Source organism: Trachurus japonicus, chromosome 2, assembly GCF_045865225.1.
Source record: "Trachurus japonicus isolate A0001 chromosome 2, Traja_1.0".
Taxonomy (NCBI): domain Eukaryota; kingdom Metazoa; phylum Chordata; class Actinopteri; order Carangiformes; family Carangidae; genus Trachurus; species Trachurus japonicus.
In genome coordinates, this window is record NC_140908.1 from 4,031,717 (window position 1) to 4,175,895 (window position 144,179).

The 144,179-nt window shown below is 42.9% G+C and overlaps 3 protein-coding genes and 1 long non-coding RNA gene across 10 annotated transcripts; 2 read left to right on the forward strand and 2 right to left on the reverse strand.

Moving 5' to 3' along the window:
- Positions 1-1,716: 1,716 nt before the first annotated feature.
- nbeal1 (neurobeachin-like 1) lies at positions 1,717-58,881 on the forward strand. Of its 5 annotated transcripts, XM_085796221.1 has the most exons (54): positions 1,925-2,108; positions 12,389-12,480; positions 13,892-14,053; positions 14,145-14,226; positions 14,389-14,516; positions 14,696-14,778; positions 15,866-15,951; positions 17,480-17,864; positions 18,639-18,745; positions 21,698-21,784; positions 24,958-25,041; positions 25,653-25,751; positions 25,892-26,463; positions 28,143-28,275; positions 28,368-28,487; positions 29,662-29,971; positions 30,628-30,713; positions 31,232-31,321; positions 31,908-32,088; positions 32,208-32,341; positions 34,259-34,418; positions 34,789-34,891; positions 34,989-35,148; positions 36,072-36,230; positions 37,071-37,230; positions 37,738-37,826; positions 39,448-40,080; positions 43,182-43,357; positions 44,204-44,492; positions 45,443-45,751; positions 45,842-45,991; positions 46,083-46,240; positions 46,373-46,497; positions 48,267-48,393; positions 48,491-48,639; positions 49,179-49,312; positions 49,475-49,576; positions 49,717-49,812; positions 49,966-50,090; positions 50,621-50,761; positions 50,872-51,002; positions 51,396-51,505; positions 51,648-51,765; positions 52,092-52,189; positions 52,287-52,403; positions 52,515-52,604; positions 52,701-52,810; positions 52,939-53,111; positions 53,283-53,377; positions 53,512-53,628; positions 53,940-54,101; positions 54,197-54,345; positions 55,133-55,268; positions 56,412-58,881. In XM_085796221.1, the coding sequence occupies exons 1-54, from the start codon at positions 2,058-2,060 to the stop codon at positions 56,514-56,516; spliced, it is 8,328 nt and encodes a 2,775-aa protein (XP_085652347.1). In that variant the 5' UTR covers positions 1,925-2,057; the 3' UTR covers positions 56,517-58,881. The 5 variants fall into 5 exon arrangements, with proteins under 5 accessions (XP_085652367.1, XP_085652356.1, XP_085652347.1 ...); XM_085796241.1 differs by lacking the exon at positions 21,698-21,784 and having other exon boundaries at positions 1,717-2,108; positions 56,412-58,877; XM_085796204.1 differs by lacking the exon at positions 56,412-58,881 and having other exon boundaries at positions 55,133-55,604.
- A 116-nt stretch (positions 58,882-58,997) lies between these two features.
- Positions 58,998-63,303, reverse strand: LOC146990629 (uncharacterized). Of its 3 annotated transcripts, none has more exons than XM_085796275.1 (8): positions 63,266-63,303; positions 62,266-62,451; positions 62,067-62,135; positions 61,807-61,971; positions 60,800-61,641; positions 60,519-60,656; positions 59,782-59,893; positions 58,998-59,156 (listed from the first exon to the last, which is right to left on the reverse strand). In XM_085796275.1, exons 1-8 carry the CDS (start codon positions 63,300-63,302, stop codon positions 59,083-59,085), a joined length of 1,623 nt encoding a protein of 540 aa, XP_085652401.1. In that variant the 5' UTR covers position 63,303; the 3' UTR covers positions 58,998-59,082. The 3 variants fall into 3 exon arrangements, with proteins under 3 accessions (XP_085652401.1, XP_085652392.1, XP_085652382.1); XM_085796266.1 differs by having other exon boundaries at positions 60,800-61,767; XM_085796256.1 differs by having other exon boundaries at positions 60,800-61,971.
- A 1,643-nt stretch (positions 63,304-64,946) lies between these two features.
- LOC146990630 (adrenodoxin-like) lies at positions 64,947-70,624 on the forward strand. Its single transcript, XM_085796289.1, has 4 exons — positions 64,947-65,427; positions 67,972-68,096; positions 68,178-68,307; positions 69,737-70,624. The coding sequence occupies exons 1-4, from the start codon at positions 65,294-65,296 to the stop codon at positions 69,843-69,845; spliced, it is 498 nt and encodes a 165-aa protein (XP_085652415.1). The 5' UTR covers positions 64,947-65,293; the 3' UTR covers positions 69,846-70,624.
- A 4,233-nt stretch (positions 70,625-74,857) lies between these two features.
- Positions 74,858-81,041, reverse strand: LOC146990631 (uncharacterized). The gene is made up of 3 exons (XR_015037903.1): positions 80,972-81,041; positions 80,282-80,345; positions 74,858-75,170 (listed from the first exon to the last, which is right to left on the reverse strand). It is a non-coding gene; the product is annotated as an uncharacterized LOC146990631 (long non-coding RNA).
- Between the last annotated feature and the right edge of the window lie 63,138 nt (positions 81,042-144,179).

Sequence of the window (144,179 nt, forward strand, 5' to 3'; positions counted from 1 at the left end):
AACAATACAATATATGTCTCAGTTTAAGAAAATGTTTAAAAAAGAAAAGATAAGTGTCTACAAAAAAGAAGAAGGAGAAAGAGAAAAAGAAGGGGGGGGGAGATAGATAGACGAGTGGTGTCCACTGCTATTTTGTTTGTTTTCTTGTTGCTACTATGTTTCATCATCTTTAATATTTTGAAATAGAGTATAATATTGGTGTTGAAGTAAGCCAATGTAACTATAACAACAGAGAGGGGCAGGTATTATAAGTTTTCTTCATCCTGCTCCTTTTCATTCATGGTGACAATGTGTACATTATGTGCAACCCTGTGAAGAATGTATACCATGAATGGAATAAATCAAAATTAAATTAAATTAAATTAAATTAAATTAAATTAAATATAAGTATTCTAACAATAATTATTATCTGTTCTCATATAAAATACATTCAGTATTTAATTTAATTTAATGTTATTAAAGCAGATATCAGTGGAATGTTTTTGTTAATATAAGTCCTAAATAGTCCTATTTTCCGTCAGCAATCACTTACATGAAGTATTTCAGCCTAAACACGAGTCTCTCCGTCACTCTGCTCTGCTGTAACCCGAGGAGAAAATTTTCCTTGTGGGATACAAGTGTTATCCAATGAGGGGAGAGAACGGCATGAAGGGCTGTGTGTGCAGCCAAGGGATGCGCGTGAATGTGGTGACGTAGCACGAGGACCAATTGATGCCTGACAAGGGCGGGGGCTGCTAACTCATGGTGCGTTCAAGGAAACTCGTACTTTGTGTTTTTCCTTCCTGTGAAGTCATACCAGTTCGATCTGGTACGAGTTCACGGGTCAGAAGTTACGAGTGGCCGTTATAGGGAACTTTCACAGACAACAGGACGGTAAAAACACGAGCTACGGGTTACCTGGAACGCTACCAAGTCGTAGTTGTGACTTGAAGCTGTAACTTACGGTTTCAAAAGCCTGCCTTGAACACAGCATTAGCCGAAACGGCCGTGCCACTGATATCTGCTTTAATTGAATTGCTCCCACTCACTTTCAGAGTGTGAGCTCTTATTTTGAAATAACTCCAAACGCACTTCAACAGGAAGTTGCCTTTGCCTGCAACTTAACGCATTTACTCACAACAACTGTGGAGACGGCGTCAGTGTGACAGTCGGTCATTTCGTTACACAGGTGAGAGCTTCGCAATTTCTCGACGGTTTCAACACAGTTTATCGGGCAACAGTAATAACACTTTTATTACCATGATACCAGGGAGGGGAAGGGGACCGCTGGAGGCGGGGGGGCTTTGAGGGACAAGGCGTTTGTGTCACATGAGGTGGTGGTTGGAGGAGGAGGCTAGAAAAAAGAAAAAAGAAAAAAAAAACAGAAATAGGTTTTTTGACAGCTAGCATTTAGCTAGCTTGGCCAGGTAAGGTCGGCTGGTACAGTAACAGTCTGTGTGCAGCTGTCATGGGACGAGCAGCGTATTTATGAAGCAGTCGACTCGACATCATTAATGCTGTGTGTTTCACCGAGTAGTTCAACCAGCTGGGCAGCTCAAAGTGCACAGGGAGGAACGTTTTCCCTGAAAAGGTGTTTTTTGTGTGTGTTGTTGTTGCTGTAGCTTCGCCATTTGTTCCACCGTGACCAAACATCCGCCTCCTCCTGCATGAAATCTAATGTGTAACTGTCTGTGTGTGTGTGTTGTGTTATCATTGATAGCGCAGAGCTGAGGCTGCCTGCCGGGAAAACCTCCAAGAAGAGTCCGAGGAGTGAGCGCACAGGCCCGGCTGCTGCTGCAAGTCCTCCCCGGGACTGGACAGCCTCTCCTCTGCCATGGAATAATAATTTTTTTTTCTTATTGGGAAAGTTTCTGCCACAACACGTCTACCATCGCCCTTTCATTTTATTTCATCTGGGATAAGGAGTGTCACAGTCATGATGATGATGATGATGATGATGATGCTGATGAGTGCTGAAGCCAAGAAGCAGAGGTTTAGCTCCTGACTGACTGAAGAAAAAAAAACCATGAAGCAGCCAGGGAAGTGACCTCGGTGGTGGACACAACTGGTCTGGCACCATGGCATCCAACGAGAGACTGTATGAAGTCTGGATGCTCTACTACACAAAGGTAAACCATGCACACACACACACACACACACACACACACACACACACTCAGTCACTGAAGGAGATGTCAGAGGGTGAAGTAATGGACAGTGTGATGGCATTTCCTCCTCGGGAAAGAGGTTATTCTCTCTTGGCATTTATGTTTTTGAATGTCTAGTGTTACTGTCTGCTTTAATAACAGACTGAGCCAGTGCTGAGTAAAATTTAAAGGGCATTTCAAATAAATCCTGCACTGACTGACTGGCAACTTAAAACCAGCATGACATTGTTTTGTATCAGTATAAAGCATAGGCTACTTTTTCTTTTTTTTCTTTTTTAAATTTCATGCCTTCATAATGTATTTTTAGCAGCTTACACCTTTATGCAGATCTTGAAGGATTTACTGTGGAGCTCATAAATGAATAATAAAGTCACAGAGGACACATTGTGAAGTAAATTAGTGAGGCTATGGTCAGGGAGTCAATACCATCCCTATTACATTAGCAACAGTAAGAGGTTCAACACACATAGGGATGCTGTGGGTGGGAGTGGGAATGGTGCAGCACGTTTGCAGATGAATGAGCGATACTCCAGCGCAGACGGACAAGCAGCCCTTGAGTCAGCTGTTGGCTAGATTTAATTCACTCAGCGATACGGCATGTGTGCGCATCCTGGCGTCCAATCAAAACGGCCCCCACTGCCTGAGCCGCTCCTCACGTGAGCCTGGCTGCAGTCACAGTAATCCCTCACAATAACAACACGCACACACACATAGATCACACAACAAGCTGTGCTTCTCTTAAGTTTTTACGATATGACATCAAATAATCCTCACAAGTAGAATATCTAATACCATTGGTGTGTGTGTGTGTGTTTGGGGGCTTCCTACTAGTATTAGAGGTATTCAAACCTGCTGCTGCCTGCCTGCACACACTTGTCACAGTCACTTGTGAAAATGCCAACATTTGCTGCAAGCATACACACTGCATTTGCTCTTCTAACCAGTAGTGTGTGTTTGCATTGAATGACCAAGCATCAAACTGCAATGGAGGATCATTTCATTTCATTCTGGCCCCAAGCCAAAGTGCACAGAGAGGATTTTTTTATTCTCTAGTCTGCACAAAGAGTCAAGAAGCATTTGAATATATATATATGTGTTGGCTGTCTGTCTGTCTCTCTCTCAGAGCAGCTGAAATGTCAGGCATGGCCGGCGGCAGCGTGTCTTTATGTGTTTGAATGAGAAGGGTTGCCTGGATGTTTAGGCTGTGAGGAGAGCCTGGCACAAATCAGAAGAGGAAATGCTTCTGTGTCCCACCGTAAAGGGTTAATTGTTCCACAAACAGTCTCAGTCTCATTGATTTCTTTCTTCAGTGTGCGTGTGAAAGGAAATAATTGTAGTTTGGAGTTGGAGTATTTTCTTTTATTTGCAGTCTATCAGCTGCTGGAGTTGTGAGCTCTGATTCACCATTTCAAATTCTTTAATGTGTTTAAAAATGATTTCCCGGGTTTCATATTTGCAATGTTAGTAGCTGTTAGTAGTCTCCAATCAAATTTGCAACTTTAAGTAGGTTTAAGACTAAAAACAGACCAATAGATATTTAAACTAGACCATATAATTCAGTTGGTCTGACCGGGGAAGCATTTACTTCCTTCTTCTGTTCATCCTGATACAGTATCTCCCTCCTGTCCTGCTGTTTAATGATTGACAACAATAGAGACATCGCCACCTTTCATGTGAGGAGTGTGACACTTGAACTCTTCCCTCAGGAGGAGTTGTTCAGATGACGACTGTTGACTGTGTCAGCGACAGCGTGTACATTACATTACAAGCAGGCGGCCGCTGGGAGAAAACCAGCTCCTCCTGTTTTGTCTTTGTATTAAAACAGACACATGATGCTTGTTAGGATTCATTGTTTCTGAAAACGTTTCAAGCCAGAAGTGGCAGCTGTTCACATATTGATGATGAGGTCAGAAATCGTTGTGCGAGCAGCTGTGGGATCTGAGTGAGTGTTGTAGGAGTCAGTGCATGAGAAGTAACTGCTTTAAAACTTTAATTTATCCCGGTTACTGTTTTGATTCATGCACAAATGTACGTTTTCTATTTGACGTTAAAGGGATAGTTCACCCAAAATTCAAATTTCACTCATTATCTACTCACCCTCATGTCGACTAAGGGCTGGGAGAAGTTTCAGAGTCCTCCATGCAGCAGTATTTGTCCATATAATGGTTGTGAATGGAGCTCACTTTTCTTTGTAACAAAAAGACACACCAAAAAACATCCAAATATCTCCATACTGCTCGTCTATAATGTCCCTCTTGTATTGAAGCCCCGACATGAGAAATTGTTCAGAAAATTAGAAATTAAATAAGTCTATATTTCACGCTTGTTTGTAGCGGAAGCTCTCAGTGTCTCAGTTCACTGCTCTTCCTAGTCTAATAAAACATAGACTTATTTAATTTTTTTCGGAACAATTTCTCATGTTGGGGCTTCAATACAAGAGGGACATTACAGACGAGCAGCATGGAGGTATTTGGATGTTTTTTGGTGTGTCTTTTTGGACGAAGAAAAGTGAGCACCGTTCACAATCATTATATGGACAAATACTGCTGTGTGGACCCCCCCGTAACTCCGAGAAGGCACAGAGGACTCTGAAACTTCTCCCAGCCCTTAGTCGACATGAGGGTGAGTAGATAATGAGTGAAATTTGGGTGAACTATCCCTTTAAGCAATAAGCCTGGTCATATTTTGTTATTTGTTATTGTCAACAAGTCCTGTGAACATGTCTCCTCCGTATTTCCTGACTTCCCCGATAATATAAACTTTGGTTTAGAGAATGCCTCACGTATTTATCAAGCAGCCGCGGTCACTGTCGTCTTTATCAAACATTGGAAACAGGAGGAGACAGTGTGTTCTTCTCCGGGACTATTTTCAGTCATGCATTAATACACATTCGGTGTGCTCGGATAAATGAGTATTAATGACACAGGACAGTGTGTGTGACATTAATTCACTTACTACAGTGCCTGTGCTTTCTATAATGGAAGAACACAGCAGACGGTGCAGCAGTGTAGCTCACTAATGTGTTTTTAATACTTTTTGTACAACAATGGGCTCAGTGTGGCACACAGGAATAATATATATCAGACTTTGCATGTATATACGCATGGCAGTGTTTGACAGTGGGATCTGTTCATTATGTCTGTGTGTGGACATTAAGAAAACAGCAGAATTATCCTTAAAGATGGGAGTAAAAACCAAGTGTCAAGTAAAACTGATAATTCCAGCAAGTAGTCACACCTTCTTATAGTTTGTATTACACTTTAAACAGCAGTGAACAACACTTCTAACAAATTAAAAACAAGTTAACTGTATTTATATGGGCAAGTCAACAGAGTCATGATCTGTATGTAAACAGAAGCGTAGCCTCTCTTCCAGCAGCAGCTACACTGCTCACATACTGCATATGGATGTGTTTATGTCAGTACCTTTTGTAACAGCATTAAAGTTGGTTTAAATATTGAGAAATGCACTAAATCCTGACTTTACATATGGAATAATATTTCAAAATCTTCTTTGTATTTGTGATAATTTACTAATTATATCATATACTGTAACAGTGAAAGGGTTTGGTGCTTGGTGCATTTTCATATTAATTTGGATTCTGTGTGTTCATGTATGAAGCACTCGGTGGGTTTATAATGTATAATTTGGACTATAATTATCAGAGTCAGTGGTTGCAGAGCTTGACTCCAGAGTCGTAGAGGGCTGAGAGGTCACAGACGACTAAGACCGTTACGTAACCAGCGATCCTCTTAGCTGCCTGTCATTGGTGTGTGTGTGTGTGTGCCAGAGGAGAGCGTTGTCCTCGAGCAGACGGAGCCGCTGGCCGCCGCTGGCATGCAGCAGCAGCAGCAGCAGCAGCAGCAGCAGCAGCAACACAATACCGCAGCTGCAGCGTCTCTCCTCTTCTCACCAGTACATTATCCAGAAGGGCTTGTCAGAGAAAGTGGAAAAGGGTTTAGCAGACTTGTGAATGATGCCAGTTCCTCTCTTCCAGCCTTTGTCCGCTGCAGCAGAAAAGCCCTTTTTAATTCCCCCAAACCACAGGGAACATGCCTCGACAGACAAGGGCATCATCATGTCAGACCTCAGCGGCTTCAAAGCCGGGGCCGGTATCTTTAATTCTAGAGGAGGAGCCCTCACTCCCTTTTTTAATTGTCAACAAACCGGGGCGTTCTGCAGAAACATCAGGCTGTCTGATGTCACTCCACCCCACCCTGCCTGCCCGATGAGTGGCTTTTTGACTGAATCGAGAGGAAACCAGGGTAATTTGCATAAACCCCCCGCACTTACGTACTGAAGTCATAGTTTAGTGAGAGGATTGGAGGAAGAGGGATGGAAAACGGAGAGAGAGAGAGGGGGATAAAACTGAACAGTCAAGCTGGAAGTGATGGAGGAGGAGAAAGTGCTGCAGTTTTCACATATTTGCCCAAGTAGATTACTCAGGTCTGTTTTCCGGCTTTGCTGCCTGTTTGCTTGTTACAGTCTAATCTCTGTTCACACACACACATATACACGTGTGTGTGTGTATGTGTGTGTACACCAGCCACACAGTGACATAAGCTCGCACACTCAGGCTTTTGTTGATGCGCTGGTATGCAAAGTTTGTTCCCTCGGGCTACAGCTTTCTCTCTCTCTGTGCTTCCCTCTTGCTTCTCGTTCTCCTCTGTGCTATGAATATCTCTGGAATAACACTGATGTCACCCACGCCGGCCGGGTATCAGACATGCTTCGTTTGGCTTTAACCCCTCCCACCGTCGTCTATAAATACACGCCCCGGCCGCTGACGTCATGCCCCGGCCCGGCGGCGTTGTCACCGACCGATTGGCGGTGACGTCGAGGGGCAGAGACCTCAGAGTGACCACAGTCGTCTTTTAAACTCTACAGGGAGTGGAGCTTTTTAAACATTGTGGTTTCAGTGACTCCACGCCACTTCCACCAGTCCAGGTCACCCACAGCCACCCAAACCAAACAGTCCGCCAACCAACCGGTCTGCTGACCACGCCTGTCTGGAGGGGAGGAGCTCTTTGCGTAGCTGCAGCTTCAGCAGCACTGCATTAGAGAATATAGCAGCTCATAATAGATAAATGATATCTAATTATTTTTCTTTTTAAAAGCATCAACGCTCCTTTGAATTTGTTGGAAGTACCACAAAGGTTTTGGTTTTTTACTCAATAACGACATAGTTAACCCCGTGGTTTTGAATGTTTTTGTCATTCTTGTTTTTATAAGAGTAATAATTCTTGTCTTTATTGTGTGTGTTGAAAACTTGGCGGCGGACTTTGGTATCATGTGGTTTTTGTTTAGCCTTGTGTTCAAGCTCTTGTGTTTTCTCTGACTTTATTCTGACGTAGTTCAATTTGCTGTCGATTATTCTCCCTCTACAGGCAGTTAATATAAGTTTTCATGAGTGGTTAAAGCACTCTCCGTTCCGTTATTATCTCATAGCGTGGTGAATGTGCAGCTCTACTTGTCCACCAGAGCGTTGTGGAGTTGTTGGATTGTGTATTTGATGAGTTTGATGAGGGAAACCAAGAAATCCCATGAGCCTCCGTAGCGTAGCTCTGAGCAGCTCACGGCTCTGCTCCGCCGTTCTAAAAACAGCTTGCACCGACAAATAAAGATAACAAACCTACTGCTATGACTATAGGGATTATGGCAATGGGCAAGTTTGCCAAAATGTTGAACTAACTATCCCTTTAAAGCACTCTTTAATCAGACAATGACCCTGACCAATAAGCACACATATTTTTAATCTTCCAGTACATATCTGGTCACATTGTTTAGTTCATCATCTCCCTATTAACTGTTATTTTTATCAGCTGCTATGATGCATGATGCAGCGTCAGCCTGGAGGATATGGTATCACCGAGCAGAGACGGAGACGGATGTGCTGCTTACACATATCTCAGTGTTTTCTCAGAGCCGGCGACTCCCATATCAGAATGAATGAGAGCTGCTCGTCCAGGCAGAGACATTGATTCTTGATCAGCACTTGGACTCGGGGAGGCCCGGCCAGCACACATTAGGAGGATGAAGTTTATCGATCTGTGTTGCTGCTTGCTGCTCGACCTTGTCAGCTTCACAGAGGTCGGCTTCAACAGATCTTTAGGGAAGCGATGAGATGTCGGAGCTTGGCGAACAGGGCCTCAAACAATCATAACGGACGTACACAGAAGGAGGCATGTGATCCCCTCGTGGGAATTGTTTTGATACACATCGTTCGTATCGGGACACAAGATGATTGTGTGAGAGCCGGGACAAGGTGACTGTTGTTGTTGTTGTGTGAGGAGGATTCCTCGAGTACTCCACCCCAGTACTTGAGTAAGAGTACAAATACTACTGGTCAAAATGTACTCCGTTACAAGTAAAAGTAGCTCAGTCGACATGTTACTCCAGTAAGAGTAAAAAAGTACTTGCTTCTAAAGGTACTTAAGTATCCAAAAGTACATGCGTTTAAATTTATTTAAAGTAAAAGTAAGAGTAAGAGTAAATTTCTTATTTTTCACATCAATGAATTACTATAATTTTTTCTAAATGAATTTAAGGAGCTTTTAACTCTTGTTTGTGAGAATGAACTCTTTGAAAGCAGCTGCACTGATGTCCTGCTTTTAGGGGTTAGGGTTTCCTTCTTTGACAAACACAGCTTGTGTCCAATAGGATTTTAGAAAAAGAAAAAAAAAAGAGCAGACCTGAAAGTAACCAGTACTTTTCAGCCTTCCTAGAAATTAACTCAAGTAAAAGTAAAAATATTTGTCTTGGAAATGTATTCAAGTAAGAGTAATAAGTACCAAATAAATCTAATACTCAAGTAAATGTACTCCATTACTATCCACCACTGCTACTCGTACATCCAGATCGTTACGTCGGGGCCGGCGATGGATGAAGGCCGAGGATAACCGGGCCGTGGCGAGCAGCAGGGTGTGTCTCTCTCTGTCTGCCACGGTCCAAACCCTCAATGGGCATCTGTGCTCCCAGGCTGCTGCCTAAAAGAGGACATTCTTTCAAACACACACACACACACACACACACACACACACACACACACACACACACACACACACGTAGTCATTTTGCCACTGCTGCCATTATACAGCGAGCCTCCTCATTTGAGCGTGAAGCTGCTGGCTTAAATCATTATCCAGTTTCCTGGCAGTAACATCCACATGTTTCGTATATTGACTGTAAATTGACTGAGTTAAAGAACAGCTGTCGCAGCGGTCACCATAAATATTGATTATTGTTCTTTTGTTCTCATTGATTCATCCTGCGAAGGTTAAGACAGGAGGAAAAGGAGCGCACCAAGGCGACGTGCCATGTTCTCCCAACAGGACATATTATTCACACGTGGCTGCTGCTTATTCCACTCAGATGTCTCTCTTTCTCTCTCTCTCTCACTCTTTTCTTCCTCCTCTGACACACACACACACACACACACACACACACACACACACACACAAAACAGCCCAGCGTCTCAAGATTGCTGCGATGACTTCACAAGGAACTGCAGACTGGAGCGCTGCTGGCTTCCTGCTTCGTTCTGGCTGATTCCCACTCTGACACGCAGACAGAAGCAGTCAGACTCTAAACTCCTCTCGCACTTCTTTAGCCAGATGGCACCGCTATCCTGAGAAAACCTCTTCTTTTTTTAATTTTTATATATACTCGTTGTGTTTTTCCTTCTGTTTCAAGCACTAATCTCCTTGACAGTGGGATCTGTTCATTGTTTAGGCAGGAAGCAGGAAAGTCTTTTGGGGTTTTTTTGGATCGTCTTTTGCCCTCAGATCACGTGTCAATCCTTGTTTGTCTGAATCGGGCATCATGGGATATTGTCTGTCAGGTGTAGTGAAGCCATAGCAACGGGGATGGAAAAAAAACGTTGTGTTAAAGCCCAGATAGGCCCTTTTAAAAACACACTGTGAAGACGAGCGCTATATTTAGGCTTTTATTGCATTTTGTTCGCATTCTCCGTGAGTTTTAATATTTCCATCCATCAGCTGCGGTGTCACAGCTGATGGATTGGTCTCAGTCAGTCTTAGGGCAGCCATATTGGATGGATTGCACGACATTTATTACAGGCATTCATTTTCCAAGGAGAGTAAATCCTAAGGGTTTTAACAGCAGCTCCACGAGAGAGGATGCCTCTAAATTATTATCTCAATTACTGCCCCTCCAAAACCCAAGCTGCTCACACACACACAATACATGTATGCTACTAAATGCACAACAATATAATGACTGGTGTTATGGTAATCTGCCCCGGTCACCTCTTCAGCCCTCCTTGACCCAGATTGCTCACTCGTCCCCTCCAGATGGCGTGAGGGGGGAGTGAATATGAATACTCCTCTATGATGATGAGTTAATGATTCTCAAAGCTGCATTAGGTTGGTGCTGTAAAGTCAAAACTATTAGTTGTTTAGCATCAGTTCATACACAGAAATGTAATTTTCAACTATTCCAATAAATCATTTATTGGTTTATGTTTTTTTTTAAAGAGGAACTATGTAAGTCTGGTCGCTGTTTCACTAACCCTCATCCTGGCCATGTGCATTTGTTTCCAACAAAGCTGGCGATAAATCAATCAATAGAACAGCGCATAACGTTATATATCATATATGATGTTGTTACTAGGGGTGTGCCAAAAAATCAATTCACATAAGAATCGCAATTCTCATTTAATACGATTCAGAATCGATATAAAATGTCCCAAAATCGATTTAAAAAAATAAAACAATGAAACAAATTCTAAGGAAAATCCATTTCCTTAGAATTTAAAAGGCAGCTGTTTAACTGCACTATTGTTTTTAAAATAAAGAGGCACTTTTAATGTTGTTACTATGTTAATATGTGATATTTGCTTTTATGCAATAGTTTCAACAATTCCATCTAAGCATGGACAAATGTTTAAAACTCAATAAATGTGAAAAAGACACTTTAGTCATTCTGTCTTGCAAAGCAGACTGGATTTGCACACCGATAGACTGAAGCAGAAATCATTAGGAATCAAATCCTTTTGAATCGAAAATCGATTTTGAATCGAATCGTAGCCACAAAACTTGTATTGTATCGTGAGATAGTAAAAGATTCCCATCCCTAGATGTTACGACGTGTATATTTGTGTAGTCTTATCTGTCATAAACAAGAAATTACAAGTTACGGGGCACGTTTGTGTCACGGTGCCACAGAGACCAGAGCTGGGACGGCGGGACGGCGGTGCTGATCTTGCAAAGTTGGTTTTCAGCCAAGAGAAGCTACATTGAAGGCAGAGAGCCTCCATTCTCCCTGTAACAAGTTACATGTCATTTATCAAACCATCACAAAGCTGTTTAATGAAGGTAAAGATGTAGCATAGTTCCTCTTTAAAGAAAAACAAACAATAAATGTGCATACATTTCCTTAGTCAAGTGTTAACAAGTGTGTTCATTGTCAGTTATATAAATAATGATGGTAATAAAAACTTCATCTACACCATTTGTGTTTTTAATGAGATGTTTAAGAGCTAAAGCCTCCCAGTGCCGTTAATGACAGTTAATTGTCTGTCCTGTCGAGGCAGTTAATGATTATTATTATTATAAGCTGCAGCTCTTTCTGGTTGAACGGTGTTATCATTTTGCAGTGTGTGTGTGTTTGTGTGTGAGTGTTTGTTCCTGTGGGCTTTAAAGGAGCTCCGCTGTGACCTATAACAGGCCGGTCGTCCTCTGTGGCGTTGTGTGAGGTTGCCGTCGTCCTGTTCGACTCTGGGCATTGTTCCAGGAATTTAGGAAATGTGGATCAGCCGGCCGCGAGAATGCAGCCAGGCCTGTTTTCCACCTCCAACAGGTGCATGCTTTAGCTCCCACTCCTTAAAAAGATAAGATACCCCTCCCCCCCTACACACACTATACACTGAAGACACCCCTGCTCTCATGTGACTTGGCAGCAGCTTCATGAACAACTATATCCCAGGTTTTTAATGGTATTTAAATCCCTCATGCAATGAAAATGTATAAATTATTTCACATTCATTCTCACTCTCTGTGTGAAAAGGTTGTGGTGTATTGTTTTCCGGGTGTGGAGCTCACAGAGGAACTCACTTCAACACATTCATACAATGAATTCAATTCAATTACAGACGTGGCCTGTCAGCGAGCAGCCATTTCTGTATTTTCACTGACAGCTTTTGTTACTGTAGCAAAGGCAGCTGAGCTAACCGTTTCTCTCCTGTGTCTGCTTCTCCTTCTTTCTCTCTTTTGATTTCCCAGAGGGATCCAGACTACTTGAAGCTATGGCTGGAGATTTTCATCAGCGCCTATGAGCGATGCCTGGATGTGGACTTTGAAAAGCCACCTTCAAGGTAACTTGTGGCAAAATGTGATTACTTGAAAGCAATTTTATGTACAGTAATTTAAAAGTTATTATAGTAACAGAATGAATATTGTATTTGTCGTTAGGTTAAAGGGATAGTTCACCCAAAATTCAAATTTCACTCATTATCTACTCACCCTCATGTGGACTAAGGGCTGGGAGAAGTTTCAGAGTCCTCCGTGGCTTCTCTGAGTTACAGGGGGTCTCGGCGTAGCAGTGCATGTCCATATAACGGTTGTGAAATTTGAATTTTGGGTGAACTATCCCTCTAATCTAAAACCTACTGAGAGAGTACAACACACATCTGATTTCCGATACCGTCACCTGTCAGATATATCAGCAAATCTTCCTACTCTAACTTTCCAAAAACATTTTAACAATGCTCTATTGTAGTTTTCTGCATTAGGTCATCGCTCCTTGGCTCAGGACCATCTTTTCATGTGTGCGTCAGCCGCAGCATGACCGCACACTATGCAACCTTCCACAACACAACACAACCCAAAATAGCCACAGCAGCCACAACAGATGCTTCAGTGTAGAGCAGTCACATTGTGTTGCAGGTGATGCTCTGAGATGTGCTGACATGTGTTTGAGTTTGAGTTTAGTTTTTTTGTCATACCTTGGCTACATTGCTGCTCTGAGTGCATCAGATGAAACCACCTGGAAGGCATGGCCATGAGAAAGGGGGAGGAGGACGGGAGGTTAAATCCCATTTGTCAAGCTTTTCATCTCTCTCCCTGTCTCTGTCATTTCCTTTTTCTCCTTCTCCTTTTGACTCATTTTCTCCCATCCCCTTCTTTCTTTCTTTCTTTCTTTCTTTCTTTCTTTCTTTCTTTCTTTCTTTCTTTCTTTCTTTCTTTCTTTCTTTCTTTCTTTCTTTCTTTCTTTCTTTCCGATTCCCTCTTTCATCTGCTGTCTTTATACATTTTATCCTCTAGTCTTGTCCTCTGTTAGTTTCCTCCTTTCCTCTGCAGCAGCCACATCTGTCCTGCTTTCCCACTGACATTCATTGAGTGGGTTTGGCTCTGCTCTCTCTGTTCTCTCTCTCTCTCTCTCTCTCTCTCTCCTTCTCTCTCTCCTTCTCGCTCTCTCTCTCTCTCGTATGAGCATTGCAGCACACATGCTGTTTTTCCGAGGAACAAATGCTTGAATGCACCAGGCATGTGCGCATGGCCGAGTGAGTGCTGCTGCTTCTTCAAGCCTCCACGATAGACTTTATTATAAAAGCCCATGTTTTAAAGTATTCATCAGCACTTCACCAGTTTCAACACGCACCTCCGATACACTAAGTCTGGTGCATCACATTACATAACTCCTACAGCTCCTCCGTCCTAATGGAGACTAGTCATATTCATCTTGCTTCACCGGTTGCGATGCTCCCGTCCCGTCTGTGTCTCCAGGCCAGAGGACGTTCCCCCGGTGTTGACCCTCCTCCCCGACAACATCCTGCAGGTTTTGCGCCACCAGCTGCTGCAGTGCGTCCAGAAAGCCTCCGACGGCCTGGAGCCCGAGCAGCAAAACCTAGCTCTGCTGCTCCTCAAGTTCCTGATCATCATCTGCAGGTCAGGACACAGTGAACACGTGCCACATATGTGAAAAAAGACTGTTGTTGATACTTGTGACTGACAAGCTAATGGCTGGTGTCTCTGAAAGGAACCTGTCCAACGTGGAGGAGATCGGCACCTGCTCTTACATCAATCACATCATCAACATGACAACACTCTATATTCAGCAGGTTGGACTTCTCCCCTTCTTTTAAAACTCCCACTTCGCTTGTCAAATTATATATATGTATGTATATAGATAAAGTGTGTCGTTGAGTATTATATGCAGTGTTAGTTTCAGTTAGATGTGTAAAACCAAGTGTGATGTGGGTCTGTGTCTGTGTTTGTTGCAGCTCAAGAGCAAGACCAAAGAGAAGGAGATGGCGGATCAGAGCCAAGCAGAGGAGTTTGTCCGCCACGCGCTGGCGTTCTGTGAAAGCCTCTATGACCCTTACCACAACTGGAGGCATCGAACCTGCGGGTAACAACAAACACACAGTAACCGGCTCACCTGAGTCACTGAGGCACTGGCAGCGCTGTGTTTTTATGATGAGAAAAGGGTTATTGGGCAAAATAGGAGAATATAAAGTGTTCTTCATTATTACTAGTTGTTTCTCATTATGCTTTTATCCTTTGCTTGTTTGTCGTTGCACCGACCAGGGAGCAGCTGGGAACAGTGGAGAGGAGCAGACAGAAGTACAAGGCAGCTCCGCTCACCGTTGAGTTTGTTCCCTTCTTTTACCGTAAGTCTCCTGCTTTCTGTTCCGCTTCTGTTCTTCTCTGTGCAGCACAGAGCCAGTTGTATTGTATATGCTGCCTCAGCTCAGAGCACTTTGTTATACAGTTACATATTTGCAGCATACACGTCTATCTATATGCGCAATGCACATCCATACAAACATAGTACTGTATGTGCAGTTAGGTCATAGAGAACATATAACAATAGTAAATGAAAGAACAGATGTAAATGTAAGATGCAAAATACAGATGAAGAAATATAAACTAAAATGAAAACAGAAGTAAATAACTATGTATGCCGTCACTCACTCGCTCCCGCTGCCTCCTCCTCCTCCTCCTTTTTCCCTCTCCGGGTGCAGTTGAATCCGCTCTTTGTGTCCCCTGTTCTGTTTGCCAGGCGTTGAGATGAGCCGATAGTGAATGGTGTCTGTCCGGCCACTTCAGCGACGCTGGTGGCCATTTTGAACAAATACTCCCCTTTCTGTCCTGCGTCCTGTGTGTGTCTCTGTGTGTGTGTGTGTGGTTGCTGTGGTTTGGCACCAGAGATAACACAACTCAAGGCCCGACCTGACAGACTGTGTGTGTGTTTTGTGCATAGAGGGAGTGCCGTCGAAGATTAAATACAGAGAAAAGAGTGAAGAAAGAGAAAAAACAGTGATGCGAGAATTAAAAATGAAGCCGTGCTACCATTGAAATGAAGAAACCACGACATCACGGAGCCAAGATGTCGTGTTTCTTCCCCCCAGTGGGACGTGTTGACAGATGAGTTAATGGATGACTGTGACCACGGCGACCCAGAGGTTACTGGCAGGACTAGCCACATGACTGCGTGTGTTTGTGCCCCACGTGCACGAACTATCTTATCTGGTTTCATTGAGCCTCTGTGTGTATGAAGGGTGTGTGTGTGTGTGTCTTTCTGCGCGTGTGAAATCATAAGAGACTGTTTATTAAATAATAAAACACCAGAGCTTCAACTGTTCAACAGGCGAGGTGTAGTTTCGGTTTGTGTTGTGTTTACATAGTTGACATCACGCCAACAGATCAAACTAATTGACTTGTGTGTGTGTGTGTGTGTGTGTGTGTGTGTCCTAGAGTGCTTCCAGGAAAGCGAGCATCTGAAGGAGAGTCTGAAATGCTGCCTGCTGCACCTGTTTGGAGCCATAGTAGCTGGTGATCAGGTGAGTTTCTGGATTTACCACATTCATTCATTCAGTCTCATTAAATCTTCTCACCGCTCTCAGGCCGTAAAACATGAGCATACACTTCTTATAATTATGACACGGAAATAAATGTTCCTTTTGTTTTGTGGTAGTATATTCTGCAGTAAATCTTCCACTGTTTTGTTTGGAAGAATGTCTTTCTTTAGCTTTACTTTGTTTGCACATCATTATTAGAGACTGACAACAATAGAGCATACTGTATATAGATACTGTATATGTGAATGCCTTGTTGTGCCAAACAGTGTCACGCAATCCCGTGCACAAAAATCAACTTGCAACTCTGCTGCTCTCTGACACCACCACTTAAATGCAGATGCATGTGTTTTTATTATAGTTAATCTGGTGATAATCAGTCAATGTACTGAAAACTGTAAAAAAAAACAAAAAACGTGTTGATACAGTATTTGATGAATGATCGCCTTTCGATTAATTATTTTACGACTGATCATTTGAGCTCTACTTATGTGTGTGTTACAGGAGGAGCTGTTTCTGTATTATTCTGCATGTACTGTAGCAGTGAAGTGTGTTTTATGACTGAAAGAAGAAACCATAGACTACCCACAGAGCAGCAATAAACCAGCTGTGCCTGTGCTTTCTTTCCAGTGAATAATTTAATAGCTAAAAGGCTCAATTAACCACAGACCCAGCTCACAAAAATCACAGCTTCAAGCACCGACTTGTTGTCATAAAACAGTCAGACCTCAGGTAGAACGAACTAAAGAACAACCGCTTTATAAGTTTCTTCTCCTGCAGTTGTTTGTATACAGTAAATATGAAGGTAGAGAAGTGCGTGTTGGTGTTTCTGTGAAATAGTTCCACCACATACATGCTGTACTTCCTGTGTTTTTGTATTAAAACAAATATCGGTACATTTAATTGACTGAAGTATAAATTCAGCGTTACACATTTCCCCAAATGCTGGACCATTCCCTGAAAACATTATCTTTTCTGGAGTCAGCAAAGTTATATTTTAAATATAGTGCATTAACATTTAAGAGCCACTTAAATATTTAGATGCCAGTCCACGTTATTAAAGGGATAGTTCACCCAAAATTAAATTTCACTCATTATCTACTCACCCTCATGTGGACTAAGGGCTGGGAGAAGTTTCAGAGTCCTCCGTGGCTTCTCTGAGTTACAGGGGGTCTCGGCGTAGCAGTGCATGTCCATATAACGGTTGCAAATGGATACCAACTGTCTTCGTAACAAAAAGACACACCAAAAAACATCTGAATACCTCCATGCTGCTCGTATGTAATGTTAAAAAATTAAATAAGTCTATATTTCAAGCTTGTTTGTAGCGGAAGCTCCTCTACCCGGTTCGTCAAATTTGGACGAACCGGGAAGAGGAGCTTCCGCTACAAACAAGCTTGAAATAGTGTCAGGTTTCTGTTTTCATGGGGCGGTGTGTCCTGTGGTGTGTGCATATCTTGAGAGGTTTGCTTTGATGAACCTTTGACTAACCCTCACACCTTTTCCCTGACAGAGGAATGCTCTGCTGGCCATCTCTCCCGCCACCATGGAGGTGTTGATGCGGGTGCTGGCCGACTGCTCTATGGGCAACTGCTCGTCGGACGAGGGCGAGGACTGGGACAGCGAGGTCCCCGACCGCAAAGCGCTGCTGACCCTGGGCTGCCTGCGTGAGGTGGTGCAGCGCCTCCTGGCCTCCAGCTCCGACCAGCGGCAGGTGGAAATCGCCTCGGTGCTGGAGAACTACTTTAAGCTGCTCAACTCGGACCCGGCCGCTGTGGTTGCTGCCCAACAGCAGCAGCAGCAGCAGCAGCAGCAGCAGCAGCAGGCAAAGGGCCGAGTGCTAACACTGGGCCGCCACTGGGAGAGCCGATTTGTGGCACTGCAAGTAAACATGCTAGGTAGGGTTGTTATAATACATCTATTTTGTTGTAGTGCAATAATTATTTGCAAAAATTGAAGCTATTATGGGTTAAGCCGGTGCATATTCTCATTTGCCCAGGTCATAGTATTTCAAAGGAGGTTAAATCGAAAGCAACTGGACTTAGTTATTTGTCTAGGAAGACGTTTCACCTCTCATCCAAGAGGCTTCATCAGTTCATGTACGCATCTGACCAGGCTGGGACTGGTCCCAGTCCCAGCCCCAGTCCCAGCCTGGTCAGATGCGTACATGAACTGATGAAGCCTCTTGGATGAGAGGTGAAACGTCTTCCTAGACAAATAACTAAGTCCAGTTGCTTTCGATTTAACCTCCTTTGAAATACTATTATGGGTTAAAGCAGAAGTAAGCTGAATGTTTGTGTTAATATAAGTCTTAAATAGTTATATCTTCCGACAGCAATCACTTATATAGAGTGTTTGGTCAGAAACACGGGTCTGTCAGTCACTCTGCTCTGCTGTAAGCCGAGGAGAAAACTTTCCTTGTATCCTACAACCTTTATCCAATGAGGAGAGAGAACGGCATAAAGGGGCGGTCCTCTCTGTGTGTGCAGCCAAGTTATGCGCGTGAATGTGGTGACGTAGGGACGAGGGCGGGGACTGCTAACTCCATCTGCTGACGAGAAGTTAGCCAAAACGACTGGATCGCTTACTTCTGCTTTAACTTGAACGACTCTACCTCTGCCTTTGTTTCTCTTTCTCTCAATTATCTCTCCGTCTTCCCTGCCGTCTCTCAGACACTATCAGGGACATGTTCCTGTGTTCAGACAGGCCGGTTCTACAAGCCATCTTCCTCAACAGTAACTGTTTTGAGCATCTGACGCGACTGCTGCAGAACAGCAAGGTAACAGCACAGGTCCTCTTATCTAAATGTGACTGGCTGGGGTTTGTGTTTGTGTTGATTCTTCTAAGCTAAGAAGAGCTCAGAGCTGCCTGAAATCAAATGCTCTTCCTGAAACTACCAGTAGGACTCAACCAAATCTTATATCTGATACTACAAGATCATGAAGCTGTTTGAAGTTGTGATCTTGTCTCATTATTTTTGAGACATTTAAAAACATTGTTTTTATATGGTTGTATAGTTTCTCAGAGTGAAGTAGTTATAGCAGAGCTTCAGGCTTGTTTTGAGTTGTTTTATTACTTATGTAAGACTCAGAAAAATAATAAAACCCTAAATTAAAACTAGAAAAAGCATTTCCAAGAATGGAAATGGTGTGACTGCTGATAGCAATTGAACGCTGTTGCAGAATTAGCAAATAGTGCAAGCTGTGATCACCATACAAATGTTTGACCAAGGTCAGAATCGAACCCACATCCTCATGGTCATTAGACTTCCACTCTGCCTCTAGGCCACAGTGCACACACAGTTGCAGAGACTGTTGTCTGTTAATGATCTGCACACTGTCAACATCAAGAAAGCTTGAGAGTCAAGCTTGAATGACTTAGAATGAAAATGTCTGTGCATTTCAGGCTGAGCACTAACCATATGGCCACAGAGAACCTGAGTTACAATGAGCTTTATACTATGAGGAATCAAAGACTGTCCAATGACAGCTGAATAATTGGAATCAAAAGTCAAGCAATGAAGTGAAAAGACTGAGGCAGGAATCGAACCCATGACCATATGATCACTAAACCTTTACTCTGCCACTCGGCTACAGAGAGCACACTGCTTTCAAGACTGTTGTCATTCATTGTAATGTGATGATGTGCTGCAAACTGGTATGAGTAATCAAGGAGATAACAAACACCTGTAACCAATTGAAGGCGGGGGAGGAGAGCAGAATTCAACATAACATAACAAGAGTTCTTCCCTTGGATTCGAACCTGTGACCTTAGGGTTGGCAAGCATCCACCCTAACCCCTACACTACAGTGGAGTTGTGAAGAAGAGAGGTTGAGACTTTGATGAATGTGAGATTTTTTGTGAAAAAGTTAAATATTTTAAAAAGTATAAATAGTTAAAAAGAGAAAAGTAATGCCGATAAAGTTCAAAAAAAGCTGCACGTTTTGATATATGAATTGTTGAAATAGCACAAAGTATGAAGGACTAGAAGAAGACCGTAAAAAGGCGGAAGAAAATGGCCAAACAGAAGAACAATAGTGTGACTGCTTCAGCAGTCACACTAACTAAAACTAAAAAGAGAAGAAGTATAAACATATGACTAGCTTGAGGGCAGATTACTGCTCAACACCCATCTAAATATTTACACATAGTTTTTGTTTTGTGTTTTAGCTGTAATGAGATAAATTAATGTTGATCCTCACAGTAATGAGAAGATATATATGTCATAATAAATTTAAAACTACCCCCTGACATGAAGGAAAAAACAATAACATTTATGTCTTTCTTCCAGAACAAGAATGTTTTTCATTATAGTCAGTAACTGAGCAAATATTTTTTGGGGTGCGCAGCAGCAGCAGCAACAGCAGCAGCAGCAACAGCAGTATAGTGCTGTACAGTGATTATCAGCAAAATGTGCTTAGAGAATAAAAAATAAAAGTACCGGTAGTCATCATGCAGAAAGTCCTGTTTCAGCAGGTTATGCTGTTATATAAAATATTTCATGATTAGTGATGCATGTAAGCAGCATTTTAAAGTCAAAGCTAGAAGCTAGTTTAATTATCTTTATGCAGTTTATAGTTTAAAGGGATAGTTCAACATTTTGGCAAATTGGCCCATTGCCATAATCCCTATAGTCATAGCAGTATGTAAGTTTGTTACCTTTAATTGTCGGTGCAAGCTATTTTTAGAACGGCGGAGCAGAGCGGCAAGCTGCTCAGAGCTACGCTATGGAGGCTAAAGGAATTTCTTGGTTTCCCTCATTAAACTCATCAAATACACAATCCAACAACTCCACAACGCTCTGGTGGACAAGTTGTGACCTGCACATTCACCACGCTATGAGATAATAACACAACGTTACCAGACAGAGTTGTTTTAGAGGGAAATTCAGAGACTTGATGAAAAACTGTCCCTGAAGGCAACGCGCATCAGCGGTTTTGCATGAATTTCCCTCTAAAACAACTCTGTCTGGTAACGTTGTGTTATTATCTCATAGCGTGGTGAATGTGCAGGTCACAACCAGAGCGTTGTGGAGTTGTTGGATTGTGTATTTGATGATTTTAATGAGGGAAACCAAGAAATCCCATGATCCTCTGTAGCGTAGCTCTGAGCAGCTCAAGGCTCTGCTCCGCCGTTCTAAAAATAGCTTGCACCGACAATTAAAGGTAACAAACCTACTGCTATGACTATAGCAATTACGGCAATGGGCCAATTTGCCAAAATGTTGAACTATCCCTTTAATGTATAAAAAGGCATTGTTTTCATTTGATTATATCCTATAATCAGCAAAATAGTAACTGCAGATGTCCGATAAATTAAAGATTAAAACATAATGAAGTGGTTAGTTTCCATAACTCTGGATAGTCAGTAGTAGTTCAGCTGTTTCACATGAAGGTGTGGTTCAGCCTGTGTGTCATGGTTAGATCTTACAGTTGCAGTGTGAACGAGAGCATTTTGCCCACCTTGCATGTTTCCTCCCCTAGAGCAAGGCTGGATCACCAACACGCCTCCTCCTCCTCCTCACAGCGAGCCCTGCTGAGGGTCCTGGCTTCTAACCTCTCGCCCTCTCTCCTCCACATACAATATTTGTTGCCCCCCCTCCTCCCTCCCTTCCTGCACCTTTCAGTCTCTTCCTTGTCTCCATTCTCTTTCTCTATCAACCCCCTCCCCCCTACACACACATACACATACACACACGCTGTGTTGACATGTTGCCTGTTGTGTGTGTCAGCTGGTTAATGCTAGGTGCACGGCGGCAGACAAGGACCAGAAAGATATAACCAACAACAGGTTACTGACAGGAGAGAGGGACACTCAGGTACCACCGAGAAAGCCCCACCCCCACCCCCACCTCACCTAAACCCACTCCCCCTCCCCCTCCTCCCTTACCTTACCATCCATCTACCCGCCCCCTCACCTTCACCTGCTGCTGCCCACCACCACTGAGACCCACCACCACCTCGACCTCACCAGAGCTACAGAGTCTCTACACAGCAAGACCCCAGATCAGTATGTAGACTGTAAGACAATGTAGGTTTAATGAAAAACCTGCTATAAATCTGTAAAAACATTCAAAACCAATTTTTTTTTAATGCTTTTACACAGAAAAACAATCAACACATCACATTATAATTAGTGAGTGTTAGGGGTTGTCATTTTTAAGGTATACAATACATGTCTATCTCAATAAATTGAATATCATGGAACAGTAATTCAATTAAAAAAGTGAAACTAATACATTATATAGATCCATTTCACACAGAATCTTTATTTATTTAATTTCTTTTAACTGTATTGATTATGGCTCACTTTTAATGAAGACCTAAAATTCAATATTTCAAAAACTGTGAATATGACAAAAGATGGATAATAATAATAAAAAAGATTTAATATGGAAATGTTGGTCTTCTGAAAAGTATGTCCATGACTTGAACTACTGGAAATGAACTTTTCCATGATATTCTAATTTATTGAGATGCACCTGTATTTTGTTTTGACAACCCAAAGTGACAGACGTTCTGACAGCTTGTTTCTAATAATATGTGCTCTTTAAACTACGCTATTAAGACGCTATGAACTCTCCATATTTGATCATACAAGCTAGTTACACCATGTGCAACTCATTATCAAGCAGCTGGAGAGATGAAATAAAAACAGGATGGTCTAAACCACGATTAAAACACTTCAGTTACTTCCCTTTTTTCTGTTGATTTGTCTAAACTGACTGTCTTTTGAACGATGCAGCGTCGACTAGTAAATCAGCTATCGTCCTGCTCTCTGTGCTTAGAGCCACCTGTGTGAGATATAATCCCTCCACTGATGTGAATACAGGTGGAAAAAAAAAACCCTGCACGACACAGACAGGTCTTTGTTACCAAAAAAAGGTGGAGCTTAATATCTGAAAACAGCTGTTCAGTTTTAAAGGGATAGTTCACCCAAAATTCAAATTTCACTCATTATCTACTCACCCTCATGTCGACTAAAGGCTGGGAGAAGTTTCAGAGTCCTCCGTGCCTTCTCTGAGTTACAGCGGGGCTCCGTGCAGCACTGCATGTCCATATGACGGTAGCGAACGGAGCTCACTTTTCTTTGTCCAAAAAGACACACCAAAAAACATCCAAATACCTCCATAGTGCTCGTCTGTAATGTCCCTCTTGTATTGAAGCCCCGGCATGAGAAATTGTTCCGAAAAAAAATTAAATAAGTCTATATTTTGAGCTTGTTTGTAACGGAAGCTCCCAGTGTCTCAGTTCACTGCTCTTCCTGTGTCAGTGCAAATCTAGCGTGATTTGCACTGATCTGCACTGATCTGCACTTATTTAATTTTTTTCTGAACAATTTCTCATGTTGGGGCTTCAATACAAGAGGGACATTACAGACGAGCACTTTGGATTTGGATGTTTTTTGGTGTGTCTTTTTGGACGAAGAAAAGTGAGCACCATTCACAACCGTCATATGGACATGCAGTGCTGCACGGAGCCCCGCTGTAACTCAGAGAAGCCACGGAGGACTCTGAAACTTCTCCCAGCCCTTAATCGACATGAGGGAGAGTAGATAATGAGTGAAATTTGAATTTTGGGTGAACTATCCCTTTAACAAAACCAGAAAAAGAAAAAAACGGCAGCGTTCCTAAAACTAAATCCGTCTTCTTGCTGTGGAGAGACTACTCTGCCTCTGTCGATGTCATCTCATTTATGTTATTGCCATTTTCAGTTTCCTCACTCCCTCTCCCTCCCTAACCCCCCCCCCCCCCACTCCCCTCCTCCCCCCTCACACACATCGTCCTGGTTTTCTGCGGTAAACTGTGGGTGACACTGGAATGCTCTCACCTTGGCCTGGTGTGTGATCTGGACTCCGTGGCGATGATTTGAGTGTTTTTGTTGATTTTTATTTTTTGCCACAGTCCCTCCCTGTCCAGCTGGTCCAAAGACTCTCTGTGTCGGATCAACCGGTCTACAGCTGCATGTTCATTAAATACATAAATACATAAATAAATAAATGAATGAAGGGCCAGAACATGTTGGTCACGAGCGGGACAGAGCTGGATGGAGATGTGTTTGTGTTTACCTTCTCATGGTTTGGCTTATGTTTTATGGGCTGCATGCTTTTTGTGAGGTACTTCTTTGTTGTTTTTGTGTGTGTCTGTGTGTGTGCAGGTGGAAGTTTTTTGACCAAGCCTTGAGCGCTTTCTGCTCCAGCCACATCTTCATGCTTTTAAAAGGATTGTTGTTGTTTTTTACCTGGAGCAGAAAGACAGCACTTATCTTCACTGTAACATCTGCAGTACAAGCTTTGATGCCAGCTCCTACTGCAGTGACACACAGGGTTCTTAACCATCATCAATGATTTGATTTTTACTCACGTTTTCACACTAATTGAATCAAACTCCAAGGCATTTTTTGCTCAAGTCTCTCTTTTATTCCTCCAAGTGATGCATGTTGTTTTCAGAGCCTTAATTAAGTTGATCATTATCATTTTAAAGGGATAGTTCAACATTTTGGCAAATTGGCCCATTGCCATAATCCCTATAGTCATAGCAGTAGGTTCGTTACCTTTAATTGTCGGTGCAAGCTATTTTTAGAACGGCGGAGCAGAGCCGTGAGCTGCTCAGAGCTACGCTACGGAGGCTCATGGGATTTCTTTGTTTCCCTCATCAAACTCATCAAATACACAATCCAACAACTCCACAACGCTCTGGTGGACAAGTTGTGACCTGTACATTCACCACGCTGTTCTAAAAACAGCTTGCACCGACAATTAAAGGTAACGAACCTACTGCTATGACTATAGGGATTATGGCAATGGGTCAATTAGCCAAAATGTTGAACTATCCCTTTAACATTATACACCTTTTGTATATGAACATGGCTTTAAATCGTATGCATGCTTGTTGCCCATTGAAATAACATCCATCTGGAATAAGAGGAGATTTGACTGCGGTCCTGTCAGTCTGTGACCAGTGACTCACTGACCTGTCTGATTGTCATTCAGGTGTTTCAAGGGCGACTCGACTCCCTCGCCGTAGCAACCATCAAAGCCCTGACAACAGTGATGCACAAATCACCAGCTGCAAAGGTAACAGGAACACAAACACATTACTTTACATGCACATCACATGCAGCCTTGGTACCTTGAATTCACTTTTGAGTGATTGCAGATCTACGACGGAGTATTAAGGCCACATTGAGAAACTTTTTTTTTTCACAGACTTTGAGAATGACAGTTTTATGAGAAAAAAGTCAGAATGTTAAGAGAAAAAAGTCACAATATTTTTGGTTAAAGTTGTTAAAATGAGGCCCCTGGAGCATTTCGTTGAGTTTTACTTAAGTATAGGTTTCACAAACAAGGAGATACTTACTGTAATCTTTTGGCACATCAGCACTACATTGTTGTCAGTATCAGGACTTTAAAAAGAATATGCAAGAAAATGCATCTATTCTGCAGAAAGAACCAGGCGGACTCAGAGGAAATCGCTGCTTTTTTCTCATAAAATTGCCACTTTTTTCTTGTAATATTAGGACTTTATTCTCGAAGTCTGTGAAAACAATTTTTTCTCAATGTGGCCCTAATACTCCATCGTACAGATCAGCTTTAGTGTGTTGTTTTTTAATGTAAAGACTCTGAGGTGCCGCAAATATGAATTTTCATTCTCATTCGTTTCCCCTCGCTTTCTGCCGCCGCTGCAGGAGGTGTTCAAGGAGAGAATTGGTTATAATCATCTATATGAAGTGCTCATCTCTCTGGGCCAGCCATCCAGACACCTCCTCAAAGAGCTGATGAACATGGTGAGAGAAAGATTTGGTGTTCTTGTATTCTTCTTTAATCCAGTGCATCTACATCTGGGCATCTAATATCTAATAAAGGTAATAAAATATGCATTCTGCCTTCTTTTCTAAATAAATAAAATTTAAAAAATGGAAACCAGGCGGTGGAGGGAGAGCACACCTCGGTCGGGCTCCTGGGCATCAGTAACGTGGAGCCGCTGCTGCTGCTGGTCCAGTGGCTCCCCGAGCTGGACTCATCGGAGCTGCAGCTCTTCACGGCCGACTGGCTCCGACGCCTCAGCTGCCTCAACCGCCAGACCCGCGCCACCTGCGTCAACGCCTCCATGGTGATGCGAGCGCTGGCCGCCCTGGATCGCAACCAGCGGTTACACCGAGCCTGCGCCGAGAGCCTCCTGGGCCTGGTGGGCTCGCTGGGGTCCCAGTCGTTGGGCGCCAGGGAGCTGCTGGGGCTGCTGCGGCTCCTCAGGCCGCCAGAGTCCAGCCAGGCGCATCCGTACGTGGGCGCGGCCTTGAGAGCGCTGCTCGCCATGGTGCGTAAGCAGGGCCTGGAGAGCGCCATGCAGTACTTTGACCTGTCGCCCAGCATGGCGGGCATCGTGGCTCCGACAGTGCAGCGCTGGCCCGGCTCCGCCTTCAGCTTCCTGGCCTGGTTCTCGCTGGACCAGGATCAGCTGGGCCCGCTCAGCAAAGACAAGAGGAAACAGCTCTACAGGTGAGAAGTGTTTCATATGTCAACCAAATATAAGAAACAAAAAACACCTCTTGGTATTCAATCAGTGTTGAAGGTGGATCTCAAATGTCCTCTTTTCTTTCTTTTTTTGATACTTTTTATTTAGTATTTCCAGTTTAAGAGAAAACAAGTTGATAACAAACAGTTAAGAAAATAAAACAAAAACACAGACGAAAACATGGGGGCTCCTCAGTTGAAAGACCTATATATATTGTCCAGTGTCTTTACTTGTTAGTGTGTAGCGTCCTCAGTTGTTTTGATAAAAGCAGTCCATTTCTCCCATTTCCTGGGAAAGGTCGCTCCTCTAGATTGAAGAGAGAAAGTCATCTTTTCCATTAAACACATTTCCTTCACTTTGTCCATCCATTGGTTAATGCTTGGAGACTCTGTTTTATACCAGCATTTTGTTATAACTTTTTTACAAGCCATCAACAGTATTTTACACAGATACCAGTCTTTTTTAATAACCACATTTTCGTTTAAGACACAGAAATAGAGGACCATCACATTGTTAGGAATTGTGTATCCCAAGATCTTTGCCACAGTAGTACATACATGACCCCAAAAGGTTTGAATTTTTGGGCATAGCCAAAATATATGGGAATGATCTGCGTTCATGTTTCCGCACTGCCTCCAGCACTGTTCTTGCGATCGAGAGAATTCGCTTTTTATAAGAGGTGTAATGAAAAAACGAATCAAGTTCTTCCAGCCAAATATTCTCCACTTCTTTGAACTTGTAGATGAATGCTGTGCACACCACATAGAACGCCACTCCTCCTCTGATATTTCTATGTTTAGTTCTTTCTCCCATTTTGCTTTAATGTATCCTGTGTTGATCCCATTCTGTTTCTGAACTTCAAATATTTCAAATGTCCTCTTTTCATATCAGGACATCATCACTGAAACAACATACAAATGTATTAGTCATAAATAGGGATGTCAGGATTACTTGTTTTCACAATTAATCGCGGTATTAAACGCCACAATTAATTGATCGTAAAGATTCCTAAATACAGTCACTTTCTGAAAAAGATACATATCGGCAGATGTGCACCAAAGTAAAGGAAAATGCACAGATACTGGTCCATTCATTTGAAGTAACACTGAATTGGTAGGAATTTATATGTTAGCATGTCATTTGTATTGTAAAAAAAATGATTAAAATAAACTTAAAGATTTGGTATAGATGGCAATAAATGACTTAAATATTTCAAACACTTCCCCCGGGGGATCAATAACTGGTCCTATATTAAGAGATTAGTAAAGTAATTATATTTTGAGTATATTTGAAAGTATACTGTTGTGAAATGTATTGAGGCATAATAATCGTGATACTTTTTCAACTTTTTAAAACATCTGTACTGGGTATCCACCTCAGATTTTTGTCCATTTGTGTGATATCCATCGCTAAAAGCTGGTGATAATAGATTCATGCGCTTACCGCGACTATGACAGCTACCGAAACCATGGAAACATAAACATACAATTCCACCGGAAGAGCAAAACCGGCTTTCGTTTGTGAAGTTTGGAAAAATGTGGATACATACAGTACAGTACATACATTTTTCTCATCTTGTCTCCTGCCTGTTTCGCAAAGAAAAGAACAGAGTTTAATAGAGTCATAAACACTTTCTTTCCTCTTTTTTTTCCATCTTGTGCAGTTTTTTTACGCCGGGTGGGACGGGATTTGAGGCGTTCATCAGCTCAGTGGGCGTGCTGGTGGTGGCTGTATGCACGAAAAAGGAGTATGTCACCGTCATGCTGCCTGACTACTGCTTCTGTGACTCTCTCTGGGTGAGTCATGTTCAACGACATCATTCACTGATGACAAATGTACCCAGGAATGAACGACAACTTCAACAGGACGACTGGTTTCTTTTCTACAGCACAGCATCAGCGTAGTGCACGTACCGGGAAAGAGGCCGTTCGGACAGAGCCTGGTCTACATTTATGTGGATGGACAGCAGAAACTGTCGGCCCCCCTCAAGTTTCCCACCATGACGGAGGTGAGACACACTGCAAGTCACAGAGGGAGGTGTACACTGTATTTTATGTGCAAAATCATCATCATCATCTCATCCTTTTAATGGTTTTTTTTTTTATTTTATTTTAATGGTTTTCAAAGCTCTCAATGGTCTCGGTCAGGCAGCGGCCTTTTAATTATTCCAAAAGTTGAGAACAAAACTATGGTGAGGCCTCATTTTATCATTACGGCCCACGCCTATGGAACCGACTGCCTGAAGACTTGAGGAGAGCAGAGAATATGGACATTTTTAAAAGCAAACTGAAGACCTACCTTTTTAGCCTTGATTTTAACTGATTCTTATTATTATTTTTATTGTCATAAAACATTAATTTAAAGCAGAAGTAAGCAGAATATTTGTGTTAATATAAGTCTTAAATAGTCTTCTGACAGCAATCACTTATATAGAGTGTTTGGTCTGAAACACGTCTGTCAGTCACTCTGCTCTGCTGTAAGCCGAGGAGAAAACTTTCCTTGTATCCTACAACCTTTATCCAATGAGGAGAGAGAACGGCATAAAGGGGCGGTCCTCTCTGTGTGTGCAGCCAAGGGATGCGCGTGAATGTGGTGACATAGGGACGAGGGCGGGGACTGCTAACTTCATCGGCTGACAGGAAGTTAGCCAAAACGACCGCATCGCTTACTTCTGCTTTAATTTAATTTATTTTATTTTATTTCTTATTTATTTATTTCTTATTATAATCTTTTTTATTCTATTTTAATTCATCCATTTTTATTCTATTTTATCCCACTACACCTGTCTATTTTTACTTCATTTTATATAGTGTCTTTCTCGTCTTCTCATTTTTATCTATTTTACTTCATTTTATCTAGTGTTTTTCTCATCTTCTCATTTTATCTAGTGTCTTTCTCATCTTCTCATTTTATCTATTTTACTTTATTTTATCTGGTGTTTTCCCCATTGCAAATTTTTGAGTGTAAGATAGCGTTTCCCCGATGTCTCTAAAATCCAATGTTCTAAAATTTTTGTATGAATGCGTATGTGTATGTGAATGTATGTGTGTCTCCCAATATGTGTTCCCTATAGTATGTTCCTTGTTTTTATCATGTGAAGCACTTTGAGCTGCCGTGGGCATGAAAAGTGCCGTACAAATCAAGCCTGATTGATTGATAATCTTCTCTTCTCCACTTCACAGCCGTTCACGTCTTGCTGCATCGGCTCAGCAGGCCACCGCACCACAACTCCGCCGCCCTCTCAGATCCCAGACCCTCCCTTCTCCTCTGCCACGACGCCCACCACCCGCTCCTCGCTCGGCGGCATCCTGTCGCCGCACACCTGGGGGGGGCTGCTCGGGGGGAAGCCCGAGTCCGTGACTAAGCTCATCTCCGCGGGGACGCAGGACAGCGAGTGGGGAAGCCCGACGTCGCTGCAGGGCCAGCTCGGAAGCGTCATGGTGTTTCACGAACCCCTGCAGCCCAATCACATAAAAGCCATCTGTAGCGCTGGTGAGTAGGAGGAAGAAGAGAATAGATTTAGAAATGAAAGATGTACATAGTGGGATGATGGAGGTGTTTAACAGAAGAGATAGAGAATAAAAACCAACTTAATGTGAGTCACACAGCAGTCTAGGTTCTTATTAATATGCATATAAGTAGCTTACTAGCTCCTTATTAGTAATTATTAAGCACGTATTAACACCTTATTCTACATAGCCTTATTCTACCTCTATTACACCATGAATTAAGATTTTTCCTGACATTAACTCCTAATTATCGCTTATTCATTGTAAATTAATGCATTGTTGTTTCTGAATAATGATGTGAATAACCAGTGGGTTATTGGGGCCTTGTTCAGGGGCAGTAGCACAAAAACAGTAATTCTTCCTTCATCACTCTGAATTAGTAGCATTAATGCATTAATTTACAATGAATAAGCGATAATTAGGAGTTAATATCAGGAAAAATCTTAATTCATGGTGTAATAGAGGTAGAATAAGGCTATGTAGAATAATGTGTTCATACGTGCCTAATAATTACTAATAAGGAGCTAGTAAGCTACTTATATGTATATTAATAAGCACCTAGTTAATGGTGAATATGTGTTCCCTAATCTAAAGTGTTACCCAACTTTCTTACCTTCTCCCTTTCCTTTCCTGTTGCAGGTCCAAACTGCATCTCTCCATTCAAAGCTCAGGAGTCAGAACTCGGGGACCTTTCAGCCAAACTGCTGCTGCACTACTCACCCAAGGTAACTGGACCACGCAGCTGCCTCTCCACTGGCTTCCAGTAAAACACAGAATTGACTTTAAAATACTTCTCATCATTTTTAAACATTTAATGGCCTAGCTCCCTCCCACATTACTGATTATACACCTGAGAGGTCCCTTCGATCGTCAAATAAAGGGCATCGTTGTCAGTGTTCGGTTCTTCTACCATGCTGCTTTATTATAATCCTATTCGTCTTTTTACGGTGTCAGTATGAAGTACTGTGTGTGTTTTATTGTGACCCTCATTTAAAGCACATTGAGTATGAAATGTACTATATAAATTACTTACTTCCTTACTCAGCCATCCCTCTTGCAGAGTGAGCAGTGGATGTGATTCTTGGGTTTGTATCAGTCATATAAATTTGTGTGGGTGGACAAATTAGTTTTGATTGGCTGTAATTGAAGCAGTTAGCAACACATTTTGTAAAGTGAATTAAAAATAATGACTGAATATATAACAAGATGAACTTGAATCTAAACATTGAGTTTCTGTTGACAGGCTTGTAGGAACCCCATCTGTCTGGATCTGTCTCCAAACATGCTGCACGGACGCCTGACAGGGAACAAAGTGGTCAACTGGGATATCAAGGTGGGAGGAGGAACATGCTGCCATGTAACGATCCTGAGCTCTTTGTATTGTACGGATGATTTATTAAAGGGATAGTTCAGCATTATGGCAAATTGGCCCATCACCATAATCCCTATAGTCTTAGCAGTAGGTTCGTTACCTTTAATTGTCGGTGCAAGCTATTTTTAGAACGGCGGAGCAGAGCCGCAAGTTGTGACCTGCACATTCACCACGCTATGAGATAATAACAGAACGTTACCAGACAGAGTTGTTTTAGAGGTAAATGCAGAGACTGCTTGCTGAAAAACTGCCCTCGACAGGAACGCGCATCAGCGGTTTTGCATGAATTTACCTCGAATTTACCTCTATTTGATGAGTTTGATGAGGGAAACCAAGAAATCCCATGAGCCTCCGTAGCGTAGCTCTGAGCAGCTCACGGCTCTGCTCCGCCATTCTAAAAATACTGTAGTTTGCACCAACAAATAAAGGTAACGAACCTACTGCTGTGACTATAGGGATTATAGCAATGGGCCAATTTGCCCAAATGTTGAACTATCCCTTTTAATGTCTTTTATTTCATGATGCATCGCTGTATTATCTGTTACAGGATATGATCAACTGTGTGGGCGGCCTGCCAGTGCTGTTCCCCGTACTGGAGCAGTTGTCCCTGGTGACCCCCGACCAGCAGCACGCCAGCGATCCCGCGGCGCCGTCAGAGTTCATCACCCCGGATGTGACCACGCCGGCTGACGGAGACTGGGTCATCCTCCCATCCAACAGAGCTTCAGGTCTGCGTTTCTCCTTTTTTCCCCCTCCCCTCCTGAACTGACTCATGTAATTGAGACACTGTGCTGGTACAATGAGCAGCCTGTGGGAACAAATGTTTTTTTTGTTTTTTTCCCCCCAGAGGCTCGCCTGGAGAAGAATTTGGTGGCCACCTTCCTGCTGGTGCTGAAACATTTCCTGCAGAGACACCAGATCAACCAGGAGAACCTGCTCCACTCGCACAGCATCGGTACACTGGGAGCGCTGCTGCAGAAGGTACGTTCACACCGAATTCTGCACATTATTATTAGTAAGTAAGTAAGTAAGTACTTTATTTATATAGCACCCTTCTCAGTACGGATACACAGAGTGCTTCACAGCGTACATAAAAACCATAATACAGTAAATAACAATACGCAATAAAATATAGAAAGTACTGTGCATGTTACACAAGAACAGCACAGATAAAAATGGCTCTATTATTATTATTAGGGAGCTGGGGTGGAATTGTGCACAGGAAGTAACTAAAATGTTTAATGTTTTTTTTTCTTTTAATTTACTTTTTATTCATTTTATTTTAGTAACATACACATATGTTCCAGCTGGGCACAAAACATATAACATAACATAACATAACATAACATAACATAACATAACATAACATAACATAACATAACATAACATAACATAACATAACATAATGAGGTGAGTAAAGCAGCAGAGTCAACATAAGCCCATCATACATAAAAACATAAAGATGCTGCTTGGAAATAGGGAAAAAGACATTTTCTATTAAAGGGTTTGACCTTATCTTTGCCACAGTTGACACATAGAGTAGCTGAGCCATTTTGACCAGTTTTCCTCAAAAATATCAGTTTGGTTTCTTAGTTTGAATGTACATCTCTATCTCTCCATATATACAGTATATGATACATTACATCAATCCACTCATTTATTGTTAGGTTGTCTTTCTGCGAGTACAGTTTTATTGTAAAATATTTGTCAGAAACTCATGTGAGGTTTTTCTTGGCAGTAGTTTGAATTGAATATCAAATATATTCAGTTACATGACTGAGATTGTTTTTGCCAGAAATACAGATCCCACACATCTCCCACACCACACAACAACTTGGCACCTTAAAACAATGCAAGTTGCAAGTTTTGGTGAAGGTTATTAGGGGGTTGACTGTTGGCTAATCCTGTTTTGAGTCTCACTAATTTATTTCAGTTCAACTTTCTTTTTCTTCTTCCTTAGACATGAGTGGTTTCAATTTTCCTGTAGCTATAACAAACAGAGTTATATTTTACAAGCATCTTCTGGCCATTTTTTTTACCAATGGAGTGCATTTCACGAATTACATTCAAGTCTCTGCATAATATGAGTCAGTGGAAATGGGGCTTAAGCCTCCTTTTTTTCACCCTATTCAACTTGCAGAATTAGTTTGGTTCTCTAGCAGGGAAATGAAGAATTTCTGACTTCAATTTGTTTTTGATAAAGGGGCCACTTATACCCTTAACTACATTACTCATACTGTATGAGACTCACATGCTGAGGGGATTATGAATGTTGCTCGACCCTTCCCCACAGACATTTATTTATTCACCTCAGGCAGCTTTTGTCCCTGTCTGTAGGTTTGTCTGTGTTTGCTCTGTGCGTCTGTGTTTGTCTTCTCCTTTGTGTCCGTCTCTTTCCATTTTTTTCTTTAATCCTGACCTCTTTCTCTGACCAGCTTTTCCTTTTTTTCTATCTTTTTGTTTGATCCATGTGTGGCTGTAATTGTTTGTTTATCGTGGGGTTGAAAAAATACCACTGATTCAGCATTTATTACACCATGGGAAAGTAAAAGTCTCCACAGAGACCCAGACACTTTGTTGTAGCTAAGTAACCACACCCTGTAAATGGTAAAAGTCCAAATAAACCTCTAATGTGTTTCCCCATTCCAACAGGCTCCTTATCTGTTTGTGGAGAGAGTTACGGGTGTCACATTACTTTATATTGAACAAGCCCCATCATGGTTTATGAGATTATACAAAATAAAAAGCTGTTGTCTGTCTGTGTTTGACCTCTGCTCTAATCTTTTCCCTCTTTGAATTTCCTTAATCTGCATGTGAGCCGGTAAATGTGCATATAATTGAGCTAATAGTCGTGAAATACAACCTTTTTGTTTTTCTCTGCTGTTTGTGTGTGTTTAGCTGCCAGCGGGTCACGTCGATGTCAGCGTGCTCGTTGCTATGCAACTGCTTATTGAGCAGGTGACATATGAGAAGAACCAGGCGCTGCTGCAGCAGCTTCACACACATCTGCTGTTCAACTTCAACATCTGGAACAAAGGAGACTTCCCACTACGCATCGGTGAGACTTGTGTTTATGCTTCGCTGCTGGAGAACACGTGTCACATGTCACAAGAAATCATACTTTCAGTCATTTGATAAAAGCAATTTGCGTCAAATATTAATTATGAATAAACAATGGAGAAATAAACAATACGAAACAATCCCGAGTAAAATAAAATCCATGCAAAGTGCATTTTAAGAGTAGTAGTTATATTAAGATTAATTTAATGTATTATATTAGATACTAGATTAATATTTGAGTTAGTGTTATTGATATACATTTTGTCTACATTGTTGTGTGACTTTCTGTGTGAAATATAGTGAGTGTGTGTCCCTGAGGCTGTGAACAGTTCTGAGTTGTGCCCTTTTGTGCTTTTTCTCATCTGAAGGTCATATCCAGTACATGTCGACCGTCATCAAAGACAACAGGAAACAGTTCAGGAAAAAATATGGAGTTCAGTTTCTGTTGGACACCGTGCGTCTTTATTACGGGTAGGACTCCATATCCTGATATGACATACAGTACATGTGGTTTGGTTTTTTTTGCTTTTTTTCATAAAACATCATCATCATCTGTTGTGCTCTGCAGGAAGAACAGCAATAAGGAGAGCGACCTGAGTGAGGATGACATTCGTACCATCCGAGCTTCTCTTTGTGGCCTCATCAAGTACTACATCAGCAAGGGCATGTCACAGGAGGAGATGCACAGCTTTCTGGGATACATCGCTGCCATCGGAGACGAGGAACAGGTGAGGGAGCCATTTTTAATTATTGTCTTGCACTAAATCATACAGAAACATAATAAGATTGGAAGCCAGTACAACCATAAAATCAGATCAAATGTGAAACAAAAGCTTCATTCATTTTCAGCCGCTTGAGAAATAGTAGCCGCAAAGTCTCAGAAATTAGGAGTAGGTCAGGTTGTTCTGAGAGTATGTTTTTCCAGACGACCCGCATATTGTGAAACTGGTTAATGCCACTACGTTTTGCCATTTGAGGATTTTCCGTCTCCCTGTGACACCTGCATAGGAAGCTGTACAGTTTTGTTTCCCGCCCGGCAGCTGTTCTGCCACCCTCTCTCCCCTTGGCTGCGTTATTTTTAAACATTTTCCCCCTCTGTAAGCAGCAACGTGCATCATCTTTTGACCGTTTTCCTGTACGACACTGAACAGTTTCGGCAGGATTTGGTGTCTGTGTGACCTATGTTGTAAAAATCCATTCCCCTTCTCTCTTCGACACCTCTCTTCCTGTTTTTAGCCCCGTCTCGTTTTTCATTTTGTCTGTCAGTTTGCATATCCTCTTACACAGCAGTTACTATATGTGGAAGCTTACATCACCCCCCTGTGAACATATGGTCGATATAATCGCTTCATCCTCCTCCACTGCCAGGCATCTGCCAGCTCCTGATACTGTATATCCATTCATCAAGCCAAACTGACTCCTCAAATGTCACACCTAGTAAATCTTGTTCAAACACATCTGAGAAATTCACTTGTCAAAACACAACCTTTTAGTTCTTTACACTTATGTTTTGTTTTGCATTTGGTTAGATATTGTATCCGACTGCTCATTAATCACTACTACACCATGCAAATGTAGATTTTTCTCTGTCAAAACGATCAACCTTGGGTGTGTAAAAGGAACTAATGTGAGTTGTGGCCTTGTGTTGCAGCTGTGTGGGCTGCTGGAGTTGTTACTCAGCCTTCTCCAGAGCAGCCCGGCCAGGGACCAACTCTTCCTGCTCCTCTTTGAACCCGGGGCGGCCGACTCCTGCTACGCTCTCCTGCTCAATAACAAACACTCAGACAGACTCAGAGAGCTCGTCTTCAAGGTGCGTTACAGCCAGATCCAACTGGATACACCGCTTTTATCACAGCGCTGAATTATCACCATATTGCTGAGAGAGATCCAAACAGTTACTTGTTAAAGGGATAGTTCACTCAAAATTGAAATTTCACTCATTATCTACTCACCCTCATGTTGACTAAGGGCTGGGAGAAGTTTCAGAGTCCTCCGTGCCTTCTCGGAGTTACAGTGGGGCTCGGCACAGCACTGCATGTCCATATGACGGTTGCGAACGGAGCTCACTTTTCTTTGTCCAAAAAGACACACCAAAAAACATCCAAATACCTCCATAGTGCTCGTCTGTAATGTCCCTCTTGTATTGAAGCCCCAACATGAGAAATTGTTCCGAAAAAAATTAAATAAGTCTATATTTTAAGCTAGTTTGTAGCGGAAGCTCCCAGTGTTGCTCTGCCGGAATCTTGCGTGATTTGCGGAGCCGTGAACTGGGTGTCAATGCAAATTGCGCGAGATTTGGACAGACTAGGAAGAGCAGTGCTGGGAGCTTCCGCTACAAACAAGCTTAAAACATAGACTTATTTATTTTTTTCCGGAACAATTTCTCATGTTGGGGCTTCAATACAAGAGGGACATTACAAACGAGCAGTATGGAGGTATTTGGTACTCAGAGAAGGCACGGAGGACTCTGAAACTTCTACCAGCCCTTAGTCGACATGAGGGTGAGTAGGTAACGAGAAATTTCAATTTTGAGTGAACTATCCCTTTAACCTGATTCATATTTGGGTCCGGGAATCCTCCTCAACAAGGGATACATGAGCACGATAAACATGATAATGAAACAAATGTTGTTCTCTTCACCTCTGTGCAGCTGTTTGAGCGCATGTTGCGTTGCGACCGCGTCTATGAGAAGAATAAGCAGCGTCTGCGGCTGCGAGAGGCGGGTTACGCCAGCCTGTCGCTGCTCTTCTCTGAGCTCCACATCACGCCAACCCTGATCCGCTGTCTCCTCAACCAAGTCCTCCACACAGGTCAGCTCACTTATTTCATTTTTTTTAATCACTGAAATGTGTTCTCTGCACTCCTCCGCAGAAACTGGTGTGATTTTATTCATTTATGTATTATTCATTCTTTTTTTTTTATCTCACACATTCATTCTCTGCTGGCTATTAGGCAGGATTTTATGTGATTGCTTCCTTGAGCCAGAATTGTTTTTCCACACAATAAAGTTTTATTAAAATTTTTGACACCATGAAATGAAATGAAAATGCCTTTTACATTCAACGTAATGTATAATACAGTATGTACTGTATAGGAGTTGCTGCATTGAAACAAAAGCAACAAAAAAGATAATAAGAACAACACCCCCCCTGCTGTTGTAACAAATGATAATCTTTTCAAAATGGGGTAGATAAAGTCCATTATGTGCACATTTTAACACGTTTTTCAAAGAAATGTAAAACTTTGCATATCAAAATGCCAATCAAGTGTGTGTGTGTGTTTGTGTGTGTGTGTGTGTGTGTGTGTGTGTGTCACAGATCACGTGGTGAACTACAAAGACCTGATGTCCCTGATGCAGCTCACTCACCGAGCCGGACCTGCTGTGCGTCTCATCGTCTGCAAGAGGGTGAGCCAGCACCTGCTCACTATATGTATTGTTTATTCTGAGAGAAACAGCAGAGGCAGGAAACGACTTTAAGGTTCACTGATCCATCTCTACCGTCAGTCGCTCTCGTATCGATTTCCTGTTTATCTGGTGAAACATGGTCACTGGTAGTAACGGTGGGAGAATAAAACAGCAGCACTGAGTAGCTACAGAGGGGTAAGTGAGTGGTGTCCATCTATTTATAGGCAAACAAATGCCTTTTCTCATCATGCCAGGGGGGCAACCTCTATCTGATCTCATGCTGCACACACAACAAGTAGTTTATCCAGTGTGTTATCTCTACATCTGTATGATTTTAATGTGAAGCAGCAGCATGTTGGGAATGTTTGCATTGGTTTGCATTAGCAGGAATAAAACAGAGCTTTGACGACGACATAGGCTGTTTGAATTCTGCACATGTCAGACTTTCCCACTAAGTAACACCAGTGTGTTGAGAGGTCATTACAGAAATGTAAATATGGTGAGTTTAGTACACTAAATACCCCTTGCAGAAAAAAATGCAGATTCTGATTCAGGTGCAACAATAAAATATAAGTTTCATGGGTTAAATATTTCACATATTATTAAAGCAGAAGTAAGTGTAATGTTTGTGTTAATATAAGTCTAGTTCTATCTTCCGACAGCAATCACTTCTATAGAGTGTTTGGTCTGAAACACGGGTCTGTCAGTCACTCTGCTCTGCTGTAAGCCGAGGAGAAAACTTTCCTTGTATCCTACAACCTTTATCCAATGAGGAGAGAGAACGGCATAAAGGGGCGGTCCTCTCTGTGTGTGCAGCCAAGGGATGCGCGTGAATGTGGTGACGTAGGGACGAGGGCGGGGACTGCTAACTCCATCTGCTGACAGGAAGTTAGCCAAAACGACCGGATCGCTTACTTCTGCTTTAATACATTTTTAAAGGGATAGTTCACTCAAAATTGAAATTTCACACACAACTAAGGGCTGGGAGAAGTTTCAGAGTCCTCCGTGCCTTCTCTGAGTTACAGCGGGGCTCCGTGCAGCACTGCATGTCCATATGACGGTTGCAAATGGATACCACTTTACTTCGTAACAAAAAGACACACCAAAAAACATCCAAATACCTCCATGCTGCTCGTATGTAATGTCCGTCTTGTATTGAAGCCCCGAAATGCAAAATTGTTCCGAAAAAAATTAAGTTAAGTCTATATTTCGGAACAATTTCTCATGTCGGGGCTTCAATACAAGACGGACATTACAGACGAGCAGCATGGAGGTATTTGGATGTTTTTTGGTGTGTCTTTTTGTTACGAAGAAAAGTGGTATCCATTTGCAACCATTATATGGACATGCAGTGCTACGCCGAGACCCCCTGTAACTCAGAGAAGCCACGGAGGACTCTGAAACTTCTCCCAGCCCTTAGTCCACATGAGGGGGAGTACTGTAGATAATGAGTGCAATTTGAATTTTGGGTGAACTAACTAACTACTTTTAAGTGTTCTGTTATGTGACTGCTTTAAAAGTCAGGAACCAGTAATAATCCAGGTTAATTACAATATTTTTTTTCACTCTTTGTTCCTGCAGACATCATTAAAGTTTAACACGTTTCCTCGTCTGTCCTCAGGTGTACCAGCTGCTTCAGTCCCAACAGGACGCCGCTGTACAGATCTCAAAGCAGCAGTGTTGGCAGGACACCCTCATGCGGCTCTACCTTCGAGGCGAGGGCTCCTTGACGCTGCGGAGCGCCGACACCGTCAGCACCTGCAGTCTGGACCTGAGCCGGCCCGGCGGCGGCGGCGGCGGTAGCGGCAGCATCACTCACCGCTTGGAGCTGCCGTTGGAACGGCGGACGCGGGCGGGCAGCTCCGGGCGTCTGGACCGGCTGGACGACGACCGGCTCAGCATCGGCGACACGCGCTCCGTGGACAGCCTGGAGAACGGCGACGTCATCTCGCTGCTGGACACGCCGTCTTCCTCCGCCTCCGCCGAGCCGCCGCAGCAGCAGCAGCTCCACTCCTCCAAACCCTGGGTGGTGGGGAAGTCCGGCGGCCTGACGCTGGACCTGTCCCACCTGCAGACATACGAAGGCGCAGACAGCGGCAGCCAAACGCCCGGCAGCATGCCCAGCACGCCGTCCCCGCTGGAGGCTTCAAAGCCGTTCCCAGGAAGCGCCGGGGATGCAACTTCCTCACTGACCGAGGACAGTTTTCTATTTAGCGACAACATCTCACTCGGGGAATCCTTCAACAACGCTGAGGTAATTTGTCAGACAGCCTCAGGATCAGTTTTTGCTGACATAACTGAAAGGGAAGGGTCGGTTAGGAAGAGTTTTGTCATCACATTGTTTATTTAAGGACAAGGTTGGCAAAAGTCAGTTTGTTTTAGTGTCAACAAATCCACCCACTCCATCCCTTAGTACATAATGCACCGTAGTTTTAAAGGGATAGTTCACCCAAAATTCAAATTTCACTCATTATCTACTCACCCTCATGTCGACTAAGGGCTGGGAGAAGTTTCAGTCCTCTGTGCCTTTTTGGAGTTACGGGGGGGTCCACGCAGCAGTATTCGTCCATATAATGGTTGTGAATGGGGCTCACTTTTCTTCGTCCAAAAAGACACACCAAAAACCATCCAAATACCTCCATAGTGCTCGTCTGTAATGTCCCTCTTGCAGTGGCGGCTGGTGGTCAAATTAGTTGGGTGGGCTAATAAATAAATTATACCCATTAAATGGTTAACACAGCTAAAAGTTAGGGTTATCCCATCTCACAAAAGTATAGCAACTAACTAGGCCTACACACTGCATTAAGTAAGGGTCTAGTCCAAAACAAAAAAAAAAACTTCACCTGGTTATCTCACACATACACACACAGTCTCTCTCTCTCTCTCTCTCTCTCTCTCCCTCTCTCACGCACGCACGCACACACACACAGACGCACGCACGCACACGCACGCACGCACACACACACACACGCACACACACACACACACACACACACACACACACACACAAACACTTACACAAACATTTACACACACACACACGCACGCACGCACGCACGCACACACACCCCACGATATTGCTCAATTAAAAAATAAATAAAAAAGACGATGCAGCTCATATCGACGGCCTTTCTGGTCTGTTATCGCCATGTCATTTAAGTCTGGTGCTCCCGGTGAGTTTAGAAACTAGATTCTCCACTTCGTTCATGTTAGCAAAGACAGTTTAGAGCAGTAAAGTAATGCTACCTGTGATGCTAGCGCCTAGCGCCGCTGTTTTGTCTTCTCCCTCCCACAACAACACTACTTTTCCTCCGGTTCCTGTCATTGGTCTGAAAACAGCGGTGTTGGGCTAAATGAAATTAGCCCCAATGACAAGTGAACCAAGGGGGCGGGACATGACGCCTGTCAATCATTGATCCTGCGTCAGCCCGCTGCTGATTGGTCAGAACCGATCGGCCTGTGGGCTGAATGAAATTAGCCCAAACAGTCGGTCAATGGCGTGGGCGGGACCTGGCACCTGTCAATCATCCACAGTGGGAAAATGAATGAGAGCAGACTGGGTGAGCTCGGGCTGATTAAAATTAGCCCATTTAGAGATATCCTGTGTTTTTCTTGAAACTATTTAATATTGTTGCCAGTTCCGATTTTACTAAGACTTAGAACAATCTTTTGTATGTTATTTAGAGAATATAATATAGGCTATATATAATATTTTTTCCTCATCTTTTGTTGTGTAATGCAGGGAGGGCTTAGCCCCACTAGCCCATTGATACCAGCCGTCACTGCCCTCTTGTATTGAAGCCCCAACATGAGAAATTGTTCCGCCGGTCAGTGCAAATCACGCGAGATTTGCACTGACACAGGAAGAGCAGTGAACTGAGACACTGGGAGCTTCTGCTACAAACAAGCTTAAAATATAGACTTATTTAATTTTTTTCGGGAACAATTTCTCATGTCGGGGCTTCAATACAAGAGGGACATTACAGACGAGCACTATGGAGGTATTTGGATGTTTTTTGGTGTGTCTTTTTGTACGAAGAAAAGTGAGCTCCATTCACAACCATTATATGGACATGCACTGCTGCATGGAGCCCCGCTGTAACTCAGAGAAGGCACGGAAGACCCTGAAACTTCTCCCAGCCCTTAGTCGACATGAGGGTGAGTAGATAATGAGTGAAATTTGAATTTTGGGTGAACTATCCCTTTAAGCAAATGTCACTCACACCAAAGTAAATACTGCATTTGTTGGGGACTTTTTTCAGCTGCACACTTTCTGCATCTGGAATGGATTTACTATAAACTACAGTACATGTTCATCAAACATGTCATCTGTTGAAACTGTGTGGCTCCCAGAAAATAAAATGAATGATTAAATATAAATATATTCTCATAAAACTAGTGGCAGTGAGCAGATGATAAGGAGCCGTGGTGTCTGTCATCTGTTAGTCTGTATCCAGAGGAGGAAGTTGAAACAGCAAAAGCCTCTGAGTCAGTGAGTGAAATGTCATCTCTCTGTGCTCAGCTTTAACTTTTATCCAACGCGCTCTCTTCGTCACCGGAGGGCAGAGGTGGAAAGACAGACAACCTGTCTCCTCCCCCGGCAGGAAGCTGTCAATCACATGTCAGTCACAATTTGTCAGAAGGTCTTGATCTGGCTGACAGTTATGTAAATGTCCTTATATTAAGACTCACACTCTAATTCAGGCTGTCACCCAGCACCAGAAATAAACCAGAATATCCACTCACACGGTAACTTGTGATAACTTTAAGACGCTTCTTTTGATATTTTCATCTTCTTATTAAAGGGATAGTTCACCCAAAATTCAAATTTCACTCATTATCTACTCACCCTGATGTCGACTAAGGGCTGGGAGAAGTTTCAGAGTCCTCCGTGCCTTCTCTCAGTTACAGCGGGGCTCCGTGCAGCACTGCATGTCCATATGACGGTTGCGAACAGAGCTCACTTTTCTTCGTCCAAAGAGACACACCAAAAAACATCCAAATACCTCCATAGTGCTCGTCTGTAATGCCCCTCTTGTATTGAAGCCCCGACATGAGAAATTGTTCCAAAAAAAATTAAATATCTATATCTATCTGTCTATATTTTAAGCTTGTTTGTAGCGGAAGCTCCCAGTGTTGCTCTGCCGGAATCTCGCGCGATTTGCAGAGCCGTGAACTGGGTGTCAATGCAAATCGCGCAAGATTTGGACGGACCAGGAAGAGCAGTGCTGGGGTAGATAATGAGTGAAATTTGAATTTTGGGTGAACTATCCCTTTAATGTTTTTGTTCTGTGCTGATGATAACCCTTGCCTCTCTCTCTTTATTCTGTCTCTCTGGTGTGTGTGGCCCCCTAGCGGGCAGAGGAGGAGCTGTGCAGCATGCTGCTGGAGATCGTGCTGTGTGTGATGTGGCGAGGCGTAGAGGGTTCGGATGACTCGGCGTGGCTGGAGCGCGGCCAGGTCTTCTCAGCTCTCACCAAACTGGGAACCGCCAATGAGCTGCTGCTTCCTGTCGACCAAATCAAACTCAGGTCAGTTAGGCTGGACAAACTAAGACAACAGGCTGAATGCTTCTAGTCTAGAGACAGTCTTTTTTTTTTTTTTTTTTTTTTGTACTTTATTTTTATAAAAGGAACATAGACAACATACAGAAAGACATAGAACAAACAGTTGGTCACCTATACAATACATTCAAATGTTATACTGGTGGAGTTACAAATACAATGATGGTTCAATGAGCGTCGCTTTTGGACATGTACACAATCCATTTTTCCCAATAGTGCAAATATTTATCAGTCTGTAGATTTAACGAAAAGGTCATCCTTTCCATATTTTGGATATTAGTCACAATATTGATCCAATCTGACTCTGCTGGAGGTGTGGCCTGCAGCCAGCTTCGAGTTATGGTTTTCTTACTAGCTGCTAATAGTATTTTTAAAAGATATTTGTCTCGCCCCAATATATGGGGTGCAATATTACCCAGGTAGATTGTAGAAAAGGAGCTTTTCATTTCTGTTTTCTGTTCACTGCTGTTTTGTACTACTTGCGTAATCTTTTGCCAATATGGCTGAATAGCTGGGCAGCTCCAGAATATATGAAAATGGTCTGCTAGCTGTTCACCACACTTCCTCCAACACAGTCCCCTGGCCGTCTCCCCTGTTTGCACCCATTTTAACTTAGGGGTTATGAAATATCTAACCAGATTCCACCAGCAGAAATCTCTCCAGAGACCAGAACTAGTAGAAGTTGACTGTACAAAGCATATATTCAACCACTCTTCTTCTGTGATGACAGTTCGAGATTCTTTCTCCCATTTTAATCTAATCTAGAGACAGTCTTAAATGTTCTGTGTTTTTTTTTTTTTTCCTTATTTGTAGCCTCATGGAACGAATGTTGGAGTGGGCGGTGAGCGACAATCGCGAGGCGTCGGCCGCCACGTTGCCGCAGCACACGGAGAACGCAGTCCGGTTGCTTCACATGGTGCAAGACTTCCTGCAGGCGGAGGGCCTGGTCAACCCGGCGCTGTGGACGGAGAAGGTGCTGGAGGAGACGGTGACGCTGATGGACAGCCTCATGGTGTGGTACTCGTCCGGCACGCAGTGGTTCCAGCTGTCCCAGGTCGGACTGAGGCTGCTGTTGGGCTTCATGGCCCAGGAGGATCCTGAGGTGAACTGAACAACATCTCTTTTCGTGTTTATAAAATTGTCAGTAGGGATGTCACAATTATAGATTTTCTTTGTACGATTATTGTCAGAGAAATAATCACGGTATTACAATTATCATGATTATGCATTAATTAAAGCAGAAGTAAGCGTAATGTTTGTGTTAATATAGGCCTAAGTCTTAAATAGTTATATCTTCCGACAGCAATCACTTCTATAGAGTGTTTGGTCTGAAACACGGGTCTGTCAGTCACTCTGCTCTGCTGTAAGCCGAGGAGAAAACTTTCCTTGTATCCTACAACCTTTATCCAATGAGGAGAGAGAGCGGCATAAAGGGGCGGTCCTCTCTGTGTGTGCAGCCAAGGGATGCGCGTGAATGTGGTGACGTAGGGACGAGGGCGGGGGCTGCTAACTCCATCGGCTGACAAGAAGTTAGCCAAAACCACCGGATCGCTTACTTCTGCTTTAATTTACATCATATGAATGTGTAAAATCAAATACAGTCAAAATATAATTACAATACTAATTATTTACATTAAATATTTTAAGTCTCTACTATTAATATATAACCATTAACCAGTTTCCCCATGGGGGACAAATAAACTTAATCTAATCTAATCTTATTAATCCTGCAGAGGAAGTGTTTTAAATATTCAAGTCATTAATTGTCACCTATACCAAATGTTTAAGTTTATCATTGTTTCTTTTTTAGCACAAATAACTCGCTAACATTTAAATTCCTATACCAATTGTATGTTATGTTAGGTAAATGGACCAGTATTTCTTACATTTACCTTCGCTTTGGTGCACATCTGCCTCTGTGTTTCTAACATAATCTTATTTGGAAATCTTTACGATTAATTAATTGTGGCGTTTAATACCGCGATTAATTGTGAAAACAAGTAATCGTGACATCAAACAAACATGTAAAATGATAAACGATCTGTATCCCAGGTGTGTGCCATGGCGACGGCCAAGCTCAATGGCATCCTTCAGACCAAGGAGGTGTCCAGCCAAGACGAGGCCTGCTACCTGCTGGGGAAGGTGGAGGGCATCCTGCGGCGCTCCATGCAGGAGCAGACGGAGGAGACCTACTCCTTCCTGGTTCCTCTGCTGCGAACGCTGCTCTCCAAAGTCCACCGCCTCCTCTACATGGAGCTGCACCTCCCCCAGCTGCCCGACACCAACGGCAGCCCGTCCTTCTTCGAGGACTTCCAGCTGTACTGCAAGTCGCCCGAGTGGCGCGTCTACCTCGACAAATATGTACGGGATTGAGGATTTACAGGCACCGTTGTTGGTTTAAATGATCGTGAATTAGCGTCTTATTAAAAGGTTTGTGTTGTGTTGTTGCAGATTATTCCATATATGAAGCAATATGAGATTGAAACATTCAGCCAGGGCCACGAGACCATGGCTCTGTACTGGAAGGAGTGCTACGAGGCCTTCATGGTCAGCCTGCATAAGAGGGAGAGGGAGCGAGGCGAGAGCAAGATCCGCTTCCAGGTGAGTCGGATCCGTAAGAAACGGATAACGATTAAATATGAGATGTCCAGTCTTTCTCCCTCTTAAAATCCTCTCTCCTCTCGTCCTACAGGAGCAGTTTGTGGAGCCCTTCTCACGCCGAGGTCGCCAGGAGAACCTGCGCTACAACAGCATGCTGAAGCAGCAGCACAGCCAGAACAGCGCCACCCTCAGGCAGTGGAAGGCAGCTCGGCGGGGTCTGGTGTGTGAGAGAGGGCCCTGGGCCGACAGGTACTGATATTAATAATCACATATTATTTTGTCTTTTTCTACAGGAGTTTTGTTGTAATTGTTTGTTACAGATATAAACAGCGTCTGGTTTTGACAATATTATAAGCAATTTCTTCAAATTCTTTCATACAGGCAGCAGGATGAGATGCACTTTAGGGTGTCCAGTGCTGAGAACTTCTCCCGCATGAGGTTGAAGCTAGTCCGTAATTACAACTATGACCCTCACAGAGAAGCCAGCGCATTGAGAGACAACCTAGGTAAGACTCTACTCTGGTTTCCCCTGTAAAACATCTGCCTCTGTTTGAGTTTAGACTGGAACAACCTGACACACTTTCACTACGTCTGCAAAGAAAACACACGCTTGAATATTTAAAAATTGAATCAATGGCTCTCCATCGTAGCAAGAAGCACCTACTCCTTTGATATATTATCAGGAGAAGTGTGTGTACTGTGTATCATGAGCACATTCATCCAAGCTGCCCTTGATAAACAGATTAAAAAGGACTGACCTTGAAAATCCTCTTTGAGCTGGACTTGTGTCCTGCCCCTCAATGAGGAGGATGATCCACTCTGCTCAGTGTGCTTTTCTTATTTAGCTGTGTGAATCCAAAACATCTGTAGTTGGCAACTGTGCACACAAATGTTTACTTTCAGATGTCATCTTTGTCTTATATTTTGACTTTAAAACAAGTTCCTGACTTTGCTACCTGAGTTTTTAGGAAGTGAAGGATGTTTCATGTCTGCACTTTGCTTGGTTCTCTAGCCAGCAGGGGATTCGCAAGTTCTGAAATGAACCTTGCTGAAAGGTGCCAGATTCAATATAAGTGCATAACAGTCATCCAATAAGTTTGTTAAATGATAGCAACAACTGCTGTCCAGTGTATATGCTGCAGCAGTAGAACAAAATAAAGCAAAGTATTATCCACTTCCTCTGCTGCCGTTTTGATTTCAGGGGCATTTGACAGGAAATAATGAGCTTTTGGGGAATTAGATCCACATGAGTGACGTGAGAGAGCAGTTTTAAAGGACAATTCCGGGCAAATTCAACTCGGGGCTAGCCTAGAAATCTAGACGCACCCTAGCGGCAGTTTGAAAGACAGCCTTCATCCCGCCCCCTGGATTGAGCCGAGGTCTACTGGTCATTGCCAGACTAGACATTTTAATGATATAGTCTGGCTTGTCAGGCTAACTCGGGGCTGTATTTTCCTAACATTTTAGGTCTAAAAGAAGCAATCTGAAGATTTTCAGTTTAATTGCTCCTGTTTTGCGGTAGTTGTGTCTGTCCCCGCATCGCCACGGCAGCGATGAATGGGAGCGGATGCAAGTTCCGCTGCTTAGGCTGTTTACATCCCTCAAAGCCACAGACAGCGTCAGATGGCGACTCAAACATGCACCGAGAAGTTTATTTATCAACTTGCTTCAAGTAAAAAAAACTTCTCTGTGCATGTTTGAGTCGCCACCTGACGCTGTCTGTGGAGAAAAATGTACACTTCAAGCAAGTCAAGAGTTGATATTCCTGTGTTTATGAGACAAACGGGAGCTTCCGACTGCACCTGAACACACCGAGCACGGCAACTTGTGTCATAAACATGTCGGCTTGCTTGAAGTAAATAAACTTCTCGGTGCATGTTTGAGTCGCCATCTGACGCTGTCTGTGGAAAAAAATTGTGGCTTTGAGGGATGTAAACAGCCTAAGCAGCGGAACTTACATCCACTCCCATTCATCGCTGCCGTGGCGATGCGGGGACAGACACAACAGCAAAACCGCAAAACAGGAGCAATTAAACTAAAATCTTCAGATTCCTTCGTTTAGACCTAAAATGTTAGGAAAATACAGCCCCGAGTTTAATTTGCCCGGAATTGTCCTTTAAAATTGTAAATCTTACGACACTGAGCTGAAAGCAAATGCAGGGTGTTCTGCTCTGTTCCTGGCAGATGTTTCTATTATTTGTCACGCCAAGAAGTTCATTTACAGCACTGTCACACTGCATCATTCTGGATTTAACACCCTCCACCTCCATCCCAGGTGTCCATCAGCAGCGTGTGAACCCAGAGTCTCTGCTGCTGGAGGCGGTGAAGCAGGTCAAAGTCAGCGACCTGGAAGACGACATCCTGGAGCTGCCGGAGGACGACCCCGCTGCTGCCAGCAATCAGTCAGTCACAACACAGAGAAACCATAACACCACTAAAGCCAAGAATTACCAAGAGTTGTTTTTGTTACAGTCTACTTTCCCTCTCTGTGACCTGCAGGGTTGAAGCGGAGGAGGCGGGCCAGAAGGAGAAGCTGGTGCTGTGGGAAGACTGCGAGCTGGTGACGGTGGTGGACGTGGTGCCCGGTCGCCTGGAGCTCACCACACATCACATCTACTTCTACGACAGCAGCCAGGAGAAGGAGGAAGGTGAGCAGGACAGTCAGAGAGGCAGAGAGGCGGATGAGACGATACGGGAATACCATCATTAAAAACTTTAAAGGAGAATTACGGTCTTTTTTGACCCCTAAACCGTTTTCCTGATGGTCACCCAGTGTTGGGGGGTGCAAAAAACACGATGCAGGCAAACCGGAGTTACACCATGGCTACCCGGCGCTAGCGACAACGCTAAAGTATGGGGGCAATTTTTTCAACCACAACAGACACTCAAAACACAATCAAATATCTATGGTACATGACTGGAATCCTTAGAGACACCACTGAACTCATATAGTGTACAGTATAAACAGTATAAACAGTATAAACTTTGTGTTTTTGCTTGTAATCACTCACCTCAGATAGCCGAACTCTGAAACATCCTGTTGTGTAACTCCGGTTTGCCTGCATCAATTTTAGTCGCGTTTTTTGCTCCCCCCAACACTGGGTGACCATCAGGACAACGATTTAGGGGTCAAAAATGACCGGAATTCTCCTTTAACATGTATTAACTGTGTGCTTATTTCCTGAAGGTGTGGGCCACGACTTCAAGTGGCCCCTCACTCAGATCAGAGAGGTCCACCTGCGACGATATAACCTGCGTCGCTCTGCCCTGGAGATCTTCCTCATCGACCAGACTAATTACTTCCTCAACTTCAAGAAAGAGGTGAGAAAAACACAAGGAAACCAAGATAGTAACACTAGTGCACATGTGGAAATAAAGAAAAAAATCAGCGATCTGATAAATATTGACTAAATAATTCAAGTTCCAGAAGAAACAGTGCTACTCTGTTCTGTTTAAAAACATTATTATGTCTTCTTCAAACAGACAAGGAACAAGGTTTACAGCCGCATGTTACTCCTGCGATCCCTCAGCCTTTATGGAACCCGCTCGCCGCAGGAGCTGCTCAAAGCCTCTGGACTCACACAGGTCAGGAAACGGTGATGTGGAGTTGTCGTTATCAATTTGAGAGAGCGATCAAACAGTCCCTGAACACATTTACTGTAGATGAATGAAATATAAGGAGTCGTTGAGTTTCGACTTTTGATTTTGCACTCTCCATCACACAGAAATGGGTGAATCGGGAGATTTCCAACTTCGACTACTTGATGCAGCTCAACACGATCGCAGGCAGGACGTACAACAACCTGGCTCAGTACCCAGTGGTGCGTCCCTCACTCATCACAACTGCTGTCCAGTGAATATACTGCAGCAGTAGAACAAAATAAAGCAAAGTATTATCCACTTCCTCTGCTGCCTTTTTGATTTCTGGATGAGTGTGAATCTTTACGCTCATTTTGTTGTGCATTTGTTTCCAGTTCCCCTGGATTCTGTCCGACTACACCTCGGAGGAGCTGGACCTGTCCGATCCTCGGGTGTTCAGGGACCTGTCGAAGCCGGTGGCTGTGCTTAACGAACGCAACGCCAAGGCTGTTAGAGAGAAGTGCGTCGAGCACATTTTGGGTTTTGATGTTTTATTTATTTGATTGTTTCGTGTGCATGTCAATCAAATCATCATCATCACGCTTCATCTTAGTTCAAGTAATACAATACACATGGCCGAAAGGGAAAGCGGGATAAGCAAAAGCTTATCTAGTCCCGCCCCCATTACCCACAGAATAAAATCTTTATCGTAATCTTTTCTTTTCTTTTGCTTTTTACATTTTGACATAACATTCTTTTACTTATGACATTTTGACATAACATGTTACAGCAGTAGGTAGTATACAGAGCTGAAGTTTAGCTCTAGACAGTACATACAGATTACGTGTGTGTCTGCACATGTGTCCATATTTGTCCATCAAGAGTGAACAACAGTCTCATCTTGTAGCCTGGCATGTCACAAAGTCACAAAGAGGTTCAATCGACAATGTTGAATTATCATACAAAAGATGTGTAAATAATGTAAAATGTGTCAGCACAGCAGCTAGTGGAGGACACGTTGCTCACAAAGCACAATAATGTGTCCATCAGGTATGAAAGCTTTGAGGACCCGACGGGCACCATTGACAGGTTTCATTATGGCACCCACTACTCCAACGCTGCTGGGGTGATGCACTACCTGATCAGAGTGGAGCCCTTCACCTCGCTGCACATCCAGCTGCAGAGCGGGAGGTAAGCAGGCGCAACAACGACACTCATTTTAAGGCAGTTTGACATGCGGACATGTACAGTACAGACGGCTGCTGCTTCTACTGTTCATTGTATTATCCTGCCTGCCTCAGGTTCGACTGTGCGGACCGCCAGTTCCACTCCATCCCAGCGACGTGGCAGACCCTCATGGACAACCCCAACGACGTCAAAGAGCTCATCCCAGAGTTTTTCTACTTCCCAGAATTCCTAGAGAATCAAAATGGTGAGGTTACAGATTTATATTTGACTAAATCTATGATCATACGAGCAGATTCAGATTTTCCCAGTGCTCTAAATTATATTATTATGATGAGACTTACTAGATTTACACTGGCAGTGAATTAACCATGTACTAATTATTTTACAGGGTAAATATAATCATAGAAGGAATAGAAGAAATTACAGAACACGTCTGTTGTGTTGATACAAGCCAGCAGTGTAAAACTCAAGCACATGGGAGCCTCCTTTCATACTTAATGGGGGGAGTTTAGGGGGTGTATCCTAATTTGCCCTTTTCATTATTGCCTGAATTCAGTGACCTGAGTCCAGGAGCTTTTGAATAATGATGACAAATACGTTATTGATTCATTCTCTGATCCGTGTTCTTGTCGCCCAGGGTTCGATCTGGGTCGCCTTCAGATCTCCAAAGAAAGGGTGAATGATGTTGTTCTGCCCAAATGGGCCAAATCTCCAGAGGACTTCATCTACAAACACCGCAAAGCTCTGGTGAGCTGCACTTTCTTGCTGCTGCAGTATGAGATCGCTGTGTTAGGGATCATCACATGACATTATAGAGTCAATATCCACATTTATACTGCACATTTATCATTGTGTGTGTGTGTGTGGGTCTGTGTGTGTGTATTACCAGGAGTCAGAGTACGTGTCAGCGCACCTTCATGAGTGGATCGATCTGATCTTTGGTTTCAAGCAGAAGGGCCCTGCAGCAGTGGAGGCCCTCAACGTCTTCTACTACTGCACATATGAGGGTAAAGCTTCACATCATGGTTTTATTCTTTATTCAACCTCTCAATATGTCTGTCATAATGGAGATGTGTATGCACAGAGATGGATTTATTTCTCTAAACTGCATTGTAACAACGTGAAAATACACAAACTGCAGCAGTTACATGTTACATTTGGTTTCTAAAGGAGGAGATGATTGATGGCAAATTTTAAGTTTACTTTGACTACTAAGTCTACAGAGACTCCTTGTTGAGACATGGATGAGCAAACATACTGTAGTGCAGCGGAGCAGGTCAAACCACCGCCTGTGTGTGAATTGTACAGTAACTGTCGTATTATGTTGCTGTAGGGGCGGTGGACCTGGACGCCATCACTGACGAGAAGGAGCGGAAAGCCGTGGAGGGAATGATCAGCAACTTTGGACAGACGCCCTGCCAGCTCCTCAAGGTACAAGCACAAAATGATGATATTATTATAACTTCAACACGAGTAGCTTGTGTTGTAGCTGTGAAAGACTTTTGAATGTGTGTGTGTGTGTACGTAGGAGCCACATCCGGTCCGTCTGTCTCAGGAGGAAGTGGAGAAGAGGAAAGCTCAGCTGGACTCGTGCCCTCTCAGCATGTTCGAACACCTCAGTGACCTCAAGTCCTTCTTTGTCGAGGTTCGACCTCTGAGCCTGCTGCTCATTTACTCTTCTTTGTTTTGTTTTTTTCCCCCAGAAGCTGACAACAACAAATCATCATTTCTCATGTCTCTGCCTTCATGTTTGCAGGGCATCAGTGACAACGTGCCACTTGTTAAGGCTGTGGTGCCAAAGAATCAGTCCCATTCCTTCATCACCCAAGGGAGCCCTGACACTATGGTGAGCCCTGGTTCTCCTCATACACACAATTATTATAATAAAGGTTATTATAGTTTTTTTTAGATGCTGATTGTGTCATGGTGTTTTTATCTCCAGGTGACAGTGAGTCAGAACTGCCTGGTTGGGACCCATGGGTGGCTGCCTTATAACAAGAATATCTCCAACTACTTCACCTTCATTAAGGACCCCACAGTTTCCAACTCTAAGTGAGAACATGCACAACACATTTGACAGTAAACAGCTCTGTGTCTCTGTCAGTAAAACTCTGCAGCGCTGCCTTAAAGATCTCTCTAAGTCCTCCTATGTTTCACTGTCTCTCCCCATCTCCACCCAGGACCCACCGGTTTCTGTCCGGGCCCTTCGCTCCCGGCGTCGAGGTGACAGCAGGGCTGTTCGTGGTCTCGCATGACGGGAAGCTGCTCTTCAGCGGTGGCCACTGGGACAACAGCATCCGGGTCACCTCCCTGGTGAAGGGCAAGACTGTGGGACAGCACATCCGACACATGGGTAACGAAATGTTTATAATATTTAACTGAGCAAGCGCCAGAGCTAGAGCCCAAAGCTGTGGTTGCATGAAGACACCAATTGTTGCGTTTGTTTTGGCTCAAAAAGTAGAATCCACAGCTTCAATCTGCACAACTTGTAATAATCAATGTTTTTTTTTTATCTCTCCTTCAGACATTGTGACGTGTTTGTCAACAGACCACTGCGGCATCCACCTGATCTCTGGCTCCAGAGACACGACCTGCATGGTGTGGCAGGTCCTGCAACAGGTGCGGAGCCCTGAGGTTCACATACAGCTGAATACACTCACTGAAATAGATTTTTTTAATGCTGTAAAGCTGTGAAACCTCCTGTAAAACCAAAGATCAGCTTTGTCTGATGTCTAGTCGTGCTCTGCTTGCAGGGCGGAGCTCCTGTGGGTCTCCATCCTAAACCAGTCCAGGTGTTGTACGGACACACGGACGAGGTGCTCAGCGTCAGCATCAGCACGGAGCTGGACATGGCCGTGTCGGGATCACGGGTGAGAGCACCTGACACACTCCCACTGATTGTTCATCTCCTGTTAAGCCTCATCGATAAACTCCGTTATGTGTGTGTGTTATGTCGTCAGTCACATGTTGAGTAAATGAGCTGGAAAAAAAGGGTTTAAGCTGAAAATCAGTGGCCTGGAAGCCTTAAATCACTGATTAACCCATGTGCTGGTGAAATGGTTGTTGATTTCTTTGAATATTGGATAATTAATCCTTAAATATCAACTGCCAAAAGAGATGTTTAACTATTTGTAGATTCATTTTTGACAGTAAATATGTGCTGCCGCTCTCTGTGCTGCAGGACGGGACAGTGATCATCCACACAGTGCGTCGGGGGCAGTACATGCGCTGCCTGCGACCGCCATGCGACAGCTCGCTGCCGCTGTCCATCCTTCACCTGGCCGTGTCCTGGGAGGGACACCTGCTGGTCCACACCTGTGTCGAGGGCAAAGCAACACTAAAGGTGCATGCACTGTATGAAATACTGGGATGAATGTGGGATGAAGAAGGTAAAGATAAACTTATTTGAACTTTTTCTTTTTTTTTTCCTTTTCCCAGGATAAAAATGCCCTTCATCTTTACTCTGTAAATGGGAAGCACCTGTGCAGCGAGCCTCTGAAGGAGCAGGTGACCGACATGTGTGTTTCAGGGGAGTATGTCGTCACCGGCAGCGAGCAGGGATACCTGTCCATCCGTGACCTCTACAGGTAAACTATTCGCATTGTTCACATCGGCAGCTAGACAGCAGAGCGACCTTCGCTATTCAAACAGATTATTTTAAAAACCAAGTTAGCAGTAGGTTCATTACCTCTATTTGTCAGTGCAAGCTATTTTTAGAGCGGCGGAGCAGAGCCGTGAGCTGCTCAGAGCTACGCTACGGAGGCTCATGGGATTTCTCGGTTTCCCTCATCAAACTCATCAAATACACAATCCAACAACTCCAAAACGCTCTGGTGGACAAGTTGTGACCTGCACATTCACCACGCTATGAGATAATAACACAACGTTACCAGACAGAGTTGTTTTAGAGGGAAATACATGCAAAACTGCTGATGCGCGTTCCCGTCGAGGGCAGTTTTTCATCAAGCAGTCTCTGCATTTACCTCTAAAACAACTCTGTCTGGTAACGTTGTGTTATTATCTCATAGCGTGGTGAATGTGCAGGTCACAACTTGTCCACCAGAGCGTTTTGGAGTTGTTGGATTGTGTATTTGATGAGTTTGATGAGGGAAACCAAGAAATCCCATGAGCCTCCGTAGCGTAGCTCTGAGCAGCTCACGGCTCTGCTCCGCCCGTTCTAAAAATAGCTTGCACCGACAATTAAAGGTAACGAACCTACTGCTAAAACTATAGGGATTATGGCAATGGGCCAATTTGCCAAAATGTTGAAATACAATAACAGCTGTCCAGGATGAAGTCCAGGTTGTAGTCTGATTCCAGGCTGCGTCCATGTAGACATTAACCTATCCTGTGTCTGTCTGTCTGTCCGTCCAGTCTGTCTCTGTGCGCCGAGCCCATGGCGATGCGGGTGCCGGTGCGCTGCGTGTCCGTCACCAAGGAGCAGAGTCAAGTCCTGGTGGGCCTGGAGGACGGCAAGCTGATCATCGTGGGCGTGGGCAAGCCGGCGGAGGTAAAGAACTCGCTGAGGAACTACATCGCTCAGAGTCTGGAGGGATCGCCGCTCATGGCCTCCCCCCTGCTGGCCCCGCTCCGAGCCCGCTCGCCAACCCGCCTGCTGCACCAGCGAGACCAGCTGGTGTTCAGCCCCACCGCCGCCCGCTCCCACAGACCCTAGCAGCCCTAGACCTAGCTCCTCTCCTCTTGCATCGCTGTAGAGCTCTCTCTCTTTCTCTCACACACACACACACACACACAGATCAAGCTGCTGCACATATCACCCATGTTGCAATGCTCGGCCTCGATGCCCTCAAAGAACCTTTTACCCCCACAATCCTCTCCTTCTCAGGGATGGTTGTCACCCGCAGGCATTTGACTTCCCCACACACACACACACACACACACACACTAACATACATCTGAGCCACACAGATTTAACACATTCCTTCAGCACACAGCTGAGCAGACATGAACCACCTTTCAACTGTGATATGAAAACAACTTGTTGTGTTTACCTCATTGTGTGTGTGGGTTTTTGTTTTTTTTATTATATATTTTGCATCCGTGCAATATTTGACATGATTTAGCCATTAACCCGGGATAAGCTGCCCCCCCCCATGCTGTTTACCTGAAGTGTCATTACATTATGTGTTACTGTATGTGAGTGTGCTCTACAAACTATAACAAACGTGCTGTGAAAGAAACCTAACTCTAATTAACGCTTCTGCAAACTCAAGCCATATGAAGAGTGTAGCTCCAGTCTAATAATGCAAACCAATAATCCTGCGACAAGATAGACTCTAATGTTTTATAATGTAAATAGAGTATTGGTGGTGTAGATGTAGGACGCCCCCCCCACCCCCCACTCTCCTCCCCATGAATACTTTGATCCCAATCATTGCACCTCTTCATCTTTGCTGCTCAAACTGACTCACAGCAAAGTGAATCAAGCTTTGATTTTTTTTCCTTTACTGCCTCACAAGTCAATCAAGCTCCAATGAACTAATCAATCACTCATGAATCATATCCCTCCTCCTTTCCTCCCCCCCTCTCCTTTTTTGTTTCCTTTGACTTCACACTTTTCTTTCCCCACTCCCCTCGTCCCACTTCCTCCTCCTCCTCCTCCTCCTCCTCTTCCTTCTCCAACTCTTCTCAGATGCGTTCGGGCCAGATCACACGGAAGCTGTGGGGCTCCAGCAAGAGACGGACGCAGATCTCTTCAGAGGAGGCGGTCTACAACACCCAGCACGACCACAACTGACCCACCCCCAAGCCCTAAAACCTCTCCCCCCCTCCACGCACATCCCACATTCCTGTCACCCAGTTTGCCTCCACTTTCACCAAACACGTTGCCTCGTTCTGTGCTCGGGAACTCCCTTCGGTTCCTCCAGCAAGTCTGCACATTCATGTGTCTCGTTTATATCTCGTTATCTCTGTGTGTGTGTGCGTTCTCCTGCTTCGGATTGACCGTGTGGCGCTGGCGCTGTGGTTCAAATCCAGAAGTAGCGCCAGCCAGCCAGCCAGCCACCACTCCACGGCCTGCCTCTCCATCATCATCATCATTATCATCATTTTACACCGTACTCCTCGATACTGTTTCTGCAGCAGAGGCACTGTGTATTCTCCGACCTGCTCGGCTCAAACGCGTCAGGATCGGTCAGCGAACTGCTTCTCTGTACATTTGTGTGTCTGTGTGTGTGTGTGTTGCCACGTTCTATCTCAAACTATAGTTTCAAGTGGCCTTTTCGCCCCCTCCTCAGTTTGCCTTCGACGCAGACAGGCGGGCCTGTGCTCTGTAGGCTGGGACTTCTCATGGTTGCCTCCAGGCTGCCACACAGCAGCCTTATGCAGTAAGACGGCTCCATCACTCATAAGACCAAACTCTCTGCCTTTTCCATCAGATTTTATACATGTGTTTTTTTTAATTGTTTTTTCTTTGTTGTTTTGACTTCCGGTTCGTCTTTTTTTTTTTTTTTGAGACAAATTTATGCATGTGCCCAAAACGTGGCGTCTGTTCATATGCATTGTATTTTTGGTCCATTTTGAGATTAGGTAGTTTAGGACATAGCCGATAGCATCTGTCTTTGATGTTCAGATATACAGTAGTTTTGGAAAAACAAAAACAAAACACTACACTACAGGTGAAACACTACATCTTTCAACACAACAAGCTCCCACCTGATGATGTGTCGCAGCAGCAACAACTACAAACACTTCACTCTCCATGCTTCTTTGAATGTTTTTAAGTTACTTGAATGCGTGTTTGTGTATTTATGAGTAAAAGTAGCAGGTTGTTTTTTTGTTTTTTGGTGACTCAGTTTCCTGAATGCAGACACCAGTAAACTCTTCAGACTGTTCAGACGCCTGTGAACGAAGGAGAAAGAAGAAAATCCTCAAGGGCTTTACGAGATGTCAGTGTTAGCAGCAATACGGCTCCTTTTATCAGGTGCCAGTCGATGCTTTTCTTCCCATGTAGGTTGCTCAACCAGCCCTCTGCTGTACCTCCAGTCTTCCTGTCGTTTGACTTTGATCGTAAACGTACCCCGACTCCCTCGCTCTTTACCCGCCGATTGCCTTTAGCTCTCATCTTTTGCCTCTAACGATCATCCCTTCATTACTTTTGGCATCTCATTCTCCTTCCTGCTCATTGTGACGCAACTGATTTCAGAGGAGTTTTTTTTTTTTTTTTTTTTTTGGCGGGCATCAAGAAGGTTCGCACGCCTTGTCTATGTCACTTGGGATTCATGTTGTATGAAGCTTCTGTGGATGAGATTGTGTGATTCATAACTTTTGCACCCTATTCCTGTGTATGTGTGTGTCTGAGTGTATGTGAATGAGGACATGCTGATGATGCATGTGTTTATTTTTTATAGCCAAATCCTTGATTTCATCATTTATGTCTCTGAGTGTGTGAACCTTGACAGCCCCTGATTGTTTTTCGGCTCACTAATGGCTTCGGCATTGGACACCTAGGGTTGCTCTAATGGTTCCCCATCTCTCTCTCTCTTTTTTTTTCTATGTGATTTTGTATTGAGTTTTTATTTAAATGTCAGAGCAAGGTAGTGCAAAGACCAATCTGTGTCCTTCTTTAAGAGATTTCTGTGAAATGGTGCATAAAATGTTTTTCAATGTAGTTTTTTTTTTCTTTAGTTAATTCATCCACGACGAAAGACCACTGTTTTTTGAGTTGTTCCACGACTGCAACAAACGGAGTGCCTTTATCCCAGTGTGGTGTTAACATAGAGCTAGGTTATCCCTCATTTCTGAAGCTTCTCGTCCCCGTAAATCAAAAACGAAAGCATCATTCCACGAGTTAAAACCTCCGCAGTGTGAACGGGAACCAAGAATATACTAGGACTTCAAAGCAAATCAAAAAGTACTATTTTGTGTCTTAGCAAGTCTTCTCTGTGACTGTCACCAAATGGATGTGTGTATATCTGTGATTATTTATGAATACAGTATATAATGTACAGCATGATTTTTATTTCAGCGTATTTGAAATGTACTTTTGCACTTTCCAGGTACTAAATTGTAACAAATTGTTTTAACTTGGCTCCCTAATCTGTACAAACTGCTTTGTATACACAAGTGGAAAATGATCATTAAAGTCTTGTCTAAATTTAAAAGTACATTTATGGTGAAATCTATCGGACATCCCAGGAACGAATAGGACCTTACATGGCTGAAGTAAAAAAAAACAAAAAAAAACGGTGTGTGCACATACAGGAAACAGAAACACAGGTAATATGCCAAGTTTTATTCAAGGTAGATGTCCCAAAGCACTAGAAACAATGCAGACTCTCTTAAGCTGTGTCTCTTTGTTGTCTTCATGCAGCGATTGGGTACGAGCAGATGGACGCCCTCTTGAGTTCACAGTCAGCAGCCGTCCACCAGCTTTCATCTGCAAGACAGGGTAGGGACAGATTACATTACAGAAACTCCACGACCTCACACATTCCTCAGATGTTTTTAAGACCAGTTAGTAACAGCATGACCGAACACAACACGTCTGATTACTGGTATTTACAGTATTTAAGGACGGGACAAAGAGGAGTTTATTATCAGCAGTGCCACAGGGCACAGACTGCTGTAACTCAAGTTAATTTTTATTATGTTATCAACTTTCCATGAAAAGTTATCTGAGCTGCCCTTATCTATCACCCTGTAATTAATAATGTAGCCTAAAGCCTCTCTCAAAAAAAACACATTTATATAATGTAAGTGCATATTTAAGGTTGTTAATTATATCAGAATAAAGTTAAACACAGGCTAATATGTATTTATCGAACATTAACTGTGCTATTTCGTCTTTTAAAAGTTAAATAGTTGCACTTGAACAGCCTGTTTGTCAGATACAGTAACTTCTGTGAAAAGTTATGAGTCGTGTGTGTGTGTGTGTGTGTGTGTGTGTGTGTGTGTGTGTGTGTGTGTGTGTGTGTGTGTGTGTGTGTGTGTGTGTGTGTGTGTGTGTGTGTGTGTGTGTGTGTGTGTGTGTGTGTGTGTGTGTGTGAGAGTGCAGGTGTTACCAATATGAAACATCTCCAAACAGGCAGGTTTGTCAGTGTGAATGTTGGGGTGTCCTGGCATCCAGTCGCTGTAGTTCCACTCTGTCCCATCTACCCATGATGCCTGCTGTTTCTGAGGTGGGCAACACACGTACCATATGTCAAATCATGTAGCCTACTGTTTAAGACTAATTAAAAACATGTTATTATTATTCCTGACATTAAGAAAAATACATGTAAATAGGAAATAATATGATCCTGATCTGATATTACTAGCTGCTCAAGAGGGCTCTAATTAGTAACTGACAAATAATGTGGTGGAGTAAAGTAGATTAATTTTTTGCCTGGTCACATTCCTTTATCGGATTAGATCCTATAAATTTCCATAACCTGTCTCATCTAGTGATAAGGAAAAAAACAGATGGAGCATTTTAAAATAAAAGTTCAACGGTCAGTGTTACACCAAGGTAAGAATAACACTATCTGTCCTGGTGATAACGTATCTGAGGACACTCTCCTTGGCCTCCATTCAGTGCCACAGTCCAGGACCAGACGGCTGCCTGCCTGGTGTCACTGACTGTCAGTAAGCAACCGACTAATTATGGAAATCTAGGGTCGTTCATCAAAATGTAAATATTTTAATTAATTTAATTAAAAGAGAAGTTCACATACAAACTTTTAAAGGTGCTGGTGCTCGGATGCAGCCTGGATAATAGTAGTGGTAGTGATGGGAGATCATATTGTCTCCATTCCCTTACCTCGATCATGGCTCCAAGCCAGGTCAGCACAGGGTTGGTGTCACCGCCATTGGTCACCATGGAAACCAGACGGGCATGCAGGTCACTATTGGTTATGGATGCAAGTTCAGCATTTGGGGCAACAGATCTACAAGAGAACTGGAAGCAGAGGGGCCAGAAAAATATAAGGATTAATTTGAATAACCAGAAGTTGAGTCAACAAAACTCACTGGTTTCATTAACTATCCATTGAAAGTTTAAAGCAAAGTTTTGCCATCCACTGAAATGGTTGGTAGTCTAACCTGTGCATCCTCAAAGGCCATCGGTGTGGGATTGAACTCATAGCACTTTCCATTTATGACCTCCCCCTTACATGCCACTATCTGTTCTTGGATCCTAGACGCAGAGGGTTCAGTTCCCTGTCTGAAACCATCGGGGATAGACATCATGGGTTCTGTTCCCTGCCTGAAACCGTCTGGGATGGACATCATGGGTTCAGTTCCCTGTTTAAACCCCTCTGACATGTGGAAGGTTGGTTCTGTTCCCTGTCTGAAACCACTGGGGATGGACATCATGGGTTCTGTTCCCTGTCTGAAACCATCGGGAATAGACATCATGGGTTCAGTTCCCTGTTTAAAGCCCTCTGGGATGTGAGAGGTTGGTTCTGTTCCCTGTCTGAAACCATCAGGGATAGACATCATGGGTTCGGTTCCCTGTCTAAAACCTTCTGGGATGTGAGAGGTTGGTTCTGTTCCCTGTCTGAAACCATCAGGGATGGACATCATGGGTTCGGTTTCCTGTTTAAGGCCCTCTGGGATGTGAAAGGTTGGTTCTGTTCCCTGTCTAAAACCAGCTGGGATAGACATCATGGGTTCTGTTCCCTGTCTGAAACCTTCTGGGATTGACATCATGGGTTCGGTTTCCTGTTTAAGGCCCTCTGGGATGTGAAAGGTTGGTTCTGTTCCCTGTCTAAAACCAGCTGGGATAGACATCATGGGTTCTGTTCCCTGTCTGAAACCTTCTGGGATTGACATCATGGGTTCGGTTCCCTGTTTAAGGCCCTCTGGGATGTGAAAAGTTGGTTCTGTTCCCTGTCTAAAACCAGCTGGGATAGACATCATGGGTTCTGTTCCCTGTCTGAAACCTTCCGGGATGGACATCATGGGTTCGGTTCCCTGTTTAAGGCCCTCTGGGATGTGAAAAGTTGGCTCTGTTCCCTGTCTAAAACCATCTGGGATTGACATCATGGGTTCGGTTCCCTGTCTAAAACCTTCTGGGATTGACATCGGTTCTGTTCCCTGTCTGAAACCGTCCGGGATGGACATAATGGGTTCGGTTCCCTGTCTAAAACCATCGGGGATGGACATCATGGGTTCTGTTCCCTGTCTGAAACCATCTGGGAGTTGAGGAGCAGCAGGTTCCTCCACTCTGACCCAACCACCAGCGCTCCTCTGGACTGGAACATCATCAGGGACTGGAAGACACGTGGCCTTTAGGTTAGACAGTTACAATGGTAGTTTGTTAATCACATATAAATACTCCAATGGTATGAGCGGATGGTTTCCTCACTCTCTTCTGTCAGCCAGTGTCTTCTCTCCATCTCTCCGTGTCCATTTCCAAGGGGGAGTTGGTCAAAAACTGAAAGAGAAAATGTATAAATAAACAGATTTTGCAGTGCACTAGATGTGTACCTGAAATAGCATTTTTGCAGATAGGTTTATTAATTCCTAGGGCTTGACAGGGAGTATAACAGTGTGTCTTAACTTACCCTCGCCCATGTGCATCTCACTGATGGTGTCCTCCACCAGGCCGGAGGGTTCGATCCCTTGTCTGAAGCCATCAGGAAGAGGTTGATAGAAGTCAGTGTCCTGCTGAAAGCCATTGGGGAGCTGGAAGGTCGAAGATGCCGCCTGCAAACGTTGAAGGGGGGCTGCGATTGGCAGAGCTCGGAGGCCTGTGAAAAGGTGCGATTTATTTAAGACTTAGCTGTTGTTGACTTGTCGTTGCAGTCTGACAGAAAGTTTTTTAAAACATGATGAGCCACCAAACGAAGGCTGTGTTTGCAGGCGCTGCTCGTTCAGTGTTTGAGATGCTCGTGCATACCCATGCCAGCTGACTGATAACTGTTGGGCCTTTTATATCAATTATTAACTATTGTTCCAGAATAATACATAAGACCCAGCTTTTCTGCAATAAAAAAAAACTGTGCAATAAATCAAGGATGGTCAAAGTCTAATTTCTGTGCAGCCACTGGGGAGGCCAATTACTCCACTACCACAGGTTTGCTGCCAGGGCGACAACACACACACCAAACACAATTAATTAGGACAAGGAAATATAAATAAAAAATAGAATTAATACGCACTGGACTGGTATAGTAGGATATTTCTAGAGGTTTTTTCCATGGTGTAATGACATGTTTCTCCACAGTGATTAGTACTTTGTCAAAAGCCTCTGATTAGATAAAAATGTAACATTAAAAACAAGGATAACACTAACTAAAAATCATTTTAACATTAAGTTGGAATCCATTTATATTAGATTTTGTTTTGAGGGCGTTCGCTTTCCATTGTTAAAAATAAGCTAAATACAAAAATACAATTTAAAATTTTTAATTCATTGAAATCACAAGCTTTTTTAATTACAGTATAAGAAAAGTTTGCCTCCCTCAAATAAACCATGCATTAAATCCTGTAACATAAAATAGCCGCTTCCACAGATATTAATCAATAAGGCCAGTTACTGTTTGAGAGGTGGAGTGATCTTACCTGACACTGTCAGGAACAACAGCACTAACTTGAACATCCTGTGAACACAAACAGAGAAAGTGTTTACAGATGTTTTCCGTCTGGATTTCTGTGTTTTTGTTGGCTTTTTCCTTTTCCTTGCTTCACAATTTCCACCACACACTTTAATGATGTTAAAGCTGATGACCGATGCAGAATGGAGACGATGTAGGAGCAGATGTGCTGCTTACCTGAGGCTGGAGGGATGAACATTGATCGACTCAAGGCTGCTCGCTAATATGTCGGCGTCTTGATCATAAAACCCAACCCTGCTATTCACACTTTAAATAGGATTATTTATTAATCTGCATCTCCCACAGATCTTCACTGATATTTTATGCACTTTGCCCTCTGATAAAGTTTTGAACACAATGCGGCTGATACAACAACAGCAAAGTTGACCTGTGATGTAACACTAAATCACACCAAACAGCTAGTTTTTTTCATTGACATCCTTTTTTTTTTTTACTGTACACACTCTGTTTTCCAGGTCTTGTAAACATATTGAAGGTGAATGGCACTTGGTTTAATCAAGAGTGGCTCAACCAATATTTGTGAACGTGGACAGAGAGTCACGGTTACAACAGATGTGAGCTGCTGTTGGTGAATGTGACAGTGAAGGTCACTCTGGGTTGTTTTCAGTGGGGGGGTGAGATGGTGTGTTTTGATGTTGTTGATCGGGCTCAGTACCATCACTGCGATGTGTCAGGGCTGTGGACCTAATGATAAGGGCTGTTTGTGATGCTGTTGAGCTGTGTTCAAGTCTAAATGTGCATGACTTTTGTATGACAGAGTAGATATATCTGTTCATTTGTAATAAATATGTCACACTATTGGATGGAGTGATCAATTATCATTAATAGCTCTTATCATGATTAATTATGGTGTAAAAGTTCATGGCTATGTGTGACATCATATTTGTGTTTTCTTTGAGGAGAGGAACTTGGAGGTCCAAAATGTGGAGAGGGTTTGACCTTTATTGGGCAACAGTTTGGTGTTCCTCGATTTCAACACACGGTCACGCAGCGGGGGGCGGTTATACAGGTTTTTAATGAGGGTCTCCGCTCTAACTCCGCCCAGCTCGGCTGACCCGGTCTGTTAACACGAGCCTACACACTCATCCCGACTGGCAAACAAACTTATGCAAACACGTGGAAGACATGGGCCAGTATCGGTGAGCGTCGTCAAGCTGGCGATAACTAACCACCAGACGGCAGGAAGCGTGGTAAGCGCAGCCTTCAAAATAAGGGTATTAACTAGAGCCAGAGCCAGATCTGTCTTATTTCTGGAGATAATTCCCCCTTTTTACCGCGCTCCATGTCTTAATACTGTATAATAATAATAAGGGTAACAGTTATATAATATAAACATCTATTTTTCTTTTTGTAAAAGAAGCATTTTATGGAGCTAATTTATTCCCTCATTCTGGTAAAGATGCACTGGTGTGGGCGGAGTTGTGTTTTGTTGAGCTGATAGTGGATGTTAACTCAAGTGACTCAGTTTAAAAAACAAAATGAATAGTAAAACTCGGTTAATGTCTTTAAAGACAGGTACTTGTAACCTTTTCGACCTTCTGGACTCGAAAAACATGTTTGTTTTTTGCCGGCGCTTTTATTTTGAAATTCCTGACAGGAAGTTGTCTAATTACGTACAGCAGTGTAATAGCACCCCTTCATATCTGCTAGGAAATTGAAATTATCAACGGTATCTTCTTCCTACTTGGTGCCTCGTTGGGAATTACCTCAAGGAAAGTACATTAATTTGCCGACTGTTTACTCAAACAGAGTCAGCGGTTGCCATAGATTCAACGCGTTACGTTACGCAATGAACGTGACAGTGACAGAGTGACATCTCAGCTTAGCTTTAGCTTCACTAGCTCGGGTTAGTTCAGACTCCTTCGTCCACCGAGAAGCAAAGAGCTCGACTGGAGAGGACTGGGCAGCTCGACCGGCTCGTTTCTCCACTTGTTTTTTCTTTTTTTCTTTTTACTTGTTCTTTATCAGACCGGTCATGGCTCTGGTGGCAGCGTTAAGGAGACTGGCTCACTCCAGGTTACGGGAGTTGTCGCTGAGGACGCCGGCGATGACGTCGAGTCTCTGGGCGACGGGACAGAGGAGCTTCAGCGCCGGCTCACAGCCTGTCAGGTTTGTCCTTTACAACTGTCTGCAGCTTTTCACAAAGTTTCAACTCAACCTGAGTAAATAATCATCTGCCCACACGACCAAACCCATCCCAAAAAAAGAAGAAGAGACAGTAAATACATGTGACCTTTATTAATCAGTACACACCTGGTGGAACAACCAGAGGACATTTCCCTGCCCATTTGCTTAAATGTCAGTCTGTCTTTTCCTTTTACCAGCTCCAACGAACCAGCAATCAAGTTGTTTCATTTTAAGTGTCAACTTTGTAGTGGATTATAAAACATTCATGTGTCAAAAATGAGACTACAAGATGCAACTAGACAAGACGTGTGGAAAGTACACAGCTGCATGACCAGAGGCAAAGAATAAATACTCCTATTCAGATTTTACTGTAATACAAGATCAAGTTGTTCAGTCAAATTTTTTATTTGAGTTAAAGTTCAAAAAGAAAAGAAAAAAAGCTTCAGTTGTACATTGAACATTGTTTTCAGGTCTGAAGCATCTTCTTCATCATCTTTATCTAGACACCATCAACAGACTGTCAGGTTCAGACATGTAGCAGCAGCAGCAGCACATTACTACTGACACTGACTGTGATGAATGAACACATTGTATTGTTTATGATATTCAGAAAATAAAAGAAAGAAAGTAAATTCACTCCTGTGAGCAAAAACACTTCAGGACAATACGTCATAAGTTAGTAAAAGAACATCTGTGTTAGTGTGGACCACTATGTCTCCTGCTGCAGGTTAACATTTAATGGTACTGGTTGTTCTTTTGGTGCTGTAGTGTCAGTCTGCAGTGTTTACCTTTTTCCCAAACATTATTTAACCCCATCGAAACTTCCTGCATGTTGTTTGATGTTTGCATACATTGTTGCATTGGAGTTCGCTTTTCTATAGCAAGGATAAGAATTACTTTATCAATATAATTGATCTACAATTATTAAAATGAATGATGTACTGTTGAGTTGCACCTAAATTAACACCGTAAACAGACTGATGTTTCCACATGAGGGTTAACAACATTATACAGTCACTTATCAAGTCAACAGTGTTTTGTTTGGATGATAAAATCTTGTCACTAATTGTTTTGTGAACTTAGTTTAAGTTAATCAGAAGTGGCAAGAAGGAATAATGGCAAGTGGAGACAAATTGATTAGATCTGGCTCTGGGTTTTAATGTGTTAAGTGTTCATTGTGTGTGATTTAATTGTGTGAAGAGCAGCTGAATGCCTGCACTGCAGTGTCTCAGAAGGAGCTGCTTGACCTCACAGGAGGCCGAGGCTTCACATGTCAGCGAGGCCGAAGCCATCCATCTCTTTGCCATGGACCAGGACTTGGCTTCCCAGGGCCAAACAGCCTGTTGAATTATTGCATAATAAGAGCTGACATGCTGCTCAGGTTGAAGGTTTGGTTTGCGAGGCCGCCCTTAAACTGGCTGACACCGTCCCATCCCCCCGTCCCCCCTCTGCGTGCTCACGTCAGGTGGGACATGCCTGACCCTGACTCCACCGCTGCTGCAAACCGTCATCCCTCAAAAACCCAAGCAGGGTGATGATCATCGGAGTTGAACTCAGTAATCTCCGTGTTTTTGTTTTCACAGGTCACGTAGTGCAGCAGTGAGGGAGCGAGGGCGTGGAGTCCGATGACTGTTAGTTCTCTATAAAGCAGATTACTGAGGGGTTTCCACCGCTCTTCAGTTTCCCACCGGGTCACTGAGTTCACTATTTACAGCCGTGGAAATGTGAACTTGTACGGTTCATCTGGGTCTCTGAGAATTTAACAAATGGCTAAAACAAACTGTTATTTATTAGTAATAAATAAATAAGAGTTGGCGTCTTTTTTGATTTCCACTTCACTGATGTTGATTTTTCAATCTTTCAACATCAAGGCAGTTGTTATGGTTACTGACAGTCAGTAGTAAGACAGAAGTTTGGTCTTGCAGTGACGTGTGCTGCTGTCATTCAATCTGATGATCTAACTCTTAATATAAATTGTTGTGCTGCATCGAAATAAAATGTATTTTGGACTTATTTGCTGTATATTAACATGTGTTGTCTACTGATGACGAAGTTTCTCCTTTTGATGTTTTGTGTTTAAATCCCTTTGATGTGTACATAATTGAAAGTCTATTAAAGTTGTTTTTTTCCCACAATTTCTAGGATTTTTCTCAGAGTAATTTTCTAGAATAGGTTTTTTCCAGATTTGTCTATATCCTGGTTTTTCAGCCTTTATCAAATATTTTTGACTCAGAGTTGCTAGAAACTGATCAACATTTTCTGTCTATCATTGACTAACTGTAGCAGTTCCACATTTTGCAACTTCTCTTGAAGTATCCACTGTGTTGTGTCTGTATGAAGCATTTATACAGAACAAGACATTTGTGGTTTGAGTTGATTTATACCGATTATTCGACACTTGTATTTTGAAGCGTTTTAAGGTTGTATGACTGAATATCTGGATAATCCTGTCCAGCTCTGAGATGTTCATCATCTGGAATGTAATTGTCTATTGAGTAAATGTGAGTGTTTGTTTGTGTGTGTCAGGTCAGAAAACAAGGTGACGGTCCACTTCATCAACAGAGACGGGGAGAAGATCACAGTGAAGGGCTCTCCTGGAGACTCGCTGCTAGATATCGTCATTAATGAAGACCTCGACTTCGATGGCTTTGGTTTGTCAGCACTCGCACACACACGAACAGGTTTTGTGATATTGAACAGAGTTAGACAAGTGTGTGTGTGTTGTGCTGCAGGAGCGTGTGAGGGAACGCTGGCCTGCTCCACATGCCATCTGATCTTCGACGAGGACGTCTACAAGAAGCTGGGGCCGGTCACAGACGAGGAGATGGACATGCTAGACTTAGCCTACGGCCTCACTGACACGTAAGGAAACACACAGACACACTGTTGTATTGTGTCCACATGGTCATGTTGTTCACCAGCGTGACGACACAAAACTACACTTGTTTGCATCAAACTGGGTGGAAGAATGAGTCGCAGCTCAGGAAGGGACGTTTCCTTAACATGAGTGTTTGTTTTTTTGTTTTTTTTACATTTACATCAATTTCTTAAGAAATAATGTTCAGATCTTGATGTTAAAAACAAAAGGCTTGTGCTCTCCACCAACAGCAGCTTTATTGTTTAAAGGGATAGTTCACCCAAAATTCAAATTTCACCCTCATGTGGACTAAGGGCTGGGAGAAGTTTCAGAGTCCTCCGTGCCTTCTCTGAGTTACAGCGGGGCTCCGTGCAGCAGTATTTGTCCATATGACGGTTGTGAATGGGACTCACTTTTCTTTGTCCAAAAAGACACACCAAAAAACATCCAAATACCTCCATAGTGCTCGTCTGTAATGTCCCTCTTGTATTGAAGCCCCGACATGAGAAATTGTTCCGAAAAAAATTAAATAAGTCTATATTTTAAGCTTGTTTGTGGCAGAAGCTCCCAGTGTCTCAGTTCACTGCTCTTCCCGGTCAGTGCAAATCAAGCGAGATTTACACTGACCGGCGGAACAATTTCTCATGTTGGGGCTTCAATACAAGAGGGACATTACAGATGAGCACTATGGAGGTTTTTGGATGTTTTTTGGTGTGTCTTTTTGGACGAAGAAAAGTGAGCACCATTCACAACCATCATATGGACATGCAGTGCTGCGCCGAGCCCCACTGTAACTTCTCCCAGCCCTTAATCAACATGAGGGTGAGTAGATAATGAATGAAATTTGAATTTTGGGTGAACTATCCCTTTAAGAAAATGACAGTGTGATGCTGATGAGCTGGTTGTGTTAAGGTTAATGGGATTTGCTGCATGTGATCAGATAATCAAGGAGATAGAGAGACAAAGGTGTAAATACAACAGTGCCCCTCCCTTCACGTTACAGTGTATGGAAACACTGCAACACTGGAGGCTGTTCCAGAAAACAGGTTTGATGAGACTCACTCAGTCTAGTTGGTCGGTTCAGATCAGCTGATCACAGATCATTATCATCAGTAGAGCTTTTGACACTACGATTCACAATGGCAACAGGTAAATGAGGAGCACGGCCTCTGTTTTAACCCAGCAGAGGTAGAAACAATGTAACACATCGTTACTGTTAAATGATGTTTCTGTATTTGGCTCCACCTGGTAATAACATGAATGAACCTCCTGATAGGATTTGTAGTCGGAAAAGTGCAGAGGTGAAAACTGTTTTATTTTGCATTTAAGAATCCAGCTCAACAGTTTGTGTTTGACGTTATGGTTTCACACAACACCATGTGAGAACACAGCGGAGACTGTGATGAAACACGCTCTTCGTTCTTCCTCCTTCAGATCTCGTCTGGGTTGCCAGATCTGCCTGACCAAGTCTCTGGAGGGGATGGTGGCCCGGGTCCCCGAGAGCGTAGCCGACATCCGACAGAGCCAAGACGAGTCGGCCTAATGCTGCTGCTGCTGCTGCTGCTGCTGCTGCTGTGGAGCGTAGGTGTTAGACAGTGTGGTCGTTCCCCGTCAGAGCCGAGGGTGCGACCTGCACACACAGACGAGGGTAGGTGTCACTCTATCTGGGTGGGCTGCCACAGCACGACTTTCACAATAAAAGCTCCTAATAACCAGGAAGTCAAAATACAGGACTGAAAAACTAAAACAAATTTTATAGAAAGTCAAACTGCACAGAGCGCTGTAACTCATTAGAGACCCTCGCTGCTGTATTTTGAGAAATAATAGAATATTTATACAGAAACATTAGAAGACAAACCATGATATATTGTTAATATAATAATCAGTCTGCCCTGATTAAAGTTTCTCTATTTGAATCATGTAACTTTCATTTGTCACTCTGGATGACGTGTGACGGAGGTCTGACCTCCGCCTGTAGTTTGTGGCCGTGCCTTCCATCGTCTAAGAAAGTGTTTTCCTCTCCTGGTCGCTATGACGACATTTACAGTCACAGCAAATCAATAGAGATCTCTGGTCTCCTGTGTTTGTAAATCCAGTCATAAGTGAACAGGTGAAGGAGAAGCTCCACCCCCGATGAGACGTTTGTTAACCCACCGTCATATTTTATATAACTGTGTATGTATCCTCTACTATTGATGCTTTGATCTGAATGTGTCTTGTATCCATAATAATTTTATCATGTGATTGTACATAGCTAGAGCACACGTGTATCTGTGTATAGTGGAAAAGACTGTAATAAAAAAAAAAAAATCACCTTTCTAATGCTGTGTCCACCTGTCAGTTTGTAATGTTAACCTGGTTACTGTTTATTTAATTAGAAAATCCTATTTCAAAATAAAAGTAATATTCTGATTGACTGTTTCCCCATCAATAACAACACAAGTGAACTTTTTACTCGTAGCTCATTTTATTTGCAAAAGCAGAGTTTTGGGCTCGTTAACACAGTGTATGGATACATTACAGAGAGAAGAGGCTTTGACAATAAAATAAAAGCAACAGTCTCGTGGCCTATTGAAACAAAGTTTTGAGCTGCATAAAATAGAAAGGTTGGGAAAAAAAAAAAAAACGTATTAATTTTCCCTATTGGTGGATCGATTATATTTACAAAATAGAAACAGGAAGCATTTATAGGGGCTCAGATAACATCCCTACTCTCAAATAGAAAGAACAGACCTCTATAGGTGAATTTAGAAGAATGAAATGCTCCATTTAAAGCAGCAGACTAAAATGCATTTCCAGAGTCACTGACCTGACTTTAAATTCTGGTGTTCTGGGTTTGATCCCCAAGAATAAAACTCATTTCTTTTCTTTCCAAGTTTGACACCCTGCTCGTTCTTAGCAGATATGGATCAGCTTATACTGTATGGATATGTGTGTAGGCTACTATAATAGTTAATATGCAGCTGTCATCCAGTCTCAGGAGCATCTTTGTTCATGTACATACGTGTGTCTTGTACTTTTCTTCTGTCACTTGATCGTCTGTTATTCATTCATCTGTAATTCTCTGTTTGTCCAGCTGCTGTCATCATTGTTGATAATATTGTTTTTGAGCAGGAGCAGTTCTTCAGGGCATCCCAAACAAAAAGAACAACTTGTATCGGTGACATTTTTAAAATGTTGTGAAAAGAAGACTTTAGAAGGGTAGATTCTGTGGATTATTTTGAACGATACTTCTTTTATTTTATTGTTTATCATCTATCTAGCTGGTAAGTTCCAGATCTTCTTCCAGTCAGGTTGTTTATTAAGTTATTCCAATAAGTGACTACATATGGAACTGATACAACTTCTTCTTGAAATAAAGCACGTATAGACTATAGATAATGTTGGGTTCTGTCCTATTGTGCTTTTAAATAGGCTAAGGAAACACCAGCAGGGATACTTTGTATTTGTTTCTGTTCCAGTTCATTTATCCTGTTTTTATCCATGTGATCGGTCCTGGTCCACACAGCTGAGTCATTAGCTGCCGGTCCTCCTCTCCATAGACATATAGACATGTCTATATATACATGTCTACTGTAACGGTCTTCTGACTGGTCTCCCCCAAAAAAGCATCAAACAGCTGCAGCTCATTCAGAACGCTGCAGCTCGAGTTTTAACCAGAACAAAGAGATCAGACCACATCACCCCGGTTCTTAAAACCTTACACTGGCTCCCAGTCAGCTACAGAATAGATTTCAAAGTTCTGCTACTGGTTTACAAATCACTGAATGGTTTAGGTCCAGAATACATGAATGACATGTTAGTAGAGTATAAACCCAGTAGAGCTCTGAGATCTACTGACTCAGGTCAGATAGTGGAGCTCAGAGTTCAGACCAGACATGGTGAAGCAGCATTTAGCTGTGATGCTGCACACAAGTGGAACAAACTGAGATCAGCCCCAACTGCAAGCACTTTTAAATCCAGTTTAAAAACATTTCTCTTTTCACATGCTTATAGCTGAGAACTTAAAACTTTATCTATTTTATTTTATTTTACTTTTATTTGCTCTTGCTTTTAACTCTGTTTTTAGTGTTTGTTTGTTTTTATTCTGTTTTATGCTTCTCTCTTTTTTTTCCTCTTTTTTTTTAATGTTTTGTCTTTATGTAAAGCACATTGACTTGCCTTGCCTTGCCCTGCCTATGCTCCTCACCACCAGGCGGCGCAGCTTCAACCACTTCCGGTTAAGGAAGCATGGCTCATCCATCCCATAGATATATATCTATGGGCTCATCCATGGAGTAAGTAGACAACCGACCACCGGAGTCTACGAGAACTTCGCTAAAAGTCACTGTAAGTGCGATAAAACCTTCACAAATGAAAAGAAAAGTTGGTCGAGGAGCTACAGAGACGTGAACACGTAGAAAGAGACGTTATAAGCCGCTCCGTGTCCATAGCAACAGCAGTGTTAGCTTTCAGCTGTGTGTCTGTTTAGCTCCGTTTATGACCAATGTAAATGTGTGAACTAGAGTGTTGTAAAGAGCTGGATGTAGTGGTGGTGAAACCGAAGCTTTCTGAAGCACTGAACCACTTTGACACACTTGTTGCCCCGAAAGTGATGATGCACCGCTGAAGCTGCAGCCCGCCGACACTTCCGCTTCATTTGGCTCCAATCGGTGTCGAGCGTAAAATAAAACCACTAGCTGGATGTGTTAGTGAAACATGTTGTCGTGTCTTATAAAGTTGCCTCAGTGTTTTGATGTCAGAAAGGTTACATACAGTCGTCCTCAAAATTATTCATACCCCTGGCAAATACAGGGAATTTCTTAATTTTGTCGGTCATTAGTATTTCAACTCAGATTTGATATGAATAGGACATGAGGGGAAGTCTGGAGCCATGACCAATTTATTTAAGTAAAGTTAAATTGTTTATTTGAATGGTGAACAAAAATGACCATGTCCAAAATTATTCATACCCCAGTGATACCAAGACAAAAGGCCATAGGATGCTCGAACAAACCCTTCTCTGTAAGGGTCTAAAGTGTTTACAATTATTTTCAATGTTTCTGGGAGTTTTTGATCAGTTTTCTGACCATAAAAGTTGACTTGCTTATGACTTTTCAGTCATTTTCATGTCAATAGACTTGCTATGGCAAAGACCAGAGAGCTCAGTGAGGACACATTGGAAATGCCAAAAAAAAAACTACCAGGACTGTCCTGAAGGAACTGAGCCTTGGTAGTCCTTGGATTGTTTTCAACATCTCGCTTGATTTTTCTGACTAGCTAAGGTGACACTACTGACTTTTGACCACATCCTTTGAGGGTTTTCACTGTGTTAAATCGTTGGTACTTCTTGAAATCTTTGGTACTTCTTGATGATACTTTGCACCCTTGACACTGGCACCTTTTTGTATCCTTTACCTTCTTTTTTGGCATTTCCAATGTGTCCTCACTGAGCTCTCTGGTCTTTGCCATAGGAAGTCTTGTGTTGACATGAAAATGATTGAAATGTCATAAGCAAGTCAACTTTTATAGTCAGAAAACTGGTCAAAAAACTCCCAGAAACATTGAAAATAATTGTAAACACTTTAGACCCTTAAAGAGAATGGTTTGTTCGAACTTCCATAGGCCTTTTGTCTTGGTATCACTGGGGTATGAATCATTTTGGACATGGTCATTTTTGTTCAACGTTCAGTGTATATAGGTTTGTATATGACCTAATTGTAACTTAAAGTTATGGTCAACAATACATGTTTTAAATTTAAAGTTTTGTATCTTTTTATATATAAACAATTTATTGTATCTTTGCCTTATTGCTTGTTTTATTGTTTATGTATTTATGAGTCACAGACTCATTTACTCAAGATGTCTCTAATTTGACACTCCAACGAGGTGACGTCCTCCAGGAGGGCCATGGAGCACAGATCTTACGTCTTTACTTCAGGTTTGGTTTTTATTTTGTACTTATTTTCATTTCTAAACAACTTTACATTGTTTAACCTTGATCCCCATCCCTGGTTTGTGCCATGTGCTTCACTGGGTAAGTTGGCCATCTTGTAGACCAGACCATGTGGCTCACGAGCACTTTGAGTCAAGTCTGGTGTACTGCTGCTTGGTTGGAACAAACACCTGCAGCCACATGGCCTGGTCTACAAGTTGACCGACTCACCCAGTGAAGCACATGGCACAAACCAGGGATGGGATCAAGGTTAAACAATGTAAAGTTGTTTGTAAATGAAAATAAGTAACCACCTGAAGTAAGATCTGTGCTCCATGGCCCTCCTGGAGGACGTCACCTCGTTGGAGTGTCAAATTAGAGACATCTTGAGTAAATGAGTCTTTGACAATAAGCAAGATGCATTTATATAAAAGATACAAAACTTTAAAACATGTATTGTTGACCATAGCTTTAGTATGTACAGTTACAAAGGCCATATACCTATACTAGTGAGGTGAACCCCACCTATTATACACACTAATGAGGTGAACCACAGAAAAACAAGCTATATTATATGAAAGATGCATTTTTATTTTGTACTTTTTCCATTTACAAACAACTTTACATTGTTTAACCTTGATCCCATCCCTGGTTTGTGCCATGTGCTTCACTGGGTAAGTCAGCCATCTTGTAGACCAGGCCATGTGGCTGCAGGTCTTCGTTCCAACCAAGCAGCAGTACACCAGACTTGACTCAGTCAAAAGTGCTCTTGGTTGAAACAAACACCTGCAGCCACATGGCCTGGTCTACAAGATGGCCGACTCACCCAGTGAAGCACATGGCACAAACCAGGGATGGATCTCAAGCATTTCCACATGATAACATTGTTGAGTCTTTAATGTCTTCTTTGAACAGGTGGTGAAGTTCTTCTGGACTCAAGGTGGACAGCAGCTCCTGAAAGAGAGAACATGGACAAGCAGTGTTAGACAGGACTACCTGCAACTCATGCTGAATGTGTCCTTTGTCTTTCAGACTGAACAAGATGGAGGTAACTGTGTGACTATGTGCATGGGGAAGTAAGTAAAGATTTCTGTGTATGCTTTGAGTGTTTCTTACCAAGTAGAGGTGGCAGTAGTAGAAGCACAAGGTAGCCAGTCAGCTCAGGGTTGAAAACCTGCAAAAGAGACAAAGATGAGTGAAACAAACACTATCAAATGAATAAAAACCAGAAGTAAAGATAAGATGCCTGTTCTTTGAGCAAAGTCGCATTCCCTGATGCTTGTAGACCAGGCCATGTGGCTGCAGGTCTTTGTTTCAACCAAGCAGCAGTACACCAGACTTGACTCAGTCAAAAGTGCTCTTGGTTGAAACAAACACCTGCAGCCACATGGCCTGGTCTACAAGATGGCCGACTTGCCCAGTGAAGCACATGGCACAAACCAGAGATGGATCTAGGCTAACAAGCATTTCCACAATTAACATTGAGTCTTCAATGTCTTCTTTGAACCAGGTGGTGAAGTTCTTCTGGACTCAAATGGTGGACAGCAGCTCCTGAAAGAGAGAACATGGACAAGCAGTGTTAGACAGGACTACCTGCAGCTCATGCTGAATGTGTCCTTTGTCTTTCAGACTGAACAAGATGGAGGTAACTGTGTGACTATGTGTCTTGTGGAAGTAAGTAAAAGATTGCTGTGTGGATTGGTGTTTCTTACCAAGTAGAGGTGGCAGAGTAGAAGCACATGGTAGCCAGTCAGCTCAGGGTTGAAAACCTGCAAAAGAGACAAAGATAGAGTGAAACAAACACTATCGAATGAATAAAAACCTTAGTAAAAGATGTAAGATGCCTGGTCTTTGAGCAAAGTCGCATTCCCTGACGCTTCCGCCTGCAACTCATGTTGAATGTGTCCTTTGTCTTTCAGACTGAACAAGATGGAGGTAACTGTGTGACTATGTGCATGGGGAAGTAAGTAAAGATTTCTGTATGCTTTGAGTGTTTCTTACCAAGTAGAGGTGGCAGTAGAAGCACATGGTAGCCAGTCAGCTCAGGGTTGAAAACCTGCAAAAGAGACAAAGATAGAGTGAAACAAACACATCAAATGAATAAAAACCTTAAGTGTAAGATGCCTGTTCTTTGAGCAAAGTCGCATTCCCTGACGCTCCAGTGCAGAATGACTATTTGTAGGACACTGCTCCTCTGGTTGCTGCAGTTGATCGTCAGGACGGGAGTGCAGACACCTGTGCTCGGCCAATGGAGAAGCAGCTCCGCCTTCCTGGAGGACGTCATCTCTTAAGCTCAACATTCAATCTGTGTCACAGTACGAGTCAGTAACACATCTGGTCTCAGATCCACCGCTGGTGTAGTGGATATCTTCCTGGCTTTGGACTCTGACATCGTGGGTTCGTGTCCTGGTGTTGCCTTCTTGGTCTTCTCCTTAAGTTTCTTTGTATGTGCTGCTTTGTATGAGTCAGTACAAGTTCCAACACATCAAATCTCAGATCCAGCACTGGTGTAGTGGATCTCGCTCTGGCTATGGACTCAAGAGGTCGCTGGTTCGATCCCTGGTGTTGGCTTCTTGGTCTTCTCCTTAAGTTTCTTTGTATGTGCTGCTTTGACGATGTCAAATACACTATGACCAATGTCTCTGTCACACCGATTAATGGTACAGTGGGTTGTGCTGCCGCTTTGGGTTCAGCAGACCATGGGTTCGATCCCCAGGGGGGACAGTGAGAGAAGAAGAAGGCCGGTTAAAGAGATGCATGAGAAGTGAGTAAATAAGTGGGATTTTATTTACTTTATTACTTAAAAATACAATAATACTTAATAATAGTTCTTACTTTAGTTTTTTTTATTTACCTACATTACTTTTAGTTACTTATCATTACTTTTATTTCTCTACTTTTAGTTCCTATTTTATGACCTATATACCCACATTCATTCACGCATTCATTCAGACAGACGAACAACACAACACAGAGACGAACGAGACGAACGACACATAAGTCGGGTCGGGACCGGTCGGGTCCGGTCGGGTCGGTCGGGTCGGTCATTAGTCGGTAACGCCCTTGTCCGGCCTTCTTCTGTCCCACCATTGGGGCTTGGTACCCATCGTCGTAGTGGTGGGGAGGGGAGGGGACTGCTCCCACTGGGGCTCGAACCCGTGGCCTTCGCTACCCAAAGCGGTAACGCAACACACTCGACCACCGAGCCCGAGACAATCCACTGGTCATAGTGTATTTGACATCATCAGAGCAGCTACAAAGAAACTTAAAGAGAAAACCTCTCACTGTCTCTCCTGGGGATCGAACATGTAATCTGCTGCACCCAAAGCGGCAGCGCAACCTACTCATCCATTAACCGTGTGATCGGGACATTGGTCATAGTGTATCTGACATCGTCAAAGCAGCACATACAAAGAAACTTCAGGAGAAAACCAAGAAGCCAACACCTGGACTCGAACCATCAATCTCCTGAGTCCATAGCCAAAACAAGATCCACTACACCAGCACTAGATCTGAGATGATATGAGATGTGTTGGAACTTGTACTGACTCAACACAACAACTGCACAACAACATACATAACAAAAGCATTCAGCTGTGTTGAATAAGTGAATAATTCTAACAGTCTCCTTCATTGACATGTTTGGTTGGTCTTTGTTGATAAGATTGTTCTGGAGCAGGATGATGATGATGAAAACTGCGTGGTCGCGAACCAGCGAACACTGCGTTGACAGGCAAGGAGAAACTCCATTACACCACAAGCGAGTGATAGGGAAAAAAAAAAAAAAACTGGGAATGCTGATCGGGAGCAGGCAGCTCACAGCGGCCTCCGAGCTCCTGCAGCGGATCCCACATGGATCGGGGAGCAACGTCCCCGCAGCCGCCGCCATGGTCCATCTCTACACATACACATACAAACATGGATATGGATCACGGATCATGGTCGGGGGGGTTGGCGGGAGAGAAGCGTTGAAACTCGTAAAAGTGTGGAGAGTGCTGGACCCCCCCCCCCCCCCGAAGCGACGTTCCCGCCGCCGCCGCTGCAAACCCGATGATCCATATGTCCCAACAGGATCCCATGTACTTTCACGAGTTTCAACGCGTCTCTCCCCCCAACCCCCCCCCCAGGCCATGATCTGTGATCCATATCCATGTTTGTATATAAATGTAGAAAAGAAGCAGGAGAGTAAATGAAGACAGACAGAGACTCAGCAGCAGCCTCCATGTTCATCATCTCTGTCTCTTCTGACACAGACAGTCCCCGTGAGGACAAGTGGATCCGACGGAGTCTTCAGGACCTGGACGGAGCTGCAGGGAAAAGAGGAGAGGTGAGGACCAGACCAGACTTTGTGCTCTAACAGTATGTGGAGATGTATGTTAGTGAGTTTACACAGACGGGCTGGATTGTTGACTTTGTGCTTTTGTCGTCGTCTTAGTGGCCACAGAACTAGTTCATATGTTTACAGTTGATTTCTCTTTGTAGTAAAAGAGTAAAAACTACAGCTCCTTCATGTAAAAGTCTTTATTTTTAACACAACAATATTTGCATCAATACTTTTCTCCAGCTAACAGTGTTTCATATTTTTTATCTGGATAGTGTCGTTGTGAGAATTAATACGATTATTAATAGGAATTGTTTGTCAACTTTATTAATGTTTAAAATGTAAACTGGTTTTCTGTCATTTAAAACCAACCTGGTGTAATTCTATACTTTGACCAGCAGATGGCGCCAAACCAGCAGATGGAGCCAGGAGTGACCACCTCAATGTTTCTGGAGAAAACACAATGTATGTGTGATTTATAGCTGAAGTGTTGCAGCTCAAACATTTCTAAATGTCAGGATGAGTGTGACTAAATGTTTTTTGTGTATGTGTTGTCCCAGGTGGAGAGTCAGAGGTGTTTGTGAACATCACACTGAAGATGAAGCAGGAGGAGCTGACTGACTGTCTGCACAGCAGTAAGAGCATTTCTTTATTTCTCATTAATGCTACTTTGTTTTTCTGGGGTTCCCTTTGGGACCTCATTGATGTGTAGCCATGTGTGTATTCAGTAGGTTTATATACGACCAGCTAATTGTAATTGTACATACTATAGTAGCGTTATGGTCAACAATCCTTGTGTATGTATTTGTGTAGTATGTATGTATACGTATGCATGTTGTATCTGTTTTACCTTCATGTATGTAGCATCTGGTTTTGATTCAGATTTTTTTTACTACCACAACTTGTGTGTCTGTCTGTTTATTGCTTATTTTATTGTTTACTTGCTTATGTATTTCTTGAACGTATCAGACTGTCACACGGACTCATTTACTCCACATGTCTCCAGTTTGGTGCTTAACGAGGTGACGTCCTCCAGGAAGGCGGAGCTGCTTCTCCATTGGCCGAGCACAGGTGTGTGCACTCCGGTCCTGATGAGCAGCTGCAGCGACCAGAGGAGCAGAGTCCTACAAATAGTCATTCAGCCTTTGGAGCGGCAGCAGGAAGATGCGACTGAGACGGCGCCACGGGCGCAACTCTTAGCTCTTTGACTTCAGGTTTGGTTTTTATTTTCTACTTTATTTCATTTTCAAAACAACTTTACATTGTGTTTAACCTTGAGCCAGTTTGTGTTTGCATGTGCTTGACAGGGTAAGTCAACCATTTTGTAGACCAGGCCATGTGGCTGCAGGTGTTTGCTCCAACAACCAGAGTACTCTGACTGATCGACTCAGTTAATGAGCTGATCAGTCAAAGTACTCTGGTTGTTGGAACAAACACCTGCAGCCACATGGCCTGGTCTACAAAATGGTTGACTTACCCTGTCTGGATCATGGCTGACAAACATTTCCACACAATAAATTTAACATTGTTGAATCTTTGTCTTCTTTGAACCAGGTGGTGAAGTTCTGGTGGTCTCAATGGTGGACAGCAGCTCCTGAAACAAGATGGAAAAGCAGTGTTAGACAGGACTACCTCATGTTGAATGTGTCCTTTGTCTTTCAGACTGAACAAGATGGAGGTAACTGTGACTATGTGTGTTGTGGAGTAAATAAAGATTTCTGTGTATACCTTGAGTGTTTCTTACCAAGTAGAGGTGGCAGCAGTACAGGCATGTGGCAGCTGTAGCCAGTCAGCTCAGGGTTCAACACCTACACAAGAGACAAAGATTAGAGTCAAACAAACATCAAATGAATAAAACCAAACCTGAAGTCAAAGAGCTAAGAGTTGCACGGGCGCTGTCTCGTGTTGGCTAAGTCGCATCTTCCTGCTGCCGCTCCAAAGGCTGAATGACTATTTGTAGGACTCTGCTCCTCTGGTCGCTGCAGCTGCTCATCAGTACCGAGTGCACACACACCTGTGCTCGGCCAATGGAGAAGCAGATCCGCCTTCCTGGAGGACGTCACCTCGTTAAGCACCAGATTGGAGACATGTGGAGTAAATGAGTCCGTCTGACAGTCATGTATACATAAGCAAGTAAACAATAAAATAAGCAATAAACAGACAGACACACAAGTTGTGGTAGTAAAAAAAATCTGAATCAAAACCAGATGCTACATACATGAAGGTAAAACAGATACAACATGCATACCTATACATACATACTACACAAATACATACACAAGGATTGTTGACCATAGCTATAGTATGTACAATTACAATTAGCTGGTCGTATATAAACCTACTGAATACACACATGGCTACACATCAATGAGGTCCCAAAGGGAACCCCAGAAAAACAAAGTAGCATTAATGAGAAATAAAGAAATGCTCTTACTGCTGTGCAGACAGTCAGCTTCTCCTGCTTCATCTTCAGTGTGATGTTCACAAACACCTCTGACTCTCCAGCTGGGACAACACATACACAAAAAAACATTTAGTCACACTCATCCTGACATTTAGAAATGTTTGAGCTGCAACACTTCAGCTACAAATCACACTTACATTGTATTTTGACAAATACTTTCTTATTCTAATTCTCATACTGACACTATGCAGATAAAAAAATATGAAACACTGTTAGCTGGAGAAAAAGTATTGATGTAAATATTGTTGTGTTAAAAAATAAAGACTTTTACATGAAGGAGCTGTAGTTTTTACTCTTTTACTACAAAGTGAAATAATCTGTAAACACATGATCTAGTTCTGTGGCCACTAAGACGACTGCTGCGTCTGACATTTATGTCAATAAACCTCTGGAAACTTTACACTTGTCTTTTGTCAGTGAACTGGGCTCTGTGGTGGACTGTTGTGTGTCTCTTAGGATTAACAAGACGGCTTCATTATATAGTCACACACACATACCTGTATCAAACATATGACCTGTGTTTTGTTTCCAAGATAAATGACAGACTTCACAGTGTCTGGTTCATTCTGAGACATTTCAACATGTTTCTAATCAAATCATCCATCCATCCATCCATCCATTGTCCGCCGCTTATCCGAGTCCGGGTCGCGGGGGCAGCAGTCGGAGCAGGGATCCCCAGACTTCCCTCTCCCCGGACACTTCCTCCAGCTCTTCCGGGGGGACCCCAAGGCGTTCCCAGGCCAGCCGAGTGACGTAGTCACTCCAGCGTGTCCTGGGTCTTCCTCGGGGCCTCCTCCCGGTGGGACATGCCCGGAACACCTCACGAGGGAGGCGTCCAGGGGGCATCCTATACAGGTGCCCGAGCCACCTCAGCTGGCTCCTCTCGATGTGGAGGAGCAGCGGCTCTACTCCGAGCTCCTCCCGGGTGACAGAGCTCCTCACCCTATCTCTAAGGGAGCGCCCCGCCACCCTGCGGAGGAAACTCATTTCGGCCGCTTGTATCCGGGATCCAGTTCTTTCGGTCATGACCCAGAGTTCATGACCATAGGTGAGGGTGGGAACGTAGATCGACCGGTAAATCGAGAGCTTTGCCTTTCGGCTCAGCTCCTTCTTCACCACGACGGACCGATACAATGACCGCATTACTGCGGCCGCCGCACCGATCCGCCTGTCGATCTCGCGCTCCATTCTCCCCTCACTCGTGAACAAGACCCCAAGATACTTAAACTCCTCCACCTGAGGCAGGAACTCTCCCCCGACCTGGAGGGTGCAAGCCACCTTTTTCCGGTCGAGAACCATGGCCTCGGACTTAGAGGTGCTGATTCTCATCCCAGCTGCTTCACACTCGGCTGCAAACCGCCCCAGTGCATGCTGAAGGTCCTGGCTCGAGGGAGCCAACAAGACCACATCATCTGCAAAAAGCAGAGATGAAATCAAGTGGCTCCCGAACCGTACCCCCTCCGGCACTTGGCTGCGCCTAGAAATTCTGTCCATAAAAATAATGAACAGAACCGGTGACAAAGGGCAGCCCTGCCGGAGTCCAACACGCACCGGGAACAGGTCTGACTTACTGCCGGCAATGCGAACCAAACTCCTGCTCCGGTCATACAGGGACCGTACAGCCCTCAGCAGAGGGCCTCCGACCCCATACTCTCGGAGCACCTCCCACAGGATGCCACGTGGGACACGGTCGAAAGCCTTCTCCAAGTCCACAAAACACATGTGGACTGGTTGGGCAAACTCCCATGCACCCTCGAGCACCCTGCGGAGGGTTGTAGAGCTGGTCCAGCGTTCCACGGCCAGGGCGAAAACCGCATTGTTCCTCCTGAATCCGAGGTTCGACTATCGGCCGAATTCTCCTCTCCAGCACCCTGGAATAGACTTTCCCCGGGAGGCTGAGGAGTGTGATCCCCCGATAGTTGGAACACACCCTACGGTCCCCCTTTTTGAAGAGAGGGACCACCACCCCGGTCTGCCAGTCCAGAGGCACTGTCCCCGACTGCCACGCGATGCTGCAGAGGCGTGTCAGCCACGACAGCCCCGCAACATCCAGAGACTTGAGGTACTCAGGGCGGATCTCATCCACCCCCGCTGCCTTGCCACTGAGGAGCTTCCGGACTACCTCAGTGACTTCAGCTTGGGTGATGAATGAATCGACCTCTGAATCCTCAGCCTCTGCTTCCTCGACGGAAGGCGTGTCAGTGGGATTGAGGAGATCCTCGAAGTATTCCTTCCACCGCCCGACGATATCCCCAGTCGAGGTCAACAGCTCCCCTCCTCCACTGTAAACAGTGTTGGCGGAGCACTGCTTCCCCCTCCTGAGGCGCCGGATGGTTTGCCAGAATTTCCTCGAGGCCGACCGGTAGTCCTCCTCCATGGCCTCCCCGAACTTTTCCCAGACCCGAGTTTTTGCTTCCGTGACCGCCCGGGCTGCCGTCCGCTTGGCCTGCCGGTACCCGTCAGCTGCCTCGGGGGTCCCCCGAGCTAGCCAGGCTCGGTAGGACTCCTTCTTCAGCTTGACGGCATCCCTTACTTCCCTTACTAATCAAATCAATCATTTCTCATTGGACACTGATCTAAAAAGTCGAGAAATTAAATCTTATTCCTGACATGAAAACACTCGGTGCTAGTTTTAGTATCACACACACACTTCCTGTTTCACCTGCTAGTACCGTTTCACCTGCTAGTACCGCTGAGCTAGCTGCTGTCTCTGTTACCATGGACACACGGAGCGGATTCAAACGTCTCTTTCTACGTCATCACGTCTCTGCAGCTTCAACAGCTTCTTCATAAACTTTTCTCGTCAGTTTAGTGAAAGTTTTATCGCACTTACAGAGACTTGGAGCGAAGTTGTCGTAGATTCAGGTGATCTTCAGGTTGTCTGGTGACGTCACACACCTGAGACGAGACAGGAAGTGAAGCGGAAGCTGCTGCAGCTGTGACAGCGACACCTGGAGGTGAAGAGGAGGAGTTGATCATCCAGCTGAGTGGACCTGCTACTGATTCCTGCTCTCTGACCCCACACACACACACACACACACACACACACACACACACTTCACTTTTTATATAGACCACTTTTGAGTCCTAAATAAAGGCTATTATTATTATCATTAATAATAATAATAAAATAAAGATTTTGAACTCCACCCGTGCCCTTGGGACCCACTGTGGGTTAACGTGCAGTTTTGTGACAAAGAGCCTGTGTTTTATATAACCCAGTTATAAAGACCTTTACATTTACATTACACAAGGGACTGAAGCTTGTGTGTGTTAAACTTTATGTTAGGCTAATCCATGTGTGGAGAGAGTTATAGACACACAGTTGTGTATCAGGCCACACAGGACATGTTGCTCTGTACATCCACGCTGTCGGTTGCATAGAGTCCTAAATAAATTTAAATTTATATAAATTTATTTCCTTATCGCCTGAGGGAAACAGACACAATCACAGGATTAAATCACAGTAACGTGGTTCTTGCTCTAAGTGAGGGGAGATCAGATCTCTGTCTGTCTGTCTGTCTGATGACTGATTGGAAGTTGTCATCAATAGTTCTTGAACGGTTTCACAGTGGACAAAGTGTCAGCGACGAGTCGACTTGTCCCGGATGCTGAACGCAGCAGCGTGGACGGGTTCAGTGAAGGTGGTGCTGATGGTGTGGAGGTGGATCTGTGTGTCAGAGCCCATGCTGTAGATGGAGAAGGACAGAGTGCCATGAAGACCAAACCAGACTTTGTGCTCTAACAACCAGGGTAGATAAATATACCATAGCTCTGCATACAGGCTACATGGTGTGAGAATTAGAATAAGAAAGAGTTTGTCAACTTTAGTAACATTTTTCATTTAAACTGCAGGTTTTCTGTCATTTTAAATGTTGTGTGAGTCTTTGATGATCATATTTGCAGATACACTGAAGAGGTTATTTATGTGTTTACAGAGCAGCAGTGTGACTTTCTGCTGTTGGTGAGCTCCACTCACCATCTCTCCCCCCCTGCAGCTGCAAACACTCAGTCCTGTCACAACAAACCTCTCATTTTTCCATTGTTTCTATAAAAAAACAAAAAAAAAACAATGACTGTAGATACACTGTCATGCACACATGCATTTACTGCACCTCTATAAAGTTTTTACGATGCATCACCGGCGGTCTGACATCCTCCACGGTGCACGTCTGTTATCGATGCAATCAGCAACATCACATGGTCAAATTGCCAACAGGTTTTTGGCAGGGCATCGAGTGAAAAGCATTATTCCCCTCACAACAGAGGAGAAAGGAGTCTTTGTGGAGTTGTCCTTACTAAATTGACAAGGCCTTTTACAGCCTTTGATACAGCGCTGGCTGCCTCACACAATGGAAGGCATATGAATTTGCAGATGTCGTCTGGAAAGCTCAAATGTCAGCGCTTTTCACAACAGCACCGGAGCCCTGTGAGAGGAATAATTGATTGGTTCACCTTTTGTCTCGAGCCAAATATTCATCCAGGAGGACAAAAAAAAAGGAGGCAAAAGCAAAAGATGAAAGAGCATCTTCTAAAGTCGACGTGCTGACAGTGTTCGTCTCAAAAACTGTTTTACAACTTACTCAGTGTGACAATTACATCCCAGACATGACATTATCCACATTAATAAAACCCTCTTTTGATTAAAAGCCCTCTTTTTGGAAATTATATCAGCACAATAGTTAGCATCATAAAGATGGAGGACTTCAAAGCATCCAAATAAAGCCCCAAGACAGAGTTATACTGTATAGAAATTCATTCAATTGTGCCCTTTAGAAAAGTTCGATTCTGGGGAAAGTGAATGGAGCAGAGGCAACAAGATCTAAACTGAGCATCGGTTCTGTCTGCACCGAACCTCTGGAGTCTGGAAATGGTGAATAACACACACACACACACACACACACACTTATCGACAGCTTCATTGTAGTTGAAATGACAGTGAGTCACTGGGCTTGTATTGTTTTGGGGCCATGGAACCAACAGGTGTCTCTGTTTTGTGAAAGGTGCTCCAACAACACACACACACACACACACACACACACACACACACACTGAGCCCTTACATTACCTCCCTGTGCCTTCACTGCAGCAGCTAATGATAATTTAGATTCGACTTGTATTGTTGCATTGTGTCTTCTCCTCTTTCTCTCTCTCTCCTGCCGTTCAAAGCTTCGCCATTAATTTCTAGCCTCTGCAATTTTCTTCTCCAGTGGCAGAAAGGAGCAGAAGAAAAGGAGAAAGAAAGATGACAAAGCCAACACAGGGCTCTCCTCCCTCGGCCCTGTTGTTGCAGAACAAAACAAGCCCGGCAATAATTTTTTTGTCATTGGTTTACCCCCAAAAGCCCATTTGACGTGGGTCCTGAAAAGGAAGCAATAAAGAAACCTTTTCATAGTGTTGAATGGGCAGGAGAAGGAGGAATGAATCCCTCTGGGACGCCGTGAGCGAAGAGCTCTTTTTACTTTTCTTTGCCCCGGTAATCAAATGGAGCTGAAATGAAAATGGAGTTTTCTATGAAAACAGGGCCCTTTGTTGGCTTTGGAAGGCTGGTAATTCATAAACAATAAGCCGGCTCCTTTTGTTTGGGCTATAATATATTCCTGTTGCTCTGAAAGAGGTCTCTCTCCACACCACACACACACACACACACACACACTGAAGCCAGGGTAAAAGCCAAAGCGAGTCAGCAGGGGAAGAGAGAATATAAAAGGAGGCAGAGAGGCGGGTTTTTTCATTCAGCGTCCTGACTGAGAGACGGTAGGATGCTCAGCTCTGTACCTCTCCACCCTTCATCCTCTCCCTCTGTTATCTCCATCATCATCATCATCATCATGTTCTTCTTCTTCTTCTCTTCTGCTCCACTTCCTCTCAGTGGTTTTTACCAAGTCAAAGTTGAAGGAGTTGCAGCCAACAGGTGCGAACGGATCACTTCTCTGAGAGAGCAGCTGAGTCCAACCAGACAGAGACAGAGACAGAGATCGTCTCACTGAATCTTCATCTTTTGGATCAGATTTTTGGGTTTTCTCCTTCAGAAGACACAGGACGACAGGTGGTTTAAAACAACCTGCGACATCATCATCATCATCATCATAACAGCAGGATGGTGGAGGACGCCCAGGTCCCACGGAGGACTCATCAAAGTCACAGAGAGACGTGTCTGCAGAGCACATGATGCTAACAGCTGACAGCGACATGATGACAGCAGCAGCAGCATCACCACCTGGATGGTCGTGTTGGGGGGGCGGAGGCGGAGGCGGAGCCAACATGGAGTAAGTGCTGCTTTTCTTTTCTTTTTTAAAAATCTATAATGAATTCTGGGGACGATCTCAGTCTCATTTCTCCACCTGAGCTTCAAAGTTTAAACTTAGTCATCATCAGACTAAAAACTAAACTACAATTAAAGAGAGAAATCAGTGTTTTTCAAGTGCACAGCCACGTTAACGAGGGATTAACAGGAGGAGGGGGCTGACGGTGACTGAAGGGGATTCATTACAATGAGCCACATGTACCACTGTAAAGTGACAACACCCTTCTTCTTTGACACTGGATGACGAGTCTTGAGAGTTTAGTTGATGATGTCCAGCCTGTCCTGCACAACGAGCCTGGATTAAATCAATATACTATATATATACTATATTAGGAAACTCAGCCAACAGCTCACCTAAAGCAGATGCTGTGACGTCCAGAAGGAGAGAGAGAGAGAGAGAGACAGGGAGGTGGAGCCTGATAGAAATCAGGAAGAGACATTTACATCAACACTCTGCACAGAGCAGATCAATGGCAGCAGTTTCTAAATAACATGTGAATCAGAGGTCAATAACAGTCTCCAGCAGCGATGTTAATCATCTGTCATCTGTCGACTTGATGCACGTTTTATGACTTTGCATGTTTCGCTGCAGCCTGATGTTAAAACATGTGACTTCCTGTAAAAAATTACAAAAAAACCCATGTGTTTACAGATGCTTCATGTGATTTAAAGGTGCAGTTTTCTGGATTTATCAGGTCATGTGAAGAGACTGTAAACATCCACAATACTATCATAGACAGTAACAGTCCATAATGTGAAGCATGAAGCAGATGGACTCGTCTCAGTGGAGTCAGGGTCAGATTTAGTACTCTACTACTACTACTACTACTACTACTGTCTGCTACCTGTGTCATCAATACTGTCTGTATGAGCTGTAGAAGCACAGCAGCCTTTTGTTGACTGGTTGCCGGTGCGTTTCTGTGAGTGAGATTCAGTTGGAGGGTTAGAAAATACTACAACACCGGTCCGTTATTTATCCATGTTCGATCGCTCATTCACGTACAGTGTTTCCCCCCGCTACGATTCATCCAATAAACTGTTTTTCTACCACTTGAATAGGTTTAGAAACATTATCTAAAGGCAGAGAAACTACATAGTGTTGCTTTAATATGAAGAGGAGGTGTAAGCTGTGATTGAGCCACTAGATGGCGGCACAGTCTCACAAACAGGAGGCTGAACTGCCTGTTTTTTGTTTTTTTATCTATCAATGCACAGTTGAGTACTTTACATTATCTGATATCTTTAAATCAAAACCAGGACGAGTGTCAGACTTTTTCCTGTCACTATTTTTGAAACAAATGTTTTTATGTTTGACATATTCATTGTTTTCTACATGGAAACTGTATTTAAAGTGACATTTGTGTGGATTATCTTGAACAAAGTCTGCAGAAAATGTTTCAGCAGACTTATAATAATGACTTAAAACACTTCAAACATATTCCTCCCAAAACAGACGTCTTCTATATTAATTTATCTGTATTTTAGTTTATGACTTGGGCCCAACACAGTCACATATACAGGAATTTAACCAGAATCATGAGGAGGACACTAGAGGGAGCTTGACATCCACCTTAAGACTGAATATTAAAACCTTTAGAGGAGCAGTACTGACTGAGGTCTCCTGAGTTTGATCAACTTTTTTTAGACGTGCAAACAGGTTCAATGTCCTGCAAAATCAAAGCCTCTATTACTGTCGTTAAAAAACTATAAGAAACAGTAGTTTATTATAATATTTAAGATGTGCTTGGTAAGAAAACGTTATAATTTGAGACATGTGACTCTCTATGAACAGAGCCCTGATTATATTGTTTGATAAATTAGAGATATATTTAAAAGTGTTCAGCTGTTTTAAGCATTAAATCTGCAACATGATCCTAAAAACAAAAAAAAAAAGTATCTCAGCTCTCACTCAGAATAAAATCAAATGCACAATTATTGAGGAAAATCTCTGACTATTCCAGAGAGAAGTTTTCACCACAGGGAAGTGACGGAGCACTGAGCTGGACCTGCTGTGATACTAATGTGTTTTCTTTTTAACTTTGTTTTTCTTTTACTTCCATAGTTCGCTTCAACTAAACTTCAGTAGGATACGAAACCACATCGAGCTCACTGTTGGATCGTGGTCGTGCACCGTAAGCAACCGATTGTCCCGGTGTTAACTGTTATTACTTTACTTTGCTGTAAAACAGCTTAGTGCAGGTTTATGATACGGTCTTAATGTGGCGTTTAGAGCTAGTAGGTGTATCCCACAATTCACAGCAGCCATCTGAGCTCATTTGTGTGACGGACAGTCGACCTGTATATGTGATGGGCGGTTCCTATTGATGACTCAGACTCCAGCTCGTGCAACATGAGACGCCCTGAAGCTGCAAAAGGAAAAGCAAAGTTACTGAGTGACTGAGTAGTTCATATAAAAAGAGAAAGAGCTCAGTGCATCATGGGAAACCACCTGCATAAGGTGGCGTGCAAAAGACTGGTCAAAATGTCTGTTAATGTGAACAGTTCAAGATGAAATGATCTCCAAACGACATAAAATTAAACAATGAAAACTCTTTTTGCAATATTTTTTATCAATATCAGTGAATTATTTTAGTTTTCTACAGTTTCAGAGTGAAAAAGGGAAACAAAGCAGCAGCTTTGACCGAGGTATCAGACAAGATATTTACTGTTAACACACTGTGATAGTTTCCTTTTCTGTCATTAATATAAAAGATGAAAATAAAATGATATTGTTCAAAATATAAAGGGAATGTTTCATCTTATTTTCACTTGCTGAACTCTTCACATTAACAGATATTTTGACCAGGGGTGCCCAAACTTTAGCATGATGCCACCGTAGCTCCGACGCCTCCAGCTTCACGCCGTCGACGCTGCTGGGGACAAAAATCTTCCCAGACGTCAATAATAAAAAAAGAAGCAAAATCCAAACCCAGCACCACTAGACTTAAATTATTGTTAAGAGCCGTGAAGCATCTGAAACCGTTCCCCCACCGTGGACTGAATTACCCAGAGTGCCATGCTGCTATCACAGTGTGTTAACGTGATGGATACCCTGCATTCTCCACACAGAGCCTGGTGCGAGGCCTCCAGCGCAGCACACTGAGCTCTCTGCCTTTAATGTGTCGACAAATATAGCCGCCCGGGTTCACGTCTATATTTTATGTAAAGACAAAACACAAATAGACGTTTCATTTATAACCTTTTTTTTTTTTTTTTCTTGCAATTTCAAATTTCAAAACAGCTCCGTCCTCCATTTCTGCTCCGTGTCAAGAAGACGGCGACTTTATTGTTTTGTTTTGATGCTTGTTCATTGAAAACATAAACATACAGTGACAGGAAGTTGGGTGCATCCAAACAATCACGTGCTGCATTCACTGACTTCTGTACATTCATAAATCCATGAGGGCGTCACTGTGCATCAAATGACTGACAGTTCCTTCACTGGATGAAAACACTTCATCATAACAGATACAATACACCATATGTACTGTCTATGATGTTATTAGTATGAGTGTCGAACAGTGTTTCTTCACTTTTATGACCATCAATTTAAAAACACACAATTAAAGCTCTTCTTTTTATTCTCTTAGATGTCGTTTCATAGCTTTGTTCAAATACGATTCGTTTTGTTAGTTTTTTGAAAGGTATGATGAGGCTGACACTGTCAAAATTAAAGAAGTTTGCTTTGACAAAAAGTCGCATAAATCTGAAAATCGCCACCTGAAGGAAGTAAACTAAATTTAACATTTAGCAAAATAACATTTGATGCTGCAAAGTTTTAAAACAAGAATGCAGAGGTACTTTTAGTGTACTGTAGGTAAAGGTGTAATCCTACATTTCCCACAATGCAACTTTAAAGCACATTCAAGTTTCAGCTTTAGCTCTGATGTGATTCATTCTTGATGATTTCAGTCTTTTCCATACAAAAAAAAAAAAAAAAAATCACAAAACAAAAGAAATTCTTTTTTTCAAAGGCAGGAATCCAGTCAGTGACTCATAAAATATAACAATAAGAGTTTCACTGAGTGTCTGTGGAGCTACAAAAACCTACATTTCCTCATTTTAAAGTGGATTTATACAATAAAACAAACAGCGTCACCTCTCACCCTTGTGAATCTGCCTCCGTCTATATATAAATAAATATATATATAGTATATTTAAATGGCTTCCCCAGCCATCCTCATGTCAGTGCTCCACCCATCACTCCGACCCCCCACTCCTCTCTCACTGTGAAGGATCCACACTGTCATCACGGCTCCACTACGAGACGTTCAGTCAGACTAAATGCTCGCCACCAATTACGATCATTTTAGAGGAGCTGTGTTGTGTTTGCATTAGCGCTGGAAAATGGACTCTGCTGTCTTCACATGTTGTTGGAAAAGGAAAGTGTCTCTCTCTCCCTCTCTCTTCGGGATCTATAATCCATCAATCACCTATCAGCTGATGGAGATACACGCTCTCTCTTTCTAACCTGGATGTCATCATCACTACAATTACAGGAGAACAGAAACTGTATTTTTCCTCCATATTTCAACGTTGTGCTGAAATCTTTGCATTTTTCTTAATGAATGCAGTTTGACTACTGAACCGCTGTGACCTTGTGTATATATAAGCTGCAGCTGGCATAATAACAACTCAATTAATCACTGCAATTATCCATGAAAAGGACATTAATGACACATTTTAATTAATTATCGAAGTCATTTATAAAGCAAAAAATATTCTGTAGTTTGAGCTTGAGTGTTCGGATGTCGTTTTTAATCTAATATTTACGTTTCAGAGTGTCGCTTTCACTGCGTTGAAAACAAAATAACAATAATACTGTAGATTTAGATTTACAGCTGCTACTGCATCAGTAGGGGTTAGAGGAAAAGACAACAAACATTGTTCTGCAGCCGCCCACCACTCACATGGTTAGATCTCTCTCTCTCTCTCTTGAACAACTCCACCCCCCCCCCCCTCCAACCTGACAAGTGCAGCTCTGCTAAGTAAGAAATCAAATGTCATTCTCGGGGCAAAGTCGATTTCAATCTCCATTTTCAGCTTTTTCCAAAATCTATAACTGCAGCTCTTAACACGGGAGAGAGGGAGGAGGGTTAAAGGGGGTCCGGTGGCTCTGTCAGGCTCGGGTTAACTGCCGTGTCAAAGTGGCTTTTGTCCTCTGAACAGCACTGGGATGATTGTGCATATGTGTGTGTGTGTGTGTGTGTGTGTGTGTGTGTGTGTGTGTGTCGGCGGGCGCTGCAGCAGCTCCGCGCCATCCGGCCTCTGTGGAGGAACAAAGTTGTTTTTCCCCACTGTGAATATCCGCCGGTGTGCGTTGCTGCTGCTGTGTGATCAACATGCATTTGGCCTTATAGCTTTGCACTAACCACAACAGAGGAGCCTCTCCAGCCACGTATCATAGCTGTCTCACAACAAGCCTCGCCTCAAAATAATTTCTTAATCCATTAATTGGCGTGGAGCAGCATTCGGGGCAGGGCTTTTTGTTCAATATGTTTTTCAGAGATGCATACTAATCATATAAAGTGATCCTTTGTACTCAGGTTGACAGCAGCGACGAGGGCTTTTAGATGCACACACACGCACACACACACACACACACACACACACACAGAGGCATGTGTCTGGGAGCGCCGACGGCAGAACGAGTGTATTATTTTCCCTGAAGAGTGTTATTTTCCTGTCAGGGCTTGATGGCAACGTGCCAACAGATGTGACAGGGAGCGATCATCCCTCCTTCATACAGTACAGAGAGAGAGAGAGAGAGAGAGGGGACGCGAGGAGGGATGGATGAGGACGGAGAAACACGAGCTGGGTTTCCATCCTGGCATTTTTATGCTAATTTCTTTTTCTTTTCTTTTTTTTTTAGAGCAGCACAGAAATGTGCTAATTCTAATGACATTTTCCTCATAATAATATTATATATATATAAAAAAAAGAAAAGTTTTCCACTCGAAGCTGAAGTTTGATTTGAGAAATTGTCAAATCGTCAAATCTGTCCTGACGCCACCTGTCCACCCAGTGAAGACGGATGATAATATCACTTAAATATCCTCTTATTGATTACACTTAAGGGTTTTCATTTCACTATTTGCTGCTCACGCTTTTATTTTGTAGACATTATTGATGCTGCTGATTATTAATTCAGATTTAAGTGATTTAAACATCTAAAAACTTAATACTTTTATAAACTTGGTCGGAGAGAGAGGAGCGATAGAAGTTTTGTAATATAAACTTAACTTGCAGTTTGTCAAGATGTCGGCTTTAAACTTTTCTCTTTATGTTTCTCTCTGTGTGAAAGGCTGCTTGTGGTGGATTTGGCATCGACTCACCAGACTTCAGCTGATCTGCTCCGAAAAACAAGTTCTCAACAAAGTCCTTGTTGAACATTTTCTCATCTCGTGTCGGCATCTGGAGGTTTATACAAAAGCAGAAAAAAGAAAGACAGAGTGATATAAAAAGAAGAAAGTACTAACCCAAACAAACAGAAAAAACACATCAACACTTCTGCACAAATGTAACTCTCAGTTACAGGATCGACACCTGTTTGTGCGTTTACTTTAGAGTCACAATTTAACCTAAATGTGCATGTTGTTTTTTGTTGTTGGACTCTAGAGAGAGAAACCCACGCAGGCCACCAAGAAGAAGGTTTATATGAATATTAGAGGAGGAGTTTTGAAGCTCACTGCAAAAACTCCAAATCTTTCCAAGAATATTTGTCTTATTTCTTGTCAAAATGTCAAAACTAATCTCTTTCCAGTTAAAATAAGACTCATCACCTACAAATTAACTTCTTTTTAGATAATTTCCACTTGAAATAAGTAGAAAAATCTGCCAGTGAAAGCAATTTTTTTGTGCTGAGACAAACTTCCTCCACCATCAGATTTTTCTACTTATTTCGAGTGAATATGTTCAAAAGAAGTAAAATGTGTCTTAAAAACAAGCTACTTTTTAATGTGATGAGTCTTATTTTAAGTATAAGCAGATTTGTTTTGACTAGAAATGACATCTTGACTAGAAATTAGACAAATATTCTTGGTAAGATTTTGAGTTTTTGCAGTGCTGCTGCACCAGCAAAACATATAAATACAGATAAAAACACAGAATGATGAGCTCATCCTGACGCTGAAGTGACATAAGTAGCGTGAATCTGTGGGAATGTGTGTGACGCTCCTCTCCTCTCCAACCTGAACCTGGACGTCCTGCTGCCTCCTGTTATTCACAGCTAACTGATGAATAACAGCCGCCGCAGATCAGATTAGAGTGTGTGTGCGTGTGTGTGTGTGTGTGTGTGTGTGTGTGTGTGTGTGTGTTTGTGTGTTTTAATGGCACAGTTCTCCTTTGTCATGTGTTGTAACTCTGTAAGTAAACTGATTCTGGCTGTTATCTCTCTCTCTCTGCTCCTTTACCCTCTTCATTTACTTCTCCCTCTGACTGAAAAACAAAGAAAAAGCAAAACAAAGCGGGAGAAAACAAAAGGGAAAGAAAGAAGAACATGTCATTACTGGTTTTGTTTCTACAGCGGCACAATAATACCCCTGACCACCCTCATCAAATGATAGAGAGAGATTGCACGCAGCACAGAGAGAGAGGGAGAGAGAGAGAGATGAGGAAAGGCAGTTTAATTTAGATAATTATCTCACAAATTAACCACAAACTCCTTCCCTGTTAATTACCTGTCTTGGGGAACAGTGCGGGAAAACAAAAAGCAGAAGCAGGGAGGTCTTTGTTCGCGTCGTCGTCTTATGGCGTGCGGGGTGTGGGGGGGTAGGAGGGGGGCTGTAAATTGGTTACGCCCCTGCTGAAAGGCCAGATAACCCCCTTTGAGGTAACAACCACTAAAGCATTTGATAGGCTAATGGGGAATACTGTTAGCATCCGCGTTTGTAATTGGACGTCATAAATCTGGAACAGGTGACGGAGGCGAACAAAAGAGAGGTTTTGTCTGGGTGTCGAGGCCACGCCGCGACTTGTAAATCCTCCCCCCTCCTCCACCTGCACCCGGCTGAATGGCACTATCTGATGGGTGAGAGCAGGAGACTCATGGAGGCTGGATCTCCCACATTGATCCACACACACACACACACACACACACACACACACACACACACACACACACACACATGTGCCCCAGCAGTGCTAATAAAAGGACCTTTTCTTATCTCGGTGTCTGCTGAAGGTGATTCTGTCAGCTGCTATTAACCTTGCCTTTATAATGACAGCTCGCCTGATTAGTTTCAACACTTAAAGCCCATGACATTTTCAATTCCTTCCAACTCTTATTTCTCTCTCCTCCGTCAGGTCTTCCACACAAACATTTTCTACACCTTTATCTTCGTTAATGATAATGACTCCTTAGCGTCCCTCATTAAAAACCGACATTAAAGCTTTGCTGTTGTTTTTTTGTTTTTGGTCAAGCCGAGAGCATGTGTAAACTTTAATTAGTAGCGCAAAAACTTATCCTCAGCATGCTTAGAAGTGGGAAATCAAAAGGTAAAATAAAAACTAATGTTTCATTGAATTTGAAAGTGTCTTCTTTCTTCTTTTTTTTTAAAGTAAGAGGCACAGAGGGAAAAGAACAGCAGGTGGTCACAGCACTTAACAAATCTGGGAAACAGATAATATTTGAGCTCGTGTGAGGAATTTGACAAGGTTTAGTGGTTTGACAAAAAATAAGCTTAATTTCCCCCTAATGTCTCCTCTTAAGTGCTAATTAAAATAAGTGTCTTTATCTCTGGTCAGTGTCAGGGAGGGATTCTGTTATCTCCTGATTTCACTGATTTTGGAGCTTTAGTGTTATTAAGCTGCACGACTGAACCTCAAGAAAGAAACTGGGATGGATGGAAAGCTTATCTGAGAGGAGCTTCTTCTTCTTCTTCTTCTTCTTCCATCTGCACAAGGTCACCGTCACTGTCTGGTGTGTTCACGTCTCAGTTTTATTAGGATCCTCTATGAGGTGAAGGAGTCGTCACAAATAACAGACGATAGGAAACAAGTTTAGAAAAAAGTTAAAAGTTCCTTTCAAGGGCAGATAAGAGATTTGATTTCAAAAACATACATATTTTAAAGGGATAGTTGCCATAATTTTGGCAAATTGACCCATTGCCATAATCCCTATTGTTTTAGCAGTAGGTTCGTTACCTTTAATTGTCAGTGCAAGCTATTTTTAGAACGGTGGAGCAGAGCCGTGAGCTGCTCAGAGCTACGCTACGGAGGCTCATGGGATTTCTTGGTTTCCCTCATCAAACTCATCAAATACACAATCCAACAACTCCACAACGCTCTGGTGGACAAGTTGTGACCTGCACATTCACCACGCTATGAGATAATAACACAACGTTACCAGACAGAGTTGTTTTAGAGGGAAATTCATGCAAAACCGCTGATGCGCGTTCCCGTCGGGGGCAGTTTTTCATCAAGCAGTCTCTGTATTTACCTCTAAAACAACTCTGTCTGGCAACGTTGTGTTATTATCTCATAGCGTGGTGAATGTGCAGGTCACAACTTGTCCACCAGAGCGTTTTGGAGTTGTTGGATTGTGTATTTGATGAGTTTGATGAGAGAAACCAAGAAATCCCATGAGCCTCCGTAGCGTAGCTCTGAGCAGCTTGCAGCTCTGCTCCTCCGTTCTAAAAAAAGCTTGCACCGACAATTAAAGGTAATGAACCTACTGCTATGACTATAGGGATTATGACAATGGGCCAATTTGCCAAAATGTTGAACTATCCCTTTAAATGACTGCATCTTCCCATGAGAAGTGCAGTGTTTCTGTCACTCACGTGTTGGCAGCTCTCTCGGCCACATCACATGGTCTTCCTCATCAGGAGTGGGAGGAGCGCTGCAGGAGGACAGGGTCACAGTGGAGAACTCAACTTTTTGCAGGTAGATTTATAGCAGATGACACGCGTCTCCATGACAACGGGGTAAAAAAAAAAACATGTGTATGTGTAGTGTGGATATTTCATACATACAACATACAACATACATGGCCTCAGTGTGATTATTAATATCTTGAATAACTGAGAACCACCACCACCGCGCTGTCTCGCTGTTGTTGTTGTTGCTAAGCCGTCGGCCACGTTCTCCAAAACCAGGTGTGAGGGACATGAGTGTAACACACACAGACACACACAGACACACACACACCTCTCATACTTAACACGCACCATGAGGAGGCTGCACCAATATTTGTGTTTTGCGGCTGTCACGTATTTGTGTCCGAGTCCTCGTGGCTGCTCTCCACGTCTACCGGCAGCAGGTGTGAACAGCTCTTCTGCCGAGAGGGACGCACTCCACTGTCACCCTGTCAGAGAGGGGGAGAGACACACACACACACACACAGGCTGGAGGAGGGAGGGGGGGGGGGTGTGAGGGAGGGAGGGAGAGAGAGAGGGAGAGATCAATAGTAGTGAGTGTGGAGTTTGGATAATTACAGTTGTTAGCAGGGAGAGGAGAGCAGCTATAGTGGCCTCTCCACTCAGAGTCTCTTATCACTCTCTGGCCTGTCATTACAGCTTTAAATGCTGCTGTGGCAAAGTGGCAACCGCGTGTGTGCGTGTGTGTGTGTGCGTGCATGTGTGTGTCTGTGTGCGTTTTCCATCCTCTCTTCTTTCTATCTCCTCTCCTTGTTTCCTCTTCTCTTCTCTCCTCCTCTCTTTAAGTCGCTGAGTTTCTTCTCTCCGTCTCTTTCCTGTCTTCTCCTCTCGGTATCTAATCTCGTACTTTCTTTTCTTGTCTGTTATTTAACCTATGTTTAAGTTGTTGAGCGACGTTAAAAAACAGTGTACTCTTCACCTCTTCACCTCTTTTTCTCTACATCCCTTCCTCCATATTTGAACCAGTTTTTTTTGTGGTTTGACTCCTCTCCCTCTGCTGTGACTCACCTGTTTCAGTGTTTCTACTTTCTCCTCCTCCTTCTGTCTTCTCCTTCTTCTCCTCCTCCTCTCGGTATCTAATCTCGTACTTTCTTCTCGTGTCTGAGTTGTTGAGCAGTCACCGATGTGGAGAGCAGAGAGGAAACAACACACAAACACCGTTAAAAAACAGTAACTACTTCTCTTCATCTTCCTCATCTTCTCCTCTTCTCTGCATCCCTCCCTCCATATTTGAACCAGTTTTTCTGCAGCATCACACTCAGCTGTGACTCACCTGTTTCCCTGTGCAGGTGCAGGTGTGTGGTGTTTCTACTTTCTCCTCCTCCTCTTGTCTTCTCCTTCCTTCATGCAATAATCTCCCCACATTTTTTTTCATCTTCTCCTCTCTCTCTCTCCGCTCATCTGCTTTGTGCTCCTCCTCTCTCATCCAATAATCTCTCCTCATCTCCTTCTCCCTGCATGCTCCTCCACCTCCTTTGTCCCCTCCTTCTCCTTTCTCCTCCTTTTTTTTCTTCACTGAATCTGAAGCTGCTGCTGCTGCCAGGAAGAAGAATTTACTTGACGCTCTTAATTTCTCAGAGAGACAGAGAGACTGACCAGCCAGACTCGGATATCTCTCAGTTGTTGAGTCTTGACACGCGACACTAAAATAAGGAGAAACTAGAGTTAAATCCTCTTTTTGGTTTTGGTTTGCTTCACCACACACACACACACACACACACACACACACACACACACACACACACACACACACACACACACACAGATCTTCACTGATGTTGAGGAGCCTTGTCAGACATAAGAAGCAGATGAGAATGATGGAGAGGAGGATTAGATGGGGACAAAACAATGGTGGTTTGTTCCCTCCGGGGCTGTTTGCTCTGATTTAGATGGAGCAGGATTAGCTGAGGATGAGGAGATCAGTGTGTGTGTGTGTGTGTGAGTGTGTGTGTGTGTGTTGGAATGTGAGTGTGTGTGTGTGTGTGTGTGATGAAGAGAAGTGGGCTGGTGATACGTAGACGCTTGAGGCAAAGCTGTCAGATATTCGACCGATTTTCTTGTGTTTCCGTAGGTGGTGCATAGTGTACCATGAAGCATACACACACGCACACACGCACACACGCACACACACACACACACACACACACACACACGCACACACACATACACGCACACACACACACACACACACACAGGTTCTCTGCTGCAAAACATGGCAGAAAACAAGAGTAAAGTTGCAACTTGGGGTTAAAATTTTCGCTTTTAAAAATGTTTAAGTGCTTCTAGATGGTGCATGTGTGTGTGTATGCGTGTGTGTGTGTGTGTGTGTGTGTGTGTGTGTGTGTGTGTTACCGAAGCTGTGTGTGTGGGGGGAAACGGGACTGTGTGCATGTGGGTTTTGATCATCAGGAAGCGCTAACACGGTGCCTCATGCAACCAGACGTGAGCTGTCTCTCAAATCCTGCTGTGTGTCTGAATATATATGTGTGTGTGTCTGTGTGTGTGTGTGTGTGTGTGTGAGAGTCTAGTATCACAATGAGGCAGGAAATCACTGCAAGGATAAAAATTCTCTCTCTCTCTCCTCATACAAAACACCCACAAATAACCCGCTAATCTCTGCCTCTGCCCGCGTGCCATTCAAGGCTTCCTCCAATTAAAAAGCATCGGGGAGTTGAACCCGCCATCTTATTTATCATATTAATTAGAAACTCCCCTGACAACAAAGAGAGAGGGGCCTATACAGCTGTGGGGAGCAGAGCAGAGGAGAGAGGAGGAGAAGCCTGGGAAATGAAGGATGGGTTTGATTTGTTGTCTTGCTAATGTGACACCTATTATACAGGTTAGGCCTCGGATACAAAGACGCCACGACGACGGCACCAACGTATGGTAATCGTGAGTGTTCGCACGTGGACGCTGCCGTAAAACGTCGGCATCAAAGGATCTACTTTGACTAAGTACTTTCTGTATCCAGTTAACCAGGCACTGTAAACCATTAAAGTGGTGCTGGTCTGGAGGGGGGGGGGGTACTCACAAGTGTCAGGGTGTATGTAAAGTCATTAATGTGGATTATACCAGATCATACATGTAATAAAAGTGCAGCCTGTGTACTTCAGCTGCAGCCATAAATCAAGTAGCTGTGCTTAAATTAAAATATAAAATCACCAGCGTTTGACCTGTGGGCACAGATTTAAAGGGATAGTTCAACATTTTTGGCAAATTGGCCCATTGCCATAATCCCTATAGTCATAGCAGTAGGTTTGTTACCTTTAATTGTCGGTGCAAGCTGTTTTTAGAACGGCGGAGCAGAGCCGCGAGCTGCTCGGAGCTACGCTACGGAGACTCATGGGATTTCTTGGTTTCCCCTCATCAAACTCATCAAATACACAATCCAACAACTCCACAACGCTCTGGTGGACAAGTTGTGACCTGCACATTCACCACACTATGAGATAATAACACAACGTTACCAGACAGAGTTGTTTTAGAGGGAAATTCATGCAAAACCGCTGATGCGCGTTCTCGTCGGGGGCAGTTTTTCATCAAGCAGTCTCTGCATTTACCTCTAAAACAACTCTTGTAATGTCTTGTAATGTTACGTTATTATCTCATAGCGTGGTGAATGTGCAGGTCACAACTTGTCCACCAGAGCGTTTTGGAGTTGTTGGATTGTGTATTTGATGAGTTTGTTGAGCGAAACCAAGAAATCCCATGAGCCTCCGTAGCGTAGCTCTGAGCAGCTCACGGCTCTGCTCCGCCGTTCTAAAAACAGCTTGCACCGACAATTAAAGGTAACGAACCTACTGCTAAAACTATAGGGATTATGGCAATGGGTCAACTTGCCAAAAATGTTGAACTATCCCTTTAATATCAAGTGAAGAAATATGTCATATAACACACTGAGTAAATGGAGTGTAGGTGTGTGAGCTCACGGGACATGAATCACAGGATTTTATTTGGAAGGAGCTGGTTCAATAACACTCAAAACCATCGCCACTAAAAAGAAAAAGCATCAGCAGCTTTTTACTCTGACGCCTTGTTGAGTTTCTCTTTCATTCAGCACCTCATCATCTGGAGATTGTTGTCAAGTTTCCATAAAGTGAAATCGACCGAGTGGAGCATTTAAAAAAAAAAGAAAAAAAATGGTAGCGGAGGTTTTGATGGCAAGATGAGAAAAGAAGAAGAGAGGGGAGAGGAGTGAGGCGCTGACCATGGTGCTGAAGCTGAGGCCTGGTGGTGAAGGAGCTGTCCACGGTCCTGATCCTGAGGCGTCGTGGTGGTTCTGGTTCTGGTTCTGGTCTCTAAGAAAAAAAACAAAACACAAAAAACACGTTGTTGTTAGTTGTGTGTCTGTGCTGTCACACTTCTGAGCAGCTGGGATGTCTGTCTGTGTATGGAGCTGATATACACAGCAGGGAAAATAAGTATTGAACATTTTTCTCGGAAAACATATTTCTAACAGAGCTACTGACATGAAATGTTCACCAGATGTCGGCAACAACCCAAGTAATGCACACATACAAAGAAATCCAAACATCTACTGTATGTCCATCCAGACTTAATTAAGTCATGTGTAATAAAGTGAAATGACACAGGGAATAAGTATTGAACACATGCAAAAAGGTAAAGAAAGCAGCTGGAGTCTGTCAGTATTTAGAGAGTCATCCTGTCAGCTGCTTCAGTCCAAACTGACGCCTATAAAAAGGTTTCTCATCACCAAGGTGTCACACAAGAGGCGTCTCATGACGGGGGAAAAGCAAAGAGCTTCTCCAGACCTTCAGAAACTGATGCATCGGTTACAAACGTGTCTGAATGCACCATTTTATCCATTAGCCACCAATAAACTGGACACGACCAGGTCCTCACAAGTCAAAAGAAAAGAGCCAAGGATCACTGACAGAGAGCTTCAGACAGACCTGGAATCAGCAGATAAACAAAACAATGAGTAATGCATTTAAGCGCCATGGCATCTGTGCATCCTCACCATGCAAGTCTATTGATGCGTTCAATACTTATTTTCCCCGCTGTATATGTACCTGGATAAACAGGGAGAACATGTAAGGCCTCGGGTCCAGGATCTCGAAACCAGAACTTTTATTATCTGTAAACACGAAGATCTGGTGCAGTAGTTAGTAGATAACGAATGGAAGAATTATTGATGGTGTTGTAATAATGTTTCATCTGTGAGCATGTGGGCCTGTCAGGAGAGATGAAGAGAAAAAGACGGAGATAAAGAAGAAAGTGTTGGATGGAGGGATGGAGGCAGAGGAGGATGCAGAGACGATGATGAATGGGTTGAGGACGTCTCGGCGTGAAGACGAGCCTCTCATCCTGTCTCTCCTTAGCAAGATTTTCCTCTCAAGCCACCAAGCTATTGAGTTTTGATAGACACAGGCAAATAAGTGTGTGTGTGTGTGTGTGTGTGTGTGTGTGTGTGTGTGTGTGTGTGTGTGTCCACTCAGCCATCTGGTTCCCAGGGCATTGTTTACCCTGTCACAGCTCAATATTTGCCCATCCATCTCTCATCTCCTCTCCAGCTACAAGTGTGTTGTGACTATATGAAGATGATTTGGTGTCACATCTTTACTACAAAGTTCAACTCAATGACTGAATTGATGTAAATTTAGTGTGAGGCTACCCAGAATGCAGTATTGTCTTTGTTAATAGAGATATAAATATTACAAAAACCATTGTATTATCTTAGTTTAGGCTCATTTTATGGATTATTTACCTCATTGTTGCATATAATAACATTTATTTTTTATTTTACGATCTTTTGTCAGTAGCCGGCCGGTGCAGACGCCATGTTGCTGTGGTTTAGTTACTAAATGTTCATTTTTCTGGGTGGTGATGTAGTTGTTAAGTTGTTTTATCAAGTTACAGCCTAGGTTAAATGTTTGAGCGTTTATCTAACCATAGTTCCAGCTGCTGTTTACCTTTCAATAAGCCGTGGTATGTGGTGACTTTCAGCTGAATGTGTCCCTGGTTGTGGTGTTTATACAGATTATTTGTTGGAATATCAACTTAGAACCAACTCAACTAACTTATAGGCTACAAAAACAACTAATAACCAAAGTAATAACTGACAGATAGTCCACAACAATTACAAAAACATGTCGATGATAGCTGCATTTGTGGTTTATGATTAAAACGTATCTGCATTTAAGGGGCGTCCCATTTCTAGTTCACAGAATAGCCCTTAACACTTGGTTTTAAGGGGATACTAAGGTTAAGGGTTAAAATTGAGGGTTAATGTCTCAGTTCTGGTTTTAGTCTTGGTCCAGGTCCATCTCATCAACATTGTGTCTTACAAACACATGAAAATAAAGATAAAAGGTTCAAATATCATAGCTAGGAATGTGTGTATCATCATCTTCATCATAGGAAACAAAGACAACTGTCTGTGATTTTGTCTGAATTTTCATTCATAAAACTAAATCTTGGGGTAAATAAACATTAAATAACTGATATACGACTGTTTTCTGCAATTGAAGGGAATAAAAATGCTCGTTGCTGGACGTCTGGACGCTCCCAGATGTTTAGATCAAAGTTGATTTGGATGAGAAGAGAAATTCACTCAGTCCTCATAGACATAGCAACACAAAGGGTGTGTGTGTGTTTGTGTGTGTGTTTGTGTTTAGAGCCAATGCCAGGGTGTAATTTTCCATTTGGCTGCTGGATAGAAAGATGCATGTTGGCCAGACAATCTACTTATTGTGGTAAACACACACACACACACACACACACACACACACACACACACACACACACACACACACACACACACAGACACACACTATTCTGCAGCTTTCATGTGTTTGTGTGTTTGTGTTTGTGTGAGTGTAAACGTCTGCTCCGACGGACCCTCGGAGCACAGACATCTGACACGGACGACGTGGTGGATCTCCGTGGTCTCCGCCTCCTCTCTGGTCGGTCCCGTCCCTCTGCCTCCCTCTGATCTCCCGCTGCCTTTTCAGCATCAAAGGTGCTGAAGAGGTTTGGCCATCTCGCCTTCCTCCTCCCCACAGGTCCCTTCATCTTCTTCAAACGGAGGAAAGTGCAAAGACTAACTGTGTCTTTCAGCCGCTCCTCTGCCCCCTGCTATTAGTAAAGTATCTCCGCAGAGATGCATCGTGGGTATCTATATCTATATACACCTGGTTGAGAGTTCAGAAAGTTTTATTTGTGGATAGCTTCTGAATTTGTGTATTTGCTTTCGGTGTTTACTCACCTTCGTCCACTATGTTGAGCTCTCAGGGCCACCGTACCGAGAAATCCCTGCAGAGAGAGAGAGAGAGAGAGAGAGAGAGAGAGAGAGAGAGAGAGAGAGGGAGATTTAAAGGGGAATTGCAGTTTTTTTTTTTACAATCTGGAACTTATTTCTAGCATAAAATATGATCATTTACTCACCCAGATAACTTGTTATGGTGTCATTACAAATCTACAAGTCAAAATTAGCTCCAGCCGAGAGCCACGTATATCCGTATAATGTGAGTCTACAGGGCAGCGGGATGCAGTCTCTAAATAACACATTATCTGCAGAGAAACTCCTTCATTTCACCAATATTTTGTTATGATACGCTAGTGCTATTCCCCTCTGAGTCCGGGGTTAGCTGTTATCAACATCCGGGGTCAGTAGGTCTACTGACCTCTGACCTGGATGATGTCATCTCCGATCGCTGCCCGGTTCATTCTGATAGCCTAATTCCTAATAATCATTTCGCTTCGGCATTCGGGTTCATTCTTAGCGCAACTAGCCAGAGCTTTAGTGAGTCCAGGCTGAGGAGAGGAAGCCTGTGGAAGCTGAACTTCATCCAGCTGCTCATTTTGTTCTGACAAGTCGGAAACACGCAGAAACGAACCGTAGCATTAGCATTAGCAACAAGCCGCGCTGCGCCGTGGTCGGAGATGACATCATCCAGGTCAGAGGTCAGTAAGTCAACCTACAGACCCCGGAAGTTGATAACATGCCACCACGAGCTCAGAGGGGAATAGCACTAGCGTATCATAACAAAATATTGGTGAAATGAAGGAGTTTCTCTGCAGATAATGTGTTATTTAGAGGCTGCATTCTGCTGCCCTGTAGACTCACATTATACGGATATACGCGACTTGTAATGACACCAAACTTATCTGGGTGAGTAAATGATCGTATTTTATGCTAGAAATAAGGTCCAGACTGTAAAAAAAACGGCAATTACCCTTTAAACATTTAATTTTTGACACACTCCACTTCCTGACACCTGGCCATGTATCATGTGACTTGGTTCGGCTTCGACTTAATTGATAATTTTCATGTGACTCTGGACAGTCTGTGAGTGTGTGTGAGTGGGGATCCTGGCAGCTGCTCTTCACTGTTCAAACACACACACTCACACACACAAACACACACACACACACACACACACACACACACACACAGTACTGTATGAGCACCTGTCTGCGCTGCGCTGGTCAAACACTTTTTATTATTGTGCTGAAAGTTAAAGTGGAAATCCTTCAGACCTGCGGCGGCTTTTGCTTTTCTATTTAGTCTCCATCTGCTGCTGAGGGCTCATCGCCGTGGAGATCAGCTGTCAATCACACACACACACACGGTGGGACAGACATGAATCGCATCCAGCAGAATAGAGTCAATGTGTCTTATAGGTATTAGCATTATTAGCGCGTGTCTATATGTATCTGTGGGATTATATGGGATTATCGCACTTTTAGACACACGAAACCCCTTGGGGATGATGTTCAAGCAAACGCCTGGACACACACACACACACACACACACACACACACACACACACACACACACACACCAACCTATACACACCCTAAACCCATCCCTCATCTCTGCAAACGCGGACTAGCAGTGAATGGCCTCGCTAAAGGCTTTTTAATAGACTGCTTTGTGCAGGGAGGAGAAGTGAGGAGGGAGGGGCTGCAGTCCCAAGGGAAACATGGAGGGGGGGTAGGGGGGGCTGCTCATTGAAAAACTAACTGAGCAGAGAATCAGCCGTTGCTGCACCACTGATCTTTTTAAGACGTGTGTACACCTGGTTTGAATCCTTGTACATTATAATCACACGTGTGACATTTCATTCCTCTGATAATAAGTATTCTACACTGCAAAAACTCCAAATCTTTCCAAGAATATTTGTCTTATTTCTTGTCAAAATGTCTCAAAACTAATCTTTTTCCACTTAAAATAATACTCATCACCTAAAAATTAACTTGTTTTTAGATCATTTTCACTACTTCAAACTAATTTTCACTTGAAATAAATAGAAAAATCTGGAATAAGAAAGACAAACTTCCTCCACTATCAGATTTTTCTACTTATTTCGAGTGAAAATATGCTTGAAAGAAGTAAAAAGTGTCTAAAAACAAACTACTTTTTATGTGATTTTAAAAATAAGAAGATTAGTTTTGACTAGAAATGACATTTTTCTAGAAATAAGACAAACATTCTTGGTAAGATTTGGAGTTTTTGCAGTGTAAAAAGTGAGTGTACATGAACTAATCTGTGACAGAGTATTGAATGTTCGGCGATTCATCACAAAAAAGTAAAAAACTGGTAGAAAGAAATGTTTAAAAAGCATTATCCAATAAAATAACTGTCATCCAAACTCATCTAGATTTATCGATGAGAATAAAAACACATCGTGTCGGAGTGGAGCAGTTTCTAAAACGAAGGCGCCACGATTTAAGGTCAAAATGAGGTGATGGTGTTTGGGGAAGGCGATGTGTTTGCTGTTGCCGCGTATTTCCGTCCGCTCTCTCTCTCTCTGCTGCTGCTGCTGCTGCTGCAGAGTGTGTGAATGAAGACATTTATTACAACAGAGACACAGAGGATTAGCACAGGGCTTAAACCATTCTCATGGTAATGCACAGAGCTGGGAGCTCGCAGATAAACGCAAACACTCACCTTATCAAAACACCCAGACCTGAAAGACTACTCCTTAACAGCAGCGGCAGGCCGACGGAGAGACACCGACAGAGAGCAGGGGACAGGCAGGAGAGAGAGAGGGAGAGGGAGATGTCAGTTAGCTGTGGCAGATTATGGCCTCATTCAGAAAATACTGTTTGGACAAAGAAATCATTCAAGGGTGCAGCCATCACACTTAAATGCAAAAGGTAAGACTCCATTGTGCACAGCGATGCCAGAAAAACAAGCACACAAACAAACACACAACCAGCGTACTTTCTACCAGGCCTCAGCTAGACAAACCTGGACACTGAGATGTCGGAGGAATACTCAGAATATCAGAACATCTGTGGTCATTTAAAGGGATAGTTCAGCTATAGTTTTAGCAGTAGCTTCGTTACCTTTAATTGTCGGTGCAAGCTGTTTTTAGAACGGCGGAGCAGAGCCACGAGCTGCTCAGAGCTACGCTACGGAGGCTCATGGGATTTCTTGGTTTCCCTCATCAAACTCATCAAATACACAATCCAACAACTCCAAAACGCTCTGGTGGACAAGTTGTGACCTGCACATTCACCACGCTATGAGATAATAACACAACGTTACCAGACAGAGTTGTTTTAGAGGTAAATTCATGCAAAACTTCCCGTTGGGGGCAGTTTTTCAGCAAGCAGTCTCTGTATTTGCCTAGAAAACAACTCTGTCTCATAACTTTTACCAAAGTCATTTTCAGTTATGGTATTTGTACTTTTACTTAGTTATTTTTTTCAAGGACTTGACTCGTCTTGTCAAAACCACGAAAGACTTGTGATCAACCTGACTTAGTGCTGGTGAGAAATTTGAGTCGTAGCTTGACCCCGATAACTTGAGAACAGCTTGTAAAGGACTTAAAAAATTTGACTAAAAACGTTCACCCGCCTGCCAAAGTCGTCGATGTCAGTTTTCTATGCAGCTGCGTTTTTTTCTGCGTCTTTAAGACAAACAAGACAACCGGGAGAATCTTGGAGTCTCGGTGCGCAGCCGGTGATACGGCGCTGCACTGCCATGTTCAAAGAGCCCGGGTCTATTGAAAAGAGGGATATAAAAATCCTCAGAGCTCAGCTTCTTGTCTGTCTTCTCTCTTGAAGGAGCCAAAAAACAAACCTGACGCCAAGAGAGAAGATTTGGAGAGACATGGGATTTGGTGGCTGAGATTGTTGTCAGTCGACAATGTTGAGGAGGCACAAGTGAGCACAGTGGATCGCCTGGAGCGGAAAGGAGACTGTGGATTACAGTAGCAGAGCTTATACCGTCCCCCTGCTTCCTCTGTCTCTCACACACACACACAAACACACACATTATTATGATCAATAAGGATGAGAAATCAATCAGTCAGTCATTATAAGTTACTTTCCCACCAAAATTAAAACCATACACTGTCAAAAAAACGTAAAAACTTAATGTAAAAGTAGCTGCAGCTTCATTTTCTGAAGAGTTATTTTTACTATCCAGATTTTCAGTCTTTATTCAGTCAGTCATCGCGTAACACAACAACTATCAGCACTACAAACATTTCAGAGTCAAAGGTGACAACAAAGAAAAAAGGGTCTCCCGCACACTATCAACTCACTTGCAAAAACTTTATTATACAACGTTTCGGTCCTCAGGACCTTTTTCAAGCAGAGATTTTTTAAAAGATACAAATATATGGCCTACCATGTCTAAAATAGCCAATCCAAGGCTGAGAGTTTTCTTTTTTCTTTGTTGTTTCCTACTCCATGCTCCCACGCACCTGGCTTTTTAAGATTTTTTAGGTGTGCATCAGCCTTTACACCAGAGTCAAAGGTGATGACGCCTTCAAATTAAAAGTCTTTAACATTTAAATGTAGTAGAGTCCTGAAGTACAGATCCTTAAAAAAACTACTTAAGTAGTGTAACTATCCACCTCTGGAGGTACCTGCAGTGGATCCCAGGTCGGAGATGATATAACTTCCTGGTTCACTCAGCTGACTGCGGAGTAATACGGCGCACCTTCTGGATGTGCAGGGATACGTTGGCTACAGCAGCTGAAAGAAAGTAGTGCCAGAGGGGTTAGTTAGTGGAGGAATGAAGCTACACCGTGTGGACAGAGGGAGAAGGTGAGGATTATAATCTGAGTGAGGCGAGCGCCTGAGTCCAGCCCACAGGCGACAGTAACCTTTGCAATGTCAATGCCAAAACCACAGGACTCTGCAGCCCCCTCCCCTCCTCCCCTCCTCCCCTCCTCCCCACTGCTAGTCCTCTGTACCGTAACAGAGACGTAGCTTCCAGATCTCTCCCCTGCCACCTCTGATTAAGGCCGTCGTGGGCGAGACACACCTGTACAGCTGATGGGAGACAATGCCGCTGCTTCCTCCCAGAGATTGATTTTCTCCATTAAAACGGGCCCTTTGTCTAAAAACCCTGCACCCCCTTTGTTATGCTAAAGAGAAGATGGAAGATTTCCAATTCAATTCGGGGGCTGAGCCGAGGGCCGGTCAGCTATATGGGCCTCCATTGTCCTGGCCCGAGCCCGCTGGGACGGCGCGAGCGTCTCCCAAACGCCAATTAAGCCGGATGGAGAGACGGACAGGGGGATAATTGACAGGCGGGAGAAAGGCAGCCTTCTTCCTCTCTGTCTCGTCACTGAAAAAGAAAATCAAAGAGAGAGCAGCAGCAGAGAGGAGGAGGTGAGGAAGTGAGGGATGGAAGCGGGAAAAGGAGGAGAGGGGATTCAGATTACATCAAGTGTTAAACTCATAGACATGACTGAGGGCCAAAGAATAATGTTTCTGAGAATTAAGGGCCAAGCAGCATTTACAACGAGCCTTCATCTCCCATCGTCAATCTGTCACAGGTCGACTCACATTAACAACTGTAAATGTGTCTAATTAAGACTCATTTAATACCAGAGACTCGTTCTGAACGTTTATCACTGACCTCAAGTAGCCGCTACCAGGAAACTGTGGTTTATGACCTCAACTTCCTGCAGATGTCAACATTTGAACATCTCAGTGGATCTAGCTTTCTCAATTTTCCTTCCTTCCTTCAGATCCACATTTAAAGGAGAATTCCTGCCATTTTCTAAGTCACGAATTTGTACTTCCACCCAAGTGGAAGATGGAAAAGCAGTGGAAAATATTCTTGACATGGTTCACTCAAACAGTCAGAGTGCATAGCTGTGTTTAGAGGGAAACTGTAAAAAGCCTTTATTAGTATTATTATTGTTATTATTATTATTATAGCAAGGGGAAAAACAAGGCAAATGCAGGCCGACCTCACCTTGACCCTCGCTCAGGAGGAGCTGCTGCTGCTGCTGCTCCATTAAAACCACTTCTCTTATCAGAATTAAAGAGCAAATTTTCTAAAACATTTGGAAAAACTAAAGATTATTTTTAGGAAATGAGCTGAAAGAGATTTAGAAAACACCCTGTCCCCTGAGTGGCCTTGTGTGGATCTGACCTGCAGGAGTAGAGACATTCATTAGACTTGGCTCTGCTGATCACGATGTATATTCAATAATTCTTCATTTCATCTGAGCTGCTCTCTCTCTCTTTCGTGTCTTTAGACCCAAACTGAGAAGCTTGATTTGAACTTGAAAAGACTTGAATTCTTCCTTTCACAAGTCACAGATGATTCCAGTGATAGAGACACAAAGACAGACACGTTCACGTTCTTGTTCGCTCGCTGCTCCAGAATAACTGAGACGTCCTCAAGTCAAACTGAGCAGCAGCTGGATACGCTGCATGTTTATTATGATTTATAAGGAAGAATAACATCTAACAGTAAACAAGTCTGAACTTCTCCATCATAAAATGAAGTAAAGAATTCATGTGTCCACTCAGTTTCTCATCTGATGCTCTACATTTAAACGTACAGTAGATATCCGCTGGAATAAAAGCGTCTTTTCATCACCGTCTATTCCTCCAGACCTCTTGTTTATATCGCTCCCTCTCTCCCTCCCTACCTTCCTCCCTCCCTCCCCCCTTCTCTCTCTCTCTCTCTCCCGCTCACTCTGCTGGCTTGTGACAGACGGCCTAATAGGATTTAATAAGCCCCATTTGCATGTCAGCCTTTTAGATTTTCTGTAAGAAAGAAAGGCGATGGGAGGGATGGGGGGTGGAGGAGGACGAGGAGGAGGAGGAGGGGAGGAGGAGATGGTGTGAAGGAATAGACGGACAGATTGGTTTAAGGACCCATTTCTTTTTTGATGAAGTACAACATGAGTAGTTTATATTGTCTTTATCTCATCAGTATTGAACATTTTTATTATTTTCTATTGGAAAACAGTGAGTTGTCTCCACAACGACAACTAAACAGGTTTATTTGTGGGATAAAACGTGATGTTGAGCTTTAATGTCACTTTTGCCGAGTGGCTTTTTGTGCCTTTGTTTGGATTCTGTTTGTCGTTTTAGAGCAAAATGTGAAGAAGCGAGCGGCGACAGAGTGTCAGGGTGACCAGAGGTGGATCATCAGGACAATGAAAGAGCTGATTGTTTGTGTCCAGTCACCAGCGTCACCTACTGTACGTCCACTTCAGAGTGTTTGAACGCTGACGGAGACGGTGAATTGTCGTTTTGCTCAAATGCTCAAAACAAAACATTGATGGCTCTTTTTTTTAATTGTTAAAGGGATAGTTAAACATTTTGGCAAATTGGTCTATTGCCATAATCCCTATAGTCATAGCAGTAGGTTCGTTACCTTTAATTGTCGGTGCAAGCTATTTTTAGAACGGCGGAGCAGAGCCGTGAGCTGCTCAGAGCTACGCTACGGAGGCTAATGGGATTTCTTGGTTTCCCTCATCAAACTCATCAAATACACAATCCAACAACTCCAAAACGCTCTGGTGGACAAGTTGTGACCTGCACATTCACCACGCTATGAGATAATAACACAACGTTACCAGACAGAGTTGTTTTAGAGGGAAATGCAGAGACTGCTTGATGAAAAACTGCCCCCGACTGTTATTATCTCATAGCGTGGTGAATGTGCAGGTCATAACTTGTCCACCAGAGCGTTTTGGAGTTGTTGGATTGTGTATTTGATGAGTTTGATAAGGGAAACCAAGAAATCCCATGAGCCTCTGTAGCGTAGCTCTGAGCAGCTCACGGCTCTGCTCCGCCGTTCTAAAAATAGCTTGCACCGACAATTAAAGGTAACGAACCTACTGCTATGACTATAGGGATTATGGCAATGGGCCAATTTGCCAAAAATGTTAAACTATCCCTTTAATTTCTGATTAATTTTGTTTCTCATCAACTGGTTTCACTGCTAACCGAGCTAGTGTGCTAAAGGTAACTGTCGACCTGCGACCTTTAGGCCCTACATGGTTCATATACTGAATAACACACATGGACCAAAGTTGCTTGTATTCTGTTTGTTCTGTTCTTTCAGCTGCGATTTCAATTTCCTGCTTTTAATTCGTCAAGACTCTCCTGAATCATTTTGTCTTTTTGTGTTTATTCTTCTCCAGTCCTCACATGGATAGTTATGCACATAAGAGGATGTGTGTGTGTGTGTGTGTCAGAGAGAGAGAGAGAGAGAGAGAGAGAGAGAGAGGCTCTGTAAGGAGGATAAAAGGTCCAGCCAAAAACCATGAGTGTTGCACACATCTCCACACACTCAGTAATCCCCATGTTGGTAGCTGATGTTTATTGCCGTGTAATAGGATCAGGATGAGACAGCGTCAATATCAGAGCAAACATCTCTCTCTCTCTCTCCCTCATACACACACACACACACACACACACACAATCGCTGATCAAACATAGCCCAGGAAACATTGTGATCCAGGAGAGATGAGAGGACTAATCCTTTTAGCCTTCTGAGAAGACTCTCCTCCTCCTCCTCTCCTCTTTCTCTTTCAGGCTCGCTTCCTCAATCATTCTTCGTCTTCTTCTTCTTCTTTGACTTCTCTTTTCTTCCTCTCTTTCATTTGACAACATTGTCTCTCTCTCTCTCCCTCTTTGCCACCTTAACTGACGGGTACAGGGAGCCCACCGGAGCTAAATATACATCCTTCCTTCCCCCATGTGTTGTGTGTTAAGTGTAGATTGATCTGCTTGGTTTCTCTCTGGGAGATTAGATCTGATAAATCCTCCTTTTTAAAAAAAACCCAACCTGCCTCCTCAGCCTCCTCCCACCTACACTCCTCATCCAGCTGAGTGTGAACGAACGCTCCTGTGGGAGTGTAACCGCGATCCCCGGCGCACTGCTAAAAACAACATTTTGGTTACAGACACTCGCAGCTGAAAGATACCTTTGCTTTAAACAAAAATACTTGTGCGTAGATATAAGATAAAGAAGTATAGAAGGCACAAATACAGATATTAGCCTGTTGCGGCTCCTCCTCAGAGCTGAAACCACTGTTTTTTATTATGATACTGAAATTTAGAAACCACATCTGCAGTCGACCGGTCTCTGTCGTCCGATCCCTTCGATGTGAAGTTTAAAAATAGAAAAATCAAACACAAATTTTACAGCTTGCAGTAGACTTTTCTCCTCGTCTTCTACATTAAAGCTCGTTTCCTACCTCTCTCTGTGTAATTTGCAGTGTAAAAGCTCTCACATAATGTTTTCTTGTGTTTTTTTCTATTTCTATTTTTATTTTGAGCCTCCCCTTTTCTCTTTCTTTTTTACTTCATCTGACTTTAGTTCAGAGTTGGAGGCAGTAGTCAGTAGTGTCGTGGTGTTTTTCTGTGCACTGCTTTCTTTCTTCTAAATGAAAGCTCACCGTCTTTATTTAATGAATGTATAAGAAAAGACAGTGTTATTAGTATATATCATATTCTTAGGTTCATGGAAATGCTCACTGATGCATGTGTGTGTGTGCGTATGTGTGTGTGTGTCTTCAAACAGAGCTGTGAGTGCTTAATGAATTTACTTTGCTCTGATTGGAAATTAATTAAAACAGCCTCAAACAGACAGCCGCCCACAGGGAGCCACTGGCAACACACTGACAGACAGATTACTGCTCCGAGCGCAGGGGGAGGAGGGAAGAGAGTTTACAAATATCTGATGTGTTTAACTACAACCCTACATGTCACGGCTTACAGCCACCTCAGCCTCCGTGCTCCTGTCGAACCGTATCTGCAGCGTCAGGTTAACAGCCTCCGCCCTCGCTCCTTACTTCAGTCTGGACTGTTTCATTTCATTTGTTTCATTAGTGTCGGAAAAAGTTACATGTGATATAAAGTTTGACTTATGATTAATCGCACAATAATCAATTATTCAATTAATCGTCAATTAGTTTAATAAGAAAAAAAGTCCATATTCTCTGATTCCAGCTTCTTAAATGTGAATATTTCTGGTTTCTTAGTTACTTTATGACAATAAACTGAGTCTCTCTTTGGTTTGTGGACAAAACAAGACATTTGAGGACGGTGTCTTGTGGTTTAAGAAACACTAATTGACATTTTTTAACGTTTCATTGACCAAAATCATCAACAGATTAATCGATAATGAAAATAATCGTTAGTTGCAGCCCTACAATTAACAATCATATTCAATCGGTTGATAATTTCTTTGATTTATTCATGTTCTGGTTAATTCATGAAAAACTCATCAGTTTCACAGTTTCCTAAAGCAGAATGGGTCGATTCAAACTGCTCGTAACAGATTTAACTTTCTCGTGCAGTTGACTAAATAGATAAATCGTCGGCTCATCAAATGAAATTTTAAAATAAAAGGGGGATTGACTCACTGTTGAAGTCAGGCTCTAGTGGTCATTTGAAGAAGTGCGTGGCGAAGAAAAGATGAAGACGTTGCAGCTGAAGACACGCCCACTCGCTCTCTGTGAACTAAAGGCAGAGTAGAAAACTGGTGAATTATTGATTTTGGGTGAAGTATCCCTTTAATCTAATAAGGCACATCTTGCTTTGTCTCTTTAACATCTTTCTTCAGAGCTACAACTTCTGTTTGTTCACCTCAATAAAAAGCTTTTCGTTATATTTCACTTACGGCTGCGTTAAAGTTTTTGGAGGCACAAATGCATGAGAGCATTTCCATGACAACATCATCTACAAATAAAACATCCAAACAGCTGATAAACAGACCATGAGAGGAGTTTTGTGTGTGGACGGCCGGCGGTTGAAGCTCTCTCCTCTGGTTCTGCCTCTGGTTCAGGAAGTGTTAACCGGCCTCGGCTCCTTCACTCAGACAATGATGTTAAAGACTAATTGACGAGCACTTTAAATAAGTCCTAATTAGAGCACGGCTGGTAATAATTGGCCAAGGCGGTCTGAACGCTAATTAGTGTAAAAAAAAAAAAAAAAAAGAAAGAAAGAAAGAAAAAATGTGTGTGTGTGTGTGTGTGTGGATGAATGATCCCTACAGGGGGGCTGCTGGTGAATCCCATACTTTCAAGACGCAGAGAGAGAGAGAGCAAGTGGAGAATAAACCACTAAGCTGCTCCTCCTCTCCTCTCCTCTCCTCTTTTGTGATGGCGCACGGCCTGCGGGTGGCCGTCGCTGCATGGGAGGGACGGGGGCAAGAGGGCAGGTGTGTGTGTGTCTGTGTGTGTGTGTGTGTGTGTGTGTGTGTGAACTCACGCCTAACAAGACTAATTGATTCTGTAGCCTCTCTTTATCCTTCGCCATCTTCCTCTTCACACACACACAACACACGCAGTTTTTTCTCTTCCTCTCGGCCTCTAATTGTTTGTGCTGAGAGGCGTCTAGAAAACAGCAGTAATAGATTTCCCACCTGCTGCAGAGACACATTAGTAACACACTCAAATGACTTGTTTGCCTGCCTCCCTCTCTGTCTCTCTCTCTCCCCGCTGCTGTGGAGTCGAGTCATTGTTTAGTGCTCGTCCTTTCAGCCAGCGGCGACCCAGGTGTACCGATCCCCTCTGATTCTCAGCCAGCCTGCATATTAAAATACACAAGCAGTTTTTTTTTGTTGGCTGTGTTTGATCTCATTTCATCAGCGCCACTTTGTTTTGAAACGTAGACGTCTGCTGTACAGTATCTATCTATCGGGGTTCCCACTTGATGATAAAATGATAAATAAAAAGTTAAATATCCTGGAAAAGCTTCAGTTGTCCTGGAAAAGTCAGCTACCAGAGCTCTATTTGCCGTTTTCAGACTCACTATAAGGATTTATTTTCTAAAAAAAAAGTGCCTAGAGAGAAAACTAGAGACTTTGAGTTGATGAGTGTTTCAGTAGTGGACCCCATGTTTGTGTTGTTCTATGGTAAATTCATAGGAATGTCTAAGCATGTTACTATAAGAGATTATTGTATAACTTAGAGCCATAGACTGTACATCTTTAAACCAGACTTCTGGGGCTGGGAGAGGAAGAAACATAGAAACAAAAATGTACAAAATAAGGTACAACTGTCGAAAAGAAGACTTCTCCAAAGCATGAACGGGACAGAGGATGTATAATAACATGTCTGTCAGACTGTAGCTGATCTTGCTGATGCTATAACTGTAGTTTCTCTCTCTGACACTAGAAGTTCAGTCTGAGCAGCTCTGACACTAATGTTTCTCGTGTCATGCTATGTGCTTGTTGTCAGGCTGCTGTGTTATGTTGGAGAATTAATGGCCCAGGTTAATGAGCCATTTACTTAATGACCCTCTCAGACAGTATACAGTATTGTAATAATGATGGAAATCATACATTAATGTAAACTGCAGCATTAAGACCAACATTAACATTCCCCTGCAGCATGTTTTTATATCTAAGCAGACGGTTAAAGTTTAGAAAGCAGGTACAGCAGAGGGATTCAGTTGCTGATCAAGCCCTGGAATTTAAAGCCGTGTCCTGCGGGCCTTAAACGCAGCAGGATTCATAACTCAGACAATTTCATAATTGAAAATTACTTCAAATACTAATTAATGGGCCCAGCAGAGCCAATTTAGAAATTGGCTGTCTGGTTAAGAGTACGTCTGCCCGTACAGTTGCTGGTCTCAAATTGCTGGTTAATTAATCAAATATCCAGTGGATTAGAGAAATTATGGGGAATTGTCCCTTAACGACCCTTAACAAGGTCTTGATTAGTGTCTTCAGCCACATCCTGTGGCTAAAACGATCCATTAATTAGCCATGGAAAGCTCATGAAGAGAGGTTGAGAGGTCACATGATGGACAGTTAGCAGGGACGGACGAGGTCTTAAAGTAGTTTGGTTGTTGTTAGCTTCCTGTATTCGTGCCTCATGAGGAGACAGAGTGATGCATTCAGGGGTCTGTTGAGGAAAATAAGTTGTTTTTTTTATCTTCTTTTCATTCAGAGCCACAGGACAGAAGCAGGGGAACAAATGGTGCATCAATTTCATTTTTTGGCGTGTTTTTCTTTCTTCCACTGTAATGGATTTCTCCTCACTCTCCAGCTGCTTTTGTCCCTCCACATACAGTACAGTACACCACACGTTGACATGAACCCACTTGTTGCCACGATGACACTTGATTCTGGTCGGTCGTCTGAGTTTTCAGCTCCTCTCGGTGAGAAAGTGAGAAATGAGTCGATTCTTTATCAAAATACAGATTAGATGGAAAAATAGGAATAAAAACCTGCCACATTAACATTTTTAAAAACTTTTTTTGCATGTAGGTGCCAATATTTCATGATTTCCTCGGCCTCTGAAGCCTTGTCAGACAGATAAATGTTGTAGATCATGCACACACACTCTCTCACACACACACATATGGAGATAGGAGAGTGGCTGACATTTGTGGGTGAGGACATGGCCTTTTCTCCTCATTTCTCCTGGCCAATCACCCGGACTGAAATGGAGGGGGTGGTGGGGGAGATAACACCTTTTGTTTGGCTTGACAATGTCCTACTGATACTGCCATGGGAGACCTGTGTGTGTGTGTGTGTGTGTGTTGTGTCCATCCCACCCCTTTAAGACAGGGAACCCCCTCAGAGAGAGTCATTATAACAGGACAACATTATTTACCATCAGAGCCGCTCTCTCTTCTACGATCTTCATGGTGAAGAAGACGGAGGAAGACTTCATTTCCCACAATGCACCAGCAGCTGCAGAGGGAGGACAGAGGAGATGAGTGACAGTGACCTTTGTGTTCCTCATTCAGCAAAAAATGCACCCTCACCCACTTTTTACATAGGTTTATTTACCTGAATAGGAAGCAGATTTCATTATTATTCCATTTTTTTCATATCAGTCAATTAATCAGCTACTGAAAACTCAAAGTATTGATCTGTGGAGTTTGTTTTGCCTCCACAACAATCACAGTGGCTTCATAAAGTAATCCAGCCATGGAAAACGCAGGTCAAGTCCACTTCCTGCCTCTTTCCAAAGGCTGCCAAACACACTTAGCTTCCACACTTTAAAGGGGACACATTATGGAAATATCACTTATTGAAGGCTCTTTAACATGTATTTGGGTGTTTTTCTCCAAAATGGGAGAATTGACAAAAAAAAATCTGTAATTTTCAGGCTCCTGAGGTTAAAATCCATGTGGTTTTACGAGCTGCTCCCTCAGTTGTCTTCCTGTGATGTAACTAGGTTTTGAATTTGCATAACCCCACCCCTACCTGGGACCAGTAGAAGGGGGCGGGGCAAGCAGTGGCTCATTTGCATTTAAAGGGACAGGCACTGAAACCAGACGTTCTAAACAGGGCTGTTTTGAGCTAAAGAAAAGAGCTGTGATGTTTGATACCTTGGGGTATTTTGACCAAAGCACATCACAGACATGTCTTTAAGAACCTGGGAACTATTTTAATTTGCGGAAAAGGGGGCAGAATGTCTCCTTTAAAGAGCAGAGAGTTGGTGAAACTTTGTTGAAAGCTGGTTAAACTGTGGCTTTCTTGTCTCTGGGTGTGTAAGGTGACAGGGAAACAGAGTTGTGAGTAACTACTGCTGAGCAGCGTTATCTGTGTTTCACCACTGACAGTGACTGACAGCTGACGGCCAGCGGACGAGTCAGTGTGGAGGAAAAAAAACGCTGCACGACATGTGAACAATGCTCCTCGCAATCTGACAGATTCGCCTTGTGTTTCAAGATGCTTCTTCTCTCCTTGTTTTCTAAAGGGGGTGAGTCTGGGGGGGAAAAGGGAGGGGGCGGGTCTGTGAATCCACTGTAAGTCAAAGAAAAATGGATAAACTGACAGGGTTTGGCTCAACCAGCCACATCCTGGGACAGCGTGTCGCCCCGTATCATGTTCAGATCGCAGGATATTATATTGTTAGCAGTAAATGGTGTTAAGATGGTGTCAGGTGGGATGAAGAGGAGAAGGAGGAGGAGGAGGAGGGGGAGGGAGGGGGGGTTGCATGCATTTTAAAATGATATCACTCCCAGGAAAAGGGGGCAGCAGCCAAATGCTGCAGGATTGATAATTTTTGTCAAATTGCCTGTCGCACTTTGAGCCCCCCATTCCCCCCCACTCTGTCAGTTTGTGAACATCTTACACAGGAACCTGGTATAATATATGAAGCCATCTTCATAATGTATCAAAATTGAATGGCTGGAATGCCACTTAAGTAAGTAGTGGTGTAATTCGTACTCCAAAAAAAAAAAAAAAAATCTTAATAGTATCATATGTATCTGGAGCTGGGCTTTTAAAAGGATCTATTGTGAGATCTCGCCTTGATCTCTTTCCTTCTCTCTCCTACTCACACACACACACACACACACACAGGATAATGCATTCAAGCCATCATTTTATCTCGAAATTCCCAAGCGTATTGGGACACCACATGCTATAATGATCCTCTGTGAAATGGCTCGGTTGGACCGCTAACTTGTGTAGATGGTGCAGGGGAGAGACTAATGTACTGTCTTGTAATAGGGGGGGAAATTACCTGCCTATTACGGCGAGACCCTCAGAGAGCGGAGGAGAGGAAGAGAGGAGGAAGGAAGGAGCGAGGGGGAGGAGGGAGGAGGGAAGAAGATGATGAGATTGATGAGGAAGATGAAAGGAAAGCTGGGAAAGAAACAGAAAGTGTGTGTGTGTGAGAGAAAACCTTTGATTTTGGAGTAATGGAAATAGTTTATTGGTCTTATGATTAAAAATTGGTCACTTTCCCGCTCTCTCCATCTGCATCCATTATTTGTTGAACTTGGAAAGAGGAAGTTAAAAGTTAACCACAGCAACTAGCGAAGTTAAACCTGATGTTGACGACCGATGGCCATTTATTTACATACATTTTGAGTATTATGTCCCCCCATTTACAGTAAAATTCACCATTACCATTTACCATGTGCATTTGTTTTCAACGAAGCCGGCGAGAAATCAATCCATGGCATGGCGGTGGATAACGTTATTGAGTCCTTGTGATGGTTCAAGTTATAACTTTTTAATGGTTTTATCTCTAATTAATTCATTTTATTGTGTGAATTTGGTGAGAGGGAAGTTAAATAACATAACAAAAAAAGAAAATAGATAATAATAAAAAACCATTACAAAGTTATACCTTCAGCCATCATGAAGACGCAATGAGTCCTATAGGTGGAAGCTGTATTTCTTTTCAGTCTAACACTACAAAAAAAAAAAAAAAAAGCATAAAAACTGTTATTCTCCATAAACATTACCTGACCTCAGACAGTTGTAATCGTTTAAAAAAAACAAACACTTTCTAAATAGAGAATATTTCATTTTGGGGCTTTTTTTGTATGAAAATGAGTGGTACATCACAGAAACCGGCCTATAAAGGGTTAATTAACTAATTTTATTGTTTGAATTACAACAGTCATAGTGGGGGAGAAGTTAAATAACATAACCAAAAAATAATAATCTTAAAAGATAAAACCATCAAAAAGTTATGACTTACTGGGTGAATGGATGGAATTTAAAACCGCTCTAAAGGGTTAACCATCACAATTACTCCGAAGCTGTTTTAATTATGGTACAAATGAAGCATAGTGAAGCTAAAAATCCTGCATAGTTCCTCTTTAAGTTCTGAGCTGCCCACGACTCGAACAGTTAACTTCCTGAGTATGATTCTGAAGTATTTTTCTATTTTCTAAGCGTTCAGTCGTGTCCTTGTCCTCATAATGTTTCTTAATGTTTCTAAAGGGCCCATTGAGTCAAAGTGTATGAATGAAATCCCCCCTTATAAAGGCCTGGTAAGTGTTAATTAAACCTCTGTAAAGGGGCCATTCATGGTGTTTTTAGTTCATTCTAAGCTAAAATATGAAGCTTCGTAAATCTCCTTTTCAAATCTGCATTTTGTTTGTTGACAAAATTCGGGGCGTAATAACACCAACAGCCTGTTTTGTCACGCTTGTTTAAAGAAATTAATTGAAAATTTTCTGCAGAGCCGGTTTGTAATGCACACTAATTTCCTCGAGCTATTGCTGAAGCATAAATTGGCAAACAGTGGCATAATGTGCTCACGTGAATAGACAGTTTAGATCGCTGTTTGTTAACAATATTTGTTTGCTTAGTTATTGTATTCATGGAGACAAATATGAGGCATGTCTTTTTATGCAGCTTCATTTCTTGTTAGCTGTTTGTTATTATGATAACAAGGATCCATTTGATGTCAGCAGGCCTTTTATCTTCAAATGAGCCATTTAAATGTCACTACTGTAGGGCTGTGTGTGTGTGTGTGTCTGTGTGTGTGTGTGATCATTGCATTTACAAGGCCCATTCATGTCTCGTCATTTCTCCTACAATGAGAAATTACCAGCATTCACTCTCTCCGGTGCTGCAACGGCAACAATATTCAGTTTTTAATAATTATTGTTGGGTGTCATAAATTCATCCTTTTGTCCGTTTCTCTGTCCTCGCCGGTTGTTTGGCTGTTAAAGCGACAGGCTACAACACAATGATACAGGAAATTAGAGCCATTATTCATGAGTGTGGGTCACAGGAATCCCACAAGTTTAAAAGTTGAACACGATGATAAGTCGCCATGTCGGAAAAAAGAAAAAAGATGGTGTCTCCTGTTCAGGTAAGAGACGTTCTGCAACTAAGTGCTAAGCTGCAGCACTGATGGAAAGATGCTCAGAGACAGATGAGATGTGAGATGAATTTGATCACATCAACCTGATAAAGCATTGAAATCTAATCCTAATATTGCTGATACTGATCAGTTTTAAGTGTTCAAGTTGTTTACTTCGGTAAAAGTAGCGAATAAAGGTGTCAGTACGGTGGCCCCGAGACTTCAAAATAATACAACTTAAAGGGATAGTAGTATTTTTTTAAAGTGGGATTGTATGATCTACAAATAGCCCCTTAGTACTTTAATTGCAGTAGAAGACTCTCTGCACTCCTCCCGTTAGCAACGCCAGCCCATAATAGCCCTGCCCAGAGATTTACAACATACAGTGTTGTGAACAGACCCAAAGAAACGGCCTATTTTCGCGGCCTAAAAGAGGTTTTACCTGAAAAAAAAATACACAGTTCCATTGTTCGCTATAGTATAATGTTTTCCAGCCCTTCAAAGTGCAGGAAAAACGCAGTTTTTATTTGGACCTAACCAACTGCTGATCGGCGGATGCTAATCCTGGGGGGGGCGGGAGGGATACGTGAGTTGGTTAGGTCCAAATAAAAACTGTGTTTTTCCTGCACTTTGAAGGGCTGGAAAAAATTATATTATAGCGAACAATGGAACTGTGTATTTTTTTTCAGGTAAAACCTCTTTTAGGCCGTGAAAATAGGCAGTTTCTTTCGGTCCATTCACAACAATGTATGTTGTAAATCTCTGGGCAGGGCTATGAGCTGGCGTTGCTAACGGGAGGAGTGCAGAGAGTCTGCTACTGCAATTAAAGTACTTAGGGGCTATTTGTAGATCATACAACCCCACTTTAAAAAAATGCTACTATCCCTTTAAGAAAACACATGCAAAAACTTCTGCTGTGTTGCAGTGTGTTGAGCTCTCTGGGCCACTGCAGTATCGGCGCTTAAATTACCATGAGTAAAAGTACTCATTGTGCAGAATTACTAAGTTAATGAACATGCACCATAATTGAACTGCTCATTTTAGGTCATTAAAAAGCCATGGTTACTATCAGCCATAGCTGTCAGATCCATGATGCAGGTGGAGCGGCTGCTCTGCAGGTTAACGTTATGGAGCGGTGCAGTTATAGAGCATGCTATAGATTACATGATAGATTGCATGTGATTTACTCCACTAGTGCTGCAGAGGACAACATCTGGACCACTTGGCTGGAGTGGCAGATAAGCTATAGGCCAGCCCTCCCAGTGCACTACTGGTAATTTAGGAAATCCTCCCTGGCAGGTTGAGATGACAAGGCCACTGTCTTTGTGGCCGTGCTCTGTAATTTGCTTGTTTCCACTCCGCCATAGAGCTGACACACTGCAGCAGCAGCAGCAGCAGCAGCAGCAGCAGCAGAGCCAAGGAGCGTTTCTCTCTTGCTCTCTCTTCCCGTGTCTCTTTCTCTTGCTCGCTCGCCCATTTGCTCTGGGTTTGCTCTCTCCCATTGTTGTCATTGTGTGCGACGGCTCAGCGCTGTGGCCTCAGAGTTAAAAGGAAAAACATGGGCTGCAAACCATCACAGAAATCAGAGCCTAATGTCTCGCAGCAATAAAAACCTGCACTGGACGAGTGAAAGCGCAGCGCTCTGACAGCTGGAGCTGTTTTCTCCAACAGGTTTTGTCACTTTTCTGCAACTGTTGAGTGCAAATACACCAGAGAATGAAGATACAGGTGCTGCAACACTTAGCTCCCACATCCTGAAACCAACGCCAATCATCTCTCTCGTCTCCTTTTTTTTTCTTTTTCTGTGACGTTATGTAATTCACATTTCCTAAAAACATTCAAATGAGCGACCATGAGAAGGAAAATGGTACAAACCCATTCCTTTATGGACCAGACCATAAACAATATGGGGTAATAAATATATGTCATATGTAAAAGATAAAAAAAATTACAAGATAGACTACAAATAATGTGTTTTTTATTTAAAGCTGTGAAGGATTGTGGGTAAGGGTAGGCTATAGTTTTCCTGCTGATTATAAAACATAAACATCATTTAATTAAAAAGGAGAAGAGCTCAAACTGTGAGTCATCAGTCTGTGCATCATCATTATATTGTGAGGTGATTAACACAGATTAAATTATGGACATGCAGCGTCAATGTTTTCTTTTTGTTTTTTTTTAATGTGACTACTAAATAAATAAATAAAGTTTGTTGTTTTTGGGAGGATTTCCCTGCTGTCATGGCGTCTTTGCCATTAGTCACCGAATAAAAACTATTCAGTTTGAATTGCGATTGTTTTGTGAGAGAAAGGAAGGCAGCACTGGATACAGGCTGCACTTGTGTGTGTGTGTACAGTGTGTGTGTCTGTGTGTGTGTCAAAAGAACTTTGAATGGCTCCCCTGTTTACCATGGCGACGCTGTGGCCTGTGTTCTCTTGTCTCTACGGTAACCGAGGCCCTGAGCTCCCTCTTATTGGCTCAGCCATTGAACTCCCAGCGAGAGACAAAAGAGAAGGACCCGGCTCTGGTAATTTCTTATCACCAAATCCCATTAGGCTCAGGGTTTTTCAGCTTTTTTTTTTTTTCATTAACCCACACAAAAGTAAAGTGGAAATCACCAAACCCGGTCAGCTCGGCCCCAACCCCCCACCACCACCCCCCCAAACACAACCCCTCCTCTAATAACATCCCTCTTCTGCTCTAGTGTTGGATTAATACCAGAGAGACTTGCAAAAAAATAAAAAATAAAATAAAAAGTACATTATTAATGGAATCGGCCTAAAAATGAGAAATAAAAAGAGAAACGGGCGTCACTTCATCATCACATTAATACCCACACCTTTGTATAAACAAAAAAAACCACAGATGCGAACAATGAAACCGTGGTAAATAGAGCTAATAGCACCAAAATTATATCAATTATAAATTATCCTATTATGGATAGAAAATTATATTAATTCTAAGAAATTTTTGATTATATATTCAAACTTCACTGAGCCCTGCTTTTATTTTCCTTCAAACAGGAAACAAGCCAAAACGTTATTGGAAGTAGCCTACAGTATTGCTCAGTACTTCAATAATTGAACCCAGTCTGACTAAATGTAAATTATAAAATGTATAATACTGATCAATTGATCTTTTAGAAAAAAAATAACAATAATAATGTATTAATGATGTGTCAAACATACAACAGTGGAACATGGAACAGCAGAATACAGTGTTGAAAACATGCACTTCCTCTTTTTCACTTTTTCCTAATGCATTGGAATTTAACTGTGGTATAAGATAAAATAAAAAAGGAATAATGCAGATAAAACCTCACAGGATGTCTTTGTTATATTATAACACAAAAGTCTGGATAAAACACAACCAGCTGTAGGAAACTGACGAATACCTACACTGTTTTTTGGCGTTTCAGCTTATCAAGTCTGCTCTGCTGTGCATTTTCTGTCTCTCACCTGTCACCCTCCACCCAGCCAACAAACTGAGACATACTCCCATTCAGTGTGTGCGTGCATGTGCGTGCATGTGTGAGTGTTTGGGGGACGGCCCTGGCAACGCCGGCTCTGACACCTCTCAGCATACTGAATTGTCCTGATACACCTAAGGCCATAATCACAGCGGTTTCTGCACGAGTGTGTGATAACCGCCTCTATGAAGTCGGATTGACAGACAAAGGCCTAATCGCTCCTCAGCTCCTGCTGCAGCCAAACAGCTCAGAGGAAGTGTTGACCCAAAAGCACCATAATCCCCCCTCACCTAACACGGGCAATTTCATGTAATACCTGTAATAACACGCATTCAGCTCAAAGTAGTCATCAAAAGAGCTGCGAGCATCTGATTTTGAGAGGTGAGCTCTTTGAATAAAAGGGATCTGGAGAGTATATCAATCCGTAATAACAACATACTCGCTTTCTTTTCAACTTATTGCACGCCGGCTCCTTTTGAATCGCTTTCTGCCGTGTTCCTCTGCCGGCTTCATGCTCGGTCCAGATGTGTCGCTCAGGTCGCTTCGTGTTTTCTCGGCTTTTAAAAGGAAACTTATGGAGACGAGCTGTGTCATTTTCTCCTTCTCTGTCTCAATATGTGAACTGTCTGGTTAATATGGAAACAATATGATGCATACGGATGCCCAGGACGGACAAATGCATCCAGGAGGTTAAAGGTCTCCGTTTCCTGTGTGTGTGTGTGTGTGTGTGTTTTCCTGTGTGTATAATGTGAAGGCTTAGCCAGGAGAAGTGGTGCACATGACGGCTCACGCGGTATTTTCTGTTGGTGTTGGGCGACACCACACAAACGACAGGAAAGATTACGAAAAGAATCACTGGAATGTTTTTGTGGAGGAGGAAGAATCCTGTACTGTAGCTGGAGCTGCATGGGCTACATCTGATGGCTCATCACCACGGCCACCAAGGTCCACTCTACTACACTTTCTGCAAAAAACCCACTTGAGAACACACAAACGCATCTTCAGCAACAACAAACAGGAAAGAGGCTGTTTACTCTGCAGCTGATTGGCTGCAGAAAAAAACAAAAATGAAATGGGCACAGAGGAGTAAAGGAGGGAGGGAACTCGTCCAGACAACAGCACGACCCTGAACAATAACTATAGCAACAGCAGTTGGAAATTATTAATTGCACATGCAGTTGTTGCTCCACTTAAAGGGATACTTCACCCAAAATCGATAATTCACCAATCATCTACTCACCGTCATGCCAAGGAAGGGTTTGGAGAACTTTCAGAGTCATCAATCAAAACGCTTTAGGAGTTCCAGGGGGGGTCCGGCTGGCAACGGGTTTTCATATAATGGCGGCGGATAGAGTTCACTTTTGAATGGTCCAAAACACACACTATGAAACATCCAGATACCTCCATACTGCTCGTCTGTACTGATCCAAGTGTCCTGAAGCCGCCACATGGAAAAGTTGTCGTTGATGTTTGATGTAAACACGGAAGAACATCTAAAAACAGAGATCAAATTAATGTTTTCCCAACAACTTTTCCATGTGGCGGCTTCAGGACACTTGGGTCAGTACAGACGAGCAGTATGGAGGTATCTGGATGTTTCATAGTGTGTGTTTTGGACCATTCAAAAGTGAACTCTATCCACCGCCATTATATGAAAAGCCGGACCCCCCCTGGATCTCCTAAAACGTTTTGATTGATGACTCTGAAAGTTCTCCAAACCCTTCCTTGGCATGACGGTGAGTAGAAAAATTGGTGGATTATCGATTTTGGGTGAAGTATCCCTTTAAGTCTTACTGTGATAGTCTGATCGGTGCAAAGTAAAACTTGTCATATAAGATAATAAAACTATAAGAAAGGTCAGTGTTGTCGCCACCACCCACTCATCATGACTGCTATGACACACACATCTGTTTCTAGGTGTGTCTGTGTGTGTCTATGTGTGTGTGTGTGTGTGTGTGTGTGTGTGTGTGTGTGTGTCTCTATCACCAATCTGCATATTAGCGCTGGACCGTCCCTTTAATTTCCTACAGCGGCCGATAACCATCAGCTCCTCTCAGCCTCTTTGTCGCTCCCACACACCACACACCACTCTGATATTTCATATGTGACTGTGTGAGTGTGTGAGTGAGAGAGAGAGGGTTGTTGGCTGACTAATGCTGTCACTTCTTTATGTGTTTTCTGTAGGACTGTCACTTAGATCTGCTTTGTCTTAATTTTATCCTTTTTTTCCCTCCTTCTTTTGTTTCTCCATCCCCACACACACACACACACACAGGATTGCTCTGTTCCTGTTTGTTCCTGCGTCGTATCCTCTGCTTCCTTCTTATCTCGGTGCTGAAGTGAACTGCTCCGTATCAGAAACTCCTCTCTCCACTCTCATCTCTTCTTCGTGGCCTTTTACAAGCTACTGGCTTGATTTCCATCAATTATCTGTCTTCTCTTACACCACACACACACACACACACACACAGACACACATGGCGGCCGGCGGCGGACACGTGCGCGTTCAAGCTCCTGCTCCACAGTGTCACGTTTCCTCTATACTCTCTATTAGACGCTGAAATAGTGTTGATATTATTCTATATGTGCATTTTTTATCCTTATCTTTATAACCTGCTTCATATTTTCTATTCTTTGCAGACAAAACAACTCCAAGTTAATTTAATTTCTCTCCTATGGATCAATAATCTTATAATAAAGGTAAAATTATCACTTCTTTCTGTCAGAAAAGTCTTAAAAGTATTTAAAGAAGCCCTTGTTGTTACAATATACCTATCTTTAATTACTATATTGAAGCTTTAATCTATTGTTGGGACCTGACATGAAATGTCTAAAAATATTTCTTGAATATATTCAAAATACAGTTTCTTGGTCTTCAACTATCCCACGTAAACTCTGAAATATCAACAGGTGACGACAGGAAGAAGGAGAGAAGCTGTGGGAGGACGGCTGGTTTTTATAGCATCGCTTCATCTACTTCTCTGTTCCTATCCATGACACCGTCTGTGAGATATTAAAGGACGTGAGGTCAAAGCAGTGGAAGTGAAATAAAAAAAAGGCTAAGAAATGACTTCCCATGGAGGTGGAGAGAGACGACTGAAATGACGTGAAGGTCATTACAGGGCGTTAAAACTCACAGGGTAATAACACTCGTAATTGTGGCCACATTAAATCCAATAATGACCTGAGCTGAGCTGATGGAAATGTTATGAGAATGAAAACAGTATTGAGTGCTTGCTATAGATGAAATACTCTCTACCTCAACCTTCACTTTTGATAAGCTCATTACTTGCAATGTTTAACCAATCGGATCAGATCTGTGTGATTCTATAAGCTCTATACTGTAATAAAAAGAAAAAAAAGGGGGAGCAGCTAAATCAATAGACATAATTATCTATTTTGAGGCAATAAGACGTCCTGTGGAGAAGTTTAAGAGAACCTGCTGTGGGACAGACCCGGTCTAAACATGTCTGGACACATTATAATCAACGGGATTTGATGTGAGTCTGAGTACTTCAGTCCACATGAAGCGACTGGGAGAGAAACATGAAGGTCTTCTTCCTGTTGGCAAATTGTTAATGGATGAAAACTACAGCTAAATAAATCAGGATCACATGCAACGCTCAGGAGCTCAGACACCAAATATGAATGAATGCAGCTTTTTTTTCTTTTTTTCTTAAAGGGATAGTTCAACATTTTGGCAAATTGGCCCATTGCCATAATCCCTATATTCTTAGCAGTAGGTTTGTTACCTTTAATTGTCGGTGCAAGCTGTTTTTAGAACGAAAATGAATGTGCAGGTCACAACTTGTCCACCAGAGCGTTTTGGAGTTGTTGGATTGTGTATTTGATGAGTTTGATGAGGGAAACCAAGAAATCCCATGAGCCTCCGTAGCGTAGCTCTGAGCAGCTCACGGCTCTGCTCCGCCGTTCTAAAAATAGCTTGCACCGACAATTAAAGGTAACAAACCTACTGCTATGACTATAGGGATTATGGCAATGGGCCAATTTGCCAAAATGTTGAACAATCCCTTTAAACACAATACCACTCCTTCTGCCGTATCTGACAATTGTGGGATGTGCAATATGTATATATTTTTTTAAATCTCAAATTCCACCACAGAAACCATTCACACCGACTGTTTCAATGCTGCACGACAGCAAAAAGCGCCGACACAACCTCTCTGTCGACAGCCAGACGAAGGAAGAGTTTTCAGCAAAACACAAACGTGAGAAGAAGAAAGAACTCACAACTGTGGTTCAGATGTACAGAGTAATGCAACAGTTGTGGTTTCTAGATACACAATAACCACCTGTGTTAGTAATGAGACGAAATACAACACATCTGTGACTGGAGGAGATAAACGTGTGTGTGTTGCATTGGTGTTTGTTTGTACAGTATGTGTGTTGTCACCTTCAGGCAATGGCCTTGCAGTGTGTCTTTGTGTGTGTTGCATCACATCATGGGATGGCAAATGCTAATCTGCTGTTTGCTATTATTCTGTGAGACCTTGGGTATGACAACAGGACGGAGGCGGAGACGAGGGAGGAAGAGACGGAGAAGATGTAGAAGGAAAAAGGTAGACGGGAGGTTGTGAATGAAGTCTTTTGTGCGAATGTGTGAGTGTGTGTTTGTGTGTGTTGGCTGTAAAGAAGAGACGTCGTTGAGCAAATGTAGAGTTATCAGAGGGTAAGGGCGCCGGCAGCAGAGAGACGAATGACTAAAACCATTGTATTATCTTAGTTTAGGCTCATTTTATGGATGATTTACCCCATTGTTGCGTATAATAACATTTATTTTTTATTTTACAAACCTTAGTCAACAGCCGACTGGTGCAGCCGCCATGTTGCTGTGGTTTAGTTACTAAATTCTCATTTTTCTGGGTGGTGATGTAGTTGTTAAGTTGCTTTATCAAGACACAGCCTACTACGTTAAATGTTTGACCGTTTATCTAACCATAGTTCCAGCTGCTGTTTACCTTTCAATAAGCCGTGGTATGTGGAGACTTTCAGCTGAATGTGTCCCTGGTTGTGGTGTTTATACAGATTATTTGTTTGAATATCAACTTAGAACTAACTCAACTAACTTATAGGCTACAGAAACAACTAATAACGGACAGATAGTCCACAGTCTGAAGACGTATCTGCATTTAAAGGGTGTCGAACCTGCCTCTTTGTTCACCTACACAGATAAAGCAGTGTGGCTAATTGACTGAATTTTTCGTTAGACCTTTATTTCGAAATCGCTCTTTGAAAAAGAACTAATTTCATGGAAAACTGATGTTTTGGTTTCCGTCAAAACTGAGTCACAGAGGTTAGAGGTTAAAGGTGGAAGGACCAAGTTGCTGCTCACATTCACATTCACATTCATCAAATTCAATCGAACATGAGCAACATCTCCACGGATGCAGGAGGAAAACGTTGTGAAAGACGCAGAATTAAAAGCCTTTCTTTCTCCTGCAAGAAGAACCATGTGAAGCTACACGTGAACTGAGAGAAGCCGACTGCAGAAATGATTTCTTCTGCTCAAGGCCGACAGCAGTTGGAAAGAAAAAGCAGGTGCTGTCTTCTAATTAACAATTCCTTTTGTTGATGTTGATTTCCATTGAACGCCATCGGTGCTTATCAAACAAGCGAAAACGTAGTGCAACATGAGCCTGAGACATTTTCCTTTTTTACACTTCTGTGTCCGTTGAAGCTGGTTAGTATTTATTACCTTCTATTCTCACAATAGAGGCTCAACAGGTCTGAACAGAAGATGGTGTGATGCAGAGGAGCATGGCTGATGCTTCAGAGCCGATGTTTCTTCACGTTCTGGACGAGTCTCTGCTGCTCCTGCTGCATCATTAGCGTACAGTAACTGAAGCTAAAACGAGCCGTCATCGGCCCAAATGGAAGTTTTGACGGAAACTTTGCACAATAACTAAACTTATTATCAAGAAGCTGTTGCTGCCTGTGGTCATTTGTTCCTTGGATCCTTCTCTTTCTTTTCTTTTTTCATCTTTCTTAACATTCCCAAGGCTGATCGTAAGCATGTGTGTGTGTCTTTAAGGAGCTTTCAATGAGAAACACTTGAGCCTCAGATCCACAACAGTACTGGAAAGGAAATCTATAATGTTTAATACCAAGGTCAGAGTTATTGTTTGTGCCGGCTCAGTCTGCCACAATGAGGAGGATTTTATTTTCTCCTCTGTGAAGAAAAGTTTTGCAGCTGAATGTGTGCACACAGCACGGATGAGGTGAAGTGTCATTACCTCCATCTGCACCTTAAATCAACAGCTGAGAACTATAGATGCTTTGAATAACGACTTCTCTTAATGCTATTTGGCTGAGACAGAAACTTTGGTGCGTTTTGTTTGACGGGGCCTCGACTGAAGTGATTTTAACCCGTGCACTTTCGCAAAACACGCTTGCGGCGCCCATGTGAGCTTGTGAAGGACGGAGCTGGTGAAAATTTCACATTTTTCTTCCTATTAATAAAATAAAATAAAAATAAAATGAATCTCATGAAAAGAATTCAACCTATTAACAAGTAAAAACCTGACAGATCTCATTCCCCCCGGCTGCAGTTCAGGAACTAAACACACGGTTGTCCAGTTCAGATGATACAAACTCAACTGATAGGATGAATTTTGGACAAATAATGAAGCAGAAAACAACTAAAACAAACTTCTGTCTGAAATTATGTAATCTAATATTACATTTCTGCATTAATATTTTTCCAAAATTATTTGGCGACCCCCAGAAATCATCTCACGACCCCAATTGGGGGCGGGACCCCAAGGTTGAGAATGGCTGCCTTTAAAGAGCCCATGCACTGCCCGCACCATCATTAATATAATATCATCCATTCATGAGGGTTGAGCTGTCGCAGGTTGATGGCTAGGTTTGGAGAAAAAGGGTTTGAGAGCACTTAGCAGTTAGAGCCGGTGCATATTCTCATTTGTCCAGGTCATAGTATTTCAAAGGAGGTTAAATCGAAAGCAACTGGACTTAGTTATTTGTCTAGGAAGACGTTTCACCTCTCATCCAAGAGGCTTCATCAGTTCGTGTAGCATCTGACCAGGCTGGGACTGGTCCAACTATCTGGTGTGGAGACTCACTATTTAACACCACATACTTCCAGTTTAACGGCAAATTTTTACAGACAAAAACACGGCTGTGCCATGGGTTCACCAGTATCCCCTATTGTGGCAAATCTATACATGGAGGGGGTAGAGAACAAGGCTTTGAACTCCTTTGAAGGAACAACACCAAGCCACTGGTTCAGGTATGTGGACGACACATGGGTTAAAATCAAAACCAAAGAGGTGCAAGCTTTTACCGAACACATTAACTCAGTGGAATAAAACATCAAGTTCACCAGAGAGGATGTCAAGGACAATAGTCTGCCTTTCTTAGATTGTGACGTCCATATGAAAAAGGACAGGAGCCTCCACATTGGGGTATACAGAAAACCCACACATACAGACCAATATCTACTTTTCGACTCTCACCACCCTCTGTAACACAAGCTTGGTGTTATCAGAACCTTGCAACACAGAGCTGATAACGTGCCCACCAGCTCACAGGCCCAAGGGGCAGAACACAAGCACCTGAGAGGCGCCCTCACAACTTGTGGTTACCCTAGCTGGACCTTTGTGAAAACTGCAGCTGCTTCCAGAAAGAAAACCAGCAAAGTGGTTGAGAAAGAAAGACAACACAAGAGAAACAACATAGTCATTCCATATGTGTCTGGAGTATCAGAAAAACTCAGGAGGATCTTTAACAAACACCGTATCCCTGTGTATTTCAAACCCAGCAACACACTCAGACAGAGACTGGTACATCCCAAGGACAAAACACCGCACACCCACAAAAGCAATCTGGTGTATGCAGTCCAATGCAACGAGGAATGCAAAGACCTCTACATTGGAGAAACAAAACAACCACTGCATAAACGTATGGCCCAACACAGGAGAGCAAACTCCTCAGGACTGGATTCTGCTGTCCATTTACATCTCAAGGAGAAACCCCACTCCTTTGAGGACAGCAATGTCCAAATCCTAGACAGAGAGGACAGATGGTTTGAAAGAGGAGTTAAAGAAGCCATCTATGTAAAAGTGGAGAAACCATCCCTCAACAGGGGAGGAGGTCTGAGACACCACCTATCTCCAATTTACAATGCTGCCCTTTCATCCCTTCCCAGGAGATTCAACAATCTAGCCTCAAAGAACAACTACTGTTCACAAGTGGTAAGTGACTCCAACGACTGTCGTTATAACAACATACGGCACTAACGAAGTCGAAACCACTTTCCATCAAAGACAGTCCTTTAAACGACTGTCGTTGGCACTTGGAGCACAAAAGGGAACCAGTGACATCATCACCCTTGTGAACGCCCACACAAGAGGTTAAATAGTGAGTCTCCACACCAGATAGTTGGACCAGTCCCAGCCTGGTCAGATGCGTACATGAACTGATGAAGCCTCTTGGATGAGAGGTGAAACGTCTTCCTAGACAAATAACTAAGTCCAGTTGCTTTCGATTTAACCTCCTTTGAAATTAGCAGTTAGAATAAAAAAATATCAAAAAATCAAAATAGAATCAAAAACAGAAACAGAAAAAGTCGTGTGAAAGTGTCGTTGTGTTGTTCAACAAAATAACTCATCATCACTATGACGTCTTATCATGTGACTGATGGTTAGACTGGTCCCTTCTCTGTGCCGAGTGCTGTTTTTCTGCAGTAAAAGGGCATTTACAAGTTGTTTTTTAACAAAAAAAATAAAGTATTTGATTTTTTCGTTGTTTTTTTTTATTAAAAAAAAACAAAAAACACAACACAACACAACACAACACAACACAACACAGTGGGCCTGAAGCAGTGACTGCGTGTGCGATTTCTGTTCCTAAAAATACGCTTATGTTGTCTGTCAGACTGAAAGAAGCGTAATGGACATCTTATCAGTGCAGCGTGACAGTATGTGCTACTACATAGAGTGATGTGTGTGTGTGTGTGTGTGTGTGTGTGTGTGTGTGTGTGTGTGTGTGTGCGCGGCCCAGAGGGAACAGACTGCTGACAGCACAGTGATGAGATGATAATGTATGTTGTTCATGCCAGAGACAGACAGAATGATGGACACGGCTGTTTCCCGCTCTTATCCCGCTCATCTGTCCAGTTCCAACGAGTTTCACCGTGACGCTCCGCACTCGTCACCCTGCCGCCGCCGCCACGGCAACACACACACACAGGGAGGATGATGTGTTTAAAACACACATCATCATGGCGATAGATGGAGAATTTATCATTTTATATCGGATGAAAACTCAAACATGTTGAACAGTGGGAAAGTCGAGTTTACATTAAAGGGATACTTCACCCAAAATCGATAATCCACCAATCATCTACTCCCCGTCATGCCAAGGAAGGGTTTGGAGAACTTTCAGAGTCATCAATCAAAACGCTTTAGGAGTTCCTGGGGGGGTCCGGCTGGAAACGAGTTTTCATATAATGGCGGCGGATAGAGTTCACTTTTCAATCGTCCAAAACACACACTATGAAACATCCAGATACCTCCATACTGCTCGTCTGTACTGACCCAAGTGCCCTGAAACCGCCACATGGAAAAGTTGTTGATCTTGTGCAGCCGCTGGGAGCTACTGCTACAACAAGGATAAAAACAGAGATCACATTAATGTTTTTCCCAACAACTTTTCCATGTGGCGGCTTCAGGACACTTGGGTCAGTACAGACGAGCAGTATGGAGGTATCTGGATGTTTCATAGTGTGTGTTTTGGACCATTCAAAAGTGAACTCTATCTGCCGTCATTATATGAAAACCCGTTTCCAGCCGGACCCCCCCTGGAACTCCTAAAGCGTTTTGATTGATGACTCTGAAAGTTCTCCAAACCCTTCCTTGGCATGACGGTGAGTAGATGATTGGTAAATTATATCGATTTTGGGTGAAGTATCCCTTTAACCTGAATTATATCAAGCCTGAATCAGTTCTGAATGTCTGAATCTTCTCTAAAGACGCTGCTTCAACCAAATAAGGGACAAACATTTTTCTGAATGAATTTTCTACCAGGTCGCGGTGGCGGAATATCTTTCATTTCCATCTTCTACTAGAGTCGAGTCGAGCCCTGACTCTAGTAGCCCCCCCTCCCCCTCCCCCTCCTCCCGTCGTCCTCCTGTCATGCTCTTGATCCCTCCATCGTGGCCGTGTCACTGCTTTTATCTCGTCACCCGAAGCAACCTCTCCACAACTTATTGTCCTGCCGCTGCTCTCCGCCTCTTTGTCGCTGCTCTGATGAGGGTCAGCGGGTCAGAAGGGGGGAGGTGGGGGGGCTGTCATTAGCCAGGAGTGTTCACATGTGTACACAAGATAATAAGGTGCTTTAATGATCAGTGTGAGGAAATCTCGGGGGTGAAGAGGTGAAGCAGCCGAACAAAGAATTTAAAGTCGGAGCAAACAAATGTGAAAGTGAAATAAATGTAGAGAAAGAAAAAGTGTAAAAAGAATAAACCCAGAAACACATTTATACTATTGCATATGTGCACCTGTGTGATCTAATTTAACCTAATGCAACAGATTAAGGGAAATGATCACCGTCATTATTGGTCGGCTCTGTCAGAGATGTATTAATTATATAACTGCATGTTTAGAAGTGAGGTCACAGTTATATCATATTTATCAATTCATTCATGTCATTACATTTCTATTTAGTAAACATGTCACTGTTTGGTTTATATTTAAATTCAGTTTCCTCATTTTAATGTACAGGCTATAGTTGTCTTTTTGTGTGTGTAAATGTGCTAAAGCTTTCATATTTAGTTGAATACATAAGGACATGTCTCCAGGAGAGTGAATATGGATGCTCATGAAGGAGCAGGAGGACGGTGACCTTCCTTCGTAGACTCTTGTTGCTCACCTGGATGCATAAATGGTTGGGGGGGAAAAACAAACTAGAAAAGGACTATGGAATATACCAATTTTGTAGTTTTGTACTGTTGATTCTGATGGAAAATGCCCTTTCCAAATAAAATAAATATTAATATAAAAATGGCCACATAATTTGATTTATATAAAATTTGGGTAACACTTTGACACCTATCTCTATAACGCATTATAACCATACTTACATTACGTTATAATGCAGTTATAGCACTTTATAACTGTAGTTATAAACACTCATGCATGATCATAATGCTTTATAACAATCAGCATAACACATTTGAGAGCATTATAACTCTATTATGATACTTGATCTTATAAGCCATTATAAAATGCTCTATAATGTGTTACACTTATTGCTATAAAGCCTTATGATCATTTATTGGTGGTTATAATGATAGTTATACATGTTTATAAGACAATTATAACACATTATAACTATATTTATAATGCATTATCGATGTGGGCATTGTCAGCAAGTTTCTAACAATTATAACGTATTATAATACCTGACCTTATAAGTCATGATAAAATGCTTTATAGTGTGTTATGATTATTGTTATAAAGCATTATGATGTGTTTATAACTATAGTTACACAGTGCTATAACTGCATTATAACTCATTATAAGTATGGGTTATAGAGATAGGCGTCAAGTAAATGTTACCAAAATTTGAACAAACAACTGTCATCATTGCTCATAAATCTCAAGACCCAATCACACATGGCAGATTTACTTGAACTAGAAATAAAGTGAGTATTTTCTCAAAGTTACAGTGGTTTTAGCGCCACATTGGCTCTTTGTGTTGATATCTCTCTGCTGCAGCTCAGCAAGGAAACACCGGGACAATGACAGGAGGGGGCGGTGGGGACAGAAGACTCATGTTCATGTTAACGCCACATTAACTCTGGAATACATACATATACATATACATATATATATATATATATATATATATATATATAATCTTGCCTATACCTTTTGTTAGGGGATATCTAATCTGTGGTTAAGTTAATGACTCAATAATAAAAAGTGAGGGCTGCTGATTGGTTGCACACTGGTTTGGATTGGGGGAAAAGATCCTATCTATTTGTATAATTTACTATTACCTGAAAAGACCCGGTGTGGATCATCTTATCGACGGATTGGATTCTGTTTCTGTGCATTTTTAATGAGCGGGGACGGAAACAGATCGCCGCCTACAGACAGAACAGAAGCTCCAACTAACTGTTGCAGAAAACAAACCATTCAAAAGCCCCAGATGGAGAGATTCATTTTTTTTTTTTTGGGGGGGGGGGGGGTTGCACTGCCAGACGTTTCGTTTCCCCCCGTTCTGCTGCCTTCTATTGCTGACCAGTCTCCCACTCTCTCTCTCTGGTGCTTTATCTCCGTCAGGCCAACAATGGGAAAGTGCTGACGACGTTGTGGTGGTGGTAAACAAACGGCATCCAGCAGCCTCTGTGCCCCGAGCTGTCCCACATTATTCCTCCAGTTTAACCAGCGCAGAAAATAAAAACACATTTTCCAATAATACTGAATATTGATGTTGAAGTGTGTGCACAGTTGGCTGTTGTGTGTATGTGTGTGTGTGCGTGTTTGGACATCAGCGTATTGTGCTGGCTGGTAATGAGAGCTGCTTGGCGTGTGCTGCTGCTGCCTGTTTGTTTAGGTGTTGGTGCTCTGCATGTGTACATGTGTGTGTGTGTGTGTGTGTGTGTGTGTGTGTGTGTGTGTGTGTGTCTGTGTGTGTGTGCGTTTGGATGCCGCTATTTGTTCAGCTTCGCCCGCTTTCTCAAGGTTGGCTCATAGCAGCCAGCAGACAAGTATAATAGCGTTGTGTGTGTGTGTGTGTGTGTGTGTGTGTGTGTGTGTGTGCCTGGGGGAACAGAATCTAGAGTAAACACACGTGTCCGTCTCTTTCCCAGGTGGAGCTGGATGAATGAATAGGCCGACAGTGATATTGACAAGCCAACTACTGCTTGTGTGCGTGTGTGTGTGTGTGTGTGTGTGTGCTATTCTAAAACATAGCAGGATGGCTGAGGGATCTGAGTGGACCAACAATTTAAACTGGACACATTTCTGTATTTCTGGGTTTTTTTTTTTAATATAATTTCAGTGACAACAGTAAATTGGACATATCTTCCCCCTGAGCTCAACCTGCCAATTACGCAACATGATGGTCTGTTATTAAAGTTCAAAACATCATAAATGTTTGTTTCAAAGTTTGTTAGAAAGTGACAAGAGCCACTCTCCCATACCAACACACCAAGACAGAGTAAACCGACATCGATTAATTGAACAAGCAATGTTGGAATGGAAAATCAATTATTGAGTTAATCGTCAACTATTTTGATAATCGACTTAAGAAAAAAAAACTCAAAATTCTCTGTTTTCAGCTTCTTAAATGTGAATATTTCTGGTTTCTTTGTTCCTTTATGACAATAAACTGAGTCTCTCTTTGGTTTGTGGACAAAACAAGACATTTGAGGACGGCGTCTTGTGGTTTGAGAAACACTGATTGACGTTTTTCAACATTTTTTTATATTTAATTGACCAAACGACCAATCGATAAATCGTTTAAATAATCGACAGATTAATCGATAATGAAAATAATTGTTAGTTGCAGGCCTTCATCAACCGCTGTACTGCCTACGTAGAGACACAAGGTCACAGTGTCAAGAGATTTACTCAAATAGTGTGCATCAAAAACTTCCAGCGCACACTGGAGCGTAGGATAGACAGAAGGGGCAGAAGGGGCGAACAACACGTTTCACATGTTGCTTCATCTTAAACAGACAAGGTGAATGACATCATGATCATGACAGCCAGACAATCAATCAATCAATCAATCAATCAATCAATGAGATACAAATGTACAAGCTCATCTATAAAAGGCGAGTACAAATACCATAAATAGCAAGAGAAAGATATAAAGAGTAATTTAAAGTGCCAACTCTCACAATAGGAGACAATATAGATGAAAAAAAGGAAAAAGGAAAATGAATGTAGATAATAAAAAAGTATAATAATTAGGACCCATTACAATAATCTACATGTACTGTACCAACTCATTAATGTATCTGATGAATCTGATGAAGCAACATGTGAAAGAGTTGTTTTGTAACTTTGGATAATAAACCTTGTCTATCCTACAGTATGCTCTAGAGTGCACTGGAAGCTTTTTTAGCTTTTACTGTGATTTATCCTGCAGCAGCTGGCACCTATAAGAAACACTTAGTTGCTGTGCACGGGACTTGCAAACTCTTTATATAAATGCAACTCAGATATGAAAAATGTTTGGATCCACGCTAGGACCCGTCACCGGGGCAGGAAGTGGAAGGTTTGTCTGCAGCGTTTCTGAGCAGAGAGGTAACTGGACTCTGTGTGAAAGCGTCTGATGGAGATTACAGGAGCAGAAACACGTGGTCAGGACGCGGTTAACAGTCGCTCATCGAGGCTGGAGGTTGATTAAGTGTCAGTTCGTATTCATTACAGTAGCTAATGACTCGGTTTCTGCACATGTCGTTCCCTGGAGACAATTTACCAACAACCTTCAACGGGTGAACAGGGACAGACAGAGAGAGATAGACAGAGAGAGAGATGCACCTCTCTCTCTCTCTCTGTCTCTGTCTAAAAAGAAGGGATAAAGGGCCTTTTCTCCGTTCCACATGCCAGGCAACTCCCAGCGGCCTCTCTGTTGACACAGCCGCCACAATGGGAACTAAAGGCCTCCCAATGCCTCCCATTATGAGTCTAACCCCGGGCCCAGTGGCTGCGCTGCAGGGTTATCCAGTGCAGGCCAGCCAGCATTGGCCAAAGCCCCCTTGAATATTAGCCTGGATATATAAGACTACCCCCCTGCCCCCTGCTGCATTGTTCAGCGTTATTCTGCTCCCACAATGGGACATCACACTTTGGAAGTAATTTTCAAAAAGGGGAAGCCAATCAAAAATAATGGCACTTATTGTTTCTCTTTTAACACACATTGCTGAGCGGCCTGCCCCTCCCTCCTCTGTCGCTTTCTCTGCCCGTGTAGCCCTAAACCCCCGGGGTTCATTCACGTCTATTATACGGACAAATTAAATAAAAACCCAGTATGAGGTTGGAGGGGAGCAAAGAGAGCCACGCTGCTGGCCGCCGTCGGCTGCTGCTGGCGGCGGCGGCGGAGTCGGAAAGAGTCGGGGATGGAGGGGGAGGAACGCTGCGGAGAGACCGAGGAGGTGCGAGGGAGGCAGGAAGGGGTCAGACAGGCCTCGGTGGAGGGACTGAGACAGGAGAGGAGAGAGGTAGAAGAAACAGATCGTCTCTGGGCCGATGGACACCACACATTTGGCTTCTGCAGGGATTTTTATTAAAGTAGTGAAAGATATCTGCAGAACCGTTGGAGAGTAAGTAGAACTTCACTTTCCTTCTCCTCCGCGCTCATCAATCTATGGATGGATGGATGGATGGATGGATATACAGTATGGAGTTTCCCATGGATGCATGGTCACCTGGTAAAAGGAGGGAAGGTATGTTGGTGCTTCTGAAAGGAGGGAGGGCCCATGAGGCAACCAGAGTGTGTGTGTCTGTGTGCTGAGAGTCAGGTTCAGCTGCATTTAATGTCAATCTTGCGTTTGTTTTTTTGCATTAGGTTTGATTAGATCAGTTTTTGCGGTGACTTGGAAACACGTCCTGACACTATTTATAATCCAGGACTCTTAGATTTATAATCTAAATCTCGTTTTTTAAATGTTTTTTTCCTGACTAGAAGGAGATGGTTTGGTGATTTGCAAACTAAAGTTGTTTGAGCAGGATTTCAGATTCTGCATACTTGTTGTTTCTTACTGTAAGTGCTCTTCCTCCAAAGTTTTTACCCAGATGTCTCAACGTTACTTGTGCAGCAAAGAGCTCAAAATCCATATTACACCTCCGCATTAATGGACAGATAGACAGACAGACGGACACTGTAACATGTGATGTGAGCAGGGCAGGGCAGAAGAAGAAAGGAAGAGGGGGGTGGGGGGGTGAAGCATGAAAAGGGGAAGAAGAAAAAGAAGAAAAGGTTGCGGAGGGAGCGGAGGAAAGGGCAGGGTGGAGGAGAGCTGCTCTTTGGGGTCTTTGAAAGCAGCAGGTCCTGGCTGAGCGCTTGACCCCATTTAGGATGGGCGAGAGACCTAGAGAGGAAGTGTACAGCACACAGAGAGAGAGAGAGAGAGACTCCTCAGCCTCACACTTAAAGGGCCTCCACAGGAAGTCCTCATTCTTCCCAGAGTCCATCCCATCATCATCCAGCAGCAGCAGCAGCAGCAGCAGCAGGAAAAAGCCCTCATTTAGTTTGAGTGGAGGGGACGAAGACAGAGAGGGAGAGAGAGGGAGAGGGAGAGAGAGGGAGAGGGAGAGGGAGAGGGACACCCGTCCTCAGTGGGGGAGAGAGAAATGTCAGCCAGAGGAAAAAAAAGCTTCAGGGGTCTTTTATTATTTTGTTTGGTCGTTGCAAAGCTGCAGCACATCACGGATCCAACACTGAAGAACTCATTAATGACCTGTGTAAATATGAACAGGATGTTTTCTATATACAGATACATCAATATCCTTGTTGTGCACAGCATCAATAATAATAATAATAATATTCTAATAGACCAGGGTCTGGTATTGCTGCATAAGGAAATACTTGCAAATTGCCATTGGATAGATCCAAGAGATCTTTCTGTGCCCAGTTGAGGGCTGGATTCTCCCTCTGGGAATAGAAGTAGGTGGGTTTAACTCAGTACCTGAGGAGGAACGACTATGCACATTATGTCATCTAAATGTAATCGAGGATGAACTGCATTTTGTGTTTCATTGTCCGTTATATGACGAAGCCAGGCAGTTTTTGTTTCAGAAAATGCAAAATGTGAAGCCTGAGTTGTTTTGGGCTGATGATGATGAGGTAAAGTTTGAATGGTTCTTCAGAAAAGAAGTCTTTACTATAGCTACTTTCATAAAAAGTGCCTGGTCAATAAGAAAAAGTGAATTATTTATGTGAATTCCATGTGGTTTTTGTTTTGTCTGTGCTCTGATGATTTTGTTTGTTGTCTAAATATGAAATGTGTCTTGTAAGCCCTTATAGGCTGGGCACCTTAATTGGTGCATGACACTTAAATAAATATAAATTCAAATTCATTCTGCAAACACTTTGATTTTCTCTGGTACTTCAAATTCAGTTAAGCTCAGCTTTATGCATGAACCAGCTATGTAGAAATGATTCATTACTTATATCATATGTTTGAAATGGAAAAACTTCACTGCTGTTAATTATATTTTTACTTTTATTCAATGGACAAAAACATTTCCTGACCGTTCATACCGCGCTTTAGTAGTCATTTGTTGCTGGTGTGTGTATTTGTGCGTTTGACGGATCTTAGTGTCAGCAGCGCACGCACACACACACACACAAAAAAAAGTTTCAGTCTTTTCGGATGCGTCAGTTAAAAAATGAGCCGTGACGGTGACGGAGGGGGCTGAGCAGGATTAGTGGCGGCGGTGGCGGCGGCCGAGGCTCCTGACGCTACAAACTGCACACCGGCATGTTGACAGTCAGCTGTTTTCTCTGCTGTTGTGCAAAAACTGGCACAATTGTGGTTGAGTGCGAGAGAGAGACACACACAGCAGATGCACGTCCTCCTACTCAGGCAAACTTGACTAAATAATTAGTCATCAATTAGACGTCAGAGTTTAGATTCACTGCTGGAAAATAATAAAAAAAATACTGTGATTTAACAGTTTAAACTCAAATTAAACGTATTGATCTAAATGACTGAATAACACAACTCAGACCATGTGCTGTGCTGGAGCACATGCACTTGTGTTTTTTGACAGTGATGTGTGTGTTTGTGTTAGCTCGGACTAATGCTGACCACTTTGATGTGTTCTGTGTGTGTGTGTGTGTGTGTGTGTGTGTGTGTGTGTGTGTTGGCTGGGACTGCCTCTGGCCCTCAGAGGGACTATCATTGCAGGTAATCCTCTTCATGGTCGACTAATCTGTTTTCGCCAGGGTCACTCGCTCCAACCCCCTCCTCCTCCTCCTCCTCCTCCTCTCTATACCTCCCTCTCTCTGCCTATCTGCCCTTCTTCCTTTTAATAACACTAATCTTATTACACAGAGAAAGAATCAAAGCTTTTCGTGTTAACTTCCCGTCCATTTGAAAATCAAACTAACATTCACAGATTAAAGATCTTCATCCTTCCTCCTCCTTTTGTAATTATTAAAGAGACCCAGAGGAGTTTGCCTTTGGTTATAAAAGAGTCTCATATTAATGTGGATGAATCTACGTTACCTACGCTTGTTAAAGGGTCTATTTTCAATAAATATATTGTTTTGACTTTAAAGTTTTGTTTTTTAATTGGCCTGTTTTTTAACTAATTTTGCCTTTGTATGTGTCCTTTTTAACCATTGTTGCGAGTACTTATAGTACTTATATAGCAATGTGTGATATTATTGAGTTGGGTATGTACTGTATGTCTAGGGATGTGTGGATCATTGTACTGCTGCTCCTGCACTGTTGATGTCTATTCCGCAACGAAGTTCCTAACAGAAGAATAACGTTTTTTTGACTTTGACTTGACTTTGATAGTTATTTTGATATTATTATTTAGTGGTCGACTCACCGAGCATTTCCTAGTTTCGGTTTCCCGGATCGCTCTAGTTGGCATCGTTTATGGTGGGAACTACGACGGTATCTGATCGTCTTCAAACCTCCCACTTTCCTTCTTGATTCATGAAAACATTCTTGGCAAATGTTTTTGCTTTTCGTCCGACTTATGGGAAATGTAGTGTGAAGACACTTCCGCTTTCCGAAATTCCT

Coding starts and splice junctions, on each gene's coding strand:
- LOC146990630 (XM_085796289.1), top strand. CDS start 65,294: ATGGCTCTGGTGGCAGCGTTAAGGAGACTGGCTCACTCCAGGTTACGG. Junction 65,428..67,971: donor GCCGGCTCACAGCCTGTCAG/GTTTGTCCTTTA, acceptor TGTGTGTGTCAG/GTCAGAAAACAAGGTGACGG. Junction 68,097..68,177: donor CCTCGACTTCGATGGCTTTG/GTTTGTCAGCAC, acceptor GTTGTGCTGCAG/GAGCGTGTGAGGGAACGCTG.
- LOC146990629 (XM_085796256.1), bottom strand. CDS start 63,302: ATGTTCAAGTTAGTGCTGTTGTTCCTGACAGTGTCAG. Junction 61,972..62,066: donor ACACTGGCTGACAGAAGAGA/GTGAGGAAACCA, acceptor CGTGTCTTCCAG/TCCCTGATGATGTTCCAGTC. Junction 60,657..60,799: donor TGGCCTTTGAGGATGCACAG/GTTAGACTACCA, acceptor CTCTGCTTCCAG/TTCTCTTGTAGATCTGTTGC.
- nbeal1 (XM_085796204.1), top strand. CDS start 2,058: ATGGCATCCAACGAGAGACTGTATGAAGTCTGGATGCTCTACTACACA. Junction 45,752..45,841: donor GCGTCTACCTCGACAAATAT/GTACGGGATTGA, acceptor GTGTTGTTGCAG/ATTATTCCATATATGAAGCA. Junction 51,003..51,395: donor ATTCCTAGAGAATCAAAATG/GTGAGGTTACAG, acceptor CTTGTCGCCCAG/GGTTCGATCTGGGTCGCCTT.